This window comes from Erinaceus europaeus, chromosome 22, assembly GCF_950295315.1.
Source record: "Erinaceus europaeus chromosome 22, mEriEur2.1, whole genome shotgun sequence".
In the NCBI taxonomy this organism is placed as follows: domain Eukaryota; kingdom Metazoa; phylum Chordata; class Mammalia; order Eulipotyphla; family Erinaceidae; genus Erinaceus; species Erinaceus europaeus.
The window spans coordinates 3,615,641-3,755,495 of NC_080183.1; the positions used below are offsets into that span (position 1 = coordinate 3,615,641).

General features: G+C 54.3%; 2 protein-coding genes across 5 annotated transcripts in view; both read left to right on the top strand.

Annotated features, from left to right (window-relative positions):
• The first annotated feature begins 29,401 nt into the window (after positions 1-29,401).
• On the top strand, positions 29,402-102,146 carry EML1 (EMAP like 1). 2 transcript variants are annotated; one of them, XM_060181035.1, is made up of 23 exons: positions 29,402-29,523; positions 56,440-56,622; positions 59,370-59,499; positions 69,129-69,260; positions 75,668-75,696; positions 77,652-77,708; positions 81,189-81,318; positions 82,298-82,447; positions 84,221-84,290; positions 85,693-85,803; positions 86,389-86,484; positions 88,482-88,616; positions 88,897-88,996; positions 89,846-90,000; positions 90,757-90,882; positions 91,108-91,239; positions 94,725-94,792; positions 95,312-95,400; positions 97,871-97,968; positions 98,058-98,145; positions 98,397-98,492; positions 99,002-99,132; positions 100,569-102,146. In XM_060181035.1, the coding sequence occupies exons 1-23, from the start codon at positions 29,457-29,459 to the stop codon at positions 100,692-100,694; spliced, it is 2,499 nt and encodes an 832-aa protein (XP_060037018.1). In that variant the 5' UTR covers positions 29,402-29,456; the 3' UTR covers positions 100,695-102,146. The 2 variants fall into 2 exon arrangements, with proteins under 2 accessions (XP_060037018.1, XP_060037019.1); XM_060181036.1 differs by lacking the exon at positions 77,652-77,708.
• Positions 102,147-105,549: 3,403 nt separating this feature from the next.
• Positions 105,550-139,855, top strand: part of EVL (Enah/Vasp-like) — a 67,608-nt gene continuing 33,302 nt past the window's right edge. The window contains exon 1 of one of the 3 annotated variants that reach the window (XM_060181058.1): positions 105,550-105,794. In XM_060181058.1, coding sequence (XP_060037041.1) covers positions 105,790-105,794 — 5 coding nt within the window. In that variant the 5' untranslated portion in view covers positions 105,550-105,789. Of the gene's footprint in view, positions 105,795-127,116; positions 127,268-139,855 lie in introns of those variants that run through there. The other 2 variants (XM_060181059.1, XM_007518332.3) reach the window with 2 other exon arrangements.

A 139,855-nucleotide genomic window follows, 5' to 3' on the forward strand; every position in this document is an offset into this window, starting at 1 on the left:
TCCGCAGGCCCCGCACCAGGGTTCTTGCACCCAGACGTGGGGGAAGGGGGGTTGCTCCCTGGGAACTGGACGCAGACAGGCCGGCACCCTGAGCCCAGGCAGCTGGGAGCAGTGCATCCCCCACTTCCTGACCATGTCGGACGAGGGTCCCTCAGCCGGTGAGTGGCCTGGGTTCCCTGGGATACCCCCCTTCCCCCCCCCAGGGTGCCCAGGGGAGGGCGGGACTTTCTGGCCTGGCTCCCAGGAGGCTGGATGTTGGGCCAGCTTAGGGGCCGGCCTAGGCCAGTGGCGGGCCGGAGCAGACTCCCAGGCATGGGGCCTGTGGCTTGCCCTCTGGGGGGTCTTGGGGTGTGGGCCCCAAGCTGCATGCACTCGGCAGTGTCCACACGAACTCCAAGAGGCCTCAACCCTATCCCCTGGTATATACCCCCCCCAGGGGATCAGAGACCTTTGCCCTCAAGTCCGGAGCCCCCAGGCCCCTACGTTAGAGTGCAGGGGCCAAGGGACTCCGAAGGTCAGCTCTTCTGCTGCTCCCCATGCCAGCCTGGCGGTGCAGTGGCTAATGACAGCCTGAGCCTGGTGGGCACAAGGGCCTGGGGGGCTCAGGCTGCCGGCTTCACAGCCCTGTCCCCTGAGTGCCAGGCTGGGTGACCTTGGCAAGTGGCTTTACTGCCCTGAGCCCGTGTCCCCAGGTAACAGAGGGACTGTGTCCTGCCGCCTGGGCCACAGGTGTCCCCAGGATGGGGCGTGCTGATGGGTGGAAACGGCTCACACCCCATGGCGCCTTGGGAAGAGCAGCAAGTGTTGGGGGGGCTGGGTACCCCCACATGGACCTCACGCTCCCAGCCCAGACCGCAGCTCTGGGGGCAGGGACCTTGCTGCCTGAGGCCAGCTGGGGGGCGTCTGGGCACAGACAGCTCTGGGCGTGTCTGTCTGTAGGTCTCTGTGTTATGAGGGGGCTGTCACATCTGGGTGAGCAGGCATAGGGAGGCCTGGGGCAGGGGGCAGCAGATGGGTGCGCCCGACCTGGACCCAGAATAGTTGTCCCTCCCGCCGGGACACAGCCTGGTTTTAGAAGCCAGTCGGCTGCCCTCCTGCTGCTGAGAGCATTTCTGGAGGGCCAGAGATATTTAACCTGGGTGTGTGTGTCTGTCTGTGTGTGTACGGAATGAGGGGTGTCCTGGGGTCTGGCAGGCCTGCACTGTCCCCTCAAGGCTCAGGGGCCTCACTGGGCTGGGGCTCTGCTCTGTGACCCCCTGCAGTGGCCATCTGCCAGCCCGGCCTTTTCCAGAACCTCACAGGCAGGGGTAAGGGCAGGCCAGGGCCCCTTTCTAGGGCCCCTTCCCCACCCCATGTACCTCACGGCCATGTCCTAACCAGGCCCCACGAGCTGCTCCCCCAGACCCCCAGCCTCTGGGCCTACAACGGCAGAGGAGTCTCTTGGTCTCCACCTGCACCGGCCGGCTCTGTGCCTCAGTTTACTTCTCTGTCCGATGGAACAGAGCTAGAACAAAGCCCTTTGAGCTGCAGTAAGGTGGGAATGGCGGCTGGCCACCAGAGCCGGGGAATGACTCTCCGTGGGCCACTTCACCCCCGCCCAGCTACTTGTCACTCCGAGGCAGAGAGGGAGAAACAGTACCAGAGCTTCCTCTGGCGCCCAGGCGCCTCCTAGGTGGTTCTGGGACTCCAGCCTCCACCCCACACAGGGCAAGCACCCATCCCCCACCCCCCATGAGCGAACTCTCTGGCACTGTTATTATTTCGACAGTCAGGGAGCTGAGACCCTGTCTGCTGTGTCACGGGGCCTGGCCACCGTGTCCGTGGAGTTCCGGGCAGAGGGTGAAACGCCCCACAGCACAGCCCAGGAGACAGGCTCAGGGAGGCCGGCTGCCCGTCTGCCCTGCCGCTGTGGAGGGGGGAAGGACTCCCAGATCCAGAGTCTGTTGAGTGAGGCCTCAGTGCCCGCAAGGGTGTCAAGAAAGTCCCCGGGCGGGAGGGGGGCAGTCCCCGGGTGCGGGGTGCCGAGGCTAAGGTTACTAAGAGTCAGCACTGTATTTATAGCATGCTGGCTTGCCTGCAAGGTGCTTCCCCGACAGCTGAGCGGCCCCAGGCTCTGCTGCGTCTACAGCGGGTGTGTCGTCCCCCCACCTCCCACCCCGGGATCAGTTTCCCCTTCTGTACAACAAGGGAGCCTGGCCACGTATGCAAGGACTGGCACCCAGCCAGAGGGACATGAAGTCTCGGGGCCTCTGTCTCTTGTTTGCAGAGTGACTGACCCCGTAGGATGGCGGCCGGCCGGCGTGAGATGGTTCACCGTCGGGGGCAACAGGGGGCAGAGGGCAGATGTTGGTGTCAAGTGAAAGTTCTCAGAGCTTGTTCTGTGCATGTGGCTTGCTGGGGAGATTGGCAACAGGGAATGGGGAGACTCTGGGCAGGGGAGCGAAGGGGGCTCACGGGAGCTTGACACCGAGGCGGCAGGGTGGGTGCGGGTGTCACCCCCAAAGCTGGGGACGTAACCCCAGCCCCACATGAAACCCAGAGGCTCTGGGCTGGAGTTTCTTTTCCTTTCTCTTTTATTTTTAATTTCTGATTTATTTTTGCCTCCAGGGCTATTGCTGGGGCTCGGTATCCGCACTAGGCATCAGTCCACTGCTCCTGGCCGCCATTATTTTCCCATTGTTGCTGCTGCTGCTGTTGTTGTTGGATAAGAGAGAGAGAAATTGAGAGAGAAGAGGAAGACAGAGAGAGGGAGAGAAAGATAGACACCTGCCAACCTGCTTCACCACTTGTGAAGCAACCCCCCTGCAGATGGGGAGCCAGGGGCTTGAACCGGGATCCCTGTGCTTCCTACTGCGTGTGTTTGACCCAGTGCGTTACCTGCCCCCCTTCTTTTTCGTTTTTTGTTTGTTTGTTTGTTTGTTTGTTTTTCTTTTCTTACCAGACCCCTGCTCAGCTCTGGCTTAAGGGGTATGGGTATGGGGGATTGAACCTGGGACTTCTGACTCTCAGGAATGAGAGTCTCTTTGCACAACCATTATACTATCTACCCCTGCCCGGGGCTGGTGTTTCAAGTCCCCAAGCCACCAGCCTCCATGGGTTCAGACGAGCTGGGGGTTTCCCAGGACCCTGAAAGACACCCCATGCTCCAGGCCCTGGGGTGACACCTCCTCCATGCCTTCCAACATGGGGACAGGCTTGTGACACCAGCGTGCTGGATAGGAGGCAGGTAGCTAGTAACATCTGAATTTCAGGTCAACGACAGATGATGTTTGTGGAGCTGGGGCCCCTAGCTACCTGGTGTCTCTATTCCAGGCTGCCTTCTCATTCTTGGAGAACAGAGAGGAAGACAGAGACACACACAGAGAGGGAGAGACGTGGGGGGCAGGCTATGGAGGCAAGGACTTTACCATAGGCAAGGACCTGGCTTTCAGTCCCTGCTCCCTACCTGTAGGGGGGACAGTTCACAATAATGAAGCAGGTCTGCAGGTGTCTTATCTTTCTCTCGCCTCTATCCCCCTCTCACTTCTCAATTTCTCTCTAACTTATCAAGTAAAACAGAAGAAAGAAAAGAGGTTAAGTGCATGTGACGTGAAATGCAAGGACTGCTGTAAGGATCCCGGTTCGAGCCCTGGGCTTCCCACCTGCAGGGGAGTCGCTTCACAGGCAGTGAAGCAGGTCTGCAGGTGTCTGTCTTTCTCTCCCCCTCTCTGTCTTCCCCTCCTCTCTCCATTTCTCTCTGTCCTATCTAACAACGAATGACATCAGCAACAACAATAATAACCACAACAAGGCTACAACAACAAAGGCAACAAAAGGGAGGGAATGGCCTCCAGGAGCAGTGGATTCATGGTGCAGGCACTGAGCCCAGCAATAACCCTGGAGGCAAAAAAAAATTAAAGAAATAAAAAAAAGAGGGAGAAAGACCACATCACTGCAGTTATCCTTTTGACCCCCAATCACAAGCCATTCTATTCTATTTTATTCTATTTTATTTTGTTTTGTTTTGTTTTATTTTATTTTATTTTATTTTATTTTAAGCTTGCCAGCACTGTTCAGTTCTAGCTTCCAATGGTGCCAGGGGTTGGACCTGAACCCCAGAGCCTTAAGCAAGACGTCTTTTGCATAACCATTATGCCATCTCCCAGGCCTGGTTCTAACACGTCATTTCAGAGTATGATTTTGACTCTTCCCAGGCCCCTAGAGCTTTGTGGTTTTTTTAAATATTTATTTATTCCCTTTTGTTGCCCTAGTTTTATTGTTGTAGTTATTATTGTTGTCGTCATTGTTGGATAGGACAGAGAGAAATGGAGAGAGGAGGGGAAGACAGAGAGGGGGAGAGAAAGACAGACACCTGCAGACCTGCTTCACCGCCTGTGAAGCGACTCCCCTGCAGGTGGGGAGCCGGGGCTCAAACTGGGATCCTTACGCCGGCCCTTGCTTTGCGCCACCTGCGCTTAACCCGCTGGGCTACCGCCCGAATCCCCCCATTTTTTAAGTCTATTTATCACTAAGGATTTGTGGAGACAGAGGAGGAAAAAGCCTCGGTGCTTCTGTTCTCGGTCCTCAGTTTCTTCTGCAGTGAGTGACTGGGTGGCTTTGCCTGTGGGAACACAGAGCTTCCCCGTCTCTGTTTTTCCTCGGCTCTGGTTGCTGGTGGTGTGGGGACGGAGCCTGGGACACCCTGGGCTTTGCCGCTGCGCTATCTCCCCTACCCCAAGCCTAGTTTGGGGGGCTGATGTGTCAGCTTGGCATCGAGGCTTGGAGACTGGAGCCCTGGCAAGGCCACTGTTCAGCTTGGGGAAGAGGGCTCTGGGCCTGCCTCAGTTTCTCCATTTCTGAGATGCCGTGTAGACTCCAGGTCACACCTGTGCACCCCCGCCCCCGTCTTCCTCACCCAAGCCTGCAAGACGGCAGGCACTCTGGGGCCCAGGAGTGCCGCAGGAGGGGACAGGTGGCTGCGGGCAGAGGTTGTAAATCTAACCAACTGCCAGCCTGCCGGTGGCTTATCTCCCTCGAGGGGTGCCTCCCCCCTGAGCCAGGACAAGACGTCTTTGTGTTCCCAGCAGGGAGGGTGAGCTCAGGGCTATCAGGTGCCGCTCCTTATCTCACCTGGCAGAGCTGGGCCTGCGGACCAGGGCCCTGCTGGCAGCCGGGAGGGGCATGAATAATAGAGGGACTGGTACCGGCTCCCAGACACCCCAGAGTGTCCGGAGCTCAGCAGCCCGAAGGCACAGCCAGTGTCTCCTTGCCACTGTGAGAGCCAGTGTGTGGGTCTCTGTCATGTGCTGTGTGTCCTTGGGCAAAACACCTATCCTCTCTGAGCCCTGCTCGCCTCTGCCGTTGTGCCCACAAGCTGGGTGGTGGCGGGGCTCCAGGGGTAGCTGCAGGCCCACGTCCACAGCAGGTGCCCCGAGCGAGGTGGCACCCGTGGGAGACAGCACTCAGGGATGGATGAGGGAGAAGAGACTGTCCCCAAGGCTTCAAGGAGGAAGCGGACCTCCCCTGGCCAAAACTAGCAGCGCTCACATCTTTTTGAAATTTTTTTTTCTTGCTCTTTATTTTTAGTTGGGAGGAATTAATGGCTTATAGTAAATATAGTTTTTGATATATATATATATATATATGTAACATTTCTCAATTTCTGTTAAACACTCTCACCCCTAGTCTGGGTCCTCCATCAGGCACTAGGATCTGAAAGCCCCCCACTCCCCGCCCAGAGTCCACTGCTTCAGTGCAATGCATTTGAGGATTTATTTTTCTGTTTTCATTCTATTATTATTATTTAAATATTTATTTACTCCCTTTTGTTGCCTTTGTTGTTTTATTGCTGTAGTTATTGTTGCCGTCATTGTTGGATAGGACAGAGAGAAATGGAGAGAGGAGGGGAAGACAGAGAGGGGGAAAGAAAGACAGACACCTGCAGACCTGCTTCACTGCCTGTGAAGTGACTCCCCTGCAGGTGGGGAGCCGGGGGCTTGAACCGGGATCCTTACGCCGGTCCTTGAGTTTTGCACCATGCTCGCTTAACCCGCTGCGCCACCGGCCGACTCCCCTGTTTTTATTCTATTATTATTCTTAACACAATGCTAAACCTTACTCATGTATGCTACCACTCGCCTAGGCCTGTTTTTGTGAAAGAGAGAGAGAGAGAGAGAGAGAAAAATTGGCACCAAAGTACTGCTCCACAATCCTCTGGTACTCTCGTGTGGTGCTGGGTATCGAACCTAAGGCCTCACATACAGTAAGGCTACTTTAAAAAAATAAATGTCTTTTATTATTTATTTTGGATTGAGACAGACACTGAGAGGGAAAGCAGGGAGAGAAAGGGAGAGAGACAGAAACATCTGTAGTCAAAGCTTCCCCCTGCGGCCCGGGTCCTTGCTCACTGTAGTGTGCACACTCTCCCAGTCCCCGTAAGGCTATTTGAGCATGGTCTATGTGAGCTCTCTTTTGCACCTTTTTATTTGTAAGAGAGAGAGAGAGAGAACGAGAACGAGAGAGACAGAGAGGCCAGAGCTCTGTTCTGGCATATGTAGTACTGGGGATCGAACCTGGGTCTCCAGGCACGAGAGGCCTGTGCTCTATTCCCGAGGCCTCTCCTAGGCCCCAGGACTCTAATTCTCAGAGGCTACACTCCTGCCTTCCCATGAGCTCCCCTCTCTGCTGTGTCCCGGTTCTTCTGTTCCGGTGGGTCTGGTCCTCAGGAACCCAGGCTTGAGACCAGGCATGCACGGTGGTGAGGTTAAAGCCATGTGACTGATGTCTCACATCTCCGAGTTTGGTGCTGAGAACTCAAGGCTGGGGGTATCCCTAAATCTCAGAGCTCTGGGGCAGGGAGTTGCTCCAGTGGCCTCTCTGAGCCCCACGCAGAGCCCCAAGATCTACGTCCTGGCCTCCCGATGCCCTGTGACACTCATGCCCACTGTCTGGGGTCCTCCCACATGGGCCTGCACACTCTCAGCATGAACCCGAACCCCCCATCTGTGTGCTTGCACGCGCGCACACACACACACACACACACCAGCTACACAGTTTTCGAGACACTAGCCAAGAATTATCAAAGGGTTCAGCACAGAGCTCACCAGGGAGTGTGCTCACTTTACCATGCTTGAGGACCAGTTTCGAGCCCCTGGCTACCACATGGGAGCACCACGCTTGCAATCAGGAGAAATCTCCATGAACAGTGGAGCAGGGCTGCGGGTGTCTCTCCTCTCTCTACTGCTCCTTCTTTGTCTCTCACCCTCTAACTGGGAAAAACAACAAAGAAAAAGCCCACCTGAGCAATGAACTCGTGCAGGAGTGAGTGACGACGTCGATGATGAGAGATGTGTCAGGCATTTCAGGGCAGTGACAGCAGGGCCCTGGGTGACAGCACACAGACCATCCCCGGGGCAGATGACTCGTCTGGGAACACTTTCAAGCTGCCCCCAGCCCACAGATGCATGACGTCACACGTCACGTGCTCCCTGGAAAGACTTGGAGTCTGGCAGCCAGAACTTCCCAGCGGGCATGTGAGCGGGCAGGGAGGGCACAGCCAGAGCCCACTGTGCGCCCACACGCAGACCCTGGGGCTGGTTCTCTGCACACAGTGTACATGCACTTGCTCTGGGTGCTGGTAGATCAGTGCCATGTTTGCCCGCCCCTGGGAGCCCACTGTTAGAAGACACCACACCGGGTTGGGGGGGGGGGTGTCAGTCTGCAGTGCAGCGGGTTAAGTACAGGTGGCACAAAGCGCAAGGACCGGCTTAAGGATCCTGGTTCGAGCCCCTGGCTCCCCACCTGCAGGGGAGTCGCTTCACAGGTGGTGAAGCATGTCTGCAGGTGTTTGTCTTTCTCTCCCCCTCTCTGTCTTCCCCTTCTCTCTCCATTTCTCTCTGTCCTATCCAACAACAATGACATCGATAAAAACAACAATAAAACAAGGGCAATAAAAGGGAATTAAAAAAACACATCACACAACCTGGAGATCCTCAAGAGACGTGGCCTTGAAGCTGGTCACAGCCCAGGGTCTGGAAGGGGGTGGGCCGGCTGGGTCCCGCTTATCTGGGTCCCGCCCACCTCCCCGGCCATTTGGAAGCTGGAGGTCAGAGTGGCCCCCTGAGGGTCCTGGGGTGGCTCCACATGCTGAGGGTGATGTGCGCAGGGAGACAAGCAGTCAGCTCCGGGAGAGCCTCAGTGGGGCAACTCGTTTATTGAAAGAGAAAGCAAGTACATATACCCATTGCCCAGGGAGGAGGTCAAGGTCATCATTAATCCAAGCACAGAACTACACAAGGCATAGCCGCATTTTGACCTACAAACTATTTGATCACAAGTAGAACATTGCCATACAAGGTTTGATCACAAGCTTCACAATGCAATTTTCCCTGGGAATAAATTACAGACACCTCAGGGCAAGGGGAGGAGGAGAGGGGTCGAGTAACAGGAGTTTGTGGTGGCTCTCAAGTTAGGCACAACGTACAGTAATTCATGGCTTTTGTTTTAAGGGGAGAGATGGGGTGTATGCAGAAAGGTAGCCCCCATTCCGGAGAAGCCATCCATCATTAGTTCAGGAGGTCAGGGGAACCTGCCCTTGTCTTGACCCGAAGGGAGAGTTGGGGGTCAACTCACTCTGACCTCATGGAAACAACAGCCTGGACTTTCTAGGACAGTGGGCCCCATCCTCCAACAGCACACTGGCCCCCGAAAGGCTGGACCAAGCGAAGCCAGGTTGGAGAAGGAGCCTGCAGCCTCCCCGCTGACCGGGGAGCATCAGAACCTTCCAGATGGGGCCCTGGACTCTTGCTGCATGTGACCAGAGTCTTAGGGGACTTGGTCCTGAGTTTCCCTGAAATGTGGCTCACTGTGCCTCAGGTTCCCTGAAATATGGCCTGGGTTGGGGGCCTCCTGGTGCTGGACGTTCTGTCCGGCTTGCCCCCACCTTGCAGTCTGGGCAGTTTGGGAGAGGGGAGTCGCTCAAGGGTCCCGGAGCCCCAACTTAGCAAGCTCAGTAACTCATTATGCAGAGAGCTTTCTCAGACAAGGACTGGCCTTGGAAGGCAATGAGCTCATGCATATGCATAAGCCGCATAAATTATGCATTCACAGTGGAGGCTAAGGAGGACTGGGTCCCTCGACAGAAGGCTGGCTCACCGGGCTTCTTACAAATCCCCTTCCTTCCTCCCTTCCTCCCTTCCTCCCTTCCTCCCTTCCTCCCTTCCTTCCTTCCTTCCTTCCTTTTTTAAAAATTTTATTATAGTTATTTATTTATTGGATAGAGACAGCCAGAAATTGAGAGGGAAGGGGGAAATAGGGAGAGAGACAGAGAGACACCTGCAGCCCTGCTTCACCACTTGCAAAGCTTTGCCCCTGCAGGTGGGGACCAGGGGCTTGAACTTGGGTCTTTGCCCAATATAATGTGTGTGTTCAACCAGGTGCATCACTACCCTCTTCCTTCCTTCCTTCCTTCCTTCCTTCCTTCCTTCCTTCCTTCCTTTTTCGTTGTTATTATCTTTCTTTTCCTTTTACCAGAGCACTGCTCAGCTGTGGCTTATGGCGGCGGTGCAGGTGTCTATCTTTCTCTCCCCACTTCTGTCTTCCTTTCCTTTTTCAAGTTCTCTCTGTTCTATCCAACAACAACAGTGGGGAAAATGGCCTCCAGGAGCAGTGGATTCGTAATGCAGGCACTGAGCCCCCTCGATGACCCTGGAGGGGAAAAGAACAAACCACAGAAATCAGAGGCCAGTAAAATGGCTCACTGGGACAGCTTAGCCACTTTGCCACGATGTGACCTGGGTTTAAGCTCGTCCCCAGGCTCACTGAAGGAAGCTTTGGCTCTGTGGTGTCTTCCTCACAATCTCTCTTTCCCTGTGTCTCTACCTGAAAAGGTCATCAGGCTGGAGAGGTAAAGCTCTGATGAACCAAAAAAAAGGAGGAAGAGAAGGAGTCAGTCAGTCAGTCAGTCAGAAAGGACTGTCTCTGTCTTAATGAGAAGTAGCTGTCGGCCAAACGTCCGGCTTGCGCCATTTGGTTTGAGGCTGGTGTCACGCATGGGGATCACCACCCCCCACACTCTGCTTCTGGAGCTGGGCAGGCTGGCAGTCAGGGCTGGTGTGCCACCGGGCCTCCAGTTCTGCCTCTTTAAGGATGCCCCCATCCCCTCTTGGGGTCTGCTCACCCCTCCCCTCCCCTGAGTGGCACTCAGACTTTCCTTCTGTCTCCTGCTTCACCAGCCCCAGGAGGAGTCAGGTCACCCTGTGATGGTCCAGTCCAGGGGGGTAGAGCACAGCACTTGCAAGTGGGAGAGGGGGGCGCAGAGGGAGGCTGGGTTCAGATTCTAGTAACACATGTGCACGACCAGTCTCTGCTCAGTCTCTCTCTCTCTCTCTCTCTCACACACACACACACACACACACACACACACATCAAATAAAATAAATCTCAGGGTAGAAACAGAAGCTTGATGGATGATCGGCTGTGTGGGGAGAAAGAAACTGAACCCTCTCCCCGTGCCCTGCCAGTTCCTGGGCACAGTGGCCATTTCAGCCCCACAGGCCTGGCAAGTGCAGGTTGTCACAAGCTTGACAAATGCTCTGGCTCCCTCCCAGCCACACCCCAGGGGTGCTGCCTCGGCCCTCACCGTCCAGACTGAGTCACTGAGCCAGAGTCACACAGCTCTCCTGCAGAAGTGCCAGGACTGGAGCTCAGGTCACAGAGCCATCATCACCCCGCCACCCCCCTCCCCACCCTAGCCAACTCCGCCGTCCCCTATTGTGGTGGGCTCGGGGACCCCTTCCCGCAGGACAGAGAAGTGTAGCCAAGTGCCCAGGGCCTACACACATAGGGGAGGACTCTGCACATCTAGGACCATGTCCGTTCCGTGAAATGTGAGGAAGTTCCTGGTTTATTATCCTGATGGGGCTCCGGGGAACAAACCCAGGGCCTCACACACGCATGACACCGTTGAGCCATCTTCCTCAGCCAGTCTTTAAAAAAAATTATGGCCATCAGGGTTATTTCTGGGGGTCTGTGCCCACACCAATCCATTGCTCCTCATGACCATCCCCCCCCTTTTAATAGGGACAGAAATTGAGGGAGAAGGGGAAGATAAAAAGGGAAAGAAAGAGAGATACCTGCAGACCCACTTCACCACTCATAAAGCTTCCCTGCTGTGGGTGAGGGCTGGGGGCTTGAACACTGGTCTCTCCCAGCCCAGTCTTTGAGAGGCTTGAATAAAATTAACTTCTCTGTTGATAAGAGAGCAAGATCAGAGCACCACTCAGCTCTGGCCTGGCCTGAGCCTCATACATTGCAACTCCTGTGCTCTGAAACTGAATATCTTCCCAGAATTTAAACAAAAAGATTCATTGATTGATTCCAAGAGAGACAGAACAGGGCACTGTTTGGCATATGCAGAAGCTGAGCTCGAACCCAGGACCCCATGCATGCTAAGGTCTGCGCTCTGCCCTCTGAGCCACCCCCCCCCCAGGTGCCTAGGTTTCTTTCGAGAACTCCAGCCTGGCCAGGGGTCCAAACTATCCAACTTTGCCCCCCAGACCCTGACTGTTTTTATCGTGAGATGTCACATCACAGACAGTTGTCATTGCCACTGTTTCCCAGCACACAGTTCAGCCACGCTACGACTTAGAGGACACTGTGCGGACATGGTCCCCCATTTTCCACCCTCAGCTCACTCCAAACCCACTAGACACCAAGTCCCCACCGCCCCGACCCCACCTGACCAGTCTACACCCCCTGCCCATGCCTATGAAGGTGACACCTCGGGGACCTCGCGTGCGTGGCTTCACACAGCACTTGTACACTTCTGACGGCTTTCGCCCTCTCGGCGTGATTCTTCTCTCACTCACTAGAGTGTGTCCGGCTTCCTTCCCTTTTGGCTGAGTACTGTCGACGTGCCTTGTGCTGGGACTTTGACCCATCTGCCTGTCAAGGGGCACCTGGCTGCCTCCCTGTCAGCCTTCACGGGGTAGCTGTCAACAGGCACATTTCAGATCCGCCCTTCTACAGCCGCAGTGGGCTTCGGAGCTGACATTCAGTTTCCTTGAGGAGCTAGCTCAGTGGGGAGTTCATGTTCACACCCAGCCGGGCGGGAGCCTCAGGGCGGCTCTGCCCACAACAGGAACAGCGGCGCCTGTGTTCCGACAGGAAGCGTGTTCCGTGGATGGACTGAAAAGCCAGGTTGACCTCTGCACCCCGGGACGTCTCTGGAACCACCTTAGACAGACACTCAGCTCAGCGTCCAGGATTTGTTCCACTTGGCAAGGACCAGCCCGTGTGAGGCTCAGGGAGGCCAGCGGATGGACAGTCACAGCAGCCTGGAGTGGTCAGAGCTGCTCCTGACCTCAGACGGCAGGGCCCGCTGCTAGTGGACTGAGCCGCCCTGGGGTGGGTGGGGTTCCCACAGGAAGCAAAGTGCAAGCCATCACTGAGAGCTCGGCGTCCCCTGGGAGCCCTGGTTCTCCAAAGGTCCTCCTGCTGATTCATATTCCCATAATTCCTGCACCACACAATATTTCCCCATCGCCATGGAGACAGAGTGGGGAACCGACAGCGTGGGGAAGCTCAGGGCTGACTCTGGAGTCCACGGAACTGAGGTCCCACCTCTGCTGTCTGGGGGGCACAGGGGAGGGAGGGCTGCACTGAGCAGTCTGCCCTGCAGGGGATGGTCAGGGCGAGGGAGGGGTGAGGCCTGGGGCCGGATCCGGCGCTTTGCAGGCCGGTGGGTGTTTCTACCTCTCTGAGCCTCTGTTCCTTCCTCTGCAGAATGAGAGGGAGAAGGGGGGCTCAGGGGACTCTGCAGACAGAGGAGACACGAGATGTTCACAGTTTGTGAAGCATTATCCCCTCCCCCCACCCCAAGTGAAATCACAGACAAAAAATACCAAGCCCGTTGTTCCAGGTCAAGGCACTGCCGCGGGTGATGGCTGTTGTCAACCACTTTCCTTCTGTCCCCGCCCTAGCCTCCGTCTCTCTGTCTCTGTCTGCCTCTCATATACACACACGGATCTAGAGAGCAGTGACTTTCTTTTAATTTTTTAAAAATTTTTATTTATTTTTTTAATTTTTAGTATTTTATTTATTTATTATTGGATAGAGACAGAGAGAAATTGGGAAGGAGGGGGGAGATAGAGAGGGAGAGAGACAGAGAGACACCTGCAGCCCTGCTTCATCACTCTTGAAGCTTTCCCCCTGCAGGTGGGGACCGGGGGCTCAAACCTGAGTCCTTGTACACTGTGCTGTGAGTGCTTAACCAGGTGCGCCCCCACCTGGCCCCATGAACAGTGACTTTCTTTTCTTTTCTTTATTTGATAGAGACAGCGAGAAATCAAGAGAGAAGGGTCAGATAAAGAGGGAGAAAGAGAGACACCCACAGCCCTGCTTCACAGGTGGGGGGGCCGGGGGCTCGAACCTGGATCCTTGTGTATCGTAACACGTGCGCTCAGCCAGGTGCACCACCATCTGGCCCCTGAGGACAGTGACTTTCTATTGGCCCTAACACACAGCTTGACTCCGAGCAGACCTCAGAAAATATTTAAATTGAACCGGAACTCGGGGTGCAACGAGCTTCTCCAAGTCTGGCCCACACCAAGCCAGGCTGTAGGTATGGGGGGGGGGCAGGGGCTGCTCGGGGGTGAGGGGCTGGCCACCCTGATTCTAAGACCTGCTTTGGACCTCACAGAAGCATTCTGAGGGGGTAGAGAGGAGGGACAGACAGCCCTGCGTCTAAGGCAAGTATGGAGCCTGACTTCAGAAACCGTCCGAGGGAAACAGCGTTACTCAGTAGTGAGGGAGGACACAGGACAAGGCCACGGCCATGGCCACGTGTTAAGTGGCCTTCGGTGGGGGGAATGTGGGGGGCAGGAGCAATGCGGAGGAGGAGTGACTGTTCTGTTTAGTGGGGTGTGGGGAGCACTGAAAATTTCAGCCGACCTGAACAGGATGGTGACATCTGAGCTGGGGTGGTGGAGGGAGGGTTGGCATCCGAGCCAGGAGGGGAGTCTAGATGGGAGGTGACTGGGGGCTGCTGTCCAGGCTCTCAGTGGGTGACAGACTGTGCCAGGGACAGAGGCACCATGGATGTGACTTCCTGGTGGCCGGGGGATGTGGGCAGAGGCAGAGGCCTGGAGTAGCCCCCTGTGACAGGTGGCTGTCACCTAGCAAAGGGAGGAGGGCGGGTGGCCAGGCCCCAGTCAGGATGGCCTTAGCACCTCCACGGCACCGGCCGGTGGGCACAGAGACCCCTGGACAGTTCCTGTGTCATACGCATGGACAGCTAGAGAGCACTTGGACCCTGCTGTCTCTCTGACTGCCTGGGCCTGTGGCGGGGCCTCACTGGGGCCAGCTGGTGGCCCTGATGTGACCCTGGGGCCACCAGGGGAGCTGCCAGCATGAAAGCAGTTGCCAGAGTTCGACTTGTGGTCCCCCTGTGTAGCCAGACTGTACAGGAGTGAGAAGGGACACCACCTCCAGGAAGCCCTGGGGAAATTTCGGGGGGGGGGGTGGAGCTATGCTGTGATGTCTCTCCTCTCTGTTCTTTGCAGAACCCTTGTGCAAAGAACCCAGCCTGTCTCTCTTTTAAATTTTTAATTTATTTGATTAAGACAGAAATTGAGAGGGAAGGGGGCGATAGAGAGAGAGAGAGACAGAGAGATACCTGCAGCCCTGCTTCACCACTCAAGAAACTTTTTCTCCTGCAAGTGGGCAGCTGGGATTTGAACCTGGATCCTTGCTCATGGTAACATAGGCACTCAACCAGATGCACCATTGCTTGGCCCCCGTGTGTGTGTGTGTGCGTGTGCGTGTGCGTGTGTGTGTGTGTGTGTTCCTCTCCTCTGTTCTCCTTCTCTCTTTGCCCTGGGCTCATACTCCTCTGTCACGCTAGATAAAACCAGGGCTGATTCAGCCAGGACTGAGTGGTGGGTGAGAGTCTCCCAGCCAGGTGGGGTCACGGGAGCCCAGGGGGACACTGTGGATGGGGACTCCCAGTGCCATCTCCCTCCAGAGTCAGGTCCATGAGGGGCAGCCGGAGCCCAGGGTGGCATTTTGGGGTGCAGGTCTGTGGGGGGCTGGTTCCCAGTTTTCCTGTCTGAAATCCCGCCACCTCTGAGCATGGCTCCTGTGCCCACACTGGAGGCTCGGAACTCATCTCCCTGCCACTTCCCCTGGGGCGGCCTGTCTGCCCTACTTGCCATCACCCAGATCGTGGCTGATGAGAAGCCCCGCCCTGTGCCCCGCGAGCCTCTAGGAGGGCCCGTCCATTAGTGGCTGTGCGTGGACGCCGCCCGCCTCCTATCTTCTTGGAAGTCAGCAGCCTGAGGCTGTGGGGTAGGGGGGTGCTGAGGAGTGGGGTGCAAGCCCTCTGCTCATAAAGTGGCCCCTGCCTGCCAGCTCCCCTGGAGGAGTGACAGTGGCTGAGCGCAGCCAGGAGACCCCCTTCTTCTGCCTGATGAAGCCTGGTGAGCATCCCTCCACCCCCCACCCCACATCCTGCTGGGCCTGGGTTGCTGGGCTCTGGGAAGCCTCTAAACCCTTTCTGGGACACACCTGGGCCCTTGGGTCATGGGGTAACCTCTGAACCCCACTTTGTATGGGCCTGGGCCCTTGTGTCATGAGAAGTCTCTGGACCCAACTCAAAGTGCGTCAGAGCACTGGATGTGGGGAGTCTCTGAGCCCCACTTGGGTTCCTGGACTGAGACAAATCTCTTCACCCCTATTCGGGTCAGGCCTGTATCCTAAGGAGCTTCTGAAGCCCCTTGAGACTGGAAGGAAGAATGTGGGCCTTTTATGGGGTGCAGGGGGTGTCCGAGTGGGAAGGAAGCAGAGTCCTCTAAACAGTGTAGGCAGGAGGTTACTCTGGGGCTGTGGGGGCTGCCCCGGCTCTCAGAGGCGGTGGCTTGGTGAGCTCTGTACTAAGTCTGCTCACCCCACTCTGTAGTGGGGTCCTCAGGCACCTGGGGGGCCAGGCAGGGTCGGTGTACCCTGGGGTGTCCACCATGGTTGTTCACATGTATCTGTGACGCCCTGGATCTCCATGATGCCGACCTTCTCCCCCGTGTACTCTTTACTGCTGCACACACATGCGCCCGCACACACACACACACACACACACACACACACACACACACACACACACACACACACACACCGGCAAGTCTGGCCGTGCTCTATGTCCTGCCCACTCACAGGGGTGACTCCACGGGCCACCTGCCTTCCAGTCTCACTCTGTCCACAGGAAGGGCGAGGGTGGGAAGAAGTTTTGGAGAGGCAGGGCTGGAATCAGGGGTGTCTGCACCCTCCCGAGTGGGAAAGAAAGCTGGAAGGGGAACCTCACTGCAGATCTCACTGACAGCTTGACTGGAAGGGGAGAGAGGGGAGTAAATTTACCCCAGCTGGTGAAAGAGCCAAAAATGTAATTTACTAATTAGCTTAAAATGGAAATGAGTCCAGTGATCATGAAGAAGCTTTTCTGGTTACCAAAAAGAGAGAGAGAGAGAGAAAAAAAAAACTCTGACAAGGAGGTCGCTCCTTTCTCCCCACGGTGAGGCTGTTATTAGCAGTGGCCAGCGGGCTGCTGGGCTCCTTGACCTGGGACGAGGCCCTGCTCTCCCTGCCATGCCTTGATGGGGCATCGGAAGCACCAGGGCCCCCAGTGGGAGAAGCAAGGGCCCAGGGCCAGGTGGTGGCTTGCACCTAATAGACTCTGCATGTTACCATGTGCCAGGACCCAGGTTCAAGCCCCTGCCCCCCACCTGCAGGGGGGAAGCTTTACACGTGGTGGGGGCAGGGCTGTGGGTGTCTCTCTGTCTCCACCTTCACTCTTGGTTTCTCTCTGTCTGTAACCAAAAGTGAGTAAGTAAATAAATACAATTTTATAATAGATGAGAGAAGGGAAGAAAGGAAAGGAGAAAGAAGAGGAAGAAAGAAAGGAAGGAAGGAGGGAGGGAAGGAGAGAGGAGGACGAGGGTGGCACGTAGTTGGAGCCCCTGGTTCCCCACCTGCAGGGGGGGGGTCATTTCACAAGCGGTGAAGCAGGTCTGCAGATGTCTCTCTTTCTCTCTCTCTCTCTTTCTCTCTCTCTCTCTCTCTTTCTCTCTATCTATCCATCCATCCTCTCTTAATTTCTCTCTGTCCTATTTAATGAAAATGGGAAAACTTGCTTCCAGGAGCTGTGGACTATTGATAGTGCCGGCACTGAGTCCCAGCAATAGCCCTGGAAGCCAAAAAAAAAAAGAGAGAGAGAGAGAGAGAGAGAGAGAGAGAGAGAGAGAAAGAAAGAAAGGAATAAAGGAATAAAGGAAGGAAGGAGAAAAGAAGTAAATAAAAGAAAGGGGAAGGAGAAAAGAAAAAAGAGAAAGAAGCCAGAGCCCGAAGGGTCCAGGAAGGGGGACAGTGGGCAGGGAGGGAAGGGGTTGGCCTCTGAGCCAAGCCTGAGCCATGCTGGCTGGGGAATGAGGGCTGTCTTCATTCAGGGGGCTCTGGAGGACCCCTGGGGGCTTTGCAGCTGGGCAGTGAGGACTGTGGGCGTCCATTCAGCCACCGTGAAGGAGACACCATTCCGCAGGTGGTGAGTCTTGCCTCCGCAGCAGGTCGAGGCCAGCCTCACAGAACCCTGGGGCTTTGTGCCAGCAGCAAAGGGCAGGTGACACGTCCACACTCTGCCCACCCACAGCCGTCTCCCAAGCCGGTCTCGCCGTTGCTCAGACTTGGTACAGAAACGGCTCTGAGCTCCACGGGTAACACGCCTCCTTGTCTAGTCACCTCAGCCAAGGGGTCTCCGGGCCTAGAGCAGGTGAGGCAGACGGGGGGGGGGGGGAATGGAAAATCCGGGATTCGGTGGGGCCTGAGGGGGCCGGTCAACTGTCTGGCACTCAGGGCCTCTACTAGCCACGCACCTCTCAGAGTGTGAGTGAATGCCAGCGGATTCCTTTTTGTCCTCAGCAGCAGCATAGATGAATTCTCCCCCTGCCCAGTGGTGACACGCACCCCATCTGCTTATTCTCCGGACACCATTCTCGCCGCCACATCCATTTGTCACCAGAGTAACCAATGATCGGTTCCGTGCATGGACATTCTATGCAGGAACTTTCTCCTCCTAAGATGCCTCTCTGTTCTGAGACTTTAAAGGACTGACAAATGGCAGAATTCAGGGTTCTTTGGGAAGGTAGCTACAACTTAACCTAATAAAAGGCAAGTAAATCCTTAGACTCCTTTGAAGTGTGTCTCTTTCCCTCGCAACTTTACTTTCTATCAAAGACTGAGCAGAGCTCCCACTCACATGTGGTCTGAGCGGTGTCAGGGATCGAACCTGGGACCATGTACATGCAAGTCCTGTGCTCCACCGCTGAGCCATCTCCCCAGTCCAGATGTTTTTCTTACTAAAATGAAAGGTCCTTCCAGGACAGACATTGCAATGGCATCTCCCTCTGGCATTGCAGCCAGCCCTCAGAAGCCTCCCAGAAAATGTCCAAGAAAAGAACAGATAAGCAAATAAAAGCTGGAGGGTGAAATATAAATGTACTCAGACTCAGCTCTGAAGACGGATGAAGTCACCTTCTTCTCTTGGATGGATCTGGAAGGAACCCTGTGAAGAGAGATGAGCCAGAGAGAGAAGGATGAATATGGGATGGTTTTATTCATGGACAGAAGTGGAGAAATAAGAACAGAAGGGATAATACAAAGCAGAGCTTGGACCAGGGTTGGCATATTGCACCAAAGCAAAGGACTCTGCGGGGAGGGGGGGGCTTCTCAGGGCATGGTGGTGGTGGTGGTGGTGTTGGAGGACCTAGGCTGGAGGGGACGGGGAGGAGCGTTTTGCAGAAAATTGAGAAATTTGGGGGAGTCGGGCGGTAGCTCAGCGGGTTAAGTACAGGTGGCACAAAGTGCAAGGACCGGCATAAGGATCCCGGTTTGAGCCCCCGGCTCCCCACCTGCAGGAGAGTTGCTTCACAGACGGTGAAGCAGGTCTGCAGGTGTCTCTCTTTCTCATTCCCTCTCTATCCCCCCTCCCTTCTCGAATTCTCTTTGTCTCTATCCAGAATAAATAAGTAAAATTAAAAAATATATATTAAAAATGAAAAAAAAAGAAAATTGAGAAATTTTACATATGTACCAACATATGTACTATTTACTGTAAACTATTTACTGTAAACCATGAATTCCCTAATTAAGAAAGAGAAATGTACTAACATATAAAAGTAAAAGAAAAAGGTACATGGAATTGTAAGCTCCATTTGAATTAACTGATTTTACCATAAGTCTCCCAGTTCAAGTCAAAAATGCAATTATCTGATCTCCATATGTCCTTTCTGTCATCACAGTGGGCTCTCACTTGCTAGTCATGCTCAGGTAGACAAACATCTGTCACAAGCACTTTTCTTCTGTTTATTCCCTGTCTTTCTGGAGGAACTAAACCATCTTCTCTTTTCCATCGGTCACTAAGTCATGCCCAAGGCTTCCATGTAAACCTTTTTTCATTATTATTGTTATTGTTATTATTATTGTTATTATTATTACCACCTTCAGGGTTATCTCTGGGGCTCGGTGCCTGCGCTATAAATCCACTGCTCCCGGAGGCTATTTTTTTCCCTTTTGTTGCCTTTGTTGTTTATTGTTGTTATTGTTGTTGTTATTATCGCTATTGTTGGATAGGACAGAGAGAAATGGAGAGAGGAGGGGAAGACAGAGAGGTGGAGAGAAAGACAGACACCTGCAGACCTGCTTCACCGCCTGTGAAGCGACTCCCCTGCAGGTGGGGAGCCGGGGGCTCAAACCGGGATCCTTCTGCTGGTCCTTGAGCTTCACACCATGTGTGCTTAACCTGCTGTGCTACTGCCTGGCCCCCTTCTTTATTATATTTTAAAATATTTTGTAAAAGAGTTTAAGTATTTACTGAGCGACTTTCTGGGAGCAAAGCAGAGCCCCTCTCTGGCATGTGAAGCCCTGGGGATCAAACTCAGGACCACCTGTCTGCCAGCCCCAAGGTGCAAGGCCCCCCTTCCTCCTGGCCTGTAAGTTTCCTATCATGCTTACCAGTTTCGTCTTCTGCGGGGTGGGGGGAAGCATTTCTTTTTCCTCAGGTTGCAGCTTCACTACCTGTCTCTTGCCCAGAATACTTGGTGTCCAGGGGCCTCACTGTCCTGAGGGTTCCGGTCTCGCCACTGGGTAGGAGTCCTTGTTTCCGGGCTCATCTCCTCCTTGACAGCTTCCTCCCTCACTGGGCTGGGACGCATCCTGCAGCAGCTTCCGGAGCTAGGAGGCACACAGGAGCTTGATTTTTCAGACCCAGCAAGCCTGGGAATGGGAACACCTTTCTTCTCTGTCCTCACGTGACTTGCTAGTTTGTCTGGGCCCGAGACTATAGGCTGGAGATCACTTTCCTTCAAAATTTTATCTTCTTGCCTCTTTTTTGTCCCGTGGCTCTTTTCGTGGTTATTAAGAAGAAGATTTGTTTATTTGTTTGTTTTCTTTTTCTACACCAGAGCAGCGCTGAGCTCCGGCTGGCTTATGACGGTGCTGGGATTGAACCTGGGCTCTTTTGGTGCTTCAGGCATGACAGGCTTTTTGCAGAACCATTATGCTGTCTCCCCAGCCCTTCGTGGTTATTCAGGATCTAACATGATGTTAACTGGTAGTAACTTACCCAAGATGCTGGTTCTCCTTGGAATTTTTTCAAAAAAATTTTTCCCTTACTGCCCTAGATGCCACAGGGAGGTAAGGGTTGGTGTTTTTGTCTTCTCGGGCTTCCTCCATACTTCCTGGTGTGCTGAGAGCTTAGAAGGATTTTCTTCAATGTAGAAATTTATGTCTTTGTTCTGCAATTTTCTCTGAAATATTCCTTTTCTCTTTCTCCTCCTCTTCTTCCATCTCCTCTTCCTCTTTCTCCTCTCCCTCCTTTTCCTCATGCTTCTTTTGTTTGTTTGTTTATATCACCAGGGTTTCCTGGTTCAGGACCTACTGAGAGAGAGAGAGAGAAGAGAGAAGAGAGGAGGGAGGGGAGAGGAGAGAGGGAAGGTAGCATAGCGAAAGTAGCCCTGGAACCTTTCCCAGCAGGGTGGGGGCCAGGCTCGAATGTGGGTTGAGGCCATAGCAAAGCCAGGCATCTTTCCAGCGAGGTGTCTGATGATTTTCTTCCCTGAATGCTTTCTCTTTCTACCACTCCTGCTACTCAGATTGGTCCTTCCACCACGACCATGAGTATTCTCTCCAGATGTTTGTACTGCTCTCTCCCCACCCCGCCCCGTGCCTTTTTTCTTTTAGCCAGAGAGATGCCCTCTGCCTGCCGCCGTGTGGTGGTGAGTCAGTCACTTGCCTGTCCCAAACACGGTTTTCCATTTTCTGTCTCATTTCATTTGTCTACTTCAAAGTAGACAAATTCTGATCAGTGCAAATCATCATGGAGTGTGTTTATGAATGAGTGGCCGGGGGTCGGGGGAGTGTGTGTGAATAAACTCCAGAGCTGAGACCAAAGAAGGTTCTGGAAGCTTGACGGTCTACTTGGAGCTTTGTCCTGCCACTTTCTGACCCTGAGGGTCAGGTCACGATTTCAGGCGCAGAGTCTGTCAGGCCATTTCTGTGATTAACAGTGCTTCCCAAGATTATAGGATTCCAGGGTGTAGAGTTCCACGCCATGTCCACCAGCAGAGTTCTGTGCCCTCCACAGGAGGGTCATCAGACAGCAGGGCATGTAGGGGCCACACCCCTGGGAAGAATGGTCCATCAGCCAGCCACAGGGGAGGAAGGTGGCTTGGCAGGGCCTCCTGGTTCCCGAGCTCCACTCCCCAGCACCCTATAAGCAGACTTGGGTTTTGCCAGGTGGGTGTGACAGAAAGCTGGGACGGGGAAAATGTCATCGCTTTCCAAAAGCAGAAGAGACGCTGTCTTGATCCTGGTACTTGTTCAAGTTAGATGTCCCATATTGATGCCACATGTCTATACTGACAGTAAATTATCTGAGTGAGTCTAATGGTAATTTGCATACTGGGTTCCTTTCTGCAAGGTTGATTTGCTGATAACTAAAATACTAATGACTGGAAACGAGGGCTGGTGTGTTTGTTAGGGATGTGGGGCTTGACCAAACACGTTTTCAGATCTCTGCAGAGCCAGTGCGAACACACTTGGAAGGAAAAGTCGCTGCTGCCGGCCCTGCCAGCCTTCTCCTCCCCTTCTCTGGCATGGCCAGCGTGGATTCACAAACCTGTTGGGGGCAAGACTTCCCACCCAACGCTGGAGGTGGGGGGCAAGCAACTGGGAGACTTCAGCCTTAGCTGTTGGCGACCATCTAGAGTATCGGACACGCATCCCAGTGTCCAGGGCCCAGGCGGGAGGCCCTGAAGGTTTCTGAGCCTCACCTCCTTCCGTGGACTCAGACGGGACACTCTAGCACCCCCACCCCCGGCTATCACACTGCCGGTTGTCAGATGCCAGATGTCAGAATTCTGAAGACGGTGGTTGGGGCCAAGGGATGGGCCGAGACCAATAAAACGGCATTTCACAGGGGCAGAGAGAAATCCTGCCTTTCGATGAGAAGAATGAGCGAGCTCAGTCCGGGGCAGTTCATCTGGAACAGACGGATGGGTTTATAATTGACCGGAAGTTCAACATGAACCAAGTGTGTCTCCTCCAGCTGCTCCAAATGAAGAAAAATCAATAGGAGCGTCAGTTACATCAGCAGGCTGAGAACAAGCAAAGCCTCAAGGGAAGTGGCAGCCCCATCTGTCCTGTGAGGCTGCTGTTCTGGGTGCAAGGATCTGGGAGCGAAGGACCCAGTCAGATGGACCCAGTCAGATCTGGGCAGAGGAGGGCAAGAAAAGCTGTCACAGAGCAGAGAGAAATGCCTGGGGGCTTTCCCCTGGAGCAGCTGAGCGCTCTCCTCAAACTGGGGGTAGAACTGGGCTGTGGACTGACATTCCCTGGAGAGCAACTTCTCTCTGCGCTTTGAGTAAAATCAGAGTCTCCCGAGAACGAGTCAGTTCACCCCTACCCCACGCACCGCCGAAGCGAGACCCCGGGGTACCTGCAGACACCCCTTCTGCTTCCTTCTTGCGCTCATCCGCAGCATTGAATCAGAACTCTCAGAATAGTCTTAACTTCTTCCTTCTGTCTCCTTGCGCCTCCTCCTTTTCCTCCTCCTCTCTTTTTCCTTCTTTATTTCTTTGTTTATCTTGTGTTGCCAGGGCTTCACCACTTTGGGCCAAAGTTTTTCAGATAGGGAGAAACAGCCAGAGAGAGAGAGAGAGAGAAGGAGGGGGTGGGGGTAGAGAGCATAATGGTTCTGCAGAGACTCTCATGCCTGAGGGTCCAAAGTTCCAGGTTCAATCCCTCGCACCACCAGAAAGTCATAGCTGAGCAGTGCTCTGGTAAAAAAGAGAGAGAGAGAGAAAGAGAGAGACAGAGAGAGAATAACAGCAGCAAAGCTTCCCCCAGTGCAGTGGGAGATGGGCTGGACTTGGGTGTCAGAGGTGCAAAGCAGGCCTCCTCCCAGGTGAGCTGTCTCCCGGGCCAGTTGTCCTGTTGCTCTGGGATTCTCCCCGCCACCCCCACCCCCAGCACTTCTAGTAACGTATATATGTATCTTTCCTTGCTATCTGTCAGAACATGACCTCCAGAGAAAAACGCCTTTAGCATCCCAACTGGGCACAGGTACTGACAGTTCAAGCAAAGGCCAATGCTTAAGTGGAAACACTCACTCACCTGGATAGCCCGCTGCTTTGCCCTGTGCATGATGCAGGTTCGAGCCTGACCCTCACTGCGTTGAAGGAGCTGCGGTCGGTAATGGGATCTCTTCCATTTTCTGCTTTTCTGCCCCTGTCTAAGCCCCACCCCCAAAACAAGAACCCTGTTCTTGTTATGTTCAGAGCACTCTGACATTTTTCTCTCTTTCTTTCTTTCCTTCTTTCTTTCTTTCTTTCTTTCTTTCTGTCTTTCTGTCTTTCTTTCATATTTTCTTTTTTAATATTTATTTATTTATTCCCTTTTTGTTGTCCTTGTTTGTTTTTTTATATTTATTTTATTTATTTATTCCCTTTTGTTGCCCTTGTTTTATTGTTGTAGTTATTATTGCTGTCATCATTGTTGGATAGGACAGAGAGAAATGGAGAGAGGAGGGGAAGACAGAGAGGAGGAGAGAAAGACAGACACCTGCAGACCTGCTTCACCGCCTGTGAAGCGACTCCCCTGCAGGTGGGGAGCCGGGGGCTCGAACCGGGATGCTTACGCCGGTCCTTGTGCTTTGCGCCACCTGCGCTTAACCCGCTGCGCTACCGCCAGACTCCTTCTTTCATATTTTCTTTATGTGGGGACTGAACCTGAGACCTTGTGCTCCTTTTGCAGAACCGTCTCCCCAGCCGACACGCGGCCACTTTCTACTTTATTCCTTCTCGTTTCTTGTGGCAAACAGGCGCCTCTTAGAGCTGTGCAGCCATCACCAGCAGGGTTTCCCATCTCCCCTGGCTGCGATCCCGTCCCCAGCCCCTGCACCGGCTTCCTGCCTCCCTGGTCTCCATCACTCGGGACCCTCCTGTAAGTGGGGCCTGCAGTGTCCGTCCCTTTGCGTCCGGATTATCTCACTCAGTGCGGTGTCCTCGAGGTCCCCCGTGCCATGGCAATGTTCCTTCTGTTTGAGGGTCAGTCATGTTCTGCTGCACAGGGGAGAGGTGCATCTTGTGCACACGGTGACGGCTCCTGGGGTGGCTTCCCGTTTCACCCGCTGGGAGCCATGTTCCCACAGCAGAAAGAGCTGGAGGCCCAGCCTTCAATCTTCTGTTGCATATGTACCCCCAGAGGCAGACCCTTCTATCTCACCCACCACCATCATCTTTATTAGTGCATTGATTTTGGGAGGCCAGGGAGGTGGAACAGTGGATAAAGCATGAGGCCCTGAGGCCCACCCCCCCCCCAACAGTGGACACGTCAGAGCAGTGTCCTGGTTCTCTCTCATTAGTAAATAAGTTTTTTTTTATTATTATCTTTATTTATTTATTGGATAGAGACAGTCAGAAATCTAGAGGAAGGGGAAGACAAAGAGGGAAAAAGACAGAAAGACACTTGCAACCCTGCTTCACCACTCACAAAGCTTTCCCCCTGCAGGTGGGAACCGGGGGCTCAAACCTGAGTCCTTGCGCATTGCAACATGTGCGCTCAACCAAGTGCACCACTACCCAGCCCCGTAAATAAGTTCTTAAATTCTTCTTTATGTTTATAGAGCTAGAGTGTCATACAGGTCTGGTTTTGCCACTCCGTGCTGACTTTTGTTGAGAAAGAGAGAAAGTCCTCACAGTCCCCGGTGGCAGCCTGGAACCTGGGCCACACACATGGCGCTCACCCTACGGCCCTTTGTGACTTTTTGAACACGGTGATGGGACTCTGAGAATCAACCTCACGGCCACCTGCTGCTCGGGGAGCACTGTCCTGAGTGAGCATCCCGTCCCAGGCTGGTCCTGGCACTGAGACACTCTCTCCCTGAAAGGATGGTGAAGAGGACAATAGATGTGAACTGAAGCAAGGCCGCATGCTTCTGCGTGACGTAATTTTTGTAATCACTTCTCTATGAATCGAGGCAGCAGACCTCCCATTTCCTTTTCTCACTCTCCCTCACGTGTTGTACAAACACCACAGTCACACCCTGCGCACTGCAGCAAAGCTGGTCCTGCAGGGAGGTACATCACTTATTACAACAACAGTTTTGGACTCAGGCCATGAATTATCTCAAAATGACTCAGAACAGTCTGCAAAATGTTGGGAGCAAAAAAAAAACATCCCACATTATTAATTAAGCTTTCGGAGTCCTTTTTTTCTTGATCCTTCTCCATAGATCTCTAATGCTTTGTGGACTTAACCTAATTGACTTAACTAACACACATTGCCTTGTAATTAGGCTAGATTTGGCTTTTTCTTTTTTTTTAGAGTCAGATTTTACCATTGTAGAAAAAGCATAGTTGTTTCCTGCTCACGGGTAAGGGCGTAATAACAATCTTTATCATCTCAAAAAGCCAGTGAGCTGAGTTTTTAATTGCTGTTTGTAATTTTGCTCTCGTGGAAGTAAAATCTTCCAAGAATATCTCTCCAGCTTAATTTTTTTCTCTGGTCCATTTTTTATTTTATTTCTTTTAATCTTCTTTGTTCTCAAACCTCCCTCAGTTGTGTTACCAGCACCGAGCATGCTGTTAGCACAGCCCCCCCTCCGCCCCAAGAAGATTGGCATCCTTAGGGAGAACCATGTTTGAATCAATAATTCATGATGACCACTTCCCTTCCAAGTTTAAGTGCACCATGCCTCAGCTTTTACACCAAGTCTGACACACAGTCCAGCGCTGAAAACAGCACAGCGGAGTCGGGGCAATGAAAAGATGGGACAGGAAGGAAAAAGCTGCGGATATCAGACAACAGAGAAGGGTTGAGGTGAAGGCAAACGGAGCAGATGTGTACGGTCTCATCCTTCCAAAGCATCTTCTTGATGACACCTGTCCCCTGCCTGAGAGACAGCTTAGAGACCCGGGAGAGAGACGACATGAGGTCTTAGCCACTGTGAACTTCTCTGTTCCAGACTCTTGGAAACAGAGTTGGCAGTCAGCTGAGGTAAAGAACAAACACCTCATCACAGACCCCTGCGAGCGTCAACCCGGCTTTGACCTAGCACGTTATGATTGGGCCCTCCTCAATCGCTATCGAATCAGGCCATGGCCGGTGCGCCGCTATGTTCCATCACTGGGGAGCCAGAGACGACCCGAACTGCCCCTGCGGCTCCAGACAGACTATGACCCACATAGTCAACGACTGCCACCTCTCCAGATTCAAAGGAGGTCTCGAAACTTTACATCAGGCTCAACCTGACGCTGTTGACTGGCTACGGAAGAAGGGCAAACGCTAGAAGAAGAAGCCACTGTGTCATTGGCAGGACAGAGAGAGTCGCTACTATAGCAAGCTGGTGTGACAGGCCAGTCTGGTGTGACGGCGGGGGGGGGGAGGGGGGGAAGGGCAGAGGTCCCACCCTCTATATGTCCCCCACTTCGTTTGTCTCCAAAGCTCTCAGAGGAGCACAGCTATGTGCGACCTCTTTGACGTCCCTTAACTTGTGCCACGTGTGGCAGGAGGCCCCCACTCTGTCCACACTGATCACTCACTGGCTGCCTGAGAAGCTCCGTCCAGGCCAGCCCAGCCCCCAGCCGCTCAGCAGGCCCTGTTCTGCTCCACAGTCCACCAGACAGTAGGCCACACTCCAGCCTCGGGCCCTGTGCCTGTGTCCAGCCACATGGGCTCCCCACTTCCACCTGCACTTGCGCCCGGTCAGCACGGGGACAAGGTCTGCCCGAGGCAACCAGTGCCACCGCCCACGTCACAGGCAGGTGACAGAGCCTGGCCCCTGGTGCCCTGCCGCAGGAGAGACAGGCCTTGGCTCACCTGGAGGACCAGTGAGGGCCCGCACAGCTCCTGAACCCTCCTTCACGCACCCCCCCTTCCCCCCGTCATCTGCCAGCACCCTGCTCTCTGTCTCTCTCGTGAATGTTCCATGGAGAGGTCACCCCCGGCCCATGCTGGCTCAGGGTTGCACAGAGTCTGGAAGCTTTCGGCCCAGCTCCAGGTCTCCCAACTGAGAAGCCAGCTCCTGGCGCCGGAGTGTTCGGATGAGTGTAAATGCACCTTCCAGGCTCCCCAGCAGGACCAGGCGTGACCTCTCTGGGTGCAGGAGTGGCGTGGGGGAGACACTGTCCTAGGGGCCAGAGGACCAGAGCCCAGCCTGCCAATGGGGGGGGGGGGGCTGGGGTGAGGGTCCTGGTCTCCTTTGAAAGTGGGGGACAGATAGGGGGCTGGGGGGTCCTGGCCTCCTTTGAAAGTGGGGAGCCAATGGGGGGCTGGGAGGTAGGTCCCGGCCTCCTTCAAAAGTGGGGAGCCAATGGGGGGCTGGGGGGTCCTGGCCTCCTTCGAAAGTGGGGAACCAATGGGGGTCTGGGGGTCCTGGTCTCCTTGGAAAGTGGGGAGCCAATGGGGGACCAGGGGGTCCGGCCTCCTTAGAAAGTGGGAAGCCAATGGGGGGCTGGGGGGTCCCGGCCTCCTTGGAAAGTGGGGAGCCAGTGGGGGACTGGGGGTCTTGGAAAGTGGGGAGCCAGTGGGGGAATGGGGGGTCCCGGACTCCTTGGAAAGTGGGGAGCCAGTGGGGGACCAGGGGTCCAGCCTCCTTGGAAATTGGGGAGCCAGTGGGGGACCAGGGGGTCCAGCCTCCTTGGAAAGTGGGGAGCCAGTGGGGGACTGGGGGTCTTGGAAAGTGGGGAGCCAGTGGGGGACCAGGGGGTCCGGCCTCCTTGGAAAGTGGGGAGCCAGTGGGGGACCAGGGGGTCCAGCCTCCTTGGAAAGTGGGGAACCAGTGGGGGATCAGGGGGTCCGGCCTCCTTGGAAAGTGGGGAGCCAGTGGGGGACCAGGGGGTCCAGCCTCCTTGGAAAGTGGGGAGCCAGTGGGGGACTGGGGGTCTTGGAAAGTGGGGAGCCAGTGGGGGACCAGGGGGTCCGGCCTCCTTGGAAAGTGGGGAGCCAGTGGGGGACCAGGGGGTCCAGCCTCCTTGGAAAGTGGGGAGCCAGTGGGGGATCGGGGGTCTTGGAAAGTGGGGAGCCAGTGGGGGACCAGGGGATCCGGCCTCCTTGGAAAGTGGGGAGCCAGTGGGGGACCAGGGGGTCCAGCCTCCTTGGAAAGTGGGGAACCAGTGGGGGATCAGGGGGTCCAGCCTCCTTGGAAAGTGGAGAGCCAGTGGGGGATCAGGGGGTCCAGCCTCCTTGGAAAGTGGGGAGCCAGTGGGGGACTGGAGGTCTTGGAAAGTGGGGAGCCAGTGGGGAACTGGGGGTCTTGGAAAGTGGGGAGCCAGTGGGGGACCGGGGGTCTTGGAAAGTGGGGAGCCAGTGGGGGACCGGGGGTCTTGGAAAGTGGGGAGCCAGTGGGGGACCGGGGGGGTCTTGGAAAGTGGGAAGCCAGTGGGGGACCAGGGGGGGTCTTGGAAAGTGGGGAGCCAGTGGGGGACCGGGGGGGGGGGTCTTGGAAAGTGGGAAGCCAGTGGGGGACCGGGGGGGTCTTGGAAAGTGGGGAGCCAGTGGGGGACCGGGGGGGGGTCTTGGAAAGTGGGAAGCCAGTGGGGGACCGGGGGGGTCTTGGAAAGTGGGGAGCCAGCCCGGGATGGCATATGGGGGGGTCCCGGCCTCCTTCTAGGGTGGGGGCGCTGGGGTGCCAGCAGGGGCGCCCGGGGACCGTGGCGGGCGGCCGCTCCGGGCCTGGCGGGCTGCGGTGGCGGCGCGGGACAGCCCGCCGCCCTTTGTCCCCGCGCCCCGGCCGGCCGGGAGTCCCGGGAGGCGCCCGCCCGCCGCCACGTCCCCACGTCCCCACGAGGGCGCCCCCTGGCGGGCGGCGGCGCGTTGCCATGGGAACGGCGGGCGGCGGGCGGGGGCAGCGGCCGGGGGACGGGCGCGGCCCGGCGGCCAGCATGGAGGACGGCTTCCCCAGCCTCGGCAGCCTGTACGACACGGCGTCGCTGCTGCAGTTCTGCAACGGTGGGTAGCGCGGCGCGGGGCGCATTGTGCTCGGGGGAGGCGGCGGCGGGGCCCGGGACGCGGGGGGCCGGCTGCGGGGAGCCCCATGTCGCCGCGCCCGGGCCCCGCCGCCGCCCGCGGCCCCGCAGTCCCGCACGCATTGTGCTCGCGGGTGACCCGCGCCTCCTGCGCGCCCCGGGGGCTCGGAGTAGCCGCCACCATCATGGCATCTCTGGGAGGGAGGGAGGGAGGGAGGGAGAGAGGGATTGGGAGAGAGAGAGAGAGAGAGAAGCAAAGAGAACCTGCCTTCCGGAAGAAGGGCTTGGGGTGGGTGCTGATCCCTGCACGCAGGTCCCCCCTTGTGTGTGTGTGTGTGTGTGGGGGGGGTTCTGTTGCCTAGGTGGGTCATGAAGTTTGCTGCTGGATTTTAATGATTCATTTACTTATTTTAATGTGTGTGTGTGTGTGTGTTGGGGCGGCGATGTGTGTTTTATGGAATCTGCCCACAGGCGAGTTGGAATGCTAGGTGCAGTTTGTTTTGCGATTGCAATTGTGATGTGGGACTTTTTTTTTTTTTTTTCTTTCTCCTAGTTACTCAACACCTGTTTGCAAATAAGAGATAGCAAGCGTGTGGCCCCCGCGGATGGGTGTGTGGATGCCTCCCTCCTCTGTAATGCAATTTGAATCTCCAGCAGCGAGGTTCGGTTCTCCGAAGACTCTGTGCCGGGTGGTTCTCACAGCTTATAGTTTTCCCATTTATCTCACAGAAGGCCCCCACATTCACACAGGAGTCCCCTCGCCAGGGCAGTGAAAGAAAGTTCTTGCTTCCTCCAAATTTGAGAGCTGTTTCCAAGGACAGAGAACCTTCAGGGAATGTGAGAAAGGTAGAGAGGGCCCGTCTCCGTCTCCGTCTCCTTCTTCTTCACTGGGAAAGCACCCCCTCTAATCTGAGTCCTCAGTTCCAGGCAGAATCACCCCGATTCACGATGAAGTACAGGTTTTGGTCTGACCAGCCTCCCTGGTGTCTGTGGTGCTATCTGGGAAACTGTGTGACTCAAAGTCTGTGAAACAACAGCCAGGCTTAAAGTCTTTTTTGTCAAACTAGTGTGTGGGCACATGTGGACGGCGGGGTGTAGTTTGTGGAAATGAGACGGGGTGCTTTCATTTGAGTGTTTGTTTGGGGGCTGGTCATATCATTCCTGAACAGGACTTGGATAATGGAGCTGGCGTGGGCATTTGGGTCTTCTGTCTTCTCTTGTTTCTTGTTAGTTGAGAAAGATGGGACATGTCTAGCAGAAAGAAAAGCCCAGTTTGTCTCTGTTGCACGAGTTAACAGTTGAAAGAAAGTCACTTTAAAATAGCTCGAATCAAGCCAAATCACTTCTGAACAAAACTGAATCGTGCTTGTTGAGTTTGGTCCTCGCAGAAAACACTGGCTTCTGTATTTATTAGTTGGGGGATTATCACCGGGATAAAGTTGTAGGCGAAGAGTGGCCTGTGGGGCAGTGTTGGCTGCTCACGGATAATGTCTTGGGCAACAGATGTTTTGATGTGAAATTATTCATTTTAGAGGCTTCCATTAAATGAAGATTTAACCGAGGACAATTCAGTGAATTACTGTGATGATTCAATTAAAGCAACGAATCTTAGAAACACCATTTTTCCAATTAAATTAGACATTTGGCAGTTTCACTAGCTATTTGAGTTTTTTTTTCTCCTTTTAAACTAGAGATTTGCATGATAATAGCAAGACCCCAACTGCACTGTGTGGGAACTCACATGTTTTCATGGGGTGAGGGAGGCGGAGCTTCAAGCTTTTGATGGTGACAGGGACTAAACAGTCATAGTTACATGTCAGTTTCGGGAAAGACAGCCCACTTTTCTTGGGTAGATGGCTGTCCCAGCTGCTGTCCTTGTGAAAGGAAAAAGACACTAGACACTATAAATGAGAAGGGAGAGGGTGACTTTGTTCTGACAGGGAATGTCTGTCCCTTGGACTTTTGGTCTTGTTACCTCTCCCGCTTAGTTTAAGAAATTAATTACTTTATTTACTTTTAAAAATATTATTTATTGGGAGACAGGCTGTAGAGCAGCGGGTTAAGCGCAGGTGGCGCAAAACACAAGGACCGGCATAAGGATCCCGGTTCGAACCCCGGCTCCCCACCTGCAGGGGAGTCACTTCACAGGTGGTGAAGCAGGTCTGCAGGTGTCTATCTTTCTCTCCCCCTCTCTGTCTTCTCCTCCTCTCTCCATTTCTCTCTGTCCTATCCAACAACGACAACAACAATAATAACTACAACAATAAAACAACAAGGGCAACAAAAGGAAATAAATGAATAAAATAAATATTTAAAAAAATTTTTTTTAATTATTTATTTACTATTGGATAGAGACAGAGAGAAATTGAGAGGGGAGGGGGAGATAGAGAGGGAGAGAAACAGAGAGACACCTGCAGCCCTGCTTCACCACGCGTGAAGCTTTCCCCCTGCAGGTGGGGATCAGGGGCTTGAACCCAGGTCCTTGTGCACTGTGATGTGTGCACTTAACTAGGTGCGCCACCAGCTGGCCCCCTCTTCCTGCTGGATTTGCAAGGGGTGCAGCCTGCCTGGCTCCACGGTGTCTGTCCTCCCCACGAAATGAAATCGTCTGTCCTGTTGAGCAGAGAGGTGTGCAGGGTCAGCCCGGGAGGAGCAGGGGTCTCTGTGTCTCTCTCCCTCTCTATCTCCCCTTTCTTCTCAATTTCTTTCTGTCTCTATCCAATAAATAAAGATAATAAAAAAATTTAAAAAAAAAAAGAAAGAAACCACAAACTTCATTTGTGTCTCTAAGGAAAAAATCGCATCACTGAAGAGTGCTTGAAAGCTGTAGAAGTGCTTGTGAATTGGGGGGGGGGGGAGGCAGTGCCCCTCCCGCTCTGCCTTTTCCCCGCTGGGGGTCCTAACATCACCCCGCTCTGGACTCTGGACTCGGGGAAGGGTTTGCGGCCTTGACCAGGCTTCAGGCTGCACTCGGAGTAAGGCTGAGCGCTCTCTGCCTTGAAACAGCTTTAGCATAGGGCTGGCAACACAGCTCGCTTGGCTGGTCTGGGCGCTGCCCAGGTTCAAGTCCCGCCCCCACTGTACTGAAGGGAGCCTCACTGCTGAGGTATCTTCCTGTCTCTGTCTCTCATCTCTTTCTTTTTTTAATTTTTAAAATGATCTTTATTTATTTATTGGATAGAGACAGAAATCGAGAGGGGAAGGGGAAATAGAGAGAAAGAGAGACAGAGAGACACCTGCAGTCCTGCTTCACCACTCACAAAGCTTTCCCCCTCCAGGTGGGGACCGCGGGGCTTGAACCTGGGTCTTTGCGCACTGTAACATGTGCGCTCAGCCAGGTGCACCACCACCTCATCTCTCTATCTGGAGTTGTCAGTCTGAGACGGTGATACCCTAGTAATGATAAGAAAAAAAAAAAGCTATAGTGTAGTACTACTAACATTAATATCATTCACTAGTGACCGTTCACGTTAATATAAATGAACAAATAGTGAGAACTAATAGTGTGGTAGAGCTAATAGTCATGGGTTCACCTGCCGCAAGGTTCGTTCTCTTTGGATGCGGGCAGCTGAGGTGTTCTTAGCTCAGTCAGAGCCCTGTGCTGGCGTCACCACTGTCTGCCCTGGGGACACGTGCAGCCCCCAAAAGAAGCCCCTCTGCCCTCCAGCTCACCCTCAGCTTTCTGCCTCTTTCACTTCTAGACCTTGAGTGCCGGTGCCGCCTTGGGGTACTTGGCCTCTCCCTGAAGGCAGGATTTGAGGTCACACTTCATTCCTCCGCACAGCCAAGTGCTGTTCCATTGTGTGGAAAGCCCAGTCTGTCTGTCTGTCTGATCAGCAGAGGAGGGAACTTTCGGAGGCGCCCCCCCCCCCGCCCCTGGGCTGTTGTAACTGTGTGGCCATGGGCACTGATCTCAGAGGGTCTGTGTGGCTGTCCTGTTTGCTCTTGGGTGTGAATCTGCTGGGTCCCTGTGCTCTATGACTCTGGTGCAATCAGTCTGAATTGTTTGAAATGGAAATTGCATGTGTGCGTGTGTGCATGCGTGTGTGTGTGTGTGCGTGCGTGTGTGTGTGTGTGTGTGTGTCCTGGGCCTCATGTGTGCATCATGTCACCACTCTTGGACCACCTTTTCATTATGATCAAGAGAGAGGGCCGGGCACTACTGCACTGGAGCTTCCTCCAATGCTGTCATACTCCCATGCGGTGCCAGGGCCCAAACCCAGGCTGCACACGCAAACACACCCTCTCTCCAGTGGGACCGTTAGGCTCTTTTTTTTTTCTTTATCAGAACATTGTTCATTCTGGCTTATGGTGGTGCGGGGGATTGAACCTGGGACATTGGAGTCTCAGGCATGAGAGTCTGTTTGCATAACCATGATGCTGTCTACCCTCTGCTTGGCTCTTTTGATCACACCTCACTGACATGATTCTAGAGAACCAAGGAGCTGGACATAAGAGGGATTCTGGGAGTGGGTGCAGAGAACAGAGTGTCGTCACAGGGTGGGCCTCTGCCTGGTGCTGAGCTCAGTCCCATTCGTTCCTCACAGGAAGTCTGTGTTCTCTGAGATATCAGCCGTGCGTAGAACTCACCAGAACCAGTCTCACCCTGGCGCGGCCCAGCGCCTGGGCTGTGGGAATCTCGGTGTCTGTGGGCCTAGAAGGTGTCTCCTTCTTCCTGTGCCAATGCCTCGGAGCCATTTCTCCTGACTACAGCTCTGCCCTGAGCCTTCCAGCTGGAGTGGGGAGAGGGACTGGACTCCTCCTCACCTGCCCCCACCTGCTGCAGGCTCAGCCACCACCTTCAGCCCCCCAGGACTTGAAATCTCTTATGTGGGAGCTGGGCGGTGGGGCAGCGGGTTAAGCGCGCACACAGCTCAAAACTCAAGCACCAGCGTAAGGATCCTGGTTCGAGCCCCCTACAACAATAAAACAACAAGGGCAACAAAAGGGAAGAAAGAAAGAAAGAAAGAAAGAAAGAAAGAAAGAGAGAGAGAGAGAGAGAGAGAGAGAGAGAGAGAGAGAAGAAAGAAAGAAAGAAAGAAAGAAAGAAAGAAAGGGAGAAAGGAAGAAAGGAAGACAATATTTTAGGCCCTTAATCGTCCTAGCCTTCCTGACAGACAAGCTTTCTCTGGTCTGCATGCTTTTCAAAACTTGGACACAACTGGAGGCAGTTTTCCAGAAATGGGTTGTTTTTTTCTGATTTTTAAAAATATTTAGTTATTTATTCCCTTTTGTTGCCCTTATTGTTTTATTGTTATAGTTACTGTTGTTGTTGTTATTGATGTCATCGTTGTTGGATAGGACAGAGAGAAATGGAGAGAGGAGGGGAAGACAGAGAGGGGGAGAGAAAGACAGACACCTGCAGACCTGCTTCACCGCCTGTGAGGCGATTCCCCTGCAGGTGGGGAGCCGGGGGCCTGAACCGGGATCCCTGTGCCTGTCCATGCGCTTAACCCGCTGTGCTGCCGCCAGGTTCCCAAATGGGTTGTTTTTTAGCAGAGTTCAGTGACGCGGATTACTTCACCTTCTTCAGTGAGGTCTCTACTTCTCCTTATGCAGCCTACATCCATTAGCTCTCTTGCTGTCCCTTCTTAATGATTTTCACCTCAGGTTCTCATCTGTCTCTCCTACTCTGTAGCCTCCCCCACTCCCCACCACCTCCACCCCTTCTTGCTCCTTTCTACCTGTCCTTTCTGAGGGATTCACGCCTGGCAGCCCAAGCCCTGTTCTGTCAGCACACAGTGTAATCTGAATTATGATTCAGATTGTGACTTATTCCAGCGTTGCAGTAAGCCGGGAGCTGGCCATCGCCTTAGAGGGCTTTGGCTCTGGCTGGTGACCATCCCGTCATGTCTGAGGCCACCCCTGGTCGTCAGCCCCTGCTTCCTGCTGTGTCCTGCCTCCTACTTTAAAAGCCATCGCCCCAAACCACGGCGGGTCAGGTCCACCCGGCCTGCCATGCCAACCACCTTCTGAAGCCTCTCGGACAATCTTTCCAGTTAACAAACATTTGTGCTTTTCTTGTTATGAAGTGGAAAAAAAAAAAAAAGAAAGAAATGGTTTTACTTCTAGGCCCTCCTGTACCGGGCACTGAGACTAGTGTGTTTTACCTCCCTGATGTCTTTTGGCTTCGGTGCTACCCCTAACTTCGTACCCTGGGCGCAGATCGGAAGTTCAGGTTGGCACTTGGTGGAGTGAAGTCCAGACCCTGGGACCCCTATGAGGAGAGGGGCTGAGCCCCGCACGCCAGGCTCTTTCACCCTCTCCCGTTGTCTGTGGGTGGGTCACCAGCCAGGCTGGGGTGATGGTCTTCCCATCGGAGTTCTCGGCACCCCACCCGGCCAGGAATCTCTCCCCCGGCCAAGCCACAAGCATGCCGGACATTATAAATAGGGCTGAGCCTCTGGGTGGAAAATTCACCAAACTGGGTCTCCCAAGTCGCTGCAAGCTGCTTTGCTGTTCATTCCTGAGATAATGTCCGTCTTTTGCTTTAAGAAAATTAAACTTTTCAGCTGGGCGGGGGCGGGGGGGAGATTAAAAAAGAGAAGCACTCCCCTTGTTCCCGGGCCTGGACTCTGGCGCAGCAGTGGACGGCGCTGGGAGTTTTCTGTGAAGTCTTTCTTTTCCCTTCAAAGCCTTGGAATCACTGATCTTTTGCACTTTTCCTCCTGGAAAGATCATTATTCATTAATGAAAGCTTACTAGCGGAGGGTTTCTTGTACCCAGGGAGGTGGCTCAGTGGACAGAGTGACAAGCTTGCGGTGTAAGGTCCTGAGTTCAGTCCCCAGAACCATCATGTGCCAGGGTGATGCCCTGGTGTTCTTATATTCTCTCCATCTCTCTCTCCCTTTCTCTCCCTTTCTCTCCCTCCCTCACTCCCTCTCCTTCCCTCGCTCCCTCTCTCTTTCTAAATAATTCTTTTTCTAAAGAAAGTTTTCTATTAATAATGTTTTTGAAAGCTGCCATAACATTGATGATAAAAATTGTATTGCAACTCAGGAAGCAAAGCAATAAATAAAGTACTAGGATCTCAAGCATGAGGTCCTGAGTTCGATTCTGGATATCGCAAGTGCCAGGGTGATGCTCTGGTTCTCTCTCCTCTGTTCCAGTTAATAAATAAAAAAATTTTTAAGTATACTATGTGAGGGAGATAGCATAATTGTTCTTCAGAGACTCTCCTGCCTGAAGCTCTGAGGTCCCAGGTTCAATCCCCAGCACCACTAGAATTCCAGAGCTGAGCACCACTAGAATTCCAGAGCTGATCACCACTAGAATTCCAGAGCTGATCACCACTAGAATTCCAGAGCTGGACCCTGGAAGAAAAAGGAAAAAGTAAAAGTAAATGCTGTGTAAGTACTCAGCGTCAGGCTTGACACACTTTAGTGCCCTGAACTGGGGAGCTAGCTCAGAGGTGGAGCACAGGGCTTGCATGCGGGGAACCCAGGTTGGTGCCAGATCTCTGGCTTCTCTCCTTTAAAACAAGTGAACGTTTAAACAGTAAAAGAGGCATCTCCCTGTCGAGCCCTGTGTTTCAGCTGGCAGTGGGGGCGGCCTGCATCTCGCCTCGCTGCTGTTTCTGGCTGGACCTCCAGTGCAAGGTGTGTCGGTGGGGAGATCACCACAGAGGGGATTTGCTGTGTCAAGCATTCACTCCAGGTTCCTTGTCTCAAACTAGCCGGTGCTGGGGGCACGCCATGGTCCACAGGCTGGGGTGAGGCAGGACCCAGGACGCCAGCCCTGCCCCAGGTGGGGAGTCACACGGGGCGCCTTCCCACCTGCAGAAGGACCCTCTGAGCACGTGCTCCTGGACAGACCAGGCCGTGTTCTGTATGTCCTGGCTGGTGGCAGGGGACTCACAGGTGACCTCTCCAGGGCTCCGGGCAGTGAGCAGGTAGAGAGGGCGGGGCTTGAACGGTCACGAGTCCTGCTCAGGGGCCCAGTGACAGGTGGCACCAAGAAGCAGAGGGCCACATTGGTTCTGCAAGGCACTGACCAGGCCTGCGGGGGCTTCCTTGGGCCAGTGCGGCTCTTCTGTCTGGGGGGACAAGTCCCTGACTGGCAGGGCAGTGTCCCTGACCAGGAGAGCCTTTGGGAAGCCACACCTGTCCCCAGGAGCAGAGAGGGTGACGAGAATGTCTCCACAAGCAGGGGACGTTGAGGACAGGTGTTGAGAGCTTTTGGGAGGCAACAGTCCTTTAGGGAGTGAGGGGTTCTGTGAGCGCGTCCAGGAGTCAGGAGGTGACAGTGGCTGGGCGAGGAGACACTCAGCACCTAGGTGGAGTCCTTGAGAACAAGGGAGAAGGCAGCACCAGGGCTGACATCCCGGCTTCTCACCAGACTCATGGAGACAGAGGGCCGGGTGGGGTTGGGGGTCAGGTGTGGCTTGGGGGTGTGAAGGTGGAGGCACCGGGACTGGGGTGCGGGGCCTGGAGCCCGGGAGACATCAGGCTGGAGGTAAGCCGGGAGAGGTGCCATGAGAGGCGTCCTCCTTGGAGAAGGAGGCATCTGCGGGGCTCCTACTAGAAGCTTTGCGTGTCCGGGCAGTCTCCCCGTGAATTCACCCTTCCTGGTGCAGACCTTTGTCATGGCGAGCCTCCCGGGAGCCTGGCCTGTGGGCTCCTGTCACACCTCCTTGGGCTGCCACTGTGCCACCTTTTTTTTTTTTTTCTCCTCCTGTCACCAGGGTTATCGCAGGGGCTCAGTGCTAGCACACGAACCCACTGCTCCTGCCATCTCCTTCTTTTCTTTACTTCTTTCTTTCTTCTTTCCTTCTTTTAAATTATCTTTATTTATTGGATAGAGACAGAAACTGAGAGGGGAGGGGGCGATGGAGAGGGAGAGAGACAGAGAGACACCTGCAGCCCTGCTTCACCACTTGCGAAGCTTTCCCTCTGCAGGTGGGGGCCAGGGGCTTGAACCCAGGTCCTTGCGCACTGTAAGCTGTGCGCTCAACCAAGTGCGCCACCACCCGGCCCCACCATTTTTTTATTCTATGTATTTATTTATTTATTTTTAATTGGATAGGACAGAAATTAAGAGGGGAGGGGGAGACAGAGAAAAAGAGAGAGAAGAGAGACATGCAGCCCTGTTTCACTCCTTGTGAAGGTTCTCCCCCCCCACACACACACACACATACATGTGGGGAACAGGGGCTCAAACCTGGGTCCTTACGCACAGTAGGTAACATGTGCACTTAACTGGGTGCACCACAGCCCAGCCCAGGCCCTGATCTATCTTCCTGGTTCCAGAGGAGTAGTCCATGGAGACCATGTCCCCTCGCTCCTTCATCTGGTCAGCCTCCAGTGCCAAAGACAGACGCCTCTCAGCCTAAGGCGTCCACACCAGCCCCCAGCGGCCTTTATTTTATGGAAGGAGAGTCTGTCTGAGCCTATGGAAGGGGAGTCTGTCTGAGTCTATGGAAGGGGAGTCTGTCTGAAGCCTATGGAAGGGGAGTCTGTCTGAGCCTATGGAAGGGGAGTCTGTCTGAAGCCTATGGAAGGGGAGTCTGTCTGAGCCTATGGAAGGGGAGTCTGTCTGAGCCTATGGAAGGGGAGTCTGTCTGAGCCTATGGAAGGGGAGTCTGTCTGAAGCCTATGGAAGGGGAGTCTGTCTGAGCCTATGGAAGGGGAGTCTGTCTGAGCCTATGGAAGGGGAGTCTGTCTGAAGCCTATGGAAGGGGAGTCTGTCTGAGCCTATGGAAGGGGAGTCTGTCTGAGCCTATGGACGGGGAGTCTGTCTGAGCCTGTGGAAGGGGAGTCTGTCTGAGCCTATGGACGGGGAGTCTGTCTGAGCCTATGGAAGGGGAGTCTGTCTTAGTCTATGGAAGGGGAGTCTGTCTGAGCCTATGGAAGGGGAGTCTGTCTGAGCCCAGAGACACCGGCCTCTTCCACTGCCAGCCCCTCCTCCACCCCCACCGTGTGTGTGTGTGTGTGTGTGTGTGTGTGTGTGTGTGTGTGTGTGTGTGTGTGTGTGTGGTTTCATACCCAGCAGACTATGTGTGTGTGTGTGTGTGTGTGTCAGGGGTTTCATACCCAGCAGACTGTGTGTGTGTGTGTGTGTGTATGTGTGTGTGTCAGGGGTTTCATACCCAGCAGCTGGTGTCACTGGCCCAGGTCACCCTCAGCACCCTGACACATTGCTGTCCCCAAGTTGGCAGATGGGGAGACAGAGCCTCCAGAGCCCCCGGGCCTCCCTCCCTTCCACAACATGCTGACTGCTCAGTCCTGTTTGATGGGTGAATGATGGATGGCAGATGGGAATGGGGTGTCAGAGAGACAGCACCCAGGAAATGACAGTCTTCTGGCCGCTGGCTTAGAAAGAGCCAGTGCTGTGTGCTTGCTTGAGAGGCGGTGGGACTGTGTGGCCCTCTCTTGTCTCGTCTTGTCTGTTCCAGGTTTTTGTTTTGTGTGTTTGTTTTTGTCTCCAGGGTTATCACTGGGGCTCAGTGCTAGCACTACACTGCCCCTGGTGGCCATTTTTTTACTATTTTGTTGGGTAGGATGGAGAGAAATTGAGAGAGGAGGAGAGAGAGAGACACCTACAGACCTGCTTCACTGCTTGTCAAGTGTCCTCCCTGCAGGTGGAGAACTGGGGGCTCGAACCTGGATCCTTGTGTGGGTCCTTGTACTTAGTACTATGTGTGCTTGACTGGGTGTGCCATCACCCGGCCCCCAGTTCCAATTCTTTCCTTAGCCTTGTTCCCTCATTATCCCCTTACTTGTCGTTTCAGACAAATTCTGAGTTCCTTTAGAATTCTTTTTTTTTTTTTGCCTCCAGGGTTATCATTGGGGCTCAGTGCCTGCACTATGAATCCACTGCTCCTGGAGGCCATTTTTTTCCATTTTTTGTTGCCCTTGTTATTTTTTTCCAAGTTTTAAAAAATATTTATTTATTTCCTTTTTGTTGCCCTTGTTTTTACTGTTGTAGTTATTGTTGTCATTGATGCTGTCGTTGTTGGATAGGACAGAGAGAAATGGAGAGAGATGGGGAAGACAGAGAGGGGAGAGAAAGATAGACACCTGCAGACCTGCTTCACCGCCTGTGAAGTGACTCCCCTGCAGGTGGGGAGCCGGGGACTCGAACTGGGATCCTTTGCCTGTCCTTGCACTTTGTGCCACGTGTGTTTAACCCGCTGTGCTACCGCCCAGCCCCGTAGAATTCTTATCTTGTCCATGCATGGTAAGCCCACCACTCCTTAGCAGGACCAGTCATTCAGACAGTCACCACAGCATTGTGCCACCATCTGTCGAGCTTCCCCCAGTTCCATGATGCTCCTGTGTGGTGCCAGGGCTTGAAACTAGGGCTCCACACATGGTAAGGTGCAGGCCTTTCCAGGTGAGCTATTTCCTGGTCCCCAGAATTTCTATTTGTGTTAGAAGATACCTCACAGAGAATTTGCCACCTGACACATTTTTAAGTGTATGGCTGGGTAGACTCAGGCCACTCCCAGCATGCACTGTCCATCCCCCTCAAAACCAGAAGTGTCCACACGAGCCCCGAGTCCCGCCGTCCCCAGCCCCTGGCACCCACCTGTCTGCTTCCTGTGTCTATGAATGGTGGCCCTCTGCTCCTGGTATGAGACACGGTCACTCTCACAAGAGGGACCTGCGCCGTCTGGAGTTACGCTCTGAGCCTAGAAGCTAGGCTGGGGGTACTGCCCCCCAGGGTCAAGACCTGAGACAGAGCAGGGTGGCTCTGGGTCTCGGCTGCTGGCCTTCCCAGCAACCCCCTCGGCACCTTCCCTCTGGAAGCTTCTCTTCCGCCCAAACGGGAGCCTGTCCTGGGCTCGACTCCAGAAAGGGGGGTTGACATTCTGGGGGACAAGGACCAAGCTCACTCAGGTCTGCGGCATCCACCCAGGAGGTGACCACAGAGGCCCCCAGATATGCAAGGAAGGGTATCGAGTGGCACCCTCCCCTCCAGGAGCAGTGGGTCTTCCCGCCCTGCCTCATGGGTAGCAGTGGCTGCCTGGGACCCTGCTGCCTGCTGGGACGGTCTCCAGGTGGGGGCTAAGCTGTCCTTTTGGTTTGCACTCACTGCTCAGCACTGTGCCCGGTGGAGGCCACATTCTGCCACTCCCCCCCCAACCCCTCGGCGCCCCAGATCTGTGCACGTGGGCCATGGGGCCACACTGCCCGGGGGTCATCGTCAAAGGAGAGGGCTGGCTTCCTGCTTCTGAGTAGCTACATAAACACCCTTCCCTGCTTCCACTGGGGACAACCCGGTGTCACCAGCCCCTGGGTCACTGAGGGTTCAGTGACCTTTGTGTCTTGTGGGTTCAACACACAGGTCTGCGTCCGTACACGCGTGTGTGAGGCTTTATTTTTGTTTTGTTTTTGGAATTTGATGTTACACTTTATTTTGTTTTTCTTTTCTACTTTTTTTTTTATTAGATAGGACAGAGAGAAATGGAGAGGGCAGGGGGAGGTACAGAGGGAGAGAGGAAGAGAGACACCTGTAGACTTTGTCACTGCTCAGGAAGCTCCCCCTGCAGGTGGAGAACAGGGGCTCAAACCTGGGTCCTTGTGAGTAGCAATGTGTCTGCTCAACCGGGTGTGCTACCACCAAGCCCCGATACCACACTTTAAATATATTTTTTAAATATTTTATTTATTATTTATTTGTTACGTAGAGACAGGGAAAAAAAACCACTAGGGGAGGGAGTGAAAAAAAAGAGAGAGAGACACCTGCATCCCTGCTTCACCGTTCGAGAAGCTTTCTCTCCCTACAGGTGGGGTGAAGATCTGTATCTGTGTATCTGCTTACTTGTAGGAGAGAGTTAAGACCTCTGCTTGGTTCTGGCATGTTGTAGTGCTGAGGACTGAACTTGGGACCTCAGGCCTGCCGAGCTCGTGGTGTGACATCTGGAGCTACCCACCCCCATTACTGTTCTTGCTTTGACCAAAGCTTCACTGACCTCTGGCTGTTAGAGGTGCGAGGGATCGAACCCGGGGCCTGCGGCATGCAAGTCTCATGTGGTGTTCCTGGTTCTGGGGTTTCATCTCGTCTGTTTACGGGTCTCTTGCTCAGCGTGGTCTGCTCCTGCAGGCTGGCCCCGCCATCTGCTGAGAGCCGGCCGGGTTATTAAGAGAGGGTGCAGTGGGCACAGGGCCCCTCTGGGAGCCTCCCCGGTCTCTGTGGTGTTCCACTTACTGTCCTAGAGCAAAACCTGCTCCAAGTGCACGAGGTGTGAGGCACAAGGACCGGCGTAAAGATCCCAGTTCGAGCCCCCGGCTCCCCACCTGCAGGGGAGTCGCTTCACAGGCGGTGAAGCAGGTCTGCAGGTGTCTGTCCTTCTTTCCCTCTCTCTGTCTTCCCCTCCTCTCAATTTCTCTCTGTCCTTCTGACAGCAATAACAATAATAACAGCAACAAGGGCAACAAAAATAGGAAAAATGGCCTCCAGGAGCAGTGGATTCATAGTGCAGGCACGGAGCCCCAGCAATAATCCTGGAGGAAGAAAAGAAAAAAAAAAGATAGAAAAGAGAAGAAATATCGGCACTTTAGAGATGTCTTCGTGGGTGGCACTAATACCGTATCGTGCACAAAGCCCTGGGTACGAGCCCCAGCTCTGCATGGGAGCCTTTGGTGTCTCTCCGTCCCCGTTCATCGGACCCAATAAAAAGGAGCAAAGGCCAGCCCAGCGGAAGTGCACACCACAGGCCCGCAGAGCAGGCTGGGCCGGGAGGCTGCGCCAGGTGTCGCCAGGTGTCACGCTGTGCAAAGCTGACAAAGGAGGCTGGGTTACACGCATGTTGTTACTGTGCCTCTGGCCCTGCTGATTTGATGACTGCATCCCTAGACCTTGGAAAGCTGAAGCATAGCAGCGCCCTGCTTTGAGGAAGCCTGCCAGTCAGCATTCTGTCAATCCCAGCCATTGCAGGGCCCTTCCCAGAATCCCCCGCAGTGTCTGGACACCGTGGACTACACACCGCTGCTTCACCAAACACCCACCTCGTTCTTAGGGCCACGTGCGGGTCCGGGGCACCATCCATGCCACAACGAGGCTTGAACCTGAGCCTCGGGCACAGCAGTGTGGCATTCCACTGGGTGGGCCTGTTCCCACGCTCCGTCCTGTCTTCTGTAGAGGGCGGGAATTTGTCCCAGGGTCGAAAGCCCATTGCGTTAAAGGATGCATCTATTATGAGAGGGAGGGCATGGGAGGGGAGTGGGGGTGGAGAGAGAGAGAGAGGAGGAGAGAGTGGGAGGGAGAGAAGCCAGAGTGACACTAAGGTCTGGCATAGGAGGTGCTGGGGATTGAACCCTGAGCCTCTCGGGTGTGCTCTCGGGAAGTGAGATTTGGGGACCAAAGCACTAACACAAGCCATTGGTGGAGGCAGGAAGAGCCCCCTCCCGCCAGGCGCCAATAGCACCAGCCACTCAGATGCAAGTTGCTTTTTGTTTACTAAGCATTCTTGCCTGGCTCAGAAAGCAAGTGGAGGACTGAAGTGTTTCCAAGTGTGGTGATTTTCTTCTCTGACCCAGGGCTTCCCAGGGGAGGGGGCCGAGGAGGGGCACGGGGCAGGTGATCTCTGCCCAGAGAGCTGCCCAGCCACCAGCCGTCTCTACAGCTCTCTCCTGAGAGGGCATGAACTGGGTCCTCCCCCTCCACCCACCCCCAGAAATAGTCTCAGCGCCAGCCAGGAATCTCCCTGAGCTGAGCTGTCTTTCTCGGGGAAAGGTGATCAGTCTTGTTCCCAGAAAGAGGATTCTGCCAGGCTGAACCAGTTCTGTGTGGTGTGAAGTAGCTACTCTGTTAACTGATGTTTCTCGACTCGAGAGAGATGATCTCAGCAAGAGACCCGCTGCTTCAGAGGAAGCAGGGCAAGGGAGTCAGCTGCCTGGCTCATCCGACTTTCCTCAGAGCCAAAAAGCAGGGCTGTAGACTCTTTCTGTTTTTTTTAAGTTTTTTTTAATATTTATTTATTTATTCCCTTTTATTGCCCTTGTTTTATTGTTGTAGTTATTATTGTTGTCGTCATTGTTGGATAGGACAGAAAGAAATGGAGAAAGGAGGGGAAGACAGAGAGGGGGAGAGAAAGACAGACACCTGCAGACCTGCTTCACCACCTGTGGGGCGACTCCCCTGCAGGTGGGGAGCCGGGGGCTCGAACCTGGGTCCTTGCGCACTATATAACATGAGCACTCAACCAGGTGCGCCATCACCCGGCCCCTCATCTCTGTCTTCTGAGAGACGGCTGTGTCAGGAGGCTAGAGACTCCGCGTATCCTTAGGCTGGTCCCAATGAAGGACTTGGTGTCGACAGGATTTAGATTCAAACTGTAGACTAGGGAAGTATTCACACTTGCTCATGCTAACTGCTGAGCGCTGCTGATCTTTCCCCAAACCCTGAAGAGCGGGAGAAAGGATAGAGATGCTTGTATTCCTCACGGGAATCCAGAGATGGAAAAGCCCTAGGAGGACTCCGGGCTAAAGTCTGTCTTCATTTATATTAATTTATTTATTACGTTTGTCTTTACAAACAAAACAAACAAACAACCACAGCGTGTGCTTCTCTCTCTCATATGTGTCTATGCATGTATTTCCCTCTTTCCTGTTCCTATTTTATTTCGATAAATACTCACCTCCCTGAAAAAAAATTTTCAGGGACCAGAAAGATAGCTCCCTGGGTAGGGCATGAGCCTTGCGTCTGTGCTGCCTGAGTTCAAGCCCTGGCACCGCATGGGAAGTGCTCTGGCACTAGAAGAAACCCTGGCATGTTGGGGTCTCTGCCTTTCTCTGTCTGTCTGTCTGTCTGAATGAAAAAGTCACCCTGAAGTAGTGGAATTGCCTTTGTGTGAGACCCCAGACACACACACACACACACACACACACAGTTCAGAGACACCAGTTTTGTTAGAAAGGTCAGAAATCCATAAGGCAAGGCCTGGGTTCCACGATGGGTTGTGTTCAGAATGCAGCCTAAGTTAAGGCTGTTTTCCAGACCGTGGCTGTGTCTTGCTTCACGGAGGATGGTGAAGTCCCCCCCCATCAGTGCACCCACCCCAAAGGGACCAGGTGACTTGGAGTCCTGAGGACTCCCTCTTGTAATTCCCAGGCCTTGCTCAGCTGTGTCAGGTGTGAGAATGGAGTGGGGGCTGCTGGGGTCTCAGCCGTGTCAGGTGTGAGAATGGGGTGGGGGTGGGCTGGGGGGCTCAGCTGTGTCAGGTGTGAGAATGGGGTGGGGGCTGGGCTGGGGGTCTCAGCTGTGTCAGGTGTGAGAATGGGGTGGGGGTGGGCTGGGGGGCTCAGCTGTGTCAGGTGTGAGAATGGGGTGGGGGCTGGGCTGGGGGGCTCAGCTGTGTCAGGTGTGAGAATGGGGTGGGGGTGGGCTGGGGGGCTCAGCTGTGTCAGGTGTGAGAATGGGGTGGGGGCTGGGCTGGGGGACTCAGCTGTGTCAGGTGTGAGAATGGAGTGGGGGCTGCTGTGGGGCTCAGCTGTGTCAGGTGTGACAATGGGGTGGGGGCTGCTGGGGGGCTCAGCCGTGTCAGGTGTGAGAATGGGGTGGGGGGCTGCTGGGGGGCTCAGCCGTGTCAGGTGTGAGAATGGGGTGGGGGGCTGCTGGGGGACTCAGCTGTGTCAGGTGTGAGAATGGGGTGGGGGCTGCTGGGGGGCTCAGCTGTGTCAGGTGTGAGAATGGGGTGGGGGTGGGCTGGGGGACTCAGCTGTGTCAGGTGTGAGAATGGGGTGGGGGGCTGCTGGGGGGCTCAGCTGTGTCAGGTGTGAGAATGGGGTGGGGGGCTGTTGGGGGGCTCAGCCGTGTCAGGTGTGAGAATGGGGTGGGGGCTTCTGGGGGGACTCAGCTGTGTCAGGTGTGAGAATGGGGTGGGGGTGGGCTGGGGGGCTCAGCTGTGTCAGGTGTGAGAATGGGGTGGGGGCTGGGCTGGGGGACTCAGCTGTGTCAGGTGTGAGAATGGGGTGGGGGGCTGTTGGGGGGCTCAGCCGTGTCAGGTGTGAGAATGGAGTGGGGGTGGGCTGGGGGGCTCAGCTGTGTCAGGTGTGAGAATGGGGTGGGGGTGGGCTGGGGGTCTCAGCTGTGTCAGGTGTGAGAATGGGGTGGGGGCTGGGCTGGGGGGCTCAGCTGTGTCAGGTGTGAGAATGGAGTGGGGGATGCTGTGGGGCTCAGCTGTGTCAGGTGTGACAATGGGGTGGGGGCTGCTGGGGTCTCAGCCGTGTCAGGTGTGAGAATGGGGTGGGGGGCTGCTGGGGGCTCAGCCGTGTCAAGTGTGAGAATGGGGGCGGCGGTGGCTGGAGCCGCACAGCCAGGGAGCGACAGAGCCTGCACTCAATGGTGGGCCTTGTTTGACCCTAGAACCTTCCTGAAGGGCCCACACTCAGCTCTGTTTGAGGCTTGTCTTGTCACCTTAACATCTGTGAGCTTGGATCCAGGGCTTGAACTGAGAGCATCCTGTCTGAGAAACAAAGCCCACAGGCAGCGACAAGCCCTTTGTTGTGTCGGGTGAGCGCTGCTTTATTTCAGGAGAGCCACAATGGCCTTGCCCACCACAATGGCTTCTTGTTGCGTGTCTCTGTGGAGATGAGCACACACTGATCTCTCGTAGCAGGCCCACACTGCTCTTTATCAGGCCTTCTGTGGCCCGAGGAAAGATTGCCCCGGGGGCACACTTGAGGGCAGCTTGGTGGCTGGGAGGGTCAGCGGGGAGCATTGGGAGCGGCTTTCTGCTGGGTCCCCATGGGTGCCGGCATCTCCTCTTGGTCTGCTCCGTAGACGAGACCGTTTGCACTGCCTCTGTGGTGGGGATTGTGTGAGGTGGGGGGACAGGGAGCTCCCGGGAGGGAAATCTGTAAGGAGACCGGGTTTCAGGTAACACAGTCACTGCTGCGGCCTCAGAGCCGGCCAGGATGCTCACATGGCAGCCCCTCCTCCCTCCTCACTGTTCCGCCATGCCCAGGCCATGCCACTGGCTGGCACTGTCCCCTTCCATCTGGAAGATGATGAGTGACTCAAAATGCTGACTGGGTGCAGTGGGCCCTGGGCTCCCGGCTCGACCCACCTGTGCAGAATCGCACTGTAGCATTTTTTTTTTGCCCCCAGGGTTATCACTGAGGCTCAGTGTTGGCACTACAAATCCACTGCTCCTGGCAGCTGTTTTTTCTATCTTATTGGATAGGACAGAGAGGAATTGAGAGAGGAGGGGGAGAGAGAAAGAGAGACACCTACAGGCCTGCTTCGCCACCTGTGAAGCTTCTCCCTTGCAGGTGGGGTGTCCTGAGTAAGTGCTGGGAAGGGCCCCTGGCATCTGCCGGGGTGCTGACGAGTGTAGCCAGGGACAGGGGGCCCCGTGGGCTTCCTGGCATGTTTACTGAATGCCTCTTGCCCACCATGGCCTTGGCGGGACACAAGAGCAGCCCCAGAAAAGGAGTCCCGACACCCTCATTGCCCCCCTCCCCCGCCAGTGGAGGGGGCAGTGAACAGGTGAGCAGAGGGGCGACACGGGACTCTCCCAGAGGGTCCCCTGCTCTGAAGAAAGAACACACACCACACCATGCAGGTGGTACAGTCCAGGCATCATTTTTAATCCCTTCCTCCCAGAAGCTCTCCCTGATTTTTCCCTGGCTAAAGCCAGAAGAGGCAGAGCTTACTAGAAACCACTTGACACCACCGGACTGTCATGTGTGATAATCCCAGATGGCTGCATTATAAACGGTCCTCTTTCTCCTCAAGTCAGAGTTCACTAGCCCTGCCTTCTAGGTGCTGTTAAAGTCACTTAAAGGGCAGAGCAAAGCAGCTCTGGACCGGGTGGCAGGGGAGCCCCTGGGTCTGCCGCGTGTGAACTGGCTGGGGCTAGTCCTGGTCAGCCCCTGGTTCCCCCCTGCACAGCCTCTGCAGGCTCCCCCTCCACACCCCTCAGTGCTAAGCTCTCCTTTTATGGCCTGGAGCTGGCGGGCTCGCTCCTCCCTTCTCTCTCATCCACACTGTCCTCACAGAGTCTCTCAGGGGTGGGATTCAGGTCTATTGAGGTGTTCTTGTGGGCTTCAAAACCATGGAGAGTGAGGCACAGGGAGAGAGAGAGAGGGAGGGAGAGAGAGAGAATGCTGAAAATGCTCACCGTCAAAGTGATTAGCACCGAACATTCCCAGAATGTTCAGGGGTTTCAGGCCAGACTTGATGGTGGGGAGGCACAAAATGGAATTAGGGTTTAATTTCAAGGCAAAGTAGAGAGCACGTTTCCTTGAGACTCGGCTGGGGGATTTTTTTTGTCTCCAGGGTTATCGCTGGAGCTCGGTGCCTGCACCATGAATCCACTGCTCCTAGAGGCTATTTTTCCCTTTTGTTGCCCCCTTTTTTTTTTAAACCTCGTGGTTATTATCATTGTTGTTATTGATGTAGTCATTGTTGGGTAGGACAGAGAGAAATGGAGAGAGGAGGGGAAGACAGAGAGGGGGAGAGAAAGACAGACACCTGCAGACCTGCTTCACCACCTGTGAAGCAACTTCCCTGCAGGTGGGGAGCCGGGGGCTCGAACCGGGATCCTAACGCCGGTCCTTGTGCTTTGCGCCACCTGCGCTTAACCCGCTGCGCCACCTCCCAGATGGAGGATTTTATGGCTGCTCTCACTAGAGAAAAAAATTTTTTTTCATTTTTATTTTGTGGCCGGGGCATTTGACCTAAGCTGTCCCTCCTCCTGGGGGAGCCTGATTTCTTACTGTTTGCCTTCCATTTTCTTTTCAGTGTCAGAGAGGAAGAAAAAGAGGAAGAGGGGAAAGGCAGAGAGAGAGAGAAGTCGGTGCTGCTGGGTGTGAAGCTTCCTCGAGGCTGCCGCTCCCATGTGGTGCAGGGCCTGGAGCTGGCAGGCTGCACCCGGGAGTGTCTGCCGGCCCTGTGCAAGGTTCTGCCTCCTCCTCTTCCTCCTTCTCTTCCTCTTCCTCCCCCTCATCCTCCTCCTCCTGCTTCTTCTCTTTCTCTTCCTCCTCTTTTTCCTCCTTCTCTTCCTCCTCCTCTTGGTTCTCCTCCCTCTCCTCCTCTTCCCTCTTCTCCCTTCCCCCCTCCTTTTATTCCCTCTTCTCCTCTTTCTCTTCCCCTTCCCTCTCCCTTTCCTCCTCCTCCCTCTCCTCCCCCTTCTCCTCCCTCTCCTCCCCCTTCTCCTCCCTCTTCTCCCCCTTCTCCTCCCCTTCCCTCCCTCCCTCCCTCGCTCCCTCCATTGTGCCCAGTGTATCACACGCGAGTTGGAAGCTCACCTGAAACCCTGCACGTCTCTCCTCACCTGGGCTGGGACACAGGTTTGTCCAGTGCTAGCTTGCACCTGTCACGGCCTCAGCCTGTCTTTGGCACGCCAAGCCAGGGCGGGCGGGGAACTTGGCTCTGCATCTCTGTCTGCGTCTGTGCTGGGCCAGTCTCGCCTCTGCTGACTGAGCAGCCCAGGTTGGGGGGGGTGGTGCTGGGTGCTGAGCAGGTTTGATCGCCAACAACACATGGGAGGCTTGTGGACAGCACCCAGGCAGCTCTGTGGATGCTGTGGTCTCTCTCTCTCTCTCTCCCCCCAGCAGTACTGTGCACGCACAGTGCTACGGGTTCATCCCCCAGGATTCCATCAAAGTAAAGGAAAATAAATCAGGAGACTCCATGCCATCCAGCGTCAGCTTACTCACAGGCGGCTCCTAGGGGAGCGTGTGTGTTAGTCAGCGCCCCCCACACACACACCACGTTTTATCAGCCAAGGCCCCTGACAGGCCCCAGACCCTTTTTCTTACGCCCGGAGGCTCAGGGCCGGCAGTGCTCCTGCATTCCTTGACCCTCGCTTGAGGGCCGTGGTGGAGTCTCTCACCCTCAGGTTTGTGAACCTTCACCCCACCTGGGGCAGGTTTGCTGGTGGCCTTCGGAGGTCCAGCCCAGGCCTGAGGAGGCTCTGAGGTCCTGGCTGGCCAGATGATCAGAGGAGGGCACAATGCATTAGAGCAGTAAACCCAAGAGGGCTGCATCGTGGAGGTGCCCTTGGCTGAAAGCCCCACCCGAGCCACGGCAGCTTCCCCATCTCTCTGCCGCTGTGACATCTCTCTTGCTGCAGGACATAGCGTGGCCATGTCCACTATGACTGACCCGAAGACACTAAAGCCTCACCACGAGACTTGCTTTTCTGGACAGTGTTTTGGAAAAGGAGGCATGGTGGGAGAATCCCATACCGCACAAGGAAGTAACCCTTGTCCTGTAGATGGGCAGTTCCATGGGAGAGAGAGGGGCGGACTGTCTGGCCACTATCTGGCCATGTGCTCTATTTCTTTACAGACGCGTCTGCATGCTTATTGAAAGAGAGAGGAGAGAGAGGGAACTGCATTCCAGTATATGCAGTGCTAGGAACCGAACCCAGGACCTTGTGCCTGCCAGTCCTGACATCGAGTCACCTCCCCAGCCACATAGCTGAGGGCTGAGACCCAAGGTCTCCGGGTCACCTGTGCAGTGAGGACAGCCCCGACGTGGAAGGCTGTCCAGATTGGAAGGCCTGGATTCTGAGGCTGGGGGCGTCCAGCAGGGGCTGGAGAATAGACACACAGGTGCTGTGTGTGTGGGTGCTGCTTTGAGTGCTCTGAGTAATTCTGGAGAGGACAGTAGGAACCTCAGGACAAAGGGGGCGGCTTCTAGGTTGACCCTTTCTCATTTCCTTCGACCGCTGTCGGCCCTGCACACACACCTCAGACAGACACAACGTCAGCCATGTGCGTTCTGGCTCTGGGTGAGGATCTCTTCTACCGCCGTCTGGAGACATCAAGGCAGACAGGTTACTGGAAGACCTTTTTCTGCCGTTTCGACAGCCAGATCTTTTTTTTTTTTTTTTGCCTCTAGGATTATTGCCGGGGTTCGGTGCCTGCACCACGAATCCACTGCTCCTGGAAGCCATTTTTTCCCTTTTGTTACCCTGGTTGTTTTACCATTGTTGTTGTTACTGATGTCGTCATTATTGGATAGGATAGAGAGAAATGGAGAGAGGAGGGGAAGACAGAGAGGGAGAGAGGAAGACAGACACCTGCAGACCTGCTTCACCACCTGTGAAGCGACTCCCCTGCAGGTGGGGAGCCCGGGGGCTCGAACAGGGATCCTTCCACCGGTCCTTGAGCTTTGCGCCATGGGCGCTTAACCTGCTGTGCTACCGCCCGACCCCCCACCCCCCCGGCCAGATCTAATTTAAAGTTAAAAGTCAGTAGGTCCATGGGTGTGAAGTGGTAGAGTACCAGACTTGCACGCATGAGGTCCAGAGGTTCCAGGTTCAGTTCCCAGCATCGTCAGAGTTGAGCAGTGCTCTGCCTCCATCCCCCCAAATCAGTATGTAGCAGTTGGCTGAAAGAATCCCAGAGTTGTAGGTGACTGCACGCAGCTCTTCACAGCAGAGCACCAGGTCCCCCCATGCTTGTAGGGCAGCGGTGAGGACACCCCGGAAACTCCGCTCTACATCATATAGACGTGAAAAGTAGGTGGATAATCGGGACAGCCTATGTGGACGACCCCTCCCTCCTTGCCCCTACTCCCTCTTCCTCCCCCTCTCCCTAGCCTCTACTCCTCTCTTCCTTTCTTCCTGCCCCCCCCCCACTTTGTGAGACCCCGGACCCCCCTGTATTTGCGGTCTCACCGCTCCAGGCATGTTCGTGTGGGCCGTCTCAGTGCCTGTGTGCAGCTCAAGAGACGCGTGCTTGTCTGTGAGGCGTTGGGTCTGCACAAAGCCCACGGGCCCGTCTTTGGAGGGACTGTGTGAGCAGGCAGCAGGCAGGCACGGCCCAGCCCGGCGCTGTGAGTATCTCCTAATAGCCATGCCACCGAGCCAGGTCCCAGAGCTGTAAGTGACAGCTCCAGGCTGCTACGTGAGGCCGGGTCCTAATGCAGGGACCCTGCCAGCACTCTAGCCGGTCTCCTAGATCAGACAAGGTCGGGCGTGTTCAGGGTGGGGTGGCCGTAGACATCTAGCTGGTTTCCTGACCGAGTCTGCCTGGGGGACACAGCCCTGCAGGTCTGTCGGGGGCAGAGAGGGCAGCCAGCTGGGTGAGCCCTCACCCGCCAGGCCAGTGGGTGCACTTATCACCGTAAAGGGGCCAGTTACCCGTCTCCTGCACTGAGACCCAGGACTTGCTGTGCGTAGCCAGGTCCCTGTGTCCATAAGGAAATGAGCAGAAGCCCCAGAAGTCTCAGTCTGGAGTCTGTCTAGACAGACATCTTTATGTATCTTATTTATTTGTTCGTCTTTTCTTTGTGATCAATTGTGGGTGACCAGATTGTAAGCTGACAGGGTCTAGTCCCACACCACAGCCACCACATCCACTACCAAAGCTCTGTGTCCCACCCTCGCTCCTCCCAAAGGTGACAGAGCCACTAGACTTCTTATAAGTCTTAGAAACAGCTTGCTTGCTTCTCTTTCTTTATTTTCTCAAGTTCATGTGTATCCGTTCTCCAGATTCCACATCTGAGTGAAACCATCCTGTTCTTCCTTCGTCTCTTCACTTACTTTGTTAAGCATCATCACCCAGTTCTTGACACAGACTTTTTTTTAATATTTATTTATTTATTTACCCTTTTGTTGCCCTTGCTGTTTTAATTGTTGTAGATATTATTGTTGATGTTATTGTTGTCATCATTGTTGGACGGGACAGAGAGAAATGGAGAGAGGAGGGGAAGACAGAGAGGGGGAGAGAAAGACAGACACCTGCAGACCTGCTGCACCGCCTGTGAAGCGACTTCCCTGCAGGTGGGAAGCCAGGGGCTCGAACCAGGATCTTTATGCAGACTTGATCTTCTTGGGCAATTCTCCTCAGCAATAATAATCACAACCGTTTTGATGACAGTAGCTTAAGTGTATGCTAACTAAAGGCTAACTAAAGGTTTGTATTTTATTTTTCTAGTTGCGGGCCTGTATTCTAATGTCAAACATGGCCCTCCTGTGAGAGCGCAGTGACCCGGCCCAGGATCTGTTTCATTGAAATCTGGCTGTTTCATTGAGCAGATGACCTGGACGGTGGCAGGGAGAGGTGGCTGGTGTCACCGGACCTCGGAGCGGCCCACACCTCTCTGTGCAGACCAGGAGAGGGTCACGCAGTCTCTGTGCCTGTTCTGTCTGCTTGTTCCAACGGCAGCTCCTGGCTTTCTGCCTGACCCAAACCGGAAGAGGCGTGACTCCAGGAATCCAGCAAGCCTCTCCCCCAGATGCCGTCTGTGTTATGAGACCAGAGCCTTGCACAGCCTGATTTTACAATTCTGTCATCTTGCAGAAAGAGAGAGAGTAGACAGGAGGGAGGCAGAGACAGATGCAGAAAAAGGAGAGAGAGAGAGGGAGAGGGAGAGACACCACAGGTCTGCTTCACCATTGACACGTGGTGCTGGGGGTAGAACCGAAGGTCTCATGCGCGGTAAGGTGTGCACTCTGCCCACTGAGCTATGTCCTCATGCCAAAGTTCATGGACTTAGGAGTGAGCAGAATGTGTCTTGACACTTTGCATGATGATGACAGTGACCCAGTGAGGCTTGTGCTGTGGTCTTTCTTGTCTTGCAGGTGGAAACCAGGCACTGTGACACAAGGAGGAGAGGCTGTCCCTGGGGGCCAAGCTGTCCATGGGGGGGGGGGATTGGGCTGGAGCCCAGTGGCTGAGTCCAGGGACCAGGACTTCAGTGCCGCAGGAGCTGGGAGAGAGCCCGCCTTCTTCCTGAGGGGACTGTCCCGGCCAGGGCTGTGTCACCAGCCTCACTGCCTTCTTGCCCTTTTTCCACCTCAGAAGGCCTTTTTAATTGTCACCACGATTATGGCTGGGGCTCCATGCCTTCAGGACGTCACTGTTCCCAGAGACCATTATTCCCCTTTTTATTTCACATATATATTGGGAGAAGAGAGGGAGAGAGAAGTGTGTGAAGCAGAGTTGAGAGAGAGACAGATAGAAGCAGAGAGGAGGAGATGGGGGAGAAAGAGGGGGAGAGACACCTGCTATTCCATTCCACTGCGTGTGAACCCCCCCACACACACACACCTGTGAGTAGAGATGGGGACGAGCCTGGGTCCTCAAGCACGGTAACACGTGTGCTCTAGTGAGTGTGCCACCACCCCGCCTCACCCTGGGAGACTCTGCCCAGCTGTTCAGTTGTTCCTCGAGGAAAGACAGCAGTCAGGTGCCTCCCTGTCCTTCTGCCAGCCTGTCCCGTCCAGGGCGAAGGGGCAGTGGGTTGATGCCCCATGCGCCCACCCACCCGGGAGCCTGGGAGCTTCTGGCGGCATTTGTCCAGGGAGCAGCCAGCACTAGGCTTTCAGGGAAATACTTCTATGCTGACACGGAGTGGCGCCGTGGCAACCAGCCCCAACAAGCAGAAATAAACCCAGCTTCGGTGGCACCGGGTCGCTCCCTGCCCCGGCGCTCTGAAGTGCCCTTGTTTGTCGCGTTGAGATCCAGTGGGGCTGACATTGTGCAAACAGTTCTGGGACTTCAGCACAGCCTCTGTGCGTGTGACCGCCGCCGCCCTCAGAGACTCGGCGTTCCTGACGCCTCCCCCACAGCCCTGCTCGACCCCTCAATGGGCATTCTCCCTCTGGGGGCACAGCGTGGGGTGCAGGCACTCAGGGCCCTGGACTTGGCAGCAGCAGAGTGCCTTCAGTGGGTGAGCTGGGGCTCCTTCTCAACACACATGGGGCCACTGTGAACAGCACCCAGGGTGAAATGGGGGCTCCGCATGGGGGGTAGAGTGGTGCTTTGGTCTCTCTCTGATGCCCATGTCTCTAAAAGTATAGAGTAAGACTCAGGAGGTGGCACAGTGAACAGGGTGCTGAACTTGGAAGCGTGAGGTCCTGAGTTCGATCCCTGGAACCCCTTGTGCCAGGGCGATGCTCTGGTTTTCTCTCTCTCTCTCCCATCACCCCCTTTACTACCTTGTGTCTTTAACTATATGTAAATTGACCAGAAGGGGGGGCATGTGGTGGCACACCTGGTTAAACGTACATGTCATAATGTGCAAGGACCCAGGTTCAAGTCCCCAGTCCCCACCTGCAGGGAAAGTTTGTTGAGTGGTGAAGCAGGGCTGCAAGTGTCTCTCTTTCTCTCTCCCTCTCTATCTCTCCCTCTCTATATCCCCCTCTCCTCTTGACTTCTGGCTGTCTTTTTTTTTTTTTCTTCCTCCAGGATTATTGCTGGGGCTCGGTGCCTGCATTAGGAATCCACTGCTCCTGGAGGCCAGTTTTCCCCTTTTGTTGCCCTTGTTTTTGCCCTTGTTGTAGTTGTTATTGTTGTCATAGCTGTTGTTGTCAGATAGGACAGAGAGAAATGAAGAGAGGAGGGGAAGACAGAGAGGGGAGAGAGAAAGACAGACACCTGCAGACCTGCTTCACCGCTTGTAAAGCGACTCCCCTGCAGGTGGGGAGCCGGGGGCTCGAACTGGGATCCTTACACCGGCCCTTGCGCTTTGCACCACATGCGCTTAACCCACTGCACTACTGCCCAGCTCCCGACTTCTGGCTGTCTTTATCCAATAAATAAGTAAAAAAAGAAAGGAATTGATACAAAGAGACAGCTCAATGGTGCAAAGCATATACAAGGCTCTGGAAGCAAGTGAGAAAGGGAGGGAGGGAGGGAGGGGGAATTGGGCGGTGGCACAGCGGGTTAAGCGCAGGTGGCGCAAAGCACAAGGACCAGAATAAGGATCCCGGTTTGAGCCCCCGGCTCCCCACCTGCTGCAGGGGAGTCGCTTCACAAGCGGTGAAGCAGGTCTGCAGGTGTCTGTCTCTCTCTCCCCCTCTCTGTCTCCCCCTCCTCTCTCCATTTCTCTCTGTCCTATCCAACAACGACAACAACAATAATAACTACAACAATAAAACAGATGAATGGGGCTGCGAGTGGGTCCCGAAGAGCGGGTGCCTTGTGCTGTGTGAGTGTGTGTGTGCTTGTTGGGGGGTGGGGGTGGGGACTCACCGGCTCTGTCCCCTCAGATGACAGCGCCTCGGCGGCCAGCAGCATGGAGGTGGCGGACCGAGTGGCCGCCCTGGAGCAGCGCGTGCAGATGCAAGAAGACGACATCCAGCTGCTCAAGTCGGCGCTGGCGGACGTGGTGCGGAGGCTGAACGCGGCCGAGGAGCAGCAGGCCGTGCTCAGCCGCAAGGGTCCGACCAGAGGTGGGTCCCTCTCAGCCATGCGGGGGGCCCCAGCCCATACCCAGTCTCCTGTGGGGGTGTCTGTGTCTGGGTGAGGGGGCTCATCTTAGCTGCCCTAAACATGGGGGCTCATTTCACAGTCCGCACACAGCTGCCCAGAACAACACGGGGCCGGCACAGAATTCTTTTCTGTCTTTTAACTTTTTTTTTTTTTTTTTTGCCTCCATGGTTATCACTGGGACTCAGCACCGGCCCTACAAGTCCACGGCTCCTGGAGGCTGTTTTTTTTTTTCCTTTATATTAGATAGGACAGAGAGAAATTGAGGCAAGAGGGGGGGCAGATAGGCAGGGAGAGAGAAAGAGCCACACCTGCAGACCTGCTTCGCCGCTTGTGAAGCGCCCCCCCCCCCCCGCAGGTGAGAAGCAGGGCCTCGAACCCGGATCCTTGCGTGGGTTCTTGAGTTAGTACTACGTGTGCTTAACCGGGTGTGCCGTCGCCTGGCCCTATTTCTGTTTTCCAATGTATTATTGTCGTCGTCGTTGTTGTTTTGTCACTGTTGGGGTTCCACTGCTGCTGGATGACTCTTTCAAGCAGAGAGAGGGAGAGAGACAGGTTCAGGGAGGCAGAGTGAGGAAAGAGACACCCCAGCACGGAAGCCTCCTTCAATGCAGTGGGAACCGGGTTCGAACCTGGGCTGCCACTTTTTTCCCCACCCCCCTGAATCTTTTTCTGTCATCTCACAGTTTTTTTTTTTAATCCTCTCACCAACTGAAGGATGTCTTGGCGGTGCCCATACTTGCAGGATTTTGAATAAAATCTGCCATAACCGCGATACGCAAGCATCATGATAATTCACATCAAAGATGTCATCCCGCGATACTTGGGACCAGTTGGGTAAATCCCAGGCTGTTCTGTCTGGGTTTGTGTTTCTCCTCCCAGGAGGCCTCCGCTCTCTCCCAGAGTGTCACCCACCCGGTTTGTTCTCCCGGCAGAGAAGGCGCAGACCCCGGGCCGAGCTGTGGCCAGCTGTGGGCATTGGGTCACCCTGCCCGGCGCACAGCGATAATTGTCACTGCTTTGAATTGCATGCGTCCTTTCACACACTTACGTGCCATCTGTGTGTCTTCTTTGGGGAGGTGTCTGTTCAGATCTCTTGCCCATTTTTTAATGGGCTGTTTTGTTTTTGGTTTTTTTTGCCTCCAGGGTGATTGCTGGGACTCAGTGCCTGCACCATGAATCCACTGCTCCTGGAGACCTTTTTTTCCCCCTTTTGTTGCCCTTGTTGTTGCAGCCGTGTAGTGCTTATCATTGTTGTTGTTGATGTCGCCCGCTGTTGGATAGGACAGAGAGAAATGGAGAGAGGAGGGAAAGACAGAGAGGGGGAGAGAAAGACAGACACCTGCAGACCTGCTTCACCGCCCGCAAAGCCACTCTCCTGCAGGTGGGGAGCCGGGGGCTCTACTTGGGATCCCTACGCCAGTCCCTGTGCTTTGCGCCACATGCGTTTAACCCACTGTGCTATCGCCCAACCCTTGAGCTGTTTTCTTTCGGTTGAGTTTTCAGATATATTTATTCTGTCTACAAATCCTTTGCCACTCATGGGACTTACACAGGTTTTTTCCCAGCCTCTGACTTATCTTTTCATCCTCTTTAGTGGATTTGGGGTGGGGGGAGTGTTCTTTTTAAGAGATGAATTTTTTTTTTTTGTCTCTAGGGTTATCCCTGGGGCTTGGTGCCGACACTACAAATCCAATGCTCCTGGTGGCCATTTTCCCCCCATTTTATTGGACAGGACAGAGAAATCGAGAGGGGAAGGGGCGATAGAGAGGGAGAGAGAGAATTGCAAACCTGCTTCACCGCTCGTGAATTTTCCCCCATGCAGGTGGGGAGTGGGGACTTGAACCCAGGTCCTTGCATGATCCCTCGCACTTAGTACCATGTGCACTTCACCGGGTGTGCTACCACCCAGGCCCCTAGAGATGTTTGTTGTTTTACCATCAAAGAAGATAGAGAAAGAGTACCAGAGCACTGCTCGGACGGCTTGAGTCTGGGTTTCCCGGGGCCTCGGCCTCGCAAGTCCTGTGCTTTCCCAGGCTGAGCCATCTCTTCAGCCCATTTCCTTTCTTTTTATTTTTTTTTTGCCTCCAGGGTTATTGCTGGGGCTCAGTGCCTGCACCATGAATCCACTGCTCCTGGAGGCCTTTTTTCCCCCTTTTGTTGCCCTTGTTGATATAGCCTTGTTGTGGTCATCGTTGTTGTTGTTGATGTCGTCGTTGTTGGATAGGACAGAGAGAAATGGAGAGAGGAGGGGAAGACAGAGAGGGGGAGAGAAAGACAGACACCTGCAGACCTGCTTCACCGCCTGTGAAGCGACTCCCCTGCAGGTGGGGAGCCGGGGGCTCGAACCGGGATCCTTACTCCAGTCCTTGTGCTTTGTGCCACGTGCTCTCAGCCCGCTGTGCCACCGCCCAACCCCCCATTTCCTTCATTTTCATTCAAGTCTGAGCTGTGTGTCTTTCTCTCTCGTGGCCTGCACTCTTGCCGTCAGATCTGAACACCCAGCTCAGAGCGTTCACCTGTGTTTTTGCCCAGATGCCCAGGGATGCCTCCCCGCACGTAGCTCCATGGTCCATCATGATCTCGATTCTCAGGACGAGGCAAGGCTGCCCCCTCCGAGCGCCTCTGCTGGCCCTGCCACCCTAGATGCCTGCCCTCTGTCCAGGCCCCGGGAGGGGCGCTCTCACCCCCTTCTCTGCTTCCCTTACAGCGAGACCCCTGGTGCAGACCTTGCCTCTGAGAAGCACCGTCAACAATGGCACCGTCCTACCGAAGAAGCCCAGCGGCTCCCTGCCGTCCCCGTCCGGGGCCAAAGCAGCTGTGCCCACGGCCACCAAGAGGTAAACGAGGCGGGGCGGGACAGGGCGGCTAGACGGCTGTGTGTCCAGCCACTGCCCCTCCCGGATCCTGGTCTGCAGGAGGCTACAGGATGCACACAGCCGCCCTGTGCTGCTCCCCCAGATGTAACAAGCCTCTGGGGCTAACTCCATGCCGCGCCATTGCCTCCCGTGTTTGTAGAGAGCTGGGACTTTGTGCACATCAGCCTTTTCTCATTCAGATAGAGAAACGGGGTGCTGCACCTGGGTGAACGCACATGTTACAGTGCGCAAGGACCCAGGTTCGAGCCCCCGGTCCCCACCTGCAGGAAGAAAGCTTTGTGAGTGAAGCAGGGCTGCAGGTGTCTCTGTCTCTCTTCCTTGCTATAGCTCCTTCCTTCTTGATTTCTGTCTCTATCCAGTAAATAAATAAATACAATAAAAATTTTAAAAAAGAGAGAGAAAGAGAGAAACAGAGGGAGGGAAGGAGAGACACCTGCGCATCAGAGTCTGCCTTGTACCAGAGCACCCGCCTCCCAACACACGCACACGCACGCACACGCGCACACACACACACGTGCACACGCACACACGCACGCACACACACACACACACACACACACACACGCAGTGCTGAGACTCTACCTGGAGCTACACGCATGACAAGAGTACCATTCATGGCTTTATGTGCATTTGGGAGATCAAACCCAGGGCCTCACACAATCAAGGCACACTCTCCCGTATGTGGCCCTGGGTTCATTCCCAGCTCTGCTTAAAATAAAGAAGGGGGGCCAGGTGGTGGCGCAGTGGGTTAAGCACACATGGTGCAAAGCTCAAGGACCGGCGTAAGGATCCCGGTTCCAGCCCCTGTCCCCCCCACACACACACCTGCAGAGTGGTCAGTTCACAGGTGATGAAGCAGGTCTGCAGGTGTCTGTCTTCCTCTGTCTCTGTCTCAACAATAACAACAAGGGCAACAAAATGGGGGAAATGGCCTCCAAGAGCAGTGGATTGATTCGTAGTGTAGGCACCGAGCCCCAGCGATGACCCTGGAGGCAAAAATAAATAGATAAATAAGAATTAAAGAATAAAATAAAATGAAGGGGGTGGCATGCAGTTACAGTGATGAACCCCTGGAGAAGAGCCGGGCCTAGTGCTGTGAGCAGGTTTCTGAGTCTTCTGCCACCCAGCCCAGATGCCTGCTGCACCCTGAGTGTCCCCTGCAGTGACAGTCCTCAGCTCCAGGACCTTGGGCAGGGAGGGCGCGTTCTGTGAGTGTGCCCAGCAGCACTGAAGCCTTCCGGCTCTTTCCTTCCTAACGCACTGAAATCATCTGTGTTCGGTTCATCTATTAAACCAATGTCTGTCTAACAGCTCACGGAGAATACTAGGTCCAGGACTCTTAGTTAGGGGGCTAAGGCAGTGGTTCATGCATCTTGTCACCCTGGCGTCTGTCACTGGCTTCCGGGGCTGTGAGTTCCCATCCATCAGCAGGGCGGTTGGAAGTGCAAACAGTAGCAGGAGCTGTTACTCCCTGTAAGTTCCTGCAAAGCCCTCATTAGCACAGACCTTGGAGCAGAGACATCAGAAGCACTGGGGCCTGCAGAATAGCAGGGTTGAAACCACTTCCAAGCATTTCAAATATGCATCTGGTTGTGTAGGGGTTTCTGTAGAGGTCCCACAGGCCGTGAGCTGGGACATCTGTGGGGTGGGGATGGGCCTGTTTGTTTTCTCTCTGCCCGGCTGTTTTCAACCCGGTGCTTAAGAACAAAATCTCCTTTGGAAACTGTCCAGCGCCCAGCAGCGTGCTTTTGTGTTTGCCAATTAAGACTTCCAACGGGGGCTTGATTTGGAATCCCTGGGAAAAGCTTTGTTTCCATTAGTCAGGGGAAAGAAAGCCTAAAATCCCGGAGAGGACATTGCAGGTCACACCTTGCGCCCTGGGGACGCTGGGACTGACAATAGGAGAGCCTTCCCACCGGCTCCAAGCAGAAACAATCCCGCATTCCTCCCCTCCTCCTTGGAGCTCTCCTGCAGCCCGAGCTGGGAGAAGAGAGATCAAAAGCACAAAGCTAGGGCAGAGAGACTGCCTGCTTTTCACCGCTCGGTGCCCAGCTAAGAGCAGAGCAGCCGTGGTCTCCCAGCCGTCGCCGTCGGTGCCCTCGGGGAGAGTGACAAACAGCGCTGAGGGTGCAAGGGTGACGTGGCGAACAGGGCAGCCATCGGCCAGAGTGGTCTCTGCGGTGACTTCAGGCATCAACGTCCAAAGAGACTGAAACAGCAGAGCTGAGAGAGTCCTCCACCCAGAGGGGCGCCCTCCCTCCCCAGGAGCGCAGGTGGCTGGCTTCGAGTGCTGGGAATAAACGTTGATGGCCGCGGCCTTTGATACACATTGTTGGAACTAGCAGGAAAGCCTGTGGCCAGAAGTCAGAGTGATCGCTAATGGTAGAGTTGCCTTAGCAAGCTGGAGCTCCAAAAACCAAGTCCAAAAACCATGGAAGTCAAAGAGTAAAGAGTGAAGGATGCAGGGGCCAGGTGGTGGCGCACCTGGTTGAGCGCACATGTTACAGTGCACAAGGACCCAGGTTCGAGCCCCCAGTCCCTACCTGCAGGGGGAAAGCTTCACAAGTGGTGAAGCAGGACTGCAGGTGTCTCTCTGTCTCTCTCCCTCTCTACCACCTCCTTCCCTCTCAATTTCTGACTGTCTCTATCCAACAAATAAAGAAAAAAAAAAGAAAAAAATTTTAAAAAACATACTTTAAAAAAAGAAGAGTGACTACATCCACCTTCCGACTTTCAGGGTGTCATGGCTGACTCCCCTGCTTGACAGGTTATTCCCAGGATGCACCTGCTTCTGATGGAGAGGTCAGGGTTAGGGTGGGGTGGGGTCCTGTGGCAGGCCGCTCTGAAGATGACTTAGGTTTTGCCCCGATGTGTCTTAAGACAGGGACGGAGAAGCAATGTTGCTCCATTAGCTAGCACAGGGTGTGGTCTCAGTCTGCCAGAATTCTCTCATCTCCCGCAGGACAGAGGCCACATTAGTCCTGGTCCCCTCAGGCTGGCCCATGGTCGGCAGGGTACTTAGCATGTACTCAGTACCTGATGATTATTTTAACTGAGTCAATCATAGTTTTAAATCTCATAGCCTTCGCCCCACTTTCATGACACATGACATCCTCGGAAAAATCTTTGGGGGGTCCAGGGGGTAACTCACCAAGTCAGGTGCATGCCTGCCATGCCTGAGACCCTGGGTTCGATTCCCGACACCACATAGGTGGACCATCACCACCATCAAAGACCAAAACAAATTGAGCTTCATGGGATGGTGGAGTGGAGCACTGTTGTTTCCCATACTCTTTTAAAAAACAGACGAAGCGCCAGGCGGTGGCGCACCTGGTTAAGCACACACTACAGTGCACAAGGATCCAGGTTCAAACCCCAGGCCCCTACACACAGGGAGAAAGCTTCACGAGCGGTGAAGCAGGGCTGCAGGTATCTCTCTGTCTCTCTCCTTCTCTATCTCCTCCTCTCCTCTCAATTCCTCTCTGTCTCTACCCAATGATACGAATTTTAAAAAATTATTTTTTAAAAAACGAGAGATAATGGGGAGGGTCGGGGACGAAAACAAAAACAGAGAACAAACATTGGACTGGAGAGTTGACTCAATGGTGTCACCCATGTGGGGGCCTGAGTTCATCCCTCCCTTTTTCTCTGTCTACCCCTGCCCCTGCATCCACTCCCAGCACTGCATTAAAAAGAGAGCCATTTGGGGTTCAGGCGGTGGCACACATAATACGAAATTCAAGGACCCACGCAAAGGTCCCGGTTCGAGCCCCCGGCTCCCCACCTGCCAGGGAGTCACTTCAGAAGCAGTGAAGCAGGTCTGTAGGTGTCTCTCTGTCTCTCTTTCTCTCTGTCTTCTCCTCCCCTCTGAACTTCTCTCTGTCCTATCCTATAAAAATGGCCACATCAGCAGTAGATTCGTAGTGCTGGCACCGAGCCCCAGCAATAACCCTGGAGGCAAAAAAAAAAAATAGAGATCCTTTTTTCTGGCCCCACATAAACTTTACCTGCACATTTATTGGGGGGAGGCTCAGTTGTAGAAGTTTGGATCTTTTTTTTTTTTTTTTTTTTTGCAGCTTGTTTGAAAACCATGTCTTGATTCCAAATTGCACAACGAAAGGCCTACGTGCTCGTAGCTGCCTGCCAGGCTCTGCGGCTTGCCCCGCTCTGGGAACCCGGATAGAAATGCTGGGAGGCCCAATGTAGACTTTCAATCCACCCAGACCTCCGACTGCCTATGGGAGAGACTTCTTCTTCTAGCATTTGCCCTTCTTCCGTAGCCAGTCAACAGCATCAGGTTGAGCCTGATGTAAAGTTTCAAGACCTCCTTTGAATCTGGAGAGGTGGCAGTCGTTGACTGTGTGGGTCATAGTCTGTCTGGAGCCGCAGGGGCAGTTCGGGTCGTCTCTGGCTCCCCAGCGATGGAACATAGCGGCGCACCGGCCATGGCCTGTTCGATAGCGATTGAGGAGGGCCCGATCATAACGTGCTAGGTCAAAGCCGGGTTGACGCTTGCAGGGGTCTGCGATGAGGTGTTTGTTCTTGACCTCAGCTGACTGCCAACTCTGTTTCCAAGAGACTGGAACAGAGAAGTTCAGTGTAGGCGTAGGGGACCAGATTGGGTGACGAGACGTCAAGCGTTGGACAGGGTGGGCGAAGATATCCGCGTATATTGGCATCATCTAAGTTCATTTCCCACATCTACGCTCGACCGGACCTGCCAATATACGCGGATATGGGAGAGACTGGGAAGGGCCATCGCATTGTCTGAACGCAGAAGATTGAAATTTGGGAGTGGGGTCCCAGAGCAGAAGGGCAAAGAAGAGAGGACGGCTATTGATAGACGTAGACACCCAAACTTCGGAGCTTATCTCAAGGGCTGGAGGATGGGCTGCCTTGCTGTGAGCCTCACACTCCTGGTCCACCACCCAGGAGAAGAGCTTCTCTCTCAGAGAGAGAGAGAGACAGAGAGAGAGAGGGGGCACTCAGCCCCTGTGACCTTCCTCACTGGTGATTGGAGGGACTCTCACTGTGACAGCTCTGTTTACTCCCTCAGCTGCCACCTCTTTGAAGGCTGTGTGTGTTTTCGGGCTTGATTTGGTCTCCTTGCCTTTAAGTCCTTGCGGCCCCTCTTTAATTCAGAACCCTTGCCTTAGTTTCCTTTTATCTTTTCTCCATCTCCTTCTGCTTCTTCTCCTTCTTCACCACCAGGGCAATCACTGAAGCTTTGTGTCTGCATGACAGCTCCACCAATCCAAGTGTCTCCCCCCCCTTTTCTGATTGAGACAGAAGGGAGACAGCAGGGAAGAGAGAAAGAGGAGACGCCTGCAGCACTGCCCCATCACTCGGAAAGCTCCTCTCCTGCAAGTGGGGGTCAGGGTTGCTCAAGCCCAGGCCCTCAAGCATGGTGACGTGAACTGCCTGGCCCTGCCTGCCTGCTTGCTTGCTCTCTTATTTATTTATTTGTTTATTTGTAAAATGGAAACACTGACAAGACCATAGGATGAGAGGGGTACAATTCCCACCGCCAGATCTCTGCATCCCATCGCCTCCCCTGACAGCTTTCCCACTCTCTATCCCTCTGGGAGTATGGACGCAGGGTCAGTGTGGGGTGCAGAAGGTGGAAGGTCTGGCTTCTGGAATTGCTTCCCCGCTGAACATGGGCGTTGACAAGTGGATCCATACTCCCAGCCCGTCTCTCTCTTTCCCCAGTCGGGCAGGGATCTGGGGAAATGTGGCTCCAGGACACCTTAGAGTTGTCTGTCCAGGGAGGTCCGGTTGGCATCATGGCAGCATGTGAAACCTGGTGGCCTCACCCGAACTTCCCAGTTTTGAAGCAGCCTCTTTGCAGAGCTCAGGCCGTGCGTTGTCTCCGAGTCGCCATCTTGGCTCTGCTCCCCGCTTTCTGTTTTCTAAGCAAACCAATAGTATTTTTTTTTGACATTTTAATGTAAATGTGTTAAGAACAGATATGTCCAGTGAGCTGCGATGGGTTGATTCTAAAGCTATAGCTGCAAAGTAAAACGTTTCCTGCTTTGACGCGCTTTGAGTGTATGATGGATGGAGCTTTCTGTCGCTGATTGGAGCTGACCGAAAGACCACCCCTGCTCATCTGGGCTGTACTCACGTATACTCTGTCAGCCTTCTCCGCATGGCCAAACCGCAAGGGCTGGCACGGGGTCAGGGTTGCTTAGTTTCACTCTGTGCCCTCAGGCGGCTGCCTCATATCCTTACCTATTTCTTTTCTTTTTCTTTTAAATTATTTATTTATTTATTCCCTTTTGTTGCCCTTGTTGTTTTTATTGTTGTAGTTATTATTGTTGTTGTTATTGATGTCATTATTGTTGGATAGGACAGAGAGAAATGGAGAGAGGAGGGGAAGACAGAGAGGGGGAGAGAAAGACAGACACCTGCAGACCTGCTTCACCACCTGTGAAGCGACTCCCCTGCAGGTGGGGAGCCGGGGGCTCGAACCGGGATCCTTATGCCAGTCCTTGCGCTTTGCACCACCTGCACTTATCCCGCTGCGCTATCTCCCAACTCCCACCCTTACCTATTTGTAACCCTGCAGTTTGGTGGTTTGTCCAGTGATGGTCATTGATCGAAGTCGTGTGACCGTATTCACTGTTGGCCTCTATTTTTTTTTAATGGCTCAGTGGGTTCTTGAAGCTATTGTACCTTCAGGGCCAGGAAGTGACTTCTCAGTAGAGCACACATGTTGCCCTGTTCAGGGACACTGGTCCCATCCCCTTGGGCACTGTAAGAAAGCGCCATGCAAAGGAGAAGTGCTGTGTCTCCTCTTCTCTCCCTCTCTTGTCTCTCACCCTCTATCTAGAAAAAGAAAAGAAAAGGAGAGTCCTTTGGGTGTGATAAAACCACAGAAGTGTAGAACCCAGGGCACAAAACTGTTCTGACCCGGGGCACCCAGCCCAGGTGTGTGTGGGGAGAGGGCTGTTGTTGCCGCTGTCTTCAGACCCTCCCACCCCAGCAGGCACCTAGCTGAGTGTCACTGTCTCTCAGCAAACCAGTCAGCGCCGGCTCCATCAATTTGTAGCCATGATTTCTTCACTCCTTGGGCGTGCGTCCCTAAGCCTCTAAATTGCCCTGAACTTGCCGTGAACTCCCTCAGGGCCACACCCAGGGGACCAGCTGGGCTGGTGGCTGAGGGGACCAGATGCTTGGTAGAGAGTGACCCCGCCCAGTGAAGATAGCCCCCCACCCCCATAACCTCCCCTGGGAGAGCCCAGAAAGGTTTCTGTAATTGTTGGACTTCCGTCACCAATTTGCTGGGTAAGGTCTAGATCCCACTGCAGTTTCAGAAATCTGGCTCGCCCGAGATCTGTCATTTCTTGGTCCCCAAACTGAGCCTTCTGAAAGATCGCCCTTGGACCCTCGGGGCCTGTGGTCTGCGAACCCAGGGCTGCCGCCTCCCCAGCGTGCAGGCAGCGTGGGGAGTAGCTTCAGTGTTTGTTCCTGTTGGCTCACACCCTGAATGGCTTTTGCTGAAACTCAGACTCTGTGTGGCTCCCAAAAACATCTGAAGAGGCGTTTTCCTGGATGGTAGGATCTCAGTGAAGAGGGCTGAGGGCTGGCTGTGAGGTGGCTATGGCAGAGAGGAAGCGGCTGGGCACCCGGCTGGCACGGACACTCGGCCCCGAAGACACTGCCACCCGGCAGGCCTGTAGCCTCTGTCTGAGAGGTGCTTCTGACTCCCAGCAGCTTCTCCTGGGGTGTGTGTACATCTAACACTAACTCACTCTTGTCTGTCTGTCTGTCTGTCTGTATGTATCTTTCTTTCCATTGATTTATTTGTTTTGTTTGTTTATTTATTCCCTTTTGTTGCCCTTGTTGTTTTATTGTTTTGGTTATTGTTGTTATTATTGATGTTGTTGTTGTTGGGTAAAACAGAGAGAAATGGAGAGAGGAGGGGAAGACAGAGGGGAAGAGAAAGACAGACACCTGCAGACCTGTTTCACTGCCTGTGAAGCAACTTCCATGCAGGATCATTCCACCGGGCCTTGCACTTTGCACCACCTGCGCTTAACCCGCTGCACTGCCGCCCGACTCCCCTTTCCATTGATTTATATCTATTTTTACAAGCGAGAGAATCAGAGGAGGAACAGACAGTGAGAAAGGCTCTGGCATAAGATGGTACCGGGGATTGAACCTACAGCCTCTGGGGCTTCAGGCCTTCATGCTGGTGCTCTGCCAGGCTGAGCTGTCTCCCCAGCCCCACTTCCACTTCTCTGTTCCCTTCTGTGTGACACAGATCTCTGCAGAGAGTGCAGGCGCAGTAGTCAGCCAGGACCCCGGGGCACCGTGACCTAATGAGGAGGAGGAAGCATGTGACAAGTCACAAAGTCACTGCCTCCAGGCCCTGCGCCTGGCTTGGCTGCCCCTCCCCCCTCCCCTGGAGTGAGTGACTGCCTGCAGGACCCCCTGTCCCCACAGCAGGCTCCTTTCCTGCCTGGGAGTCACAGCATGTAGGAGCCATGTCTCATCTCTCCCGAAGGTCACCATCAAGGGACCGGGTGGTGGCGCACCTGGTTGAGCGCACATGTTACAGTGCGCAAGGACCCAGGTTCGAGTCCCCAGTCCCTCCCCACCTGCAGGGGGAAAGCTTCACAAGTGGTAAAGCAGGGCTGCAGGTGTCTACCTCTCCGTCTCTCTCCCGCTCTATCACCCCCTTCCCTCTCAATTTCTGGCTGTGTCTATCCAATAAATAAAAAATAAAATAAAACAGAGGTCACCATCTCTCATAGTCACCCCTGATTCTGCAGCAGGGTCACACCCCACTCCTCTCTTTTCCAGTGCAAACACTTTGGACATTTGGAGCTGGAGGAGTCTATGTCAGGATGAACCAGAACGTCGGTTTGGCACATGCAGTGCCAGGGATCGAACTCTGGGCCTCGTGCTTGAGAGTCCAGCCCCTTATCCATTGCACCACAAGACCCAGACCACAAGACCCTGTGCCTTTGAGCCAGACTAACTGCAGGCGTTACGAGGGCCGTGCGCCGGGCATCCACCCCAAATGAGACTCCCTGAGATTTCTCCCTCTTCATAACCAGGACACTGGGGCTAGTCTGGCTTCTCTGTGCAGATGTGATGCTGTTTGTAGGTTCTTTTCCATTTTCCATTTTTCTTAAAGATCAATTTCCAGGAACTAGAGAGACAGCTCCCCAGATAAGGGCCTGTCTGCGTTGCCACGTACTGCTCAGACGTGGGCCCTGGCACGCGGGGAGAGCAGCCTGGCACTGGAGGAGACTCCAGTGCTGTGTTCTCTCTCTTCCTCTCCCTCTCTCCATCTCTCAGTCTGAGTGAAAGACTCCTCCCGAGGCCCCACCTCCAGGAATAAAGCAGTTCTTTCATTTGAGAGCAGGGAGGGTGGGCGGGAGGGCCCAGAGCCCTGCTTAGCTCTGGCATGAGATGGAACCGGGGATTGAACCTGCAGCCTCTGGGGTCTCGGGCCTGCACACTGGTGCTTTGCCAGGCTGAGCTGCCCCCTGGCCCTGGGTCGCGCCTGCTCATGCAGCGGTGAATCAGGGTCGGAGCGGGGGGCGTCATTGCCTGCCACCTCTCCCTCCCAACAGCATCAGGAGAACCAGCTCCTCAGAGCGTGTGTCGCCCGGCAGCCGGAGGGAGAACTCGGGGGACTCCAGGGGACCCCGCAACCGTACGGGCTCCACCAGCAGCTCGTCCAGCGGCAAGAAGAACAACGACAGGTGAGGGTAGGGCTCCCCCTGCTGCTCCAAGTCCCCAGCGTGGCCACAAGCCCGGGGAAGGCCGCCAGTGCTGTTCAGGGTGGAGTTACACATGGTGCTGGGGAGGGGGCTGCGGGGAGGGGGGCTCAGCGGGCAAAATGCAGGACACAAGGACGCCAGAGCAGGACTCTCTCTCTCTCTCTCTCTCTCTCCAAATAAACCTTTGAAAAAGTGTTTAAGGGGATTCGGGCGGTGGCGCAGCGGGTTCGGCGCACGTGGCACAAAGCGCAGGGACCGGAGCAAGGATCCCGGTTCGAGGCCCCGGCTCCCCACCTGCAGGGGAGTCACTTCACAAGGCGGTGAAGCAGGTCTGCAGGTGTCTGTCTTTCTCTCCCCTTCTCTGTCTTCCCCTCCTCTCTCCATTTCTCTCTGTCCTACCCAACAACGACATCATCAACAACAAAACAAGGGCAACAAAAGGGAAAATAAATAATAATTTTAAAAAAATTTTTTTAAGTGTTTAAGGGCTTTATCTCAGTATTCAAAGTAGACTGGAGAGGGAGCTGAAATTGGGGAAACTGTTCTGAATTTTTTTTTAATGAATCCTTTTTTTAAAGATTTATTATTTCTTTATGAGAAAGGGGAGAGAGAAGGTGCCAGATAGCAGCACACACAACTGAGTACATGTGTTACAATATACAAGGACCTGAGTTCAAACCCCGAGTCCCCACCTGTAAGGAGGAAACTTTGTGAGTGGTGGAGCAGGGCTGCTGGTGTCTCTCTGTCTCCCTCTTCCCTCTCAGTTTCTCTCTGTCTCTGTCCAATAAACAGATAAATAAAATATCTTTTAGAAAGAAGAAGAAAGGGGAGAGAAATAGCATCATTCTGGCTGACTTAATACTGGGGGTGGATGTTGGGACCTCATGCTTGGGTGTCTAGCATTTTATTCGCCGCCTCACCTCCTGAGCTCCTGTTTTTAATTTCTTTCTTTATCTTTTCCTTTCCCACTCCTTTCCTTCCTCCCTGAAGTGAGCCCAGGGCCTCTTCCATACATGCTATCACTGAGCATGAGCGGCCTTGTTTGTCTGTTTATTTGTTTGTTTGTTGCCTCGGTGCCTGTACCACCAACCCACTGCTCCTGGAGGCTATTTTTTCACCTTTTGTTGCCCTTGTTGTTTTATCATGGTTATTATTATTATTGTTGTTGGATAGGACAGAGAGAAATGGAGAGAGGAGGGGAAGACAGAGAGGGGGAGAGAAAGACAGACACCTGCAGACCTGCTTCACCGCCCGTGAAGCGACTCCCCTGCAGGTGGAGAGCCGGGGGCTCAAACCGGGATCCTTACTCCAGTCCTTGCGCTTTGTGCCACATGCACTTAACCCGCTGCGCCACCGCCCGGCCCCCAGCAGCCTTGTTTGTTTAAAGAGAAAGAAAGGAGAAAGGGAGAGACAGATAGGAGAGACAGCACAGCCCTGCTCCAGCATCCTCGGAGCTCCCTAGGGCGTCCACACTGCACTCTGGTGGCACCAGGGCTGGAACCCAGGGCCTCACATACTATAGGGCCTGTGCTCTGCGGCACAGCACGGGCTAGTCCCCTCACCTCCCCCTGCCCGCCACCACCAGCCGCCACCACCCCTGCCAGCACGTTATCTGCCTCCACTTTTCATTTGACTTGGCTGCTCAGCTGAACTTTCTGAGTCTGACCGAGTGAACAGTGTTGCTTTTAGGGTTTTGTCAGAAATGCGCCTTTTACGCTGCCCTAACGCCCGGCAGCAGGAGCCATTTTCTTTCTGTTTGTGGCTTTTCCTTCGAGGTGAGTTCGAGCGCTCCCTCTGTTGAACAAGACTTAGAAGCCTCAGCTCCAAACACATCTGAGGCTGTAAACTTCCAAGTCTGCAAAGTGCTTCTCCGGTGCTGTGAAAGGAGCCAGTTCCATCCTGAGAGCAAACTTTTTCCTTCAAGTCCACAGTCATTAGCAATCCCAAGAGTTTACTGTCTTAGCACTTCTCATCATGAGATTATGCTAATGGAGAGATAATGCCTTGGAAATAAGGCCAGGCAGTTACAATGGCAACAGGCCTTGAGTCAGAGGCAGACATGTGACCTCAGCGGCTCTGCACTCCCGCAGGGTGAACTTGGAAACTGACCTGAGAGAAACATCTAGACCTCGGCAGTTCTTAGCAACGCTGCCCCCCCCCCACACACACACACACACACACACATCTGGTGGCTGTCAGGAATTTCCAGAAAGAATCTGCCTTGTGTAAGCCCCAGTGGGTTTTATCTCTCAAATCCCAGGACTTTGGTTAATATTCTGGGGGGGGGGAGGTATTTCCATAAAAATTAGCCAACAAGGGATTTCTCCTTAATGCCACAGAAGGAAATCTTGATTGGAAAATGAGGACCGTGATCTTCCTCTCAGAATCACTTCAAGTCATTCAGCCCGTCTGGCTCCTGGGAAGCCAGTATGGCACTGTACATGGCTGAATGCACTTACCTGGGAGAGAGAGAGGGAGAGGGAGAGAGAGAGGGAGAGGGAGAGGGGGGGAGGGAGAAAGAGAGAGAGAGAACCTGATTTCTCGAAAGTGGCAGGTGGCGGGAGCTGCAGGGACCCAGAAAGCAGGAGGGTGGAAAGTCAGGTTGGCCCAAGCCCCTTCCCTCTCTCCTTCCCCTCTGCTCCTGGGCCATTCCTGGCCCTGTGGCCCAATCCCAGCAGGCCACACTAGCCCTGCAGGGGCGGCTGGGGCGGTCTGCTGGTGGCGTGGTCTGTCTGGCCATTGGCAGCTGCCCCTTCGTTTACGCCGGGGAGATGGTAGGAAGGGCATAGACAGAGCGTGGGCTGTGGGCAGGGGACCTGGCTCTCCCCCACACTCAGCTAAGGGCTTGGCCCCCGGAGCCTTACAGAGGAGTGGCTGGCAGCTGGCACCTGGCACCTGGCACTCAGAAAGCGGGTGTCCTCATGACTGGGTCATGGGTGAGAGGTGGAAGATAACCAGGGAGGCTTTTTCCCAGCCCCTGGTCTCCGGGGAGGTTGCCCTCTCTGCCGTGTACACAGCCAGCTCGCGCCCCCAGAGCACCACACGGAGCCCGGCAGTGCTGGGGGAGGTCTGGCTATGTTCTCTTCCTCACACTCTCACTGTTGTCCTCTCTTTCTGTTGGAGAGAATAGCCCTAGAGTGGTGGAGGCCTGGCTATGAGGGGGAAAGGAAGAAAGAGAGAGGGAGAGAGGGAGGGGGGAGAGAGAGAGAGAGAGAGTGTGCTGAGGAGTTAGGCAGCCCTGTAGTTATTCCTTGTTATTCTGCCACCTTCTGTGATGCTTAGATTAAGGGTCTTAGAACTGTGAATACCGTCAGGATCGGGCCAAATCTACAAGTGGAGGCAGAGGGGACAGGCAGAGTGTTGAAGCCAAGGCTGTGTGTCTCAGTGGGGTAGGTTCTGACATGCATGTACAAGGCCTTACGTTTGCTCCCTGACTCAGTGCTGGTCCAAGTGAGGCTCTGGCTCCCCGTTATTATTTTTTTATTATTATTATTTTTTAAATTGAGTGGTCCTGGAGGTGGCACAATGGATAAAGCATTGGACTCTCAAGCATGAGGTCCCAAATTTAATTCCCGGCAACACGTGTACCAGAGGGATGTCTGGTTCTTTTTCTCTCTCTTCTCCTTCCTCATTAATAATAAATAAATAAACAACAAGGGTTTGAGAATTTCTTTGCGAGTCGGGCGGTAGCGCAACAGGTTAAGCGCACATGGCACAAAGCGCAGGGACCGGCATAAGGATCCCGGTTCGAGGCCCCGGCTCCCCACCTGCAGGGGAGTCGCTTCACAGGCGGGTGAAGCAGTTCTGCAGGTGTCTGTCTTTCTCTCCCCCTCTCTGTCTTCCACTCCTCTCTCCATGTCTCTCTGTCCTATCCAACAACGACGACATCAACAACAATAGTAACTACAACAAGGGCAACAAAAGGGAATAAGTCATCCTCTGTCTCTGGCACTCTGGGTGTCACACAGGACCTGCTCAGAAAACACCTGGGCCCTGGATTCATGGCCAGCCACGCGAAAGGCGTGCAGACAGCGCCACCTATGGGCAAAGGGTCCACACGGCATCTTAGATCTGCAGCATACCCCACCCCCAAACTAGTTGCTCCCGTCTTTCACAGAAGTGACTGTTCCCCAGTCAAGCCTCTGAATACGCGTTAGGATGCTGAGCGCTGGTGTTCTGCCTGCTCTTTCAGCTCTGGGGCCCGCGTAGGTTCTTGGTGGCGGAATTGAGAGGCTCATGTGATCCATCCGGGAGCTAGCTTGTCGTTGCAGCGAGCTGAGATTAGCCCCATGGAGTCCACCGTCTGGTTTTTCCCTGCTGCCTCGGTCCAGCTGCTGGACGAGGAAGGCGCCAGGGACCCTGGTTCAGGAAAGCACGGCCTGTAGGTGTCCCCAGATGCTGCTCAGCCTGTGTCTCTCCACCCAGGAAAAACAGTGACAGTCCTGGTGGCAGTGCAGGGAAGGAGCCCTCCTGTCGTCTTTCTGTGACAGTGGGGTCGGCCTCGACACCTGTTTCCACTCTCCCTCTGTGCCCTTGCCTTGCCTGCAGAGCTGATGCTATCTGTCCCTTGGGGTTCATACCTCTGTGCCTGCCGAACACGAAGTCACTGTCATGGCAGAGCTGTGGCTGGGGTCACAATCTCCTGCACCTGTTTGGAGGCATTTTATGTGCACTTGCTTTTTTTTATAGTCACAGTGGGTTCTGATTTTTTTTTTTTAAGAATTTATTATTTTGGGAGGACCCGGTGGTTAGCGCAGCGGGTTAAGTGCACATGGCGCCAAGCACAAAGACTGGTGTAAGGATCCCGGTTCAAGACTCCCAGCTCCCCACTTGCAGGGGGGTCACTTTGTAAGTAGTGAAGCAGGTCTGCAGGTGTCTATCTTTCTCTCCCCCTCTCTGTCTTCCCCTCATCTCTCAGCTTCTCTCTGCCCTATCCAACAACAACAACAGCAATAACAACAACAAGAGCAACAAAATAGGGAAAAAAGGGTCTTTATGAGCAGTGGATTCATACTGCAGGCCCAGAGATAACCCTAGAGGCAAAAAAAAAATTCGTATTTTTTAAAATCTTTTTAATTTTATTTATTGTTGGACAGAGACAGATAAGTTGAGAGAGGAGGGAAAGAGACAGAGAGACACCTGCAGCCCTGCTTCACCATTTATGAAGCTTTTCCCCTGCGTGTGGGGACCAGGGGCTTGAACCTGTGTTCTTGTGCACTGTAATAGGTGTGCTTAACCAGCTGCGTCCGCCCCCGGCCCCTGTTTTGTTTTGTTTTTCTTTTCTTTTCTTTTCTTTTCTTTTCTTTTCTTTTGACACTAGGGTTATGGCTGGGGATCGGTGACCACATGACAACTCCACCACTCCAGACAGCCACTTATTTTCTAATACAGAGAGAAATAGAGGAGAGAGAGAGATCGAGAGAAAGAGAGACACCTGCAGCACTGCTCCACCGTTTAGGAAGCTCGCCCCCCCCCCCCCCGCAGTTGAGGACCAGGTGCTTGAACCTGGGCCCTCGTGCATGGCGGCATGCGCACTTTACCAGGTGCACTGCCACCCAGCCCCTGATTTAGTTCTCGTTAATGCTTTGAGTCCAGGCAACACCCTGGCAGATGGTGATGGAGCCCTAGGTGGATGAGAGCCACCTGAGTCTGATTTGGGCAGCCTGGGAAATAGCTCAGCTGGTAGAGCACAGGACTTGGATGCCTGAGGCATTTGGTTCAATCCCCAAACCCACGTGTACCTGGGTGATGCTCTGGTTTTTCTCATGTGAATAATAATAAACCTTTTGGGGGTCGGGCGGTGGCGCAGCGGGTTAAGCGCAGGTGGTGCCAAGCGCAAGGACCGGCAGAAGGATCCTGATCTGAGCCCCCGGCTCCCCACCCGCAGGGGCGTCGCTTCCCAGGCGGTGAAGCAGGTCTGCAGGTGTCTGTCTTTCTCTCCTCCTCTCTTGTCTTCCCCTCCTCTCTGCATTTCTCTCTGTCCTGTCTAACAATGACGACATCAGTAACAACAATAGCTACAACAACAATAAGAAAAAAAGGGGGAGTCGGGCGGTAGCAGAGTGGGTTAAGCGCATGTGGCGCAAAGCGCAGGGACCGGCGTAAGGATCCCGGTTCGAGCCCCCGGCTCCCCACCTGCAGGGGCGTCGCTTCCCAGGCGGTGAAGCAGGTCTGCAGGTGTCTGTCTTTCTCTCCCCCTCTCTCTGCCTTCCCCTCCTCTCTCCATGTCTCTCCGTCCTATCCAACAACCACGACGACATAAACAACAATAATAATTACAACAACAAAGGTAATGAAAGGGAATAAATAAATAAATATTTTTTAAAAATAAAATAAACTTTTTCTTTTTTAAGAATGAATGCAAACTGCCTTTTGTTTCCTCCTCACAGCAAACCCAAGGAACCTGTGTTCAGTGCAGGTAAGTCCAATTCAGGCTCTAGGCGCCTCCTCTGAACTTGGGGGACAAGTTACCCTCAGCTGTTTCGGGGGGGGGGGTGACACTCTGGGTGTTGGACTCCTGTCCCTGGGGGTCCAGCCACCCCATTCAGAGACTGTCGAACAGCCATAAGCTCTAAGTCCGGTCTGCACGGCCCGTCAATGAAGATGCCACACAGATGGGCGGGGTCTGAGTGCTCTTTCATTCTTTCCTGACTGAGAGGCCGTGGTCAGCAGCTGCGTCACGGCTACGACGGGTCTCCCTTTGGCCAGAAGCAGCTTTCCTTGCCATCTCTTCTGTCTTTGATTTTCCAAACTGTAGGCTGCTGGCTCACAGTCCATGTCCCTTTTCTGAACACACAGGTAACGAGAGAGAGAGAGAGAGAGAGAGAGAGAGAGAGAGCCGGTGTTTAGGGGATGAACATGTGGGACACATTCGGTTAGCTCTGTTCCTACTTGCTTCCTGGTTCTTCTTCTTCTTATTATTATTATCTGTATTTTTTTATTGGAGAGAGACAGCTAGAAATCAAGAGGGAAGGGGGAGATAGAGAGGGAGAGAGACAGAGAGACACCTGCAGCCCTGCTTTACCACTCATGAGCTTTTCCCCCTGCAGGTGGGGACTGGGGGCTCGAACCTGGGTCCTTACACGTTGTAACATGTGCACTCAGCCAGGTGCGCCACCACCCAGCCCCCCTGGTTCTTTTTTTTTTTTTTTGCCTCCAGGGTTATCCTTGGGGCTCAGTGCTGGCATTATGAATCCCCTGCTCCTAGTGGCCATTTTTGCTTATATGTATATATATATATATATATATGAGAGAAATTGAGAGAGGAGAGGGAGATAAGGAGGGGGAGAGAGAGAGATCTGCAGACCTGCTTCACCACTTGTGAAGGGACCCCCCCGCCACCCTCCGCAAGTGCGGAGCTGGGAGCTGGAACCAGGATCCCAGGATCCCAGGCCATTGCACTTTGTCCTATGTGCGCATAACTCAGTGCGCTGCCACCCGGCCTCCCGTTTCCTGGATCTTTCTTTTTTCTAATATTTTTTAATTCTTTTTTAACTTTATTTATTTATTATTGGATAGACACAGAGAGAAATTGAGGAGAAAGGGAGATAGAGATGGAGAGAGACGGACAGACAGACGCCCGCAGCCCTGCTTCACCACGCGTGAAGCTTTCCCCCTGCAGGTGGGGACCAGGGGCTTGAACCCGGGTCCTTGTGCACTGTGGCGTGTGTGCGCTTAACCAGGTACCCCACCGCCTGGTCCTCCGTTTCCTGGATCTTAAATCTTCTGTGCAGGACACTGGAACTTCCAGCTGCCACTATCTCGCTGCCGGTGTGTGGAAGTGCAGTCAACAGCCTGCTAAGCAGTTACTCCAAAAATTCACTTTTCTGGATTCATGGTGCTGGCACCAAGCCCCAGCAATAACCCTGGAGGCAAATAATAATAATAATTCACCCTTATTTTTTTAATTATCTTTATTTATTTATTTGGATAGAGACAGCCAGAGATTGAGATAGAAATGGAGAGGGAGACAGAGAGACACCTGCAGCCCTGCTTCACCACTTGTGAAGCTTTCCCCCTGCAGGTGGGGGCCGGGAGCTTGAACCCAGGTCCTTGCGCACTGTAACATGGGCACTCAACCAGGTGCGCCACCACCTGGCCCCTCACCTTTCATTAGAAAAAAAAAAAAACCTAGCTTTATTCAGAAGCCAAGTGGTGCCGAGCGCGTGTTTGGTCTTCTGACGTGCAGACGATGTCCCTGTTGGCACATGTGTGGGTCCTTATCCCAGTCTGGGGTAGTTAGGCCTCCCGCCCTGAGCTGCGTCGGCCTTCCCAGAGCCTGCACTTTCAGGAGCCCCTGGACCATCCAGGGCTCCCCGGGGTCCTGGGAGCTCGGGTCCAGCCCCACCTGTCCTGTCTCTGTCCTCCATCCAGCCCTTCTGTCTCTGTCTCCGAAATGTCCAGGAAAGCGTCGGGTGATACACTGCAAAGGTAGGCGGCCCCGGGCCCCCTCTAGCTCTCTGGGGTGCTCAGGCCGGCCCAGAGCGGCTCCCTGAGGAGCACTGGGTGCAGACGATGGGTGCCGCCTCTCCCAGGAAGCTCGTGTTCCATCTCTGTGAGCCCCAAGAGAGCTACCGGTGGTCCCCGGGGCCCGCTGTTTGGCCCAGTCCCTGCCCGCTGCCGGCTGCCGGCTCCCCCCCCCACCCCCGAGCGTGGTGGCTGCATGCTGTCACCCCAGCCTGGACGGAGGTTGCCGATTCCCTCGCTACTGCGTGTGATTCTGGGCGCATAGTGTGGGGTGGCCATGGACCGGCAGCCCGGGAGGCCTCCAGCGTCCTGCAGAGCGGGCTGCCCGGGCACACGGACCTGCCTGGCATGTCCTCGAGCAGGTGGCACCTATATTGGGTGCCGGCAGCCAGGGTGGGCCGTGTGCAGCGCATCTCTGCCTGCATGGACCGCATCCCATGCGTCCTCTCTCACACAGAGAAGACACGGGGTCACTTTCCATGTGGCGTCTCTCGGTCCCCCCTCCTCTGTTTGCACGTCCAGGGTGCCCTCACGTCCAGGGTGGGCTCAGGTTCCGGTGGGATGCAGTTTGAAGGGAAGAGCTTGAGCGGCTGTGTGGGCGTGCCAGCGAGGAGACCCCACGCAGGGAGGTCATGTCAGGGAGGGCCGTTGGGTCCAGCAGGGGAGGGTGGACATCAGCGCAGGGTTCCGCATGGAGGTTCCGCATGTGTTTGTCAGCAGAAGGTCGGACGGGGAGCTGGTGGTGCTGCAGCTGGTAGAGTGCACACATTACTGTGTGCCAGGGCCCGGGGTCAAGTCCCTCTCCCGCCCCTTCCCGCCTGCGGAGGGGGAGGCTTCACGAGTGAAGGAGCAGTCCTGCGGGTGTCTCTCCTTCTGTCTCTGTCTCTTCCTCTTTCAAAAACGAAAATTAAAGAGAAGGCAGGATGTTCTGGGAAGTCGGAAAGGGGCTGGGGTGACGGGCTTCTCTGAGGGGACAGTCACCCTGCAGCTGGGGGTGGGGAGAGGGCAGAGCAAGGAGAGGCCGTCACCAAATGCCAAGGCTTGATGCGGACGATGGTGGCACCACAGCCCAGAAAGTCTCTCAGCATCAGCCAGGGTGAGGGTCCCGGAGCACAGAGAGGAGTCCAGCCCCAGGGACCCCAGGATGTACCAGGCGCCAGCAGGTCCCTGCAGAGCTAGGTGACACCACCCAGTTCCCTCTGCAGTGCGGCCAGCTGTACCCTTCCCTGGGCTTGGCGCCTCATTCCCCTCTCCTGCCACCCATACCCCCTGCCCTGAACCGGGCTTGGAGCTCAGCAGCACCCCAAGGAGAACATTCTCTGCCACAGAGACAGGCGGGTGAGGGCCCAGAGCAAGAGGGAGTGAGCATGGGAGCTGCTAACCTCTGCTTACCCCCTCATGGCTACTCACTTCCACACCGTCCTAACGGGGCGCCCCTGGAGGGCAACGGCTGGCCATGGAGCCGGGTGCAGGGCTGAGGTGCACAGGGCAGACGACTCTGGGTAGCTGCGCGTGGGGCCTTTAGGGATGAGGCCTGTGGAGCACCGTGTGTGAGGTGCTCCCAGCGGGGCTGTGAGGTTTTCCCAGCCTTCCATCACAAGCACTTTTCTGAGACCCCCCGGGACCAGTGTCCCTGGGCCGGTGACACTGTGACCCATCGGAGCAGTGAGACCAGAATTCACCAGGACCCCTTTTGATCTGAGAGCGCACTGCAGACGCCAGCCAGGGGGTTTCTGTTTCGTGGATTGATTTTGTCATGGCCGTCACTGGGGCTCAGTGCCTGCCACCCCCCTCCACCGCTCCCAGTGGCCACTTTTTTTCTTTTAGCTCCAGAGTAAAAGACAGAGGGATAGAAAGAGGCAGAGAGGGAGTCGGGCGGTAGCGCAGCGGGTTAAGTGCATGTAGTGCAAAGCCCAAGGACCTGCATTAGGATCCTGGTTCAAGCCCCCGGCTCCCCACCTGCAGGGGAGTCGCTTCACAGGCCGTGAAGCAGGTCTGCAGGTGTCTGTCTTTCTCTCCCCCTCTGTCTCCATATCTCTCCCCCTCCTCTCTCCATATCTCTCTGTCCTATCCAACAACGACATCAATAACAACAACAATAATAACTACAGCAGTAAAAAACAATAAATAAATATTTTTAAAAATCATCCAAAATTTTTTTTAAAAAAACCTTAAAAAGAGGCAGAGAGAGGGAGAGGAGAAAAGACACTACTCCAGTGCCTACAAAGCTTCTCCCTGAAGGCACTCTCACTCAGGCAGTTGTCTGAGGCTTACACCCAGGTCCTGGTGTCTAGTAAGATGTGGTCTCTACCAGTAAGCCATGTACCAGGTCCTTGATTGTTTCTGTTTAAAAGTCCAGGCAAGGGAGTCGGGCAGTAGCACAGCAGGCTAAGCGCACGTGGTGCGGAGCACAAGGACCGGCGTAAGGATCCCGGTTCGAGCCCCCGGCTCCCCAACTGCAGGGGAGTCACTTCACAGGCAGTGAAGCAGGTCTGCAGGTGTCTGTCTTTCTCTCCCCCTCTCTGTCTTCCCCTCCTCTCTCCATTTCTCTCTGTCCTATCCAACAACGACAACAACAATAATAACTACAACAATAAAACAACAAGGGCAACCAAAGGGAATAAATAATTAAATATTAAAAAAAAAAAAAAGTCCAGGCATAGGCTGGGAGACAGCATAGTGGTTCTGCAGAAAGACTTTCATGCCTGAGACACCAAAGGTCCCAGGTTCAATCCCTAGCACCACCATACACCAGAACTGAGCATGGCTCTGGTAAACAATTAGTTAAAAAAAAAAAAGAAAGAAAATTGTAGGCAGGGTCAACAAAATAGCTTCCTTGGATAGTGTGATGCTTTGCCATGTGTTTGGGCCTAGCCCTCAAGGCAATGAAGGAAACTTCAGTGCTAAGGTGTCTCTCTGTCTGCCTCTCTGCATTCTCTGTCACTAAAGGGGAAAAAAAAAAAGTCTAGGCATCGCTCCCTGGCCACTGCGTATGCCGCTGTTTACACCCTCCCCGTCATTTATCAGACGTCACAAGTGGCTTTACTGTAGAGCAGTTCTCAAAAGCTCTGTCTCCCCAGCTCTGTCCTTCTGCCTTTTGCTCCTGCTCCTGCTCCTGCTCAGAGCATCCTCAGTTCTGCACCCGCACCTACACCCGCACATCTGCCCACTGCGTGCCCTTTACCCGAAGGACTGGAGCAGCAGGCCCGTCTAACATGGCCAAGCCCTCCCCTAGCGTCTCACGGTGGCAACGCATGTGCAGGGGATCCCGAGCAGCATGTCAGAGGGGTCCTGGCGTCAGCGGTAGCTCGGGGGCTGCCGTTTCCCCACCAGGCTGGCAGAGGAACCTGGGTGCCACCATCTTCTGGGGGAGAGGGGAGCCGCCCGGGCCTGTGAGCTAGCCCCCCGATCTGGGGTCTTACCACTCCCATGTCCCGATTGCAGAGGAAGGTTATGTGAAGATGTTTCTCCGCGGGCGCCCGGTCACCATGTATATGCCCAGAGACCACGTGGACTCCTACAGCCTGGAGGCCAGAGCAGAACTACCGGCCAAGAGGCTCAAACTGGAGTGGGTGTATCCTTCGTCCTCACTTGGGGCTGTCCGGGCAGCCGTTGGCCCATGCTGTTGAGTTTGACTGGTGTTCAGTGCTGGGCCTGAAATTAAGCCGCTGAAAGAACTCCCCTAGATATAGTATGCAGCTTAGCCGTGTGTGTGAGAGACCCAGGTTCAAATCTGACCCTCTTCCTCAAAGAGATATTTACTGAGTCCTAGTTTGTTTATTTATTAACTTTTTTAAACTTTTTTTAAAACTTTGTTTATTTTCTCTTTTGTTGCCCTTTTTTTAAATTACCTTTTGAGGTCCTTGTTTTTACTGTTGTAGTTATTATTGTTGTCGTCACTGTTGGATAGGACAGAGAGAAATGGAGAGAGGAGGGGAGACAGAGAGGAGGAGAGAAAGACAGACACCTGCAGACCTGCTTCACCACCTGTGAAGTGACTCCCCTGCAGGTGAGGAGCCAGGGGCTCGAACTGGGGTCCTTACACCAGTCCTGGTGCTTCACCCCATGTGCGCTTAACCCACTGCACTACTGCCTGACTTCCTTTACTTTAAATTTTTATCATCTTTATTTGCTAGAGTCAGAAACTGAGAGAAGGGGGAGATAGGGAGAGAGAGAGAGACAAGATTATGAGATAACAGGGTAAAGTCCCACACTATACCAGTTCTGTGTAGTCCCTCCCACCTCCCAAAGATCACCACCAGAGTTCTCACAAGGCTGAAAAACTGTTTGCTTGGGGCCAGGCGGTGGCGCACCTAGTTAAGCACACACATTACAGTGCGCAAGGACCCAGGTACAAGCCCCTGGTCCCCACCTGCAGGTGGGAAGCTTTGGAGCAGGGCTGCAGGTGTCTCTCTGTCTCTTTCCCTCTCTGTCTTTGCCCTCCCCTCTCAATTTCTCTCTGTCTCTAATCAATAATAAATAAATAAAGGTTTCTGAGAGAGAGAGGAGAGAGGAGAGAGGTTGCAAGCAGGTTTGACCTTGACATCCCAAAGCTATGGGTACCGGGGCAGAGACTGCCGGAACAATCTGTACCTGCTGCCCACGGGGGAGACGGTGTACTTCATCGCCTCGGTGGTGGTCCTGTTCAACGTGGAGGAGCAGCTGCAGCGACACTACACGGGCCACAACGACGACGTCAAGTGGTGGGTCCTCGGGCCGCTCCTGGACCCCCGGGAGCCGGAACTGGCAGGAAGAGGTTGGGTCAGGGGGCAGCAACGGCAAAGGAAAAGGTCTGAGGAGATGAGGACCTTGTTGGGAGCTGTGTCTGCGGCCTGCATTGTTCTCACAGAGAACGCCATTCTCTCCTTCAGACGTGAGATCTTAGTCAGCATGCTCTCTACACCAGTGCTTCTTTTTTAAAAAATAATTTTTATTTATAAAAAGGAAACATTGACAAAACCATAGCATAAGGGGGATACAGCTTCGCACAAATCCCACCACCAGAACTCCGTATCCCATCCCCTCCCCTGATAGCTTTCCTATTCTTTATCCCTCTGGGAGTATGGACCCAGGGTCATTGTGGGATGCAGAAGGTGGAAGGTCTGGCTTCTGTCATTGCTTCCCTGCTGAACATGGGCGTTGACAGGTGGATCCATACTCCCAGCCTGTCTGTCTCTTTCCCTAGTGGGGAAGGGCTCTGGGGAAGCGGGGCTCCAGGACACATTGGTGGGGTTGTCTGTCCAGGGAAGTCTGGTCGGCATCATGGTAGCATCTGGAACCTGGTGGTTGACAAGAGAGTTAACATACAAAGCCAAACAAATTGTTGACCAGCCGGTGCTTCTTAATACAGCTGTGTTCATGGCTTCTAATTGGGTCTTTGATTTTGTCTTTTTTTTTTTTTTTTTTTTTTTGCCTCCAGGGTTATCGCTGGGGCTCGGTGCCTGCACTAGGAATCCGCTGCTCCTGGAGGCTATTTTTTTCCCTTTTGTTGCCCTTGTTGTTTTATTGTTGTAGTTATTATTGTAGTTAATGTTGTCTTTGTTGTTGGATAGGACAGAGAGAAATGGAGAGAGGAGAGGTAGACAGAGAGGGAGAGAGAAAGATAGACACCCGCAGACCTGCTTCACCACTTGTGAAGCGACCTCCCCTGCAAGTGGGGAGCTGGGGGCTCGAACCTGTATCCTTTCACCGGTCCTTGCGCTTTGCGCCATGTGCACTTAACCCACTGTGCTGCCGCCTGGCCCCTGATTTTTGTCTTTTTTTAAATCAAGATGTCTTATCTTGTGTTCATGGCTGGATCTGCTGTAATTAATTATATTTTAATTTTATTTTTATTTTGCCACTAGGGTTATTGCTGGGGCTCGGTACCTGCACTATAAATCCATTGCTCCTAGTGGCCATTTTTTTCCTCTTTTCTTTTTTCTTTTACTTTTTACTTGATAGGACAGAGAGAAATTGAAAGGGTCGGGAAAGATAAAGAGGCAGAGAGACACCCACAGACCTGCTTCACCGCTCGTAAAGTTTCCCCTGCAGGTGGGGGCCCGGGGCTTGAACCTGGGTCCTTGTGCATGGTAATTAATGAGTGTGTTACCGCCTGGCCCCAAATAATTTATTTTTGATTTGTTCATCAGTCATGGATAGCCTTTGAGGAGGGATTTCTTCGACCTTGGAAGAATGGGTGGGTAGATGGGTTTGCAGATTTCTGTTTATCCGAAATTCCTGGTTGATCATAAAAATTTTGCTAGAAAAAAAAAAAATTCTGTTAGGGAAAGAAAATGATGTTTTTGCTAGCTGTTAGGCTTCAGGCTGTGCCCTGAGGAAGCCTTCTCCAAGCCAAAGATGCTTTCTCCCTTGAGTCTGGAGACTCTCCGGACATCCAGGAGTTGCGTCATCAAGGGGCTCAGATATTTGTTCATGGGACGAGTCCAGCTCCCTTTTAAAGGGAAGCTGTTTCATGAACCCCCTTTTCTCCTCAGCCTGGCAGTTCACCCTGACAGGATCACCATAGCAACGGGACAAGTGGCGGGCACATCCAAGGATGGGAAAGTGAGTGTCCTGTCTCTCTCCTGGTTTGTAGCCAGCTGTGAACACAGCTGGAGACGTACCCATGCTGTAGAAGCCTCCTCAAGGTTCCAATTTTCCCTCTCACATTTTCACCTTAAAAAGTTCTGACCTGTGGGGGGACAGGTAACGGCACACTGGGTTAAGCGCACAGGACAAAGTGCAAAGACCCGCACAAGGACCCAAGTTCAAGCCCTGGTCCCCACCTGCAGGGGGGTCACTTCACAAGCAATGAAGCAGGTCTGCAGGTGTCTCTCTTTTCTCTCCCCCTCTCTGTCTCCCCTCCTCTCTCAGTTTCTCTCTGTCCTATTCAAAAAATAGGAAAAAAATGGCCACAAGAACAGTGGGTTCCAAGTGCCGCCACCGAACCCCTGCGATAACCCTGGAAGTGAAAAAAAAAAAGAAAAAAAGTTCTGGACTGGGGCTGGGCCATGGTGCCCAGGACCTGGGTTCAAGTCCCTGGTCTCCACCTGCAGGGAGGATTCTTCACAAGTGGTGAAGCAGTGCTGCAGGTGTCTCTCTTTCTCTCACCCTCTTGATCTCCCCTTCCCTATTGATTTCTCCCTGTTTCTATCCAGTAATAGATAAAACATCTCTTTTTATATTTATTTATTCCCTTTTGTTGCCCTTATTTTTTATTGTTGTGGTTATTATTGTTGTTGCTATTGATGACGTCGTTGTTGGATAGGACGGAGAGAAATGGTGAGAGGAGGGGAAGACAGAGAAGGGGAGAGAAAGACAGACACCTGCAGACCTTCTTCACCGCCTGTGAAGCGACTCCCCTGCAGGTGGGGATCCGGGGACTTGAACCGGGATCCTTGTGCCGGTCCTTGCGCTTTGAGCCATGTGCACTTAACCCGCTGTGCTACTGCCCAACTCCCAAAACATCTTTTTAATTTTTAAATTCTGGAACATATAGGCATGCAGGCTTACCACCAGGTCAACTGACCTCTCCAGCTTTCCCTGAGTTTAGGGTTCAGACCTTAAGTTGCCAGCAAGCCTGTCTTCCCCCTGAAGCCCTACCTTTCAAATTCTGGTCCAACAGGGGAAAGAGCAGTGTTTCTGCAAAGAGACTCACACTTGCATGCCTGAGGCTCTCAGGTCCCAGGTTCAACCCCCGGTACTACCCTAAGCCAGAGCTGAGCAGTGAGATGGGAAAAAATTTAATAATAATAATAATAATAATAATAATAATTCTGCTCAGTGTTACTGCAGTTGTGAAGAATTAGCTTCTCAAACTTAACACCTGGGGGACCCTTGACAAACCGACTGGGGAGCACGATGGTCTCCTACAGCACTTTCAGGCTTAACCACACCCCAGTGGCCACCAGAGGGCCTTGTGGCTTGGAGGGGGAGCCCAAGAAACCCTGTGGCTTTCTGCCAACAGCAACTGCCCCCCCACGTGCGCATCTGGGACTCAGTGACACTGAACACGCTGCACGTCATCGGGACTGGGTTCTTTGACCGTGCTGTCACCTGCATTGCTTTCTCTAAGTCTGTGAGTCCTTGCCGCCCCCACCCCCACCCCCGGGACATCGTGTGTCTAGCAGGGCCAGACCAGTCAGGGCAGACCAGGCCTGGGCGTCCATGCAAACTTGGGGCTGGAACCCCCTCCCAGCTGCCCCATTCAGGACACAAGGGGTCCCTAGGACCACCCCGTGCCACCAGGCTTGGTGACAAAGAGCCCTCAGGGATGGTGACTTTGTGGCCCTGGGGGCTGTCCTGCAGGCCTGGCCCTTACTTTTCACCTGCCCCCCTTGGACTGACCACAGGGACGGTGGACATAGCCGGACTTTAGTCTTCCAGGCCTTGCAGCAGGCCCAGGCCCATCTCTTCACCGGTGTCCTCAGCTGGTCAGAGCCACGTTCACAGGCAATGCTGCTGTCCTATCTCACCCCACCTCCCAGAGACCCCCAAGTACCCCCAATCTACCTTGGGAGCCCTGCCCAGTGAGCCAGGTTTCAGGGGCCCAGGTGAGGAACCGGGTCCCAGGTCCCCCTTTGCCCAGAGGCAGGTATCAGTGCAGTGGGGTCCGGTCTGACACGCAGCCTGCCTGACCGCCATGCTCGCCCATCTCTTCCAGAATGGAGGGGGCAGCCTGTGCTCCGTGGATGACTCCAATGACCACGTGCTGTCAGTGTGGGACTGGCAGAAGGAAGAGAGGCTGGCCGATGTCAAGGTCTGTCCCCCTCCCTCCCCGTGTGCGGCCCCTGCTTCCGGTTGGGGTCTCGGGTCCATGAGGAGGCCCCAGCTGCACCCAGGAAGCTCTCAAACACCGCTGCCCCCATTCGAGCCCCAGGACACAGCCCTCCATCCCACTGTCCACCTGTTCACTCCTTCCTTCATGCGTTCCTCAGACATGCGGTGCCCACTGTGTGTTAGCTACGTCCTGGGGACTCTGGAGGGTAGTCCAAGTGACACTCGCTCACTGCCCCATCAGGAGAGACGGGGTCACAAGCCTCCCTGGAGGCCTGGTCACCCTGGACAGTGCACCTGTGACTGTCCCTTAAGCTCCCAGCGTTTGGCCTTGATTAGAATAGTGACTGGGTCTCTCTTGGAGGGGCTAGCTACAGCCTTCTCATCCTGGCCTGCATTAACCCAAGATGGCCCTGCTCACCTGACTTCAGGGTCACCACCAGCTCACTGGCCTCCCCAGTGTCCCCCATGTTTGGGGTGCAGACCTTGACTGGCCAGCAGGTCTGTCTCCCACCACCTGCAGCCCTGCTCTCACAAAGTCTGGCCTGGTACTCAGTTCTCGCTGTACTGCTAGGCTGGGTGTGATTGTCATCCGGATAGAGCCTGGGGCTGGGTGGCAGTTCACTCGGAGGAGCACAGGCCTTAGCAAGTGCAAAACCCCAAGTTTAAGCCCTAAAGCCATATGGAAGCGCCACAGCAGCTGAAGAAGATCCATGCTCGGGGTGGGACTGTGCTAAGGTCTCTCTCTAGTTATGCCTTTTTTTTTTTTTTTTGGCTTCAGGGTTATCTCTGGGGCTCAGTGCCTACACTATGAACCCACTGCTCCTGGAGGCCTTTTTTTTTTTCATTTTTATTGGATAGGACAGAGAGAAATGGAGAAAGGAGGGGGAGACAGGGAGAGAGAAAGAGAGACACCTGCAGACCTGCTTCACCACTTGTGAAGCGACTGCCCTGCAGGTGGGGAGCCAGGGGCTCGAACCGGGGTCCTTGTGCTTTATACTGTGTGCACTTAACCTGGTGTGCCACTACCTAGCCCCCTAACTTATGAATTTTTTGAAGACTGGGAAATAAATGGGTCATCAGGCAGAAGGGCAGCCAGGGTCAGATCCACAGGGCCTGGGACTCAAGATATTGGAGTGAGGTGTAAAAACGCTCCCACTCCAGATGACCCACAGACTCGGTGTCAAGAAACAGAATGAGGAGAAACTCTCAGGGCCAACAGGTCAGCCAGAGTCATGCTGCACAGGTGGAGTGGTCTAAAATACAGATTCCAGGGGGTTGGGCGGTAGTGCAGCAGGTTAAGCTCACATGCCGCGAAGCGCAAAGGCTCAAGGGTCCTGGTTCGAGCCCCCGGCTCCACACCTGCAGGGGAGTCGCTTCACAGGCGGTGAAGCAGGTCTGCAGGTGTCTGTCTTTCTCTCCCCCTCTGTATTCCCCTCCTCTCTCCATTTCTCTCTATCCTGTCCAACAACAATGACATTAATAACAATAATAATAATGACAACAACGATAAAAATCAACGAGGGCAACAAAGGGGGGAAAAAATAGCCTCCAGGAGCAGTGGATTCATGGTGCAGGTACCGAGCCCCAGTGATAACCCTGAAGGCAAATTAATTAATTAATTAAAATAAAATACAGATTCCAGAATAAAGCCAGTCTGCAGGTAGGGCCAGGCCTGGCACCTGTGTCTGACAGACAGGCAGGGGAGCTGTGATGCTTAACCAGGGCTGGCAACCCAGGCAAGGTGCTGAGAGCAGGCTCTGCAGTCCCCAGTTGTGCCCGACATCAGCCCTGAGAACTCCTCAGTCTCCTCAGGACAAGGAAGAGGGGTGGCCGGTGCAGCACACAGGCCTGTGGATTCCATGGGAAGCACACAGGTGGCACGGTGTCCGGCCTGGAGGCTCAGCTGGCCTGCACCCGGCTCAGCTCATTCCCCTGAGAGCTGGAAGGCATATGACCTTGACTGTCCTGTTTCCTCAGTGTTCCAATGAGGCCGTGTTTGCAGCGGACTTCCACCCCACGGACACCAACATCATTGTCACCTGCGGGAAGTCACACCTGTACTTCTGGACGCTGGAGGGGAGTTGTCTGGTCAAGAAACAGGGCTTGTTCGAGGTGACATGGGGCCTGCCTCCCATTTTCTGTCTCTAGCCAGCTGTTGGGGTGCTCTGAGGCCCACTCTCACCCCGTGTTGATGCCAGCCATGGGACCGCATCTGGGGGTGGTGTCGTGACAGATTGTTCCTGGGGATCCCTGGCTGAGCTGGGGGAGCCAACAACAACAAGGAAGGAAGGAAGGGAGGGAGGAAGGAAGGAAGGAAAGAAGGAAAGAAGGGAGGAAGGAAGGTAGTGTTTTGATTCACTGTGTATCTCTCTCTGTCTACACTGTTCTGCAGAAGCAAGAAAAGCCAAAGTTTGTCCTCTGCGTGACTTTCTCTGAAAACGGCGACACCATCACTGGGGACTCGAGTGGCAACATCCTGGTGTGGGGCAAAGGTAGGCCTGTGACCTTGACACAGCCTTCAGGTGGGCTTCAAGCCCAGCCCCCTGCCGCGTTGCAGGGAGCCTCAGTGCTGTGGTGTTTCTCACTCTTTTCCTCTCTCTGCCCCTCTGTCTCTATCTAAATAAACAACTAAATAAATACATTGGACAGTCATCATCCAGCAGCTAGGGAAATGGCTCGACCAGTCGAGACAGGACCTGCACCCCACATGGGGTAGAGGGGTTGCTGTGACTTCTCTTTCTGTCTTTGTCGCTTGAGTCTCTCTCCTAAATAATAAAGTAAATCTTGGGACTGGGCAGTGGCACACCTGGTTGAATTCACATGTTACAGTGCACAAGGACTCAGGTTCAAGCCCCCAGTCCCCACCTCCAGAAGGGAAAGCTTCACGAGCCGTGAAGCAGGTCTGCAGGTGTCTCTCTCTCTCTCTCTGTCTCTCTCCCTTTCTATCTTCCCTTTTCCTCTCGATTTCTCACTGTCTCTACCCAAATAAAAAAAATAAAACTAAAGTCAATCTTAAAAGAAAAAGGCATGAGAGGGGCCAGGTGGTGGTGCACCTGTTTCGTTGCACACATTACAGAGCACAAGGACCCAGGTTCAAGCCCCCGGCCCCCACCTGTAGGGGGAAAGTTTCACAAGTGGTGAACAGAGCTGCAAGTGTCTCTCTGACTCCCTCCCCTCTGGGTCTCCCCCTCCCGTCTCTATTTCTCTCTGTCTCTATCCAATAAGTAAATAAATGAATGATTTCTTTAAAGGGGGGGAGAGAAGTCCAAACAGAAGCCCAGTGGCATTGGCAGAGGTGAGCCACCAGCCATCTCCTAAGGCCGCTGTTCTGCCGTGACCAGGTACAAACCGGATAAGCCATGCTGTGCAGGGGGCGCACGAGGGCGGCATCTTTGCACTTTGTATGCTGAGGGACGGGACACTGGTGTCCGGAGGGGGGAAGGACCGGAAGCTCATCTCCTGGAATGGAAACTACCAGAAGCTTCACAAGACCGAGGTGAGACGGTAGGAATGAGGCCGGCCCCAGCTTGAGCCCAAGGTCACGCAGGGCTCCAGCTGCCGCCTTGAGGGTCTGGCTGCTTCTCCGGTTTTGAAAGTTGCTCTTTATGTCAGGCTGTGTGACCCGTGAACAGAGTCATGATGGAGGCAGAGGTGGGGCGGGCCTGCAGGTGTCTCGCTCTCTCTCTTTCTCTCCCTCCCCTCTCAATTTCTCTCCATCTGTCTCTAACCAAGAAGTAAATAATTAAATATTTTTTAAATATTGATTTATTCCTTTTTTCTGCCCCTGTTGTTTTATTGTTGTAATTATTATTGTTGCTGATGATGTCATAGTTGTTGGATAGGACAGAGAAAGGGAAGACATAGAGAGGGGGAGAGAAAGACAGACACCTGCAGACCTGCTTCACTGCCTGTGAAGCGACTCCCCTGCAGGTGGGGAGCCAAGGGCTCGAACCGGGATCCTTACGACACCGGTCCTTGCGCTTCATGCCACGTGTGCTTAACCTGCTGCACTACCGCCCGACTCCTTAATTAAATATTTTTTAAAAGGAAGAAATATTTGGAATTCAGTAGTAAGGCTTGGGGTTTTGACAACACACACACACACACACACACACACACACACACACACACGTGTGCGCGCGGCCTGGTTTGGGGCCTTTCTCTGTCCCCATCAGTGTGTGAGAAATAGGAATTAAATTGGAATGAGTGGCCTCAGGCTTTAACAGCCCCGTCCAACCTTGTCTTCTGGCAGATTCCAGAACAGTTTGGTCCCATACGGACAGTGGCCGAGGGGAAAGGTGACATAATCCTGATAGGGACAACTAGGAACTTCGTCCTCCAGGGGACTCTATCGGGGGACTTTGCCCCCATTACCCAGGTATGTACCAGTTCGGCCGTCCCCCAACCCCCACCGCACTCCCCAAACACTCCTGTCGTGTCAGAAGAAAGCAAAACACTGCAAGCGGTGTATTACTCACATGTCACACGACCTCGGCTTAGGCCTCTGGCTTCCATCTGGATCCGACACATCCTGGACGTCACGTTCATCTTCTCCGGCCTGTGGGGCGACTCCGAACTTCCCTCCTTTTCTCCTGTGCTGCAGGGTCACACCGACGAGCTGTGGGGCCTGGCCGTCCACGCCTCGAGACCTCAGTTCCTGACCTGTGGGCACGACAGGCATGCCACCCTGTGGGATGCCGCGGGCCACAGACCCATCTGGGACAGGGTCATAGAGGTAGGCCCGGCCTTCCGCTGCATTCTGCTCACCCAGAGCGTGTCCGTTTCTGGGGGGCCGTGAAGTGAGGTGGTCCCAGAGAACGCAGCACTGACTAGATTCACCCCCGGCTCCTCCCGTGCATCCCTAAGGCCCCCCGGAATTTCCCAGCAGCCTCTGAGCCGGTTGCTTCCAGGGTTATCGCTGGGGCTCGGTGCCTGCGCCACGAACCCACTGCTCCTGGAGGTTTTACTTTTTCTCTTCTCTCCATTGTTGCCCTTGTTGTTTAACATTGTTGTGTTTATTATTTTTGTTGTTGTTATTGATGTCCTTGTTGCTGGATAGGACAGAGCAAAATGGAGAGAGGAGGGGAAGACATAGGGGGAGAGAAAGACAGACGCCTGCAGACCCGCTTCACCGCCTGTGAAGCGACTCCCCTGCAGGTGGGGAGCCGGGGGCTCGAACCCGGATCCTACCCACCGGTCCTTGCGCTACCGCCCAGCCCCCCACTGAGTAGCTTCTCACAAAGCTGCCTTCTGCTCAGGCACCTTCTGAGCGAGAATGTGTGTGCTGTCCGCACCCTGTGTGCTGGGCTCCTCCCTGGGGTTGGCGCTTGATGGCAAGGCCCAGGCTTTAGTTTGTATGTATTTGTTTATTGTAATTGTGTTTATTTATCTGATCCAGACAGAGAGAAATTGAGAGGGGAGAAGGGGATAGAGAAGAAGAGAGACAGAGAGACACCTGCAGCCCTGCCTCACCGATCTCCATGCAGGTGGGGACGGGGGACTAGAACCTTTGCACTCAGCCAGGTGCGCCGCCACCACCCAGCTTCCACTGTGGCTTTTGTGTAAATCTGATTATTTATTCATAGCTACTTAGTTATCACTGGGCCTCAGTGCCTGCGGTGTTGGTTTTTACTTTGTCTCTGATAGCAGGTAAAAGCCAGAGAGAGGGGGACAGCTGCTGCTCATAAAGTTAACCAGTCCCTCCCACCCACACACAGGTGGGAACCTGGGGCTTGAACCCGGGTCCTTGCACATGGCCACATGTCTGCTCTTCCCTGTGAGTGAGCAGCCAGCCTGATCTCACTCTCTCGGGCAGCACCAGGGCTGCATCCGGGGCCTCAGACGGCTTGATGTCACTGATTGATTTCCTAGCCAGTTTTGTTGCTGTTGTCACATATAAATTCTCAGGGGGCCGGCGGTGGCGCAGCGGGTTAAGCGCACATGGCGCGAAGCACAAGGACCGGCAGAAGGATCCCGGTTCAAGCCCCCGGCTCCCCACCTGCAGGGGGGTCGCTTCACAGAGAGTGAAGCAGGTCTGCAGGTGTCTGTCTTTCTCTCCCCCCTCTGTCTTCCCCTCCTCTCTCCATTTCTCAACAATAACAAAAATGATAATAACAACAATGATAACAAGGGCAACAAAAAAGGAAAAAAAACAAAATAGCCTCCAGGAGCAGTGGATTCATAGTGCAGGCGCTGAGCCCCAGTGATAACCCCGGAAGCAAAAAAAAAGAAAGAAAGAGAATTTTTTTATAAAATATTTATTTATTTATTCCCTTTTGTTGCCCTTGTTGTTTTATTGTTGTAGCTGTTATTGATGTTGTTGTTGTTGGATAGGAGAGAGAGAAATGGAGAGAGGAGGGGAAGACAGAGAGGGGGAGAGAAAGACAGACACCTTCAGACCTGCTTTACCGCCTGTGAAGCGACTCCCCTGCAGGTGGGGAGCTGGGGGCTGGAACCGGGATCCTTACACCAGTCCTTGTGCCTTGCACCATGTGCGCTTAACCTGCTGCGTTATTGCCCGACTCACAGAAAGAGAAATTTTTAAATCAAAAGAAAGATTAGAAGAGAAAGGGTGAAATAGACACAGAGAGAAAGAGACTCCACAGCCCTGCTTCACCCTCCATGGGGCTCCCTGGGTGCTGTGCCTGGTGCTGAGAGAAGAGAGACCCCACAGCCCTGCCCACCCTCCATGGGGCTCCCTGGGTGCTGTGCCTGGTGCTGAGAGAAGAGAGACCCCACAGCCCTGCCCACCCTCCATGGGCTCCCTGGGTGCTGTGCCTGGTGCTGAGAGAGGAGACACCCCACAGCCCTGCCCACCCTCCATGGGCTCCCTGGGTGCTGTGCATGGTGCTGAGAGAGGAGAGACCCCACAGCCCTGCCCACCCTCCATGGGCTCCCTGGGTGCTGTGCCTGGTGCTGAGAGAGGAGACACCCCACAGCCCTGCCCACCCTCCATGGGCTCCCTGGGTGCTGTGCCTGGTGCTGAGGAGACACCCCACAGCCCTGCTTCACCCTCCATGGGGCTCCCTGGGTGCTGTGCCTGGTGCTGAGGAGACACCCCACAGCCCTGCTTCACCCTCCATGGGGCTCCCTGGGTGCTGTGCCTGGTGCTGAGAGAGGAGACACCCCACAGCCCTGCCCACCCTCCATGGGGCTCCCTGGGTGCTGTGCAGGGTGCTGAGAGAGGAGAGACCCCACAGCCCTGCCCACTGTCCGTGGGGCTTCTTGGTGTTGTGCAGGGTGCTGAGAAGAGAGGCTCCACAGCCTGCCCCCATCCACGGAGCCTGCCCCCTCCCCAGGTACTGTCCTTGGTGCTCTGCTGTAAAGCAGTGGCTTTGCCCCAGGGCCTCACGTGCCATAAGGCTTGTGCCCTACTCAGAGGGCTTCCTGGTACAAGCATCTGTGTACACAATGAGCATGTACCCTGCCTCCCTCTGATCACCATTCCTGGCTCATGCCCGTCAGCAGCCCCTGCCCCAGAAGCCTGCCCCCAGCTCCCCTGCACCTCTGACCCAGGACCCCAGAGCAGACCCCAGTGTCTCAGCGTTAGTGCCGTGTGCACAGTTCGCACACGGGTTCCACCAGACAGAAGCCTGGAGCGTGCTTTTCTCCAGGACCCTCGTAAGGCCCTGCCTTCCACCCCGGCCTTGGCGTTGGGTGGCATAATGCCCCAGTGAGCACCCCTGCACACATCCCCCTCCAGTGACCGAGGCCCGAGCAGGAGGCCTTGCTTATGAAAGGAGATCAAACAGAAAGAGACAACATTCTAGAAGGGTACCTACCAACTGAACAGCCTTCGTCCAACTGGGAAACCGCTTCCCCTCTGGAGAGAAAAGAGGTTTTGTTTTTGTTTTTGCAGTGCTGGGTCCAGGCGTCTCTTCTCCCAGGCTGTTTCTGCTTGTTTGTTTTGTTTTGTTTTGTTTTGTTTTGTTTTGTTTTTGAGAGAGAGAAGAGAGAGAGAGAGAGAGAGAGAGAGAGAGAGAGAGAAAGGAAATAGCAGAACACCACTCCTTCTGTGGAGCTTCCCCTAGTGCTCTGGTGATCCCATGTGGTGCTGGGCAGAACCAGCACACTCCCTCCCAGGTAAGCTACTATCCACAGACTCTCAACCGCAACAGAGATTTTTCTAAATGGAGCCTAAGGGTGTAGTGCTGTGTCTGTCAGTGTTTTGTGTCATCTCGTCTCTGGCCGTCAATTTACTCTTCCTTTGCAATGTTTTAGGACCCAGCTCAGTCTTCTGGTTTTCACCCTTCAGGGTCTGTGGTCGCAGTTGGAACACTGACTGGGAGGTGAGTCCCCAGGAGCATGGGGTGTGCGTTCCTGGCTCTGGGGAATGAGTACGTGTGCGTGTGCGTGTGCATGTGCATGCGTCTGTCTGTCACGCTCTGGGAAGGCCCGAGCGTAACTCTTGGTAGCATCTTCTCAAGACCTCAGTCAGAGCTCGGCAGTCAAGCAGGTGGCATAGCTGGTGGTATAGCTGCACCCGCCAGGGGCACCTCCCCCTGCCCCCGGGGTGTCCCTGCCTCAGCCTTCTGGCCCCAGCCCACAGCCTTAGGCTCAGCCCTGGGCTGGTGGCCCTTACCCGCCCTGGCTTCCTGCATGACACAGCAGCTCGGCCCCAGACCGCAGTGGGTGGTTGGCATCTGTCTGGGACGAGCCCGGGTGTGGGGCGCCATCTCGCCAAGCAGACCGTGGTGTGACTGCTCTGCTGGCGGGCAGCCCCAGCCGCCTGTGGGACTGGTCTGGGTTCGCGCCTTCGCAAGCCACCTCCCCACCCGCCTCCCGTCTCCCCTGCATGTGCATGACAGGTGGTTCGTGTTTGACACGGAAACCAAGGACTTGGTGACAGTACACACGGACGGGAATGAGCAGCTGTCGGTGATACGCTACTCGCCAGGTGAGGGGCGGGCGGGCCGTGGGTCTCCCCAGAAAGCACCCGGGTGCCCCCACCCCCACCCCCCAGAGTGAGGGCAAGCTCCCCATGCTGGTCCTAAGGGCCTCGTCCGCACCCTCCTCCTGGCGTCTCTGTGCTCCTGCCTCTTGGAGCTTTTTTTTTTTTTCCCTCCAGGGTTATTGCTGGGCTCGGTGCCTGCACCATGAATCCACCGCTCCTGGAGGCCATTTTTCCCCCTTTTGTTGCCCTTGTTGTTGTAGCCTCATTGTGGTTATTATTGCCATCGTTGACATTGTTCATTGTTGGATAGGACAGAGAGAAATGGAGAGAGGAGGGGAAGACAGAGAGGGGGAGAGAAAGACAGACACCTGCAGACCTGCTTCACCGCCTGTGAAGCGACTCCCCTGCAGGTGGGACCGGGATGTTACTCCGGTCCTTGCGCTTTGCGCCACGTGCGCTTAACCCGCTGAGCCACCGCCCAACCCCCTTCTTGGAGCTTTTTACGAGAGGAAACGTCAAGTGCGGAATCAGACAGAGCGGCAGGAGGAAGCCCCTGGCCCCCGCTTGCTTTGGCAACCGTCAGCTCTGAGCTGGCCCTGACCCCACTCACTGGCCCCTTCCCGATTTGGGGGGTTTTGTGGGTCACCAGGAAATTAACCCAGGGCCTTGCAGATGGAAGGAAAAAAAGCAAAAAAAAATGCTGAGTGGCCTTCCTCTTGCCAACTTTTAACCTGCTTTTTTAAAGAGAGAGAGTAGGAGGAAGGGGATAAGGAAAGACGCCACGACGCTGCTCCAACATCCATGGAGCTGCCCCTGTTGCTGTCCGTGGTGCTCACATGTGGTGCTGGGGCTCCAACCCAGGGCCTCCCACTCAATGGACTGACTGAGCCCACTCCCAGCCCTCTTCCATGTTATTTTGAAGCAGTTCCCAGGCCCTGGTCCTCTCATTTGGTAATATTGCTGTACTGTCTCTAAAACAAAAAAAAAAAAAAAAAAAGGCGGGGAGGGGGAGTCAGGCAATAGTTAAGCGCAGGTGGCACAAAGCACAAGGACCAGTGGAAGGATCCCGGTTCCAGCCCCCGGCTCCCCACCTGCAGGGGGGTCGCTTCACAGGCGGTGAAGCAGGTCTGCAGGTGTCTGTCTTTCTCTCCCCCCTCTCTGTCTTCCCCTCCTCTCTCCATTTCTCTCTCTCCTATCCAAGAACGACAACAAAAAAAATAAATAAGGGCAACAAAAGGGAATGAATAACTATTAAAAAAGGAGGGGAACTTTTTTATAAGAGCTTTAGGAAGCTCATTCACACATAAGGATTTGCCAGTCATATGTGTCCCTTTCAGTGATTCTGAGTCGTCTCCTGAGCTCAGGCCACACTCACTGCAGCCTCTCCTCAAAGTGAGATCGGCCAGACGAGTTTGCAAGACGCCAGGCTTTTCCAGCAATAAGCTACACGTAGCGCTTCGGACTACTGGGCACTTTGGATTCCGTGTTTTGCAGATTTTTTTTTTCTTTTTGTCACTGCTCAGAAATGGCTATTTTTTTTTTAAAAAAAAATTATCAGTGATTTAATATTGATTTACTAAAATAGGAGATAACAGGTGTAATTCCACACAGTCCCCACCACCAGAGCTCTGTGTCCCCATCCCCTCCATTGGAAACTGCAGTGGCTCTCCCAAGGTCCCAGAGATGGGTTGGCTATTATTTCTCTAACCATCTTTATTTATTTATATACATTTGCCCACTTTCTCTCTGGCCTGTGGTCCTGCCTTCTCTTGCTTTCCAAGTCACACCGACAGTTGTCACTACTTCTGAGTGCTCTTCCTTTTTTTTCTCTTCTTCTCTCATTTGGTAATATTGCTGTACTGTCTCTAAAAAAAAAAAAAAAGGCGGCGGGGAGTCAGGCAATAGTTAAGCGCAGGTGGCGCAAAGCACGAGGACCGGCGGAAGGATCCCGGTTCGAGCCCCCGGCTCCCCTGCTGCAGGGGAGTCGCTTCCCAGGCGTCACGGTGAAGCAGGTCTGTAGCAGGACTTAGATGGAATTAGAGTTCCGAGCCCTCTGGTCGTCTTCCCCTAGGTTTCTTCAGAGAGAAGAAAACAGAAACAGAGATACAGAGGGGCCAGGCAGTGGCGCACCTGGTTGAGCGCACACACTGCAGTGCAAGGACCTGGGTTCAAGCCCCTGGTCCCCACCTACAGGGGGAAAGCTTCACGAGTGGTGAAATAAGGGCTGCAGGTGTCTCTGTGTCTCTCTGTCTCTATCTCCCTCTCTCAATTTCTCTCTGTCTCTATCCAAGAATATATATATATATAAAATTAAAAATACCATTTAAAAAGATAGAGATACAGAGAGAGGGAGAGATACCACAACACGGACGTCCACCCCACCCCGAGTGTGCCGGGAGCTAGGCTTGACCTTGGGTCTCAGAAATGCCCACATTGGCTCTCGCCTCCCCTGGTCAACACGTCCTCTCGGCAGATGGAAGCTTCCTGGCCATCGGTTCCCATGACAACTGCATCTACATCTATGCGGTCAGTGAGGAAGGCAGGAAGTACTCTCGGGTCGGCAAGTGCTCGGTAGGTGGAGGCCCAGGAGCCGGGGCTTCGGGCTGGTGGTGCCAGGGGCCCCGTGAGCCCAGCGGAGCTGGCGGCCTCGTCCCCCACAGGGTCATTCCAGCTTCATCTCCCACCTGGACTGGTCGGCGAACTCGCAGTTCCTCATGTCCAACTCTGGAGACTACGAGATCCTGTACTGTAAGTGGAGACCCTGGGGGAGACCCCGGGGTGTGCACCCCAAGGGCAGAGGAAGGGCCCAGCAGGACCAGGGCTCGGGCCTCCTTATGCGGCGCTCGAGAACTCCCAGCCTTCTGTTTGCCCACCGCGGAGCAGGCAGGAGCCCTAGCAGACGGGGGGAGGGGAAGAAGAGTTGACCGACACCCTGGGTGTCCTCTCCCAGCCTCTCGGCTTTGGCTTGGAGGTCACCTGGGCTGTGTCACTCCTCTTAGGGGTCCCCTCTGCTTGTAAGCAAGTGGTGAGTGTGGAGACCACGAGAGACATTGAATGGGCCACGTACACCTGTACTCTGGGATTCCAAGTGTTTGGTGAGTCTTCTGCGGGTCCCATTTGCTTCAAACGAGACGCGTTCACTGTTCCCTAACAGCCGTGAGAGCTCTTAGTCACCACCTTGGTCAGACTGGTCTGTGGCTGCTGCCGGTGGTGCTGCTGTGAGGGCTGAGCACAACAGCCCTTTGGAGAGCCTCTCATATGTAAAGAGTTGCTAGGAATAAAGAACAGGAAGTATAGACATGAAACGAGTCAGCTCCCCCAACAGTTGTTTTGCCTTTAAAGGAAGGGCACTGTGTCCCAGGCCGAGGGTTGCCAGCATTCTCTGTGTGGCAGCATGGAGCCACCGTCCCCTGGTACAGGGGAGTGGGCCAGGCCGAGAGGGTTTCCCACAAGTGACCATGAAGGCCTGACCCCAGTGGCACCTTCTCTCGACCCGGGCTCTGCAGCCTAGACCACGCAGCCTGGTGCCTTTCGGGAGAGCACCTCGGTCCAGCCCCGTGTGACCCAAACCCCCCACCCCACCCCCATCTCTGGTCTCTGTCAGGAGTGTGGTCAGAAGGCTCAGATGGGACCGACATCAACGCCGTCTGCCGGGCCCATGAGAAGAAACTGCTCTCCACCGGCGACGACTTTGGCAAAGTGCACCTCTTCTCCTACCCCTGTTCCCACTTCCGGGTGAGGGTCCAACTCCACCAGCCCCACACCCCCAGAGCTAGCTCACCTCACTGGGTGAGGTGCACATGACTTGCCATGCGCGGCTCAAATCGAGCCCTGGTACCATATGGGAGAGGCCGTGGCACTGGGGGAAGCTCCTGTGCTGTGGTGTCTTTCTGTCTGTCTGTATCTGCATGAAAGTCAGCCCAGGAGCAGTGAAATTGTACATGCTTGAAGCATCTACTCTGAAAAAAATAATAAAAATGCAGCTGGGACCCTATTGTCCGGGGTCTCCCCACAGTTTCCAGGGGAAACCCTGGCCTGAGGCCCTGGGGACCTGACTTGCCAGTCTCCGTAGCTTTGGGGGCTCCCTCCTGCCCCCATCTTCTGTTTCCTTCTGCTCCTCAGAGGCCCCTCTGTCGGGGTCCTGAGGAGGACCCTGCTTCTCAGTCCAACTGAGTCAGCCGACCCACTCTGTTCTGCACCAGAGGAGGGGTCTGAAAGGGTCAAATCAAGGACAGCAGGGGCGAGCACGAGCTGGGGGTCTTCCCCTGCGGATCTCGGCAAGAGACGAAACCAAAGATCACCCCAGGACGCTATTGGCCTATGAGTAGCACATTTATTGCATGGCAAGCAAGAGTTTTTATTTTTATTTTATTTATTTATCTTCCCTTTTGTTGCCCTTATTGTCTTTTTTTTTTTATTTCTTTATTGGGCCTTGTTATCTTTTTACTGTTGCTGTAGTTGTTGTAGTTATTGATGTCGTTGTTGTTGGATAGGACAGAGAGAAGTGGAGAGAAGAAGGGAAGACAGAGAGGGGGAGAGAAAGACAGACACCTGCAGACCTGCTTCACCGCCTGTGAAGCGACTCCCCTGCAGGCGGGGCTCCAACCGGGATCCTGACGCTGGTCCATATGCGTTGTGCCATGTGCGCTTAACCCGCTGCACTACCGCCCGATCCCAAGCAAGAGGTTTTATAGGTTGGGGTAGGGGGAGATCAGGGTGACTATGGCCTAGCCTTATAGGGTCAGGAATGTTAAGGGACAGCAGGGGATAGAGAGATGATGAGGGTCTCCCCTGTAACCGTTGGGTAAGTGGTCAAGCTAGTTTGGAGAATGAGGAAGAGAAAACCGCCAGCTAGTACAGTGGGCCCTTGCATGAAGGAGACTCATAGGGGAGCTGGGACCCATTTGGCAGATTCCCTCTTGCTCAACCCATAGAGGCGAAAAGCCCCTAGGGAGACTGACAGAAGGCCTTTACCTCCCAGGCATCCAGGGGTCCCACCAGGATGGCCCGCGCCACGCTGGACCTCGGCTTATGCAAGACCCCACACCCTTCTAGGACAGGACCCTTCTAGGCTCCCCAGGGAGCAGGGAGGGTGCGGTCTCTTCCCTTCCTGCATGGCCCTGGCAGAAACGGAAGGAAGCCAGGCCTCACACCCCACCCTTGTTCCCCAGGCCCCCAGCCACGTGTATAGCGGGCACAGCAGCCATGTCACCAACGTGGACTTCCTCTGTGACGACAGCCACCTCATCTCCACGGGCGGCAAGGACGCCAGCATCATGCAGTGGCGAGTCATCTAGCAGGGGCTGGAGCCGGGAGCAGGCCCTCACCCCATGGGGACCTCCACCTTGCCGCGAAGCTCAAACCTCAGGAAAAGTGCCCGCCAGCCCCCTGCTGCCCGGGGATAGCGGGCAGGTCACGCCCGAGGGGAGACCACGCCGAGGCTGGCACGAGCGTGGCGTCGGCAGAAGTGACAGCTGTGTCCCGGCAGCCTGTCCGTGGACTTACCTGTGAACTCTGCAAACTGGCCACTGATGCCTTTACCACCCTGTACATACGCTCCCTGTTGCCTGTTCCCCATCCCTGCTGAGTCCGGGGTCCCGTGGGGGTCCCCGCAGTAGAGGGCTTGCCCGAAATGGGTCAGTGCGAGGATGGGTTGAGGGGAGAGTGATTATCCGGCTCACACAGCCCAGGGGCTGCTGATGAGGGGGTCCCATTCGCCCTGTACTCCAAACTCACTTCAGCACCTCCGCAGTGTAGATGGGCTCTGTGGAGTCTTGACAGGCTGTCTGGCCCCTGGACCCCATCACACATCCAAGTGTCCCCCCCCGCCCCCCCGTATATGAATTGTCATAACAGGCATGGACCCCTCTGAGGGTGTTGGAGCCACTCAAACACTGTACCTTTTTATGCCGGTGACCTTGTACATGTATTTGAAGACCAAGTCTGAAAGGTCTCCCTGAAGTGTTTGTACCAAGGACCTGCGGCAGGGAGAGATCTGGAAGGTTCCAACGGGTCTCCAGGGAACTTGTCTTTTCTACCTGGATAGCTCCGGTGCTCTGAGGTAATGATTATGTTCTTAGGAGCGTGCACAGAGGTGACATTTATTGAGAAAGTCTTACCCATTTCGATTATGTGACAGGTTACAACTGATTGTTTACATTGGGGAATGTATCTCAGATTTTAAAAATAAAGAGTCCAGGAGAGACTTTAAAAATTAATGAAGAGGGAGTCGGTTAAGCGCAGGTGGCGCAAAGCGCAAGGACCGGCGTAAGGATCCCGGTTCAAGCCCCCGGCTCCCCACCTGCAGGGGAGTCGCTTCACAGGCGGTGAAGCAGGTCTGCAGGTGTCTGTCTTTCTCTCCCCCTCTCTGTCTTCCCCTCCTCTCTCCATTTCTCTCTGTCCTATCCAACAACTATGACATCAATAACAATAATAACTACAACAAAAAAACAACAAGGGCAACAAAAGGGAATGAATGAATAAATAAATACATAAATATTTTTTAAAATACTCTCACTTAAAAAATTAATGAAGGAGGAGGCTGCAGCAGCGGCTTCTACTTGCTTCAGGCAAGTCTGTGGATGATGTGAACGCTACAGCCCTGGCTGTCCAGTGTGGAAGCTTTTTTTTTTTTTTAACCATTACATCTCTAGCCTGCCCTGCAAGGGCAGTGCCCCAGCAAGCAACATGTATCAAAGATGAATCTGTTTGTATATATCCTTCTCAAATATATTCTATAATGAAATGAACGTGGGCGAAGTGGCTTTCTTACTGACCTAGGATTGTGGATGTGTGTGAATTATTGACAAAGGATTTCAAGTTAGACTCCATTCTCCCTGTATCGTTACATATGTATTTTTTTTTCCTTCAACTGGGTCATAGTAGGTGTGTGGATCAGATCACTGTAAAGAGTCCATTCGCACACACAGCTCTAGTCCACTAAGTGGTGTGAATGTGGATAGTTTACTGCTGAGAGGAGAACTACACGGACTGCTCGCCCGGCCTACTCATCCCTCTATGCGAATGTGGCCCATTTTCTAAACTCAGTGATTATAAAGACTGTTTTCTTCGTGCTTGGCTACATTCTAAATTTTTCCTTATGAAAGGCAGATTTCTTTTCTTTTCTTTTTTTTTCATGAGTGAGGTCAGAGCTCCGTTCAGCTCTGGCATATGGTGGCACCAGGGATTGAACCTGGGGCCTCTGGGACAAGAGCTATAGTGAGCACTGCTTTGCCCCAGGCGTTCTGCTTCCTGCAGATGGAGGAGCCAGGGGCCTTGGAGACTGGGCGTTTGCCCGGGTCACTGTGACCTTGGCCGGAGCAGCTCCAGCAGCCCTGGCTCATCTTCATGCAATAAAGCTGTGTGCACGTGCAAGCTAGTGACACACCTGTCCCCTGCTCACCGGAGCACACTCAGCAGGAGTGGACGTCCCGTGTCAACCCCCGAAACAACACTGTGACTTCTCAGTGACTTGCCGCCTGGGTTTTGCTGTGAGAGCGCCCCCTGCCTGCACAGTACTTCTCATGCCACTGCGTGAGCACGTTCTCATAGTACTTACTGACAGCATTGCTCCTTGTACAGTCCTTAATCATCTGTGAGGACAAGGAAGGCAAATATTCAAGACCTCCTTAGTGAGGCCGTGTATCCATCTCTGCAGGCATTCATTCATTCATTTGTGATCAGGGACAGAGAGAAACCAGGACATCACTCTAGTATGTGTGATGCTGGGGATCAAACTCAAGACCTTATGCTTGATAGTCCAATGCTAGATCCACTGTACCACCTGCGAGGCCGCCATCCCTCAACATTTAAACAGGCTCAGATCTTTCTCTAGAAAGAAAATGTCCAGACAGGCAAAATAGCTCACTTGGACAGGGCGTGTGTGAGCCAGCTTTCAGGCTAGCCCCCACCACACTGGAGGAAGTTTCACTGCTGTGCTTTCTTTCCCTCTGTCTATCTTACTCTGAGAAAGTCAGTCGGTCTAGAATGGTGAAGCTTCAGAGATGGAAGGACAGAAGGAAGGAAATGAAAGAAACTAAAGAGGACCCACCCCTGGCCCAGGCCTGCTGCAGTGCCCCCCACCCCACCCCAGCAGCTCCCTCGATGCCGACCCGTCCCCGCCCCCATCCCCACCTGCCTCAGGTTGACTCTCTGTGTTATTCTCCCTGCACAGGTCTAGGACAGCAAGAGCCCAGGTGCCTTGTGGCATCCTCTGCCCTGGGATGGTCCCTCGTTCCTAGCAGGGCATGGTGCTTTGCATGGATGGATGGATGGATGGATGGGTGAATGGATGTGTAGATGGCTGGGTGGGTGAAATGGGTGGATGGACAAATGAATGAATGAGTAGATGGACAGGTGGGTGGATAGACGGACACCTTCAGAGCCCCATGGATGCACCAGTCATCCCTAAGTGGAGTTGACACAGGAAGGGGGCACTCTAGGCTGGCATCTGGACTTTCAGAGCCCTGAGCCTCGGCCGTGGATACAGGGCACCTTCTCTTGCTTCCATTGTTTCAGTCTGGCAGACGGTGCAGCCCAGATCAGCCACCTGCGGCGCTGAGCTCTTCAGTAGGAATGCAGAATTCCAGGCCAAGGACCTTGTCACCCACCTCATGCATTCTGCAAAGAAAAAAAAAAAGAATTCCGAAATTACAGCTGCAGTTTGGGAGGAATTTTTTCCTTTTTTAGCAAATGAATCCTTTTTCCTTTTTGAGTGGCTTCCGGACGGAAGCCACACCGAGCTATTTTTACCTCAAGTCTGTAAAGCAGTGCCCAGCTCACCCAGCCCAGCGGCCCCTGTGTGCTCACCAGGTCATCTGGGGCAGCCGGTTCAAATCTCATTCCCAGCTAAGCATCATGGCTTGTGACAGGAGCGCACATGGGCAGGCAGGCATCGTCATCTCTGTTTGGGGAGGAAGTTAGGAACAACCTGAAAATTCTTAGAGGCCAGAAAGGTATCAAGGCCTTTGGCAGGGAATGCCATGGGGATAGGGGTGCCGGTGTCCTCTGACTTTCTTTAGCTTTAGCTACAATTTGTTTGGTTGGTTTTTCTAAGAAAACCCACTTCAGCTTCCCAGAGGTGCCCATGTTCCTTGGATCCTGGCACCCTCTCTATCTTGGTGCAACTGCTTTGGCAAAGCTTGGCTACTGGGCAGGGGGCCCTCTGGTGCCCTCCCTCGCTCACTGCCACCTGCCCCTGACTACCTCCAGACCTCCTGGTTCCGGGCTTCAGAATCCATCTCCAGAGTCCATGCTGGGAGGATTGCCAGGACCCAGGAAACATGGGCACCTCCTCCAAGGGCAGGAGACATTCTCCCCTGAGCCTGTGATCCCTGTCTGTGAGCAGCAGTGATGCCTCTAGCAGCAGCTTGAAATACAACGCAATACACAGATTAGAAGATACACCACATTAACATCCCGTTGCCAGTAACAGCTCTGAGAAGACAGATGAACAGCAGAGGGACCAAGAGGGACTGGGGTCTGAGCCACTGAGGATCCTCCCCTGAGGGGGCTGGATTTAGTAGCTGAAGGCAGCTATGGACACCGCTGTCCCTTGGAGGAGGGGTACCAGATGTAACCCTTGCCATCGTCCCAAAGCTGCGGGTCCTGGCCCCAGCTAGGGATTTATTTCTTGGTTGGTTGGTTGGTTGGTTGATTACAAAGGAGTGATCGGCTTGCGGTGACCCCAAAAGCCCTTCTGATCCGGGTTCTCCCCCAAGGACCAAGGAGGAGGGGCGCATGGTGGGCAGGGCAGGGGGCTCCGCCAGCACGCTGAGTTAGCCCTGCGGGCCAGCGGTACTCCGCGTGGGCAAACTGGGCGACCCCGCTCCACGTGCCAGCCCTGCGCCCCGCCCCAGCCATGACCCCGCCCCCTAGGCCGCGCCTTCCCTCTAAGCCCCGCCCCTCGTGCCCACCTTTCCCTCGCAGCCTCGTCCCGGCGACCGCCACGCCCCACGAGGCTCCGCCCCCAGGACTTCGCCTATCACAGGACAGCTCTCCGCGCCTGCCCCGCCCCCGAGGCCCCGCCCCCGAAGCTGCCCCGCCTATCAGAGGCCGCCCTTCCTCAGAAGCCCCGCCCCTGCCCCGCTCCCTCCCTCCCCGCGCGGGGCCGAGCCGCCCTGGCCCGCGTCCGGCCCCTCGTCGCCGCGCCCCCTCGTCGCCGCGCCCCCGCGCCCGCTCCCGCTCCCGCTCCCGCGCCGCCCGGGCACGCGCCCGCCAAGATGGCAGGGGCCGGGGCCCGGCTGTCAGGCGCCGCGGTCGCCGCGCTGCCCCGCGGTTAGGCCCCGCCGCCCGCAAGATGCGCGCCCGCCGCCCGCAGCCCAGACGCCGCACGCGGAGCCGCGCCCCGGCCCCGCCGCCCCGCTGACCCCGATCGCCGCCGCCGCCGCGACCATGAGGTGAGACGCGCCGCCCGCCGCCCCGCTCCGGGCACCTGGGGCCCTGCCTCGCAGCCTGGGGAGCCCCGCAGCCCCTCCCCACGTGGGGTCCCTGCCTCGCAGCCTGGGGAGCCCCGCAGCCCCTCCCCACGTGGGGTCCCTGCCTCGCAGCCTGGGGAGCCCCGCAGCCCCTCCCCACGTGGGGTCCCTGCCTCGCAGCCTGGGGAGCCCCGCAGCCCCTCCCCACGTGGGGTCCCTGCCTCGCAGCCTGGGGAGCCCCGCAGCCCCTCCCCACGTGGGGTCCCTGCCTCGCAGCCTGGGGAGCCCCGCAGCCCCTCCCCACGTGGGGTCCCTGCCTCGCAGGCTGGGGAGCCCCGCAGCCCCTCCCCACGTGGGGTCCTTGCCTCGCAGCCTGGGGAGCCCCGCAGCCCCTCCCCACTCCGGGCACCTGGGGTCCTGCCAGCCATGCCCCTCTCCCTGCACGGCTGCCCTCCTCCACCCCCGCAGCCCCCTTGCCCTCCCGCACGACCCCCATGTACCCCCGGGCAGGGTATCCCCAGCCTGGTGTTGGCGCCCCGAAGCCTCGCTCCCGTGCTGTCACTGGGCACTTCAGGGCTGTCCCAGAGGGTGGTCGGGGTCCCCCCTCGCCCTCCATTTAGAGGTGCAGCTGTCCCGTGGTGACGGCGGGTCCTTTGTCCCCACAGCCTGGCTCGAGCACTTTGGAGTTGTTTGTAGCTTCTGCCTGATTTTCTTTTCTTAAACTTCTTAAACATATTTATTTATTCCCTTTCATTGCCCTTTTTTTATTGTCGTTGTTATTGATGTATGTCATTGTTGGATAGGACAGAGAGAAATGGAGAGAGGAGGGGAAGACAGAGAGGGGGAGAGAAAGACAGACACCTGCAGACCTGCCTCACCGCCTGTGAAGCGACTCCCCTGCAGGTGGGGAGCCGGGGGCTCGAACCGGGATCCTTATGCCGGTCCTTGCGCTTTGCGCCACCTGCGCTCAACCCGCTGCACTCCCGCTCGCTCTGGCTGATTTTCTTATCTCCGTCCTGGTCCGTTCAGTTCTGTTGGGTTTAGAGGAGGCAGAGAGAGGGACTTCCAGGTCAAAGATATGCACGTATGTCCGGGATCGGAATTGACCGAGTTACGAAGTGTTTGTTTTCCTGCCCAAAACCTATCAGAGTTTTTGTGCCGCAGGTGCACGGCGACACTTGTCATTGTCAGTCTCAACATTTTAGCCAGCTTAGCCGAAGTGGGCAGTGGTGTCGCACTGTGGTTTCCTGCCGACTGCTGAGGTTGAAAATCATCTCGCGTTTGTTTGGAATCCCCCTTAGATGAAGCGTCTGTTGGCGTGGTGGGCGTGCTCTGTCTTTTACTTTCTACTTTGCAGCAGTTCCAACATGAGCGCCAGAGTTTCCTGCAGTCTCCGGGAATCTTACTGGTACCTCTGGTGCTAAGCTCTACAATCCACTGGGCCTTTTTGCCGGGCTAGCCTGAGGGTGTTTCTTCCCGGGCACTTGCTCTCTGGGTTGGAGAGAACTCGGAGGGAGCCAGCCTAGGCTGCTGCTCACTCAGCGACGCGGACAGGAGCCAGGAACCTCGTGGCTGAGCCCGGGGAACGCAGTGCAATTCTGCCTTTACTGATCAGAAAAGAACTGCCTTTATACCTTCCGAAGCGGAAGTGGCGGGTCGGGAGAGGAAATGGGTAGGAGACGGGGTGGAGAGCAGAAAAAGAGCGGGAAGGTAGCAGGCTTCCATCTAACCAGTGGGGGTTAAACCAATGCCCTGCAGGCAGGGCGGGTCTCAGACAAAACAGTGATCACGTAAAGAGACCACAGCGTCAAGCAATGGAGCAGGGGGAGCTGGCTTAATGCCCACACCCTTTAGCAGAAAGGCTGTCCTGTCCCCACTGCTCCGCTCCTGCTGACATCTACTCAAGGTCCTTGTCTCCTGACTAAGGAATACTAATGTAGGAAACAGTGCAAAACGCTGTGCCTTAAAACAAGGACTGAGACACCGAGAGTCATGAGCAAAGCAGAAGTTTTACTTATCTGTATATAGAAGGGTGTAAGCCAGCAAGCGCCCCAAAGGCAATCTGCAGAGCCTTTTTATACATCACTGGACGTGGGAACTGCTGTTTTCGCCGGGCTATGTTGTTTTCGCCGGGCTGGCTTCACGGGCGGGTAACAGACGACCAAGGACTCATGGTTGAGCTGTAGGCAGTATCTCTTTATTTATGCAGGAAGCAGCACAATCTAAGCCGAGCTAAGCTAAACTAAAGGTACCCTAAAACTCACAATGCTGTCTTTATATATACTTGCCAAGTAGGGTGGAAACAGGATGTGACATAGAGAGGGTGGAGAGAAAAGTGACTGGTGAAAATCAGAGTGTGACAAGGAGAGGATCAGGTTGTGACAAGGAGAGGGGGTGGAGCAGGTGAGAATTCTACCACTAAACCACCAATGCCCTGGAGGGAAGGTGGTGCTTGTTAACAGAGGCCATGTAAATAGAATGAAGTGGTTATGCAAATAGAATAGTGTTAAGAAGGGGGGATCTAAACCAAATGAAACAGAAGGGGTTTTTAAAAGCAGAATTAGAAGATACCAACAGGGAACAACCTGTCCTCTTCCCCCTGGGCGAGAGGGAATTGGCTCACCATCTAACCATAGTCAAGAAAAGGGGATGGGGCGGATATTAGGAGGCCTATAGCGGGAAAGGAAGTGCAAGGAAGGGGATTCTAGCCGGGACAATGTGGCTAGTCTGGGAGAGACAGATTGAGGAAGGGGCTTTGGGCCAGGAAGTCTGAGTTTACAGTGTGGCTCTAATGGGAATGGGAGATTTAGGAAGGGGCTGGGAAGTCTAAACTAATTTTGAAGAACAAGGGATGCTCGTAGTCGTGTAGACGTGGAAAGTCAGGGGTCTGTAGTCAGATTGCATTGGTAAACATCAGTGAAAAGGATACAACCAACTAGGCTGTTTCTCACACCCACTAGTCCATTAGTAGTCAGTAGTATTCTTTTTTTTTTTTTAAGATTTATTTATTTATTCACACAAGAGAGAGGATAAGAGAAAGAGAGACCAGAGCCCTGCTCAGCCCTGGCTGGTGGTGGTGCTGAGGCTTGAACCTGAGACCTCAGAGCCTCAGGCAGAAGAGTCTTTTGCTTTTTAGAACCGTTCTGCTGTCTCCCCGGCCCGTCCGTAGTATTTAGTGCAGAACTGCTGGTTCCAAGATTCCTACAGGTGCTTGTTTGTAAATGTGCTTTATCCATGTGTCCTGCATCCAAAGAGCTGTGCTGAGATAATTATTCACATACCATGAAGGCTACATTCAGGGGCCTGAGCAGTGGTTCACTCTGTTGAGCACACACATGACCATGCACAAAGATCCGGGTTCAAGGCCCGGCTCCCCACCTGCAGGGGCTGACACTTCACAAGCGGTGAGGCAGCCCTGCAGGTGTCTTTCTCTCTCCCTCTCTGACTCCTCTTCCCTGTCAATTCCTCTCTGTCCTATCAAGCACGAATAGAAAGGAAGGGAGGGAGGGAGGGGGAAATGGCTGCCTCTGTAAGAGTCCTTCTCCTCCGTCACTCTGTCTGCGACTGGCATCTCACTGTGGCTTCCTTGTCATTTAACCTCCCTTCAGCGTCTTCTCTGCCTTTTTTTTTTTTTGCCTCCAGGGTTATTGCTGGGGCTCAGTGCCTACACCATGAATCCACTGTTCCTGGAGGCCTTTCCCCCCCCCCTTTTGTTGCCCTTGTTGGGGTTATTGTTGTTGTTGATGTCGTTGTTGTTGGATAGGACAGAGAGAAATGGAGAGAGGAGGGGAAGACAGAGAGGGGGAGAGAAAGACAGACACCTGCAGACCTGCTTCACCGCCTGTGAAGCGACTCCCCTGCAGGTGGGGAGCTGGGGGCTCGAACCGGGATCCTTGTGCTGGTCCTTGCACTCTGCGCCAGGTGTGCTCAACCCGCTGCACTAACCGCCCGACCCCCTTTTCTTTCTTTTTAAGCAGTCGTTTAAGTATTTGTTGACGTGCCGCTCAGTGTAGCATTCTTCAGGCTTAAGGCCTCAGTCAGCGCCTGTGTATAGCACACTGTGCTCACCGCTCGAGGCTCAGCAGGGTCACTGTGAGCTGGCCTGCTACTTCTTTGTACTTCATGACTTGTCTCAATATTGTCTTTCAGTCAGTGAGACCAGCTCCGTGGTGTGGCTTTGCTTTTCTTGCAGTGTCTTCTCACAAATTGTCCTTCTCCTATTAAACCAAGAATGGAGTTTTTTAAAAAAATTTTATCTTTATTTATTTATTGGGTAGAAACAGCCAGAAATCAAGAGGGAAGGGTGGGATAGAGAAAGAGAGAGAGAGACAGACACCTGCAGCACTGCTTCACCACCTGTGAAGCTTTCCTCCTGCAGGTGGGGACCGGGCGCTTGAACCTGGGTCCTTGCGCACTGTGTAACATGTGCGCTCAACCAGGTGCGCCACCAGGGGCTCGAACCCAGATCGTTGTGTTTAGTACTGTGTGTGTTTAACTGGGTGTGCCCTCACCCAGCCCTAAAGTTTACGTTTTTTCATGTGAGTAATTTTTTTTTTTTTCCCTCCAGGGTTATTGCTGGGCTCGGTGCCTGCACCATGAATCCACCGCTCCTGGAGGCTATTTTTTTTCCCCCTTTTGTTGCCCTTGTTGTAGCTTCGTTGTGGTTATTATTATTGCCCTTGTTGACGCAATTCGTTGTTGGATAGGACAGAGAGACATGGAGAGAGGAGGGGAAGACAGAGAGGGGGAGAGAAAGACAGACACCTGCAGACCTGCTTCACCGCCTGGGAAGCGACTCCCCTGCAGGTGGGGAGCCGGGGGCTCGAACCGGGATCCTTACGCCGGTCCCTGCGCTTTGCGCCACATGCGCTTAACCCGCTGCGCCACCGCCCGACCCCCTCATGTGAGTAAATCTTTTTCCTTGTGGTTTTTTATCATTTATTTTGAGGCAGAGGAGAGAGGAGGAGGCCTGGTAGCACCAGTCTGCCAGCCATGGTGCCCCGTGTGGTGCCAAGGCTTGAACCCGGGGCCCTCATGCACTGTCAGTAAGCCATGTGCTGGCCCCACCATCATTTCTGGTGTTTAGGGCAGTGCCCACCCAGAAGATTAGTTAAATGACAGGTTGTTTTGTGTTTGGCTGAAGAGAAATAGCTCACGTGGGAAGTGCTGCCACATTGGAGGACGCTGCAGTCCCTTGGTGTCTGTCTTTCTTTCTCTCTCCCCCTCCCTTTCTCTCCAACTGAATAAAAGAAAAAGAGAAAAGAAAAGAAAAAAAGAGATGACCCAGCTGCGACATCACTCATGTGCAAGACCATGGCTCTATAAAAAAAAAAAAAGAAGAAGAAAGAGTCTTCTACTTCCCGATTTAAATGGCTGTCACGTATATTCAGTGTAGAGAATTTGGAAGCTGGGGCCAGGAGGTGGCACACCTGGTTAAGCACACACACTGCAGTGCACAGGGACTTGGGTTCAAGCCCCTGGTCCCCGCCTGCAGGGGGAAAGCTTCACGAGTGGTGAAACAGGACTGCAGGTATCTGTCTCCTCTCCCCCTCTCTTCTCAATTTCTCTCTGTCTCTATCCAATAATAAGTAAGTAAAAATTTTTAGAAAGAGAGAACTTGGAAGCTTATGAAGGTGGACAAGAAACTAACACCAGGGGGCTGGGCAGTAGTGCAGCGGGTTAAGCGCAGCAAGGACCCACGTAAGGATCCCATTTCGAGCTCCCAGCTCCCCACCTGCAGGGGAGTCGCTTCGCTTCGTGAGCAGTGAAGCAGGTCTGCAGGTGTCTATCTTTCTTCCCCTCTCTCTGTCTTCCTTTCTTCTCTCGACTTCTCCCTGTCCTATCTGGCAATGTCAGTCATAATAACAACAACAAGGGCAACAAAAATGAGAAAAAGTGGCCTCCAGGAGCAGTGAATTCGTGGTGCAGGCACCGAGCCCCAGCGATAACCCTGGAGGCAAAAAAAAAAAAAAAAAGATACAAACATCAGCCTTATCAGCCTTGATCGTAAACATTCAGAGTAAAGCACCTTGTCAGTGTCCAGCTCTGTCCTGAGTTAGCACAGCTCTGTATGCACTGCATCTGCACAGTGAGGGGACCCCTAGCTCGCTTAGGGGGTGTGGGTGGGGTCTCATGATTGCATGCTGATAGGTGCCACTGTGTGAGAGGATTCCTTGAGGTCAGCCAGCCCACTGGGAGTATCCCTGGCTCCCGCAGGAGGAAACCTTCTAAAGACTAGCTGTGCATATTATCAGTTCTAAACAAAGAAGCGGGAAATAAAGCCTGAAACCTGGTCTTTTCTGGGAGGTGCACCCCATCCCCAAAAAGCAGGGAGAGGGGAGTCAGGCGGTAGCGCAGCAGGTTAAGCGCACCTGGCGCAAAGCACAAGGACCGGCGTAAGGATCCCGGTTCGAGCCCCCGGCTCCCCACCTGCAGGGGAGTCGCTTCACAGGCGGTGAAGCAGGTCTGCAGGTGTCTGTCTTTCTCTCCCCCTCTCTGTCTTCCCCTCCTCTCTCCATGTCTCTCTGTCCTATCCAACAACGATGACATCAATAACAACAATAATAACTACAACAATAAAAAAATATTAAAAAAAAAAAAAAAGCAGGGAGAGGAGCAGGCAGAAAGGCATCCATGTGTTTCCACACGCTCGCCAGTGGAGGGAGCAGTCGCCCTGCGTCCTCTGCGAGCTGGGTTGGAAGTCAGGCGGTGGGAGCTGGTTAGCTCCTTTGTGCCCCCTGGGTTCTGAACAGCCTGGGTTTGAGAGGCGGACAGACGGGGGGCTGCACCTAGCCTTGCCAAGCCCCTTTCCTCTCCTGCCGGCGGGGACGTGGCACAGGCTTGCTGGTGGCACAGGCCAGTGAAGGTGTGCTGAGGCCCCGTGTGCCCGGTCAAGGCTGGTCACCCACCCCGGCCCAGTGTGTCATTTCTGTGGGAGATAAGCTTCAGCTTCTGGAAAGATTCGGAGACGTTCACTCTCTACAGAGACACAAAGTAGACCCAGTGAAACACAAACCGCACAGGAGGCGTGTTGTTCTGAGGAGAGAACCGGTACAGAGATGGCTCCCAAGGCCGGGAGGTCTAAGGTCATGCGAGGAGAGCATGGCCCTGCATGCTGGCACCGCCTGGAGCAGCCTGGAGGGCACTGCAGAAGCTCCAAGAGTGGCGGACGGTGCGGGGGGGGCTCTCCTCCGTCTGTCTGTCCTGTCCATTCCCCTCCCTCTCCCTGAGAAAATGGAGAATAAAAAAATGAATAGGGTAGTGGAATGGTGCATATGTGAGGTCCTGGAAAGAAAGAAAGGAAGGGAGGGAGGGAGGGAGGGAGGGAGGGAGGGAGGAAGGAAGGAAGGAAGGAAGGAAGGAAGGAAGGAAGGAAGGAAGGAAGGGAAAGAAAGAGTCAAGCGCAGGTGGTGCAAAGCGCAAGGACCGGCAGAAGGATCCTGGTTCAAGCCCCCGGCTCCCCACCTGCAGGGGAGTCGCTTCACAGGCGGTGAAGCAGGTCTGCAGGTGTCTGTCTTTCTCTCCCTCTCTCTGTCTTCCCCTCCTCTCTCCATGTCTCTCTGTCCTACCCAACAACGACAACAGTAATAACTACAACAAGGGCAACAAAAGGGAATAAATAAATAAATAAATATTAAAGGAGGGAGAGGTGGAGAGGGAAAGGGGATACACCGTTCTTGTGCTGAAAGGTGACTGGAGTTTGCAAGGCTCTGGGAAGCATAGTGCTGGCTGTGTGGGGCGGGCCTGTGTGTGGAGCGAACACCCTGGAGAGAGCCAGCTGCCTCCTGAGGCCTTGTTCTGGAAGCCTCTGGCCGTCTCCAGCTCCCTCCCTGTGGCTGATCCCCCCTGGACCCTTCTTTGAACCCCTTCAGTCTTCTCTGTCCCTCCCCTGTGCTGTCCTGGTCCCTTCCCTTCTCCCTCCCTCCCTTTCTCTCTCTCTCTGTCCTCTCTCTCCCTCAGAGGATCCTTGCATGAGGTAAACTATTCGCACACTGCCCAGAGTCTAAACCAGAGCTTTTCGCCTCCCCCTTGCCAACTACTTCGGCCTTAGGCCGCGATTTAGCTGCTGCTTCCTCAGCGGGTCCCTCCCTCACCCCTACCTGTGCTGAGGTACCTCCCTGTCACTTGCCTCTCTGGCATCTCACATTTCCCCCTCTGAAACTCCTTTTAAAAAATACGCCCATGTTCAGCGGGGAAGCAGTTACAGAAGCCAGACCTGCCACCTTCTGCACCCCATGATGACCCTGGGTCCATACTCCCAGAGGGATAAAGAACAGGAAAGCTATCGGGGAAGGGATGGGATACGGAGTTCTGGTGGTGGGAACTGTGTGGAGTTGTACCCCTCTTAGCCTATGGTTTAGTCAGTGTTTCCTTTTTATAAATAAAATTTTTTAAAAAACAAAATGCTTGATAAACATATATATATATACATCTATAGCTAATACACATGAACTTGCAAAAAAGAAAAGAAAAACCAGCAAGCCGCCTGTTTCTGAAACTTGTGAGAACTGGCGGTGATTTGGGGTGACGGGCGTGCTACACCTTGTGACCCACTATTAATCACAAATTTTAAAAGTGAAACAAACGCATGTATTGAGACTCAGGGAAATAGCTCAGTCTGCTAGAGCACAGGCCTTGCAGGCCGAAGGCCCCAGACGTCTCAGATTCAATCCCTAGCACCAGCTAATGTCAGAGCTGGGCATTGCTCTGGCCTCTCCCCACCCCATAATACATAAATACATAGATAAATAAATAGTACTTATTAATAATGGCGAGAAAGAGCATCACTGGCAGGGCAGGTGCCCGGGACCAAACCCAAGGCTTAATTAGCCCTGCCGGCTGTCCTCTGCCTGCTGTTCCCTCCCCAGCCGGCACTCCACTCCACGTCGGTAAGGAGCCCCGTGTTCCGGTGCTGCCTGTGCCACCCACCATTCACTCCCCCAGAGCGACCACTGACCCATTTGGATCCCTGCGGGACCACACACCCCAAGGCTGGCACTCTGGATGTGTCTTAAATATTGACGCTGTCACTAATACCACATGGATAATAAACCACGACACTCATGCCAGCGTGGCAGGGAGCCTCCCAGCACAGCACTCCAGCCAGCTATACCCAAATGGTTGGGGCTGGCACCCCAACGAGGCTGTCTCCTGGCATGCCCCGTGGTTGGGGCTGGCACCCCGGCGAGGCTGTCTCCTGGCATGCCCCGTGAATGAGGACGGAGCTGGGGCAGTGCCTCCCCGAACCTCCACACTGCTCCTGAGCCCTGCTGTGGAGGACAAGGGCTGGGGTTGGCTGCCCAAGGCTCCCTGAAGGGTGGAGTGCCCTCTGACTTTGTGGTCCGGAGCTACCCATAATGCACCAGCAGAAGGCTCCGGGGACCCCTCCAGAAGGCACCCAGTCTCCATCCCAAGGCTGGACGGGTCTTTTTAAAAATCTTTCTCCGGGGGGGGGGGGGCAGGCGGTAGCACAGCGGTCAAGTGCACATGGCATGAAGGGCAAGGGTCCTGGTTCGAACCCCCAGCTCCCCACCTGCAGGGGAGTCGCTTCACAGGCGGTGAAGCAGGTCTGCGGGTGTCTATCTTTCCCCTTCTCTGTCTTCCCCTCCTCTCTCCATTTCTCTCTGTCCTACCCAACAACAACAACAACAATAATAACTACAATAATAAAACAACAAGGGCAACAAAATGGGAGCAGTGGATTCGCAGTGCAGGCGCCAAGCCCCAGCAATAACCCTGGAGACAAAGAAAAAAATCTCTCTCTATCTCTGTTCAAAAGATTGGGGGGTGGCGAGTGGTGCTGCACCTGGTTAAGTGCCTGTAATACCAGGCACAAGGAAACTTAGGTTCACGCCTCCCGTCCCCACCATCAGGGGGAAGCTTCAGAGGCTGGGAAGAGGTGCTGTGAGCATCTCTGTCTCTCTCTATCCCCCTCTTAATTTCTCTCTGTCCTAACAAATAAAATTTAAATTAAATTAAATATAAAATTGATTTAGGAGCCAGGTGGTGATGCACCTGGTTGAATGCACATGTTATAACGCACAAGGATCCGGGTTCAAGCCCCTGATCCCCACCTACAGGGGGAAAGCTTCACAAGCTACCTCTCTGTCTTCCTTGTCCTTCTCAATGCCTCTCCATCTCTATCCAAAATATGAATTAATAAATAAAAATATTTTAAGTAATAAGAAATAAAAGTCGATTTAATTATGGGCTGTGGAGCAGGCCCGAGGACAGGACCAGGCTGGCGTATTCTGCACGGTGCTTCCAGTTCCTGTACTGTCCTCCGTCAAGTGACAACAGTGCTAGCTCAGTCAGTGTTTCCGGAGTCGTGCACAGCCCCCCATTTCTCTGGGAAGTGGCTCAGTGTATGAACATTGCCCTGTGTTCAATCCCCTACATCACATGAGCCAGTGTTTCTCTAGTTCTCTCTCCTCCACTTCCTCTCTCATAAATAAATAAATCTTTAAAGAAAATCAGTTTGAGGGAGTCGGGCTGTAGCGCTGCGGGTTAAGCGCACGTGGCATAAAGCTCAAGGACCGGCGTAAGGATCCCGATTCGAGCCCCCGGCTCCCCACCTGCAGGGGAGTCACTTCAAAGGCAGTCAGGCAGGTCTGCAGGTGTCTGTCTTTCTCTCCCCCTCTCTGTCTTCCCCTCCTCTCTCCATTTCTCTCTGTCCTGTCCAACAACAATAACAGCAATAATAACTACAACAACAATAAAAAACAAGGGCAACAAAAGGGAAAATAAATAAATATTTTTTTTAAAAAAGCAGTGGATTCCTGGTGTGGGCATCGAGCCCCAGAAATAACCCTGGAGGCAAAAAAAAATGTTTTAAAAAAAGATAAGATCAGTTTGAAGGCATAGGACAAAAAGCTACATGGCAAAAAGGAGAATCCAGGTTTAGAAGAGAAAGTCACAGATTTGGAGAAGGGTGGACAGATGAGCCTGACTTCTGGCACCTCCTGTCCTCCGACAGTTTTGTCTCTGAAAGTGTGAGCTGAGAGACCATCCACCCTGAGCAGAGTCACAGCAGAAGGAGGAGGCCTGGCAGTGTGAGGTCCAGCCCCTCCGCCACCACATCTACTGCACTGCCTTCTCGCTCGCACACCCTCTTTCCTTTTTTAAATTTTAATATTTTCACGTTAATTTTATTTATTATTGGGTAGAGACAGAAATTGAGAGGTGAGGAGGAGGTAGCAAGGAAGAGAGACAGAGAGAAACCTGCAGCCCTGCTTCACCACTCACAAAGCTTTCTCCCTCCACATGGGTGCAAGAGGCTTAAACCTTGACACTGTAATGTGAGCACTTAACCAGGTGCCTGTCCCCTGTCTCTCCTTAATAAATAAATCCTTTTTTGTTTTTTTTCCTCCAGGGTTATTGCTGGGGCTCAGTGCCTCACTACGAATCCACTGCTCCTGGAGGCCATTTTCCCCATTTTGTTGCCCTTGTTGTTATTATTAATGTTATTGTTGGCATTGCTGTAGGACAAAAAGAAATGGAGAGAGAGGAAGACTGGGAGAGAAAGATAGACACCTGCAGATCTGCTTCACTGCCTGTGAAGCGACTCCCCTGCAGGTGGGGAGCCGGGGGATTGAACCGGGATCCTTTCGTCGGTCCTTGTGCTTTGCGCCATGTGCGCTTAATCCACTGCGCGACCAACCGGCCCTCATAAATCCTTTTTTTTTTTTTTTTTATGACAAGGAAATTTTCAAGGGAAAGGAGCCCTATTAAGTGCATGTTGGAGGGATTGACTGCGCATTGTCTGGTTCAGCTCAGTGCCAGCACTCACAGTCCGTCTGCGCAGACCAATGAGAACCCACTCCAGCCTGTGGTTCGGGGGTTTGAGCCCGGACCTCTGGGGGCTCAGGCGTGCAAGCCCTGTGCTCTGACAGGCTGAGCTCTCCCAAATATAATTTTTTTGAGTTTAGGTTTCTTTGTTATAAACACGTGACTGCTCTTTATCTATTTTCATGGGTCTCACTGTTAAACTTTTAATATATATATAGAGGGGGGGGGGGACTAGGAGCATGGATCAACCTTCCAATGTCCATGTCCAGTGGAGAAGCAGTTACAGAAGCCAAACCTTCCACCTTGTACACCCCATAATGATCCTGGGTCCATACTCCCGGAGGGGTAAAGAACAGGAAAGCTTCCAATGGAGGGGACGGAATATGGAACTCTGGTGGTGGGAACTGTGTGGAGTTGTATCCCTCTTATCCTACGGTCTTGTCGATCATTATTAAATGAATAAGAAATATAGAAAGAGATAGATATAATTCCAGTGCCATACAGGCTGGCAGGGCTCAGAAAGTCTGCAGATACAGCCCGGGAGGTGGCACAGTAGACAGAGCCTTGGCCTCCCAAGCATGAGATCCCGAGTTCAGTTCCCAGCATCGCATGTCGGAAGAGTTGCTCTGGCTTTCTTTCTCATCAACAAAGAAATAAATCTTCAAAAAATAGATAAACAAAAAGAAGATCGCAGACATGAATGAGAGTCAGGCCTTAGTTCAGGGCATCTAACCAAAGAGGGAACTGGGGCCAGCTGAGTCAGGAGCCGGAGCAGGTAGGACATTTGTTTGCTTGATGTGTATTTTGGGTTTTGCGTTTGCGGCAGCTGAAGGAGATGTAGCCTTTTGACTCGGCTGGGGGGGGATGGTGTTCTCTTCTCTTCTGGTTAGACGTTCTCACAAGACTTTCAGAGACTTAAAGACGGTGGCTTTCAGAAAGGCTCGCCTACACATCCTGCCTTCTCCCCGAGTGCCCTGGTTTCTCTCTGACGGGGCGTGGCTGAGGGCTTGCCTTGCCCTGAGTCCCCTGCGATCGCTCAAGCAAAGGAAGGTGTTGGACCTGGCACAGGAGTGAGGCCCTTCCCAGGACGCGGCGGCACCACGGCCAGGAGCCCACGAGTCTCCCTGCTGAGAGCTGTAGGACTCAGGTATCCCGGCTCGGCTCCCTCATGCCAGCCGAGAGCCCTCGGGGGCCTGAGGTGGAGAAACACTTGGCTTCCCAGGAAGAGGAAGACGTGCTTTCCCACACGTGCAGCTTTGCCCCAGGGAGACACACGGGCAGTTCCAGTTCAGGGCATCAGAAAGTACCCTCACCGCTGGCAGGAGCTGAGCAGGCAGGCGGCTTTCAGAATGCCAAGAGTCCCTGCTTTGTCAGGTGGTGGAGCAGGGCTGCAGGTGTCTCGCTGTCTCTCACCCTCTATCAAAAAAAAAAAAAAGGAGGGAGGCACTGAACCCCAGCAGTAATCCTGGTGACAAAAAATAAAAAAGAATTCAACTAATGCTAGACGCCCCGAGACCCACATGTGGAAGAATGAAGTTGAGCCCTTACCTCACACCACATGTAAAAGTCAACACAAAGGGAATTTTGAACTGAAAGAGCTAAGAATTTAAGTTTTAAACTTTTATTTATTTTGTGAAAGAAAGAGGTCGGGAGTTGGGCAGTAGCCGCAGCAGGTTAAGCACACGTGCGAGGCGTAAGGATCCCAGTTCGAGCCCCCCGGCTCCCCACCTGCAGGGGAGTGACTTCACAGGCAGCAGGTCTGCAGGTGTCTGTCTTTCTCTCCCCCTCTCTGTCTTCCCCTCCTCTCTCCATTTCTCACTGTCCTATCCAACAACAATGACATCAATTAGAACAACAATAATAACGACAACAAAGATAAAACAACAAGGGCAGCAAAAGGGAATCAATAAATCCAACGACAATAATGATAACAACAACAGGGAGTCGGGAGGCAGTGCCGCAGGTTAAGTGCACATGGTGTGAAACACAAGGACCGGCGTAAGGATCCCAGTTCGAGCCCCCAGCTCCCCCCTCTGTCTTTCCCTCCTCTCTCCATTTCTTTCTGTACTATCCGACAATGACATCAATAACTACAGCAACAATGATAAACATCAAGGGCAATAAAAGGGAAAATTAATTAAAATTAAAATAATAACAACAACAATAAACAAGAGCAACAAAAGAGGAAAAAAGAAAAATTTTTAAATAAAAAATAAATAAATTCCTCAGGGACCAGGTGATACTCACACAAGAGATCAAGTGAGATCTTAGGTTCAAGCCCTGGCACCCATGGGAGCCACCCAGCCCTATCCAGGGAGCCTCTCAGGTGCCCACCCCGGCACTCCCATGTGACACCGGGGCCTCGCAGCCAAGCACGGGCTCTGCCTACCAGGTGAACTCTCTCTCGGCTGCCCACGTCCCCCTGTGGTAAGTCCCACGGGACTCGGCAGCTCAGTGCCCTGGTGGTCTCGGGGTGTGCGTGTAGGTGGCTGCAGCCTCCTCTGAGCTGGGTCACAGTCGGCAGGTGCCCACGGCTCTCTGCTCCTCGGACTCTCACCTGCTCCTGGAAACTGGCCGTGTCTGTGCGACTCACTTGGAAACTAGGGAGCCAGGGGGAGCCAGCGGCTAGGAAGCAGGGTCACTGTATACCGTTTATTTTATTGATATAATGTCAGTTTCCAGAAGGAGAAGATGGCAGGGGTGTAGTTCTGTGCTTGCGTACACGCAGCTCGCAGTACCCGCCAGAGCCTCCCCACTGGGGAGCACGTACACAGGGGCTACACTGGTGATCGGGGACAGAACCGCTCATCCTGTGGAGAGAACACAGGACCTCTCCCCCCCACCCCGAGTGACGGCCCATCCCCCGCCAGGGCTCTGCTGCTGTTCACCCAGGGAGGGGACTAGAGATGTAGCCCTCACACACGCTCCCAGGGGAGGCTGTCAGCTGGCGGGTGACCCTACTCCGGAGAGCCACTGGTGCAAAGGGCGAGCACACTAAGAAGAGTGGAGAGACCAAGGCCGCCACCACCCTGTGACTGGGATTAAATGACAGAGGGACCTCCGTCACCTCCACATCAATGGGGCCTCTGCAGCTCTCAGTGCCGTTGTTTTCACGTGATGCAGCGATGTCCCAGAAGCCTCCAGGGCCTGTGATCCCCCTGCTCCTCCATATATGGGGGGGCAGACCATTCCAGCTGTAGGCGTGTCTGACAGTCCCAGGATGGCCTCAGCCACTCTTTGAGAAGGTCCTGATCAGTACCTCGTGACGTACAGCCTGGGTGCCAGAGGTTTTGGTAAGAAGGAATACGAGGCAGGGGTAGGTAGCATAATGCTTATATGAGGGACTCCCAAGCCTGAAACTCTGAAGTCCCAGGTTCAATCCCCCGCACCACCATAAGCCAGGAATACAAACCCTGCTACACAGGTCACGCAAGGGGGACACTGGGAGACCAAGGAGCGGTGCTGTTCCGGATGAGGAGAAGTACCCCGTATCTCTGCTTCCGCAGGAGACCAGAGATAGAGAGGCCTGAGTGTCAGAGAGAAACGGGACAAAGAGACGCTGCCTCTCTGAGGGACGAGAATACACCTACCCAGCCAGGCCTCCAGACCACAGCCCTCGGACACCAGCCCTGTTTCCCGTCCCTCACCTGCCCCTCCCCTCCCCACAGCTGTCTCCCATCAGGACATGCCAAAGAAGGAAGATTCTTTTTCTCTTTAATAATAATTTATTTATTTATTTATTTTTATTTACATTTTTTTGTAATTTTATTTATTTATCTTCCCTTTTGTTGCCCTTGTTGTCTTTTTTGTTGTTGTTGTTGTAGTTGATGTCGTCGTTGTTGGATAGGACAGAGAGAAATGGAGAGAGGAGGGGAAGACAGAGAGGGGGAGAGAAAGACAGACACCTGCAGATCTGCTTCACCGCCTGTGAAGCGACTCCCCTGCAGGTGGGGAGCCAGGGGCTCGAACCGGGATCCTCATGCCGGTCCCTGCGCTTAGTGCCACCTGCGCTTAACCGCTGCGCCACCACCCAGCTCCCTTTAATATTTATTTATTCCCTTTTGTTGCTCTTGTTGTTTTATTGTTGTTATTGTTGTCATCACTGTTGGATAGGACAGAGAGACATGGAGAGAGGAGGGGAAGACAGAGAGGGGGAGAGAAAGACAGACACCTGCAGATCTGCTTCACCGCCTGTGAAGCGACTCCCCTGCAGGTGGGGAGCCAGGGGCTCGAACCGGGATCCTCATGCCGGTCCCTGCGCTTAGTGCCACCTGCGCTTAACCGCTGCGCCACCACCCAGCTCCCTTTAATATTTATTTATTCCCTTTTGTTGCTCTTGTTGTTTTATTGTTGTTATTGTTGTCATCACTGTTGGATAGGACAGAGAGAAATGGAGAGAGGAGGGGAAGACAGAGTGGGGGAGAGAAAGACAGACACCTTGCAGACCTGCTTCGCCGCCTGTGAAGCGACTCCCCTGCAGGTGGGGCTCGAACCGGGATCCTTACGCCAGGTCCTTGTGCTTGCACCACCTGCGCTTAACCCGCTGACCACCGCCCAACTCCGGGAAGATTCTTTTTCACCTTGCAAGTTGGGAAGGGGCTGCGTGGAACCCTACCCTGAACCGCTGCAGTGCCTTCAGCCCTCCGCAGCCTGAGTTTGTAAATACATGTCTGACCCTCTCTTTTTTTACTTTCCCTCCTTCAAGATAAAAAAAATCTCTTCATCGCCGATGCTGGGAGGCGATCCCCAGCACTCGTGCTTCGCCACCCCTGAGCCTTGCGCACGGTTCAGCCCCCAGCACCACGTGCGGCCCCAGAGGCAGCACCAAGGCAGCTCCGCGGATGGTGGAGCAGTGCTGTCGAGTCTCTCCCTGGCTCTCGCTCCCCCTTTCCACTCCCTCTCGCTACAGAACTGAGTAAACAGCCGGGTGCCTGCGCTGTCACACATGCACAGCGCCCTTGCCCCTGTCTCTGGTACCGCTCGAAACAAACTAGCATTCTGGGGGATTCGTGTCCCCTCGCAATCCTGTGCGTCCACACTTGACACTGATGTTGGGCGGGGGGCACAGCGTCTGTCCCTGCTCTGCCCGTAGGCGCGAGAAGCCCCCGCAGTGTCCATCCACTTGGTCTCTCTCCAGCGTGGTCTGAGATCTGCACCCCCACTTCACATGCTTCAGTCCTAACCCCCAAGGTGTGGCATCAGGTGGTGGAGCATTTGGGGCCCTGTCAGGTGGGATTAGCGCCCTCATGAAGTGACCCCACATGAAACCCCCACCACCACCACCCTGCAAGAAGGCCTGTGACCCACTGTGGTGACCTGAGCATCTGGATGGTGAGAAATCAGTGTTTGCTCACGAGCTGGTCAGCCCACCGGTGTTCTCAGCTGGGACTCCAGTGGGCCAAGGCCTTCTCCCCCGAAGACGCCACCCACTGGACCAGTCTGCTGAAGTCCGCTTCTTAAGGCACTAACCACACCGAAGGGCCTTGGAATCTGACGCTCCTTCTGTTCTGGGAACGATCAGTTAACTGACTGGCTTGTCTCTTCATTCACACAGACTCCCTCGCCTCTGTGGAGAACACCGATATGAGCAGACCCTCTCTGATTCATTGCACGTCTCCTTTGGCCGTGCTGCCGCCGCACCCTGCTCAGGGCCTGCACTCTAACTTCTTAATGCCGGTTTGTTGGAACCAGAGGGGTGGCGGGGAGCCGTGTGAAGTCACGCGTGGAGTTAATTATGGCGACTGCCTCAGAATAGCCAGCACCCGGGGGAGGGGGCGGCTCTGAATCAGCACCCATGAATCAGACGCTCCTCTCCTCGCCCAAAGTGTGATCATTTGCACAGGGTTCAGAGGAGTCCTGAGAAGCTCAGGCCCTCCTGAGTCTTGGCATGAATTGGCACCGGCGTCTGTTGGTACTCAGATGGGAGGAGGTGTCTTTCTCAGAGTAAGAGACTGCAGGAGTGGGGGGCCTGTGGAGCCCTGGCACGTGGCAGCACGGGGAATGGCACCGGGGGGATGGCACCAGGGGGCTCCCTGTAAGATGGAGGACGGTCTGATGTCTAGCCTCTCACTCACAGTTATGAATAGAGAAACTGGTGCGGGGAGATAGGTCAGAGGCGGTGATGGCATGAGTGAGGCCATGCCCACGTCGTCCAGGAGACGAGGCCACTGGAGCAGCCCCGACGGCCAGGCAGGAGGAAGGTGTCTGCCAGGGGTGGGATGGGGGAGTCAATCTCAGAGGAACGGCTGCTTGTGCCCTGCAAGAACATCTCTGTCGAGCTAAAGGGCCGCGTGCCTTTGTGAAGTCGGATCAGCTGGTCAGACGTCACCCTTACACGGGGTTCAGCCCAGGAGAGGCTAGGTGGTTCCTGGGAGCAGAAGGGGCAGCCCCGTGAATGGCGGTTTCATTGCTTCATGGGACACTGGGCTGTCCTGTCTGTCTGTTGCTGGTCTGCCAGACTTCAGCAAGGCTCTGCAAAAATAAAATAAAAGTAATAATAAATTAGTGATAATAATGGTTCTGCCCAAGACTCTCCTACCAGAGGCTCTGAGGTCCCAGGTTCAATCCCAAGTACCACCATCAGCCAGAACTCAGCAGGGCTCTAGGAAAATATTATTATAGTATAATAATAATAATAATAATAATAATAATGGTTCTGAAAAAGGACTCTCATTCCTGAGGCTCTTAGGTTCCAAATTGAATCCATAGCACCACCATCAGCCAGAACTCAGCAGAGCTCTGAGGGGGGAAAAAAAATCAATGTTTCTGCAAAAAGACTCCTACCAGAGGCTCTGAGGTCTGTGGTTCAATCCCCAGCACCACCATCAGCTTGAGCTGGAGTCCTCTGTGAAAATGAAAAATAAAATGAAAACAATGGCAGCTTTCTGTGCCTCCCGGCCTCCACCCGGTTCCTGACTCGGTGCGCTCCTCTGTGGCGTCTGGACCTGCCGCTCTGGGACTCCCTCACTCAGAAGCTGGAGTGTCTTTGACACGTGCGAGTCTGTATTTGTTTGAGCTCCGCTTTTAGCTCTTTGGAAAAGCACACTTGGACAGAAACGAGTGCATCTTGAGGTGGAAAGCGTCGGGTGGAGGAACCTGGGGGCTGCTTTTCCTGGAGCTTCTGAGTTCCTCCGTTCGGAGTGTTTCTTTGAGTCCTCTCGGCTGCTTGGCTGAGCAGTTGCTTTCAGGAATAAACTGCTCCTGAGGTCTGGGGGACTCCTTCCGATGCCTGCCCTGGCCCAACGGAGACGGGTTGGGCGTGAGTGGGGCGCCCTCCTGAATCACCAGCTCTGATGGCTGCTCCCTGTCCCCTGGGTCTCTCATGGGCTGTCTGCAAGGAGGCAGGAGAGGACCCATTACCCACAGTGCACATGGCTAACGGACTCGGCAAGCTGCCGTGACTGGCCCAAGGACAGTGGCCAGACACACATTCCACATCCCCGGACAGTGCCGCAGCTGTCAGAGCCCGGCTCCACGGCGCTGCAGTGCCGTGGGTTCACTGAGTCTCATTCGGCCTCAAGCTGTGGCAGGGCCTGGCATGGGGTGTCTTCCTTCGCCTCCCTCCCCGCAGCTCATCCCCTCCTCCCCCGATAGCCTTCCCATCCCCTAATTGTGGGAATTGTGGGAGTCTACTGGCAATGAGCTTTTATTTTTTAAAGATATTTATTTATTCCCTTTTGTTGCCCTTGTTGTTTTATTGTTGTAGTTATTATTGTTGTGGTTATTGATGTCATCGTTGTTGGATAGGACAGAGAGAAATGGAGAGAGGAGGGGAAGACAGAGAGGGGAGAGAGAAAGACAGACACCTGCAGACCTGCTTCACCGCCTGTGAAGCGACTCCCCTGCAGGTGGGGAGCCAGAGGCTCAAACCGGGATCCTTCGGCTGGTCCTTGCGCTTTGCACCACCTGCGCTTAACCCACTGCGCTACCGCCCGACTCCCTCAATTCTTTATCACTGTATACGCAGTGGCTGTTTACTGCATGAGGGGGGAGAGGGGGATTCTCTGCATAATAGATTTCCTCCTCTCTCCTCTGACTCTGACTCTCCCTCCTTCTCTCTGAAATAGAGGGTGAAGAAGTGGGCCCAGGGAGGCCTGTGGTGCCTGTGGTGGCCTGACTTTACCCCTGGTGCCACCCTGTGACGCTGAGCAGGTCACTTCACAGTTCAGGGAAATGGGGGGATGCTCGGGGACGGTCTCAGGTGCACCTGGCACAGCAGTGTGGTGGCGGCCCCCCACCGCTGGCAGCCCTGCTGTCGCTCAGGACTTGGATTTGACCCTGGGTGACGTGCTCTCCCGGAGGAGACGTCGAGCCTCTGATAGGGTGAATTTCTCTAACATTCGTTTTCTCTGTTACTCTTCCTTGTTTTTCTCCCTGCGGAGCTGGGCCTTGTGCACACGAGATTTCTGCTCTCTGAGCCTCTTTCTCAGAGAGAGAGAGAGAGAGAGAACTTTGAGAGAGCGAGAGACACCACAGCACCAGAGCTCTCTCTGTTGCCATGACACTGCCGTGCGGTGCCAGGGCTCACACCCAGTCAGGCTCCTGGAGGCCGGGAGGTTTGAGCTCAGGCTCCCGTGGCCGGGCCGGCCGGGGAATGATCCAGGCTGCGGCTCGGGTCAGGGAAAGGAGGCCCAGCTGGGGGCCTGGCTTGTGAAGAGGTTTCCTAGAAAGAGCCAGAGACTGAAACTGGATGTGCCCGGGGCTGCAGGCAGGGGGTCCTCAAAGTCAGATGCAGAAAGACCCCTGTGGTGAGTTCCAGAAGGGGAAGGAGGAAGCCGCAGGGTCAGAGCAGGGGTCGGAAGTAGGAACTGTCTCAGAGGGGGCTTTCGGTTAGGGCAAGAGAGTCCTGACCACAGTGCCTGCGCCGCCTCTCTCCTGACAGCAGGTCCAGAAGAGCCCCTACGCTCTGAGGCCCTGTCCTCTAGGCCTGGGGTGCACTCGCCAGCCAACATTCCTCTCTTCTGGCTTTCCATCTCCGTCCCTGTCTCCTAACTGGGGCTCTGAGGGGACACTAGCCCTTCAGAGAGAAAGTGCGGGAAGGCCGCCCCTCATAGATGTGACTTCTGTGGCCTGGAAGCAGTTGAGACATCTGTGCTCAGATAAGGTGCGGTAGGGGGACAGTGAGATGCCAGTGCCTGGGGTCTGAGGGGGGCTGATTCTGCGCCCCACCGTCACACTGAATGGTCCCAGCAGGGAAGCCCTGTGGGAGGAGGGTGGGGGTCCAGTGGAGTGCTGGTCTCCACTGCTGCCAGCCCCAACCCCCAGCCTGCAGCATTCCAGCGAGAGTGGGGGGGGTCCAGGCAGTGCCTGGTCTCCCCAGCACCCCGGGAGCCCAGGTGCGAGCTGAGCCTCTGCAGGAGCCCGGCGCCCATCCGGAGCCCGGGCCTCTGCATTCATCAGCCTCGCCGGTGGGTCACATGGTTCTGGAGCTGCCTCCTCCCCTGGTGGCTGCTCGGCTGCAGCTGGCGGGGCTGGAGGCTGCAGGCCCCAGTCTGCAGAGGGCCTTTTCGGAATATTGGGCGGGTGGGGGGGCCGACCCCGCCTCTTTCTCCCGCACCGTGCCCGGGCGATCGGGCTCAATGGTGGGCCCTGCACCCGGACGGACGGCGAGCAGCGCACCCCAGGGCCCCTCCGTCCGCCTAGGACATGTTTGCATGTGAGGAATTCAGGTAGGCTCCACCGCGCGCCGGCCGGCTTTGTGTGCAGTGACAGCTGGGGGCTGCCGCGGGAAGGGTCCAAGGGGCCCCACCCGGTGGGCGCGGGTGCAGGGACGGTGGGCTGCGGCTCTGCGGGCAGAGCGGAGCCGGGGCGGCCCCTTTTGTTTCGTCTGCCTCTTTGTCACACTGCCGAGCTTCTGCAGCGGGACCGGTGCCGGGGGCGGGCCACGCACTGGCCGCACCTCATCGCTGGGCTCTCGGCTCGCTCGGGGAGGCGCCCCAGTCCTGGGGGGTGGGGGCTGGCAGCGGGCTGTTACCCAGGCCTTCTCCGCTGGCTGCCGTGTCACCGCCCTCAGCTCGAGTCTTTGTGACTCCCGCCGCACCCCCCACCCCTGCCCCCATGCCTGTCTCCGGGCACGCGGGTGGGGGAGGCAGGATGAAGGGCACCTCAGCCCTGCACCCCACGCCCTGTGCCCCCCACCCCGCCCCCAGTCTGTGGGCTCTGCACTGCTTATAGCTTCTTGCTCAACTGAGCCTTGGGCTGGGGGAAGCCCATTCTACACCCCCCCCCCCCCGCCCTGTCGGCTGATCACCGTGACAAGCGGAGACACGGGAGCGGATAAGGGAGTTACCCCGTTTCTGAGAGATGTCCCCTGCCCTCTTGCTCAACCTGGGGCTCTACGAGAGAGGGAGTGTCTGTAGTTCTCTGAAGTGAAGAGGGATGTGTCAGTGAGCTCTGGTGGCGGCCAGGACATGTGTGCTGGCTCCACCAGAGGACACGCTTCTCCATGACAGGTTACAACAAAACCATCCTTAGGAATGAGCCCGGGGGTCCCGGGTTCTAATCCCAGCCTCGGAGTGAGCCTTTCTGGCCCTTGTGGCATGTGTCTCCTTGTTGACATTTATTCCACGTGGAGAAGCCCTCACCGGCGTCCTGAGAGAGAGAGAGACAGAGAGAGAGAGAGAGAGAGCGCTCCACACAGCCTCTCCTGCATGTCATAACCAGGCGACGGGATACCTCTCAGCAAACTTGTCCCCTAAGAGCCCAGAGCTGGACTGGGGACAGCACAGTGGTCATGCGAAAGACTTTCACACCTTCACACCTGAGGCTACGAGGTCCTGGGTTCTTCTTCTTCTAATATTTTTTTAATCTTTATTAATAAGAAAGACCCAGAGCATCACTCTGGCATATGTGCTCCCGGGACCTGAGCTCAGGATGTCACACATGCAAGTCCTGTGCTCTACCTCTGAGCGCCCTCCAAGGCCAGGCAAGCGCCTTAGAGCGAGGCGAGGTGACACATCACTTTGCCACCATAGATTCTGTATCCGTGAGTCCACGGGAAGCGAGGACTCTGGGATGTGTGGGTACAGGCCACACCCCGCAACCCCGAGGCCACAGGGCCGCGGCGGTAGTGACTAGACAGACAGCTCCTTGTCCACTTCCGAGACCCTGTACTTCTAATTCCCCTTCGTAGATGTGTTTGCTGACTCTCGTGGAGAGAGACCAGAGCCCTGCTCAGCACTCGCTGGAGGTGGTGGCAGGGATTGAACTGTGACCTCAGGCCTGCAGGTGCCCCTCCCTGCCCAGACCCCAGCCAGGACAGCGAGCCACCTTCACAGCAGCCTCTCCACACTGGCCGAGCTCTGGCCCTGACACACAGGGGCCCTGTGGCTTGGACCCCCGACCCCGCAGGTCTTTGCCCAGACCTTGCCCTGACCCCTGCCTGCTCCCAGATGGCTCCCCCACACCGAGCCAGTTAACTAACTCCCTGTTTTCTTGGCCCTGTCTCCCCTCCGCAGCATGTCAGCTCTGTTTTTGTTCACTTCTGGCTGTGCCCCAAGTAGATATTTAATAAACGGCTTTTGACACAAATGAAGGCTCAGAGACATTGGGACTTGGCCTGACGCCACCCAGCAGATAAAGGGGTTGGATGGAGGCAGCTTCATTCCTAGAGACACCCAGCCTGGGGAGGCACCTTTCCTCCCCGACCAGCACGCCCCTCTGTCCCCTCGCACTGCCTGACACACCTCCTGGCCTGTGTGAAGAGTGGGGAGCAGGAGGGAAACAGCCCCCCCCAGAACAGACTGGCCCGTCCTCCTGGCTCTCACAGCTCTGGCTGGCCCCTGCAGCGCTCCCTCCAGGATGACAGCTTACTGTGTCCTCCACCTCCAGGAACAGGGAGGTGGCTTCATCACCTGCTATCACCGCCCTCCGTTAATGTCACATCAGCTCTGGGATTAGCAAATAGCTGGTCATTAAATCCTTGTGATAGTGACGTGCAGGTGTGGCAAGCCTCTGGACTCAGCGGGCCACACCCCCTCGCTGAGGGCTGGTGGTGGCTCTGTCTTTGCTCCCCTGTGTGCGACGGCCATCCAGGTCTTCGCTGGGGGCACGCCTGACTGGAGGCAATGGCCACAGGGCAAGAGTGGAGGGAGAGGGGGTGGGACGGAGGAGTTTCATCAGCCTGACAGTTGCGCCTGACATATGTCTGATTAGCCACGAGCAAGATGGTATTTTGGGAAGCAAATAATTTAGCGCTTAGGATGGCAAAACAAATAGATTTTAAAGTGCCGTCATTTTCCACTAGCAAATCAGTGTTGCAGTTATTCTGAGCATTACCCAAAGAGGAGCGGTGGCTTGGGTCTGGAATCCTAAGACATCGGTGCTTCCGCTGTGGGCCGGGGCCGAGGCTGGGGCTGGGGGACTCCCCGCCCAAAGTGCGGAGTTAGTCAAGAGCAAAGTCAGGCCTTACCATGTAAACTCTAAAGCTGTGACCCATCATGGCCCCATTTCTCTGGGCCTTCGTTCCTCGCTTACAGGAAGGCCTGGCTTTGAGGAGAAGGGGTAAGGACAGGAGTGCAGGACCGACAGACAGAGCTCGGCTGTGGTGCTGAGGGGCTGCGGAGAGGTTTACTGTCACCGGGCACTGGCCATTCTGAATTCTGTGTTCTGGAATCAGTGGGGGCCGCCGTCAGCTAAGGTCTAGCAATTCAACTGCTACTTTTTTCCCCTTTGTTGTTGTTATTGCTGTCGTTGTTGGATAGGACAGAGAGAAATGGAGAGAGGAGGGGAAGACAGAGAGGGGGAGAGAAAGACAGACACCTGCAGACCTGCTTCACCACCTGTGAAGCGACTCCCCCCAGCAGTTGGGGAGCCGGGGGCTCGAACCGGGATCCTTGCGTTGGTCCCCGTGCTTGGCACTAACCTGGTGCGCTACCACCTGATCACCTCAACTGCTACTTTTAAAAACTCTGCTTGCTTTCATCTCCCACAGTCTCTTTTTTAAAAATGGGCATGGGGTGTTTATTAACAAGGAAGAGAGAACCAGAGCATCACTCCGTCATCTGTGACCTCATGCTGGCAGGTTGAACACTACCCACTGGGCCGCCTCCTGGGCCATGGAAATAATCTCTTTCATTAAAACAACAACAAAACAGAGGTCTGGAGAGGGCTCAGCCAGTAGAGCACATGCCATGGGAGCATGCCTGAGGCCCTGGGTGCCAGGCCTAGCACCACAACGGAGCACCGAGCATAGTGGAACGGGGCTGTGATCTCTCTCACTTTACTCTGACTTCCTTGCTCTTTCTAGATTTAAAAAAAAAAAAAGAATTAATGAAGCAGTCGGGGGCTGGGCAGTAGCGCAAAAGGACCTGGGTTCAAGCCCCACTCCCCACCTGCAGGGGCAAGGTGGACTCCCTAAGGCAGAGAGTCTGTTGCCTCGTTGTTCTGGATCATTTTCTCTTGACTAGCCGGAGGGCTCCTGGGGGTAGAGCGCGTTTGACTCCTCGATCGCCCTCAGCTGAGCTGGGGCCTCACATGCTCACTCAGCGCCTGCTGTCTGTGCTCGTTACTGTGGGGGTGTTAAGAAGCCGAGCTCATGTCAGAGGGAGGAGCCCGCTCAGCTCAGGCATTCAAGTCCTGAGCTCCACCACTGCGCGCTCTCCCCTTTGCTTCAGCCTCCCCCATCTGCCAGTCTCTGCTGGAGGCTCCCGGAGGCCAGAGGACAGCGACGGGGACAGTGGGGCCTCTTCCACATCCGCTCGTGTCTGAGGAGGGAGCCTGGGTGCGGCCAGCAGGCAGAGGACAGGAAGTGCTCGAGGCCAGCAGGCGCCCACAGACGCTCTGAGCTGGCCGCAGCGTGGGCGGCACGGGAGGTCCTGGCACGTTCACTTGGAAGCTGCAGCCCAGGAGGGAAGGCACATGGGGCTCGCGCACAGGTGTGGCCCGCTGCCACGAGTGGGCTTGAACCCGTGACAGAGGTCTGGCTGCCTCCTCACTGCCATGCCTCAGCTGCCTCAGCCCTTCTCTTCCTTCTCCTCCTCCTCCTCCTTCTCCTCCTCCTTCTCTTCCTCCTCCTTCTCCTCCTTCTCCTCCTTCTCCTCCTTCTCCTTCTCCTCCTTCTCTTCCTTCTCCTTCTCCTCCTCCTTCTCCTCCTCCTTCTCTTCCTCCTTCTCTTCCTCCTTCTCCTCCTTCTCCTCCTCCATCTCTTCCTTCTCCTACTTTTTTTTCTCCTCCTCTTCCTTCTCCTCTTTTTCCTCCTCCTCCTCTTTCTTCTCCTAGTGACTTACAAAATTATAAGATGACAGGGGTACAATTCCACAGCATTCCCACCACCAGAGTTCTGCATCCCCATTCCCTCCCCTGGAAAATACAGTAGTCCTCCCAAGGTCACAGCTGTGGGTTGACCATTATTTCTATAACTACATCTGTTTTTTTAAATAGTTTTTACTTATTTATTATTGGATAGAGACAGAGAGACACCTGCAGCCCTGCTTTAACACTCGTGAGGCTTTCCCCCCTGCAGGTGGGGACCAGGGGCTTGAACCTGGGTCCTTGAGCACTGTAATATGAGCACTTGATCAGGTGCACCACCACCTGCTCCCTCTAACTATACTTTTCTCTCTCTCTCTCTCCCTCCCTCTCTGTCTTCCCCTCCTCTCTCCATTTCTCTCTGTCCTATCCCCAACAACGATGACATCAGTAACTGCAACAATAAAACAAGGGCAACAAAAGGAAATAAATAAATATTTTTAAGAATAATAAAATAGATCAATAAATATTTTAAAATTTCAAAAGCAAAGCTCTGAGTTGTCAGTTACCAAGTTCTGTTCAGGTGCCCAGCATCACATCTATGCGAAGGATAATTAGCCATTGTTGGGTGAATGAATAAGCTTTGTCTTCCACATCTCCAGGCTCTGAAGAGTGGTATGTTAGAGATGACATTTTTTAAAACATTTATTTATTTATCTATTTATTCCCTTTTGTTGCCTTTGTTGTTTTATTGTTGTTATTGATGTCGTTGTTGTTGGATAGGGCAGAGAGAAATGGAGAGAGGAGGGGAAGACAGAGAGGGGGAGAGAAAGACAGACACCTGCAGACCTGCTTCACCGCCTGGGAAGCGACTCCCCTGCAGGTGGGGAGCCGGGGGCTCAAACCGGGATCCTTCCACCAGTCTTGCAGTTTGCGCCACCTGCACTACCGCGGCTCCCTGAGCTGACATTTTTGAATGAGATTTTATTTCTTAAATTTGCTTTCTGAGTGGTGCTTTTGCTGTCTTTAGTGGGGGTAGTGGGAGGAGCAATGAAATCAGTGAGTTGGAAACTCCAGAACCGTGTTTCTCTCACACACGACGTTGTACCCCAGTTTGGACGGCTAAGGAAGTTTATTTTGTGCTTTTTCTGACATGTCCCTGGCAGCAAGAAATCTGCGGACAGTTCCAGAATGGTACATTTCATTCAAGTGTTTGTGTGTGTGTGTGTTGGTCTTTTTTTTTTTTTTACACTATTCATTCCCTCAGATGTGCCCATCTGTGTTTTTTAAGGGAATTGCTAGAGCGTTGCCGGCTTGGTGCTCCCATCAGAATGTCTGGTTCTTCTCAACAACGATCGGTCAGGAAAAGAAACGTTCCACAGCTCTGCACACCCAGACCGATCTTCCTGCTGGAGGGAGGGTCCTAGGGGGTGTGTGTAGTGGTGGGGGGATCTGCACCTGTTTGAAATAAACTTCTTGTGTTGTGACACCGGGCGTGATTTGCACAGTGGTGACTGGGGACTGACTGGACTGACAGCGAGCGCATCAGACTTCCACACCTGGCCCCACGCTCCCCAGCCGCACTCTGATTCCTCTCTCTCTTTCTCCCCCCACTTTTCTCTGCCTCATGTCAAACTCCCGCATATGTAGTAAATAAAGAATATAATAATAAATCTTTCTTAAGTCAGACAAAGAATAAGAATTTTGTTTGCTTCCTGGAGCATCATTCCTTCTAGAAAGATACACCTGGGGTGGAGCAGGGCCCGCAGTCCCGTCCACGGTGATCTGACTGGCCACGAGGTTTGTGGTGATTGGAGTCCAGTAGCAGACTAAGGCGGCAGGTGGCTCTGGAAGGCCTGACCAGGACTCTGTGGCCCCAAGCTCTGGCCTCTGCCGTGGGCACTCCGGCTTTCCCAGGGCCGACTGGGAGGGGCCCTGGGGGTCATTTCCCACAGGAAACAGAATTGAGAACATTCACTGCCCCGTCTGTGTCCTGGGAAGTTACTAGCTGTCTCTCACTGGAGGGCAAAGGAGGGGGCAGCTGGGACAGCTCTGTGACTGACAGGGTACCCTGCTCACGGTGTGCACCCCACCAGCAGCTCAGAGAGGGGGATCCCCCGCCCCCCACACCACCCCAGGAGCACTGGGAAAGGTCACCGTGAGCGCCGGAATCTGGGCTGTAGAACCCGGCTACTGGGCCATTCTCCGGCTTTTCTCCTGAAGCTGCCGGGAGGGGGCAGTGTGGCCCCTGTAAGGACCCTGGGATGGAGAACAGGAGGCGCCCCAGGGTGCCCCGGGAGAGCCCCGGGCTCTAACAGCCACCCCTCCGGCGGCCACACCTGAAAGAATTAGGAGCCCAGCAGAAACTCGAGTACGAGAAAGTCTTAGCACGAGAAGAGAGCCGCGGGCACCGGCCAGGCAGAGAGGGCAGACTGGCACCTGCCTTGCTCTAGACTTGCCCTCAGTCCCCTGGCCTGTGGCTCCAGGGGCACAAGCAGGGCGCCAGCCTGGCAGGCAAGCTCCCTTCCGTCCCTCAGCCTCTCTCTGAGGGGCTCCAGCAAACCCCTGGCAGTAAAAACCAACTCGTTGTTGAGATAGAAGCAACAGTCACCAATGCCAAAATCCCAGCACACTGGAGGGCCTCAGTAGATAACGCATCTTAAATGTAATATCTAGTACTACGCTATATATTATAATAATAATCTCTGGAAGCAACCATACCAGGTATGTCCTGGGCGTGACATTTGAACTGTTATCAAACAAGATTCCATCTCAGCTTCTAGGAAGAAGTATGTCAGCCTCATGGTTTCCCCAGGTACGTCCGTGTGCCAGTAACACCTGGGCTAGAAACCGCTGGCTGAAGCTTTGCCCTTGATAGAAGAGTTGGTGACTTTTGCATTCACTGGATGCTTGTGAAGTGAGCTTAGCCGAACCGGGTCGGGCTGCCCCGTTCTCCACCAGCGCCAGTTACAGGAGCACAACGGGAACCATTCGGCAACCACATGTGAAACTTCATATCCCATGGCTCCGTTAGGAAGCGTCAGAGGGGCTTGGGAGTGGGCTCCAAGGGTAGAGTGCACGCCTTGGCAGCCATGGAGCCCAGAAAGGGAGTACCGTGGGCAGCACCTGGGGCCTCCATGCTTGCTGGAGTGGAGATGTGGTCAGCCTCTCGCTCTCTCTCTTTCTCAGCATAGAGAATTTAAAAGTGTAGCTCAGTGCCGTTACTGTCTAGGCCCTTGGAGCCATAGGAAGGGAGGGAGGGAGTAAAAAGAGCCGATACAGTCCAACAACGTATCCAAAATGTCGTCATTCCAAACTAGCGTCAGCGCAGCAGTGATAGGGAGCTCTGCCCGCTGCCCTCACTGTGCTGAGTCTCTGTGGCCTGGCTCCGTTTAGTTCTGAGGCTTGTCAAGTGTGACACCCTATTCGTGTCAGGCGTCTATGGGCATAAGCGCTCTTTCATCTGGCAGTTACGTACACGGTGAAGTGACACCACAGTACGTTGGATCACCCTCTTTCTCCACAGCAAGTCACAAGGCTTTGTGCTGTGCAATGAGGCCTTGTAACTGTGAGGTGGTGCAATGCAGTAGGTGGGACTCTGGGCTCACACGGGTGGGGTCCCCAGTTCAGTCTCCAGAGTCATGAGTGCCAGAGTGATGCTCTGGCTCTCCCTCCCCCTCCATTCCTCTGTCCTTCCCTCCCTCTTGTTAATAAATAGAGAGCTTGGGAGTCGGGCGGTAGCGCAGCGGGTTAAGCGCAGGTGACGCAAAGCCCAAGGACCGGCGGGAGGATCCCGGTTTGAGCCCCCGGCTCCCCACCTGCAGGGGAGTCACTTCACAGGCGGTGAAGCAAGTCTGCAGGTGTCAAACACAAATAAATAAATAAATAAATAAATAAATAGGTCTTTGATATCTGCTGACTCAGAGCATTTACATGTGCTGGCACCAGACCACACACTGCATCCCGTCCTCATAACTCCCCGCCCCCCTGCCGAGCACTGCTCAGCTCTGGCTTATGGTGGTGCAGGGAATTGAACCTGGGACTTCAGAGCCTTAAGCATGAAAGTCTGTTCACATAACTTTATGCTATCTACCACCACGACTGTTGTTTGTTGTTTTTTTTTTCCTGATAGGACAGAGAGATATTGAGAGGGGAGAAGGAGAGAGAAAGAGAGACCCCCGCAGACCTGCTTCACCACTTGTGAAGCTTCCCTTCCCCCACCCTCCCCGCAGGTGGGGGTCATGAACCCAGGTCTGTGCATGGTAACGTGTGCGCTCAACCAGGTGCTCTGTGTCTCGGCCCCAACGCATTTGTCCTATAAGTGACTCCACGCCTCTTAACCCCTGTCCCCCAATGTGCACTCTCCTCCCCCCAGTACTGCCAGTCCACTCTGTTTCTGTGATAGAACGGGGAGAAATTGAGAAAGGAGGAGAGAGAGAGAGAGAGAGAGGCCTGCAGCACTGCTTTACCACACATGAAGCTTCCTCCCTTGCAGGTGGGGAGTGGGGTTCAAGCCCCAGTCCTGTGCATTGTAACATGTGCGCCCAACCAGGTGCGCCACCACTGGGCCCAGAGCTGCCATCTGCCTTGTGGCTGAGACTCCGTGGTGTTCAGACACCTTCTCTGTCCACCCAGCAGCAGGACAACAGTTTAGTCACTAGGTGATTGGACGCCAGAGGCGGGCGAGCTGTCAGAGGGAGGGCTGCACAGCCTCTAGAGAGTGCGGCCCACCGGCACGGTGTCTGGGCCCCCTGCCCCCCAATGCTCAGAGGGCAAGGTTGGAGGTGGGAGTTTCAACCCAACCAGTGCCCATCTGGGACTTTCCAAAAGTGCCCTCATTACCATAAACTCTGAGGCGGCTTCTAAGGGCTAGCTGTGAGTAATAGCAGACACTTTTCCACTCTGTCACCTGATGCTATAGACCCAGGGTCAGACCCCACGGTGCTCTGGGTAGTGACCCTCGGCAGTGGACATTCCAAGGCGGGGGGGGGGGCCGAACCGGGGACATTTCTCATCTTGTGTGGCAGGTGGCTTTGCATCTCTGAAGTCTGTCTGACCTCACCTCTCTGCTCACACCTCTCAGAGATGCAGCTGTCCGCCTCTGTGGCTGTCACTTCCTTTGCCCCTTTGAGAGCGGATGCCAAGGCCCTCTCTCTGCTCACCGGCTTCTGCAGGAAGGGAGACGCTGCACACTCTTCCTGCCCTCACTTAGTGAAAGTAAGGGGCATCGAAAGCTGCCGTGGAGGAGAGGAAGGGAGGGCAAGGAAAGGCCCGCCCTCACAGGAGAGAGCTCTGCACCTGTGCTCACAGCTTCAGTACAGTGATGGCTGTGGGGACTTTAATGGCCCCAGAGAGAAGTGAGGAGAAAAACAAACACAGAGTCCCCTGAAGACGCACAAGAGGTCAACTCTCACACAAAGCAGTGTGGCCTTGCTGCCTTGGTGGGTGAAGAACCCCGTCTCAAGGCCCATGGGGTCCCGCTTCCTTCCTTCCTTCCTTCCTTCCTTCCTTCCTTCCTTCCTTCATTCCTTTATTGAGATTAATGGTTTACTGTGGACAGTAAAGTACAATAGTTTGTACATGCATGACTTTCCCACATAACAACACAGCCCCCACTAGGTCCTCCTCTGCCATCCTGTTCCAGGACCTGACCCCTCCCCCCCACTCCCGAGTCTTTTCCTTTGGTGCAGGACACTAATAACTCCAGTCCAAGTTCTGCTCTGTGTTTTCCCTTCTGATCTTGTTTTTCAACTTGCCTATGAGTGAGATCATGCCATATTCATCCTTCTGTTTCTGACTTATCTCACTTCACATAGTATCTTCAAACTCCAGCCAAGATGGGGTGAAGAAGGTGAGTTCCCATTTTTAATAGCTGAGTAGTATTCCATTGTGTATATAGACCACAGCTTGCTCAGCCACTCATCTGTTGTTGGACACCTGGGTCGCTTCCAGGTTTTGGCTATTACAGATTATGCGGCTGTGATCATAGGTGTACACAGATCTTTTTGGATGGGTGTGTTGGGTTCCTTAGGATATATCCCCAGGAGAGGAATTGCAGGATCATAGGGTAGGTCCATTTCTAGCCTTCTGAGAGTCTCCAGACTGCTCTCCACAGGGTTGGACCCACTGACATTCCCACCAGCAGTGCAGGAAGGTTCCTTTGACCCCACAGCCTTTTGTTGCTGCTACCTTTTCTGATGTGTGATATTCTGACAGAAGTGAAGTGGTATCTCATTGATGTCTTTATTTTCATTTCTCTGACAGTCAGTGACTTGGAGCATTTTTTCAATGTGTTTCTCGGCCTTTGGGATCTCTTCTGTGGAGAATAGTCTGTTTATGCTGTCTTCCCATTTTTGGATGGGGTCATTTGTCTCCTTGTTGCTGAATTAAGTGAGCTCTGTATCTTCTCCCATTCTGTGAGAGGTCTCTTTGGGTAGTGGTTTCGTTTGCTGTGCAGAAGCTTTTTTACTTGATGTAGTCCCACTGGTTTGTTTTTGATTTAGTCTTCTTTATATTTGGACTCGTTTCATTGAAGGTATCTTGAAAATTTATATGGAAAAGAGTTCTGCCAATACTTTCCTCTAAGCATTTGATAGTTTCTGGTCTAATATCATGTCTGTGGGAACCCCAGGACACCCTGACTAGGGCCCCGAGTGATGGGGTGGCCAGGTAGTCTTGTGCCCTTACCCAGCTGTTACAGACCTTACATTGTCTGACAAGGTTAGCCTTGGAGTGATTGAGGGAAGTGAAAAGGTAATAGGTGAGGGGTTATCTAGGTCTAAATAAAAACTATTTGATTAGCTACTTTATAATGATCAAGTCCTTGATCCGTTTGGAGTTTACTTTTGTGTTGGTGAAATACAGTGGTTCAGTTTCATTCTTCTGCACATTTCAACCCAATTTTTCCAACACCATTTGTTGAAGAGACTCTCTTTTCCCCCATTTAATAGTCTGGGCACCTTTGTCAAAGTGTCCATAGGTGTGGGGGCTTACTTTTGGGCTCTCAATTCTAGTCCACTGGTCAGTGTGTCTATTCATGTTCCAGTACCAAGCAGTTTTGATCACAATGGGGAGCCCACTTTCTGTCAGGGTCTCTCTCTGGCCTGGGTGCTGAGGGGTAGGACGCATGCTGAAAAGTGACATTCAGGAGTTGAGGAGGCAGAAACTGGACTGTGAGGCTGCTGGAACAGAGAAGAGCAAGGAGTGTTGTGGATGCGCTAAGGACAGCAGAGTCAAGTGTAGGACATTCACTGTGGTGACTGGCTGAGGGCTGGCGGTGCATGTGTGAAATGAAGATTCCTAGAACTTTCTAGAGGCCTAGCACCAACGGCCTGAGTGGGATTGAGATTCAAACGATGACACCAGAGACCGTGCGTTCCTGGGTGATGTTGGTGATCCCACTCAGACTTAGTGGAGGGACCTCACCCTAGCAAATACTATAGAAGCAAAACTGAAAATCCACAGAGAAAACAAAATGGAATCCGCGCAGATGCTTTACTTGCAGGGAGAGAGAAACAAGGGAGAAAGCAGATGAGACAAACAGCAAATGGTAGCCCAGGCTCCAGCCATAGCAGCACGTTGAACGTAAATGGACTAAATTCTCCAGGGACAGAGATGGTCAGACCAGGTAAGAATGTCGGCACCGGGCATATTCTGCCCGCAGGAGACGCTCTCCAAATGCAAAGGCTCAGGCAGGTGGACAGGAAAAGGTGAGTCCACTCCATGGGGTCTGAGTTCGATTCCTGACTCACTATTAATTACTCTGCAAAACTAAGGTGATGCATCTCCGCTGTCATAAGCCTTGAGCTTGTTACAGCAGTGAAAAAAAAAGTCCGTTCAAGATGGGGCAAACTTACAAGGCTGATAATAAACAGAAGACCAGGGGACTCGACTCATATCAAGTAAACTGAAGTTCAAGACAGGCTGCTGGCCAGAACGCTCTGAACTCCAATTCCATCAGGACCCAGAGAGAGGGGGAAAGAAGGATATTCAGAGGTAGTACTAGGCTTGGGTGTGACTTAGAAAGGAAGAGAAGGAAACACAATGGGGGGGGGGGCAAAAAGGGCAAA

Coding starts and splice junctions, on each gene's coding strand:
- EML1 (XM_060181035.1), top strand. CDS start 29,457: ATGGAGGACGGCTTCCCCAGCCTCGGCAGCCTGTACGACACGGCGTCG. Junction 90,001..90,756: donor AGAAGCTTCACAAGACCGAG/GTGAGACGGTAG, acceptor GTCTTCTGGCAG/ATTCCAGAACAGTTTGGTCC. Junction 91,240..94,724: donor TCTGGGACAGGGTCATAGAG/GTAGGCCCGGCC, acceptor GCAATGTTTTAG/GACCCAGCTCAGTCTTCTGG.